We start from the raw sequence: 144,179 nt of genomic DNA, 5'->3' as shown, positions 1-144,179 counted from the left end.
GTACCGTGTCCGCCTGGCTTCCCTTTCGATCGGTTCGAGTGAGGTGTCTTAATCCTCTCCGTTCCGTTGGGTCCCCTCCAAGCTTTTCTCATCCTTTGTTCTGAACTGGTTCAACCTGCCAATAACAATTTGCTATACAGACTTGAATGCATCTCCACTAGAGACTTTTTGGGACATCGCGCCTTGCCTCTCTCCGAGTGGGCCTGGCCTCTGAACTTTACGATCTATTGTGATTCTTGCCTTCTTGCCTTGCATTTTATCCGCGTAGGATTGAACTGTGTTGATTTCATGACCTGCCTATCTTTTTCTCTCTCGTCCTAACTAATATTCGAGTGTCATCTGGGTTGAGGTAGACACCTCTGTCTGAAAATAAGTGATACCGGTAGAACCTAGAGTTGTCGCAATATTGCTAGGGGGATTGATCGTTTTCGACTTCGTAGAGTAATTGTGTTTGATTTGTTTGCCGTGATTTGCCTTAGTGTTTTTCGTAGATGTTCTGTTATAAATAAATGCCTTAATATCTTTACGCTGAGCCTCGTTGCGTGTTTGCTTGTCTTGCTGTGAAGAATTGTCCTATTTTGTGTACTCCACATACTGCTCAACTTTTCTTGAGAGAAGTCTGACTGCTGAGCCACAGCTACCACGTGAATCTGTGTGGTGCAGACTGCTACCAAGTGGGTTCACCGCCAACGCCTGTTGTCCTAAATCTTTTGCAGTGGTCCCAGAGGGAACTGCACAGGTTTCCGCCTAACACTGGTGTATAGCGGTGGGATTTGTATCGAGTATACAGTTTAGAGTGCTTTTCGACACTGTAGGATAACTAACCACAAAACTTTGCACAAAAAGCAACTTTCAAAAACATGTCTATGATGGAAACTTACAGTCAAGAGTCTTTGTCAGGTGAAAATACTGAGTGTTTGCGAGCTCTCTGTAGGCAAGAGAATCTTCCTCTAAGAGGCAAGAAGTTAGAACTAATCGAGAGATTGCTGGCGAACCAAAGTCTGGGTACTGGTTCAGAGGAACCAATCTCTCCAGCAACTGTAGATAACAGTGATGGTGTTGATCTGAATCGTAATTCTGATGATAGCGATGAAGAGGCTGACGAGGACGGAGAGGCTAACGAGACTGTCTCCCCTGCTCCTCTACCCGCCTTACCAGCTGTGCCTACGGGGCCCATACCAGGTCCCACAAGTAACCCTGCTTATTTTGAACTTGAAAAAATGAAGCTCGAACTAGAATACAAAGGGTTCTTGGCTCAATCTGTACGAAACCAAGAGCTGGAGTTCAGACGGATGAATGCCCAGGCTGAGCAGAAGCAAGCTGAGTTAAGACTCAGGGAAATAGAACTTAATCACGAGTTAGAGATGAAAAAGTTGTCTATGGAAAATGCTTCTCTCTCCTCTGGTTCCTCTAGGAGCTCCAGTCCCAAAAGACCCCGGATGCTGAAGGAATTAGTGGGTATGTATGAACCGAGATTGGATGTGTTGGATTGGTTGAAACTATTTGAATACAATCATGGGCTCCAGGACATCACCGGGAATGCGTTGCTTCCCTGGTTGTTCTCTAGGCTCCCTCCTGTTGCGACTGATGTGGTAATGGAGTTGGGGGGGGGCGGATAAGATGGATTACAAAAGTGTGAAACTAGCTTTAATAGCTAAATTCGGGAAGACCCCTTCCCATTATCTTAAGAGGTTTAGAACCCTCAAAAAGCATGATGGTACCCCTTGGGCTACCTGGGTGAGTGAAGGGTTGAAAAACTTAGAGGGATGGATTAAGGGTTACAAAGTGAACACTTATGAGGGTATGAGAAATCTTTTTATGTTGGAGTCTATTTATGATGCCTGTTCTCCTGAGCTCAGACAGCACTTGGCTGATTCGAAGGAATTGGATTCCAGGGAGCTAGCTAAGGCTGCTGACTTGTGGGTTGCCAACAGGGCTACTCATAAGGATTCTGGGGCAACTCAGAAAAAGGATGAGGCAAAACAGCCTAAAAAAGACTCAAAAGAGAATTCGAATAACTCACATTCCAAAGAGGGCCCCAAACAAAACCAGAAGGGTAAGCCACCGGGAAAATCACAGCAGAATAGTATGCCTTCTGGTGCCAAACCGGAAGGAGGGCAGAACAAGCCGCCATTCCAGAAAGCATTTGGTAAATGCTTTGTTTGTGGCTCGACTGACCACGTGAAAGGAGATCCCAGATGTAAGGGTAAACCTTCAGGGGTCCAGCTTGTCTCCTTAGCCTTCGCTCCAGAGGAGGAAGTCCAAATGGCAAGTGGAAACTTTCTACTGCTAGCTGACGAACCCAATGGAGTCTCAGCCAGCGTTTCTTTAGTATCTCTGGGGTTGTGGGAACAATAGAATTTAGATGTCTATAATTCTATCCCCGATAATACTAAAGAGTATTATAAGGACAGTGTCCAGGTGAATGGTCAGGAGACTCCTGCCATTAGGGACACTGGGGCCAGCATAACTGTGGTGGATAAATCATTTTTTCAGGCCGAGGATGTTGCTAAGGCACCCAAACGCCTCACCAAGTTAGCTGGAGGGCCTGTGCAGATGCTTCCCCAATTACCAGTTCTCATCCAGTGTAACGACATGACTGTGAAGATACCTGTCAGCATACAGAGTGAGGTACCAGGACGCGTACTGTTGGGTAACGATTTGAAAACTCTCGGAGTTGTATCGCATACTCCCAGACCTCCTAGTAAATAGTTACAGGAGCTAACCAGACCTGCAAGAGAGAGGACCATGCGCTGAACTCTCCAGGAGATGATGAAGAAAGATATCACTCCTGCTCCACTGGAATTGTCGGCCGCTGTCTCCAAGAAATCAGAAGCGAAAGGGAAACCTAAACCTTCTATCCCGAAACCAGCTGCCAGCATTCCAGTGCAGCCGACACGGACTTCCCCACGGTTGTCCAACGTCACACCCGTAACTCCACCTCCAGCTGAGGCTGAGAGGGAGGTACAACCCTGCGTGGTAGAATTAGACTCTGAGGAAGAGCTAATGGAAGGCCAGGAACTCATTGGAGATCTAGATCCTGTTGACCATCCTGAGCTGCAGTCGTTACTGGCAGAAGGTGGACCCAGCAGGGCAGACTTCAGTAAGGGACAGAGAGAATGTCCAACTCTGGAAGGTCTTCGCCACCAGGCAGAATGTCAGGCTGAAGGGCAAGAGCCTGGGAAACACAGGTTGCACTGGGAAGATGGCCTCTTCTACAGTGAACCGACCGAGTCTGCACCTGGAGACTACAAACGACTTGTAGTACCCCAAGAGAACAGACCACAGTTCTTGCAGTTAGCCCACGAGATTCCTTTGGCTGGTCACTTGAGTTTCAAGAAGACTAAGGAAAGGCTCTCTCTCTACTTCTATTGGCCAAAGATGGGGGCCGTAGTAGAAAAACACTGCAGGAGCTGCCACACCTGCCAGACCTCTGGTAAGGTTGGCTCCAAGAATGTGGCACCTTTAGTGCCTCTCCCAGTTGTGGGAGTCCCATTTGAGAGAGTAGGGATTGACATTGTTGGTCCCCTTGATCCTACAACCTCCTCAGGCAACAGGTTTATACTTGTTGTAGTAGACCATGCTACTAGGTATCCTGAGGCAATTCCTATGAGGACTGTTACAGCTCCGGCTGTGGCTAAGGCCCTCCTTGGTTTTTTTACTAGGGTCGGGTTTCCTAAGGAAGTATTCTCTGACAGGGGGTCAAACTTTATGTCCCACAACATGAAAGCCATGTGGAAAACCTGTGGAGTTACTTACAAGTTCTCAACAGCTTACCACCCACAAACCAAAGAGTTGGTGGAACGGTTCAACCGAACCATGAAGAGCATGATAGGTGCTTTAGAGGAACCCCTTAAACGTAAGTGGGACCTTCTACTGCCATGCCTCCTCTTTGCTTAGAGAAGTCCCTCAGGAGGGAGTAGGTTACTCTCCCTTCGAACTACTCTATGGTCATCCTGTCAGAGGTCCATTGGCCCTGATTAAGGAGGGGTTGGAGAGTGCTCCTTCCCCGAAGCCAGTCAGAGTGACTGACTACGTGATAGGTCTCCGCAGGAGATTGTCACACCTGATGACGGAAGCAAGCGATAACTTGAAAGCTGGACAAGCATTGGTCAAGCACTGGCACGATCAAAAGGCTAACATGGTTGAGTTCGCTCAAGACCAGCTCGTTCTCGTTATGATCCCAACAAGGCAGAGGGCCTTGCAAGATAAGTGGATGGGACCCTTCCGAGTAGTGGGTAAACTCGGAGAGGTTAACTATCTGGTGGACTTGGGCAATCCCAAGGAGGCTCCGACAGTCTTTCACACCAACCGACTTAAAGCGTATGTCTCACGACCTGATGTAGGAGCGTTGCTTCTAGCATCATCCGAGGAAGAAGAAGAGAGTGAAGCTCTTCCGGATCTCCTCAGAGGCTTACCTTTAGATGAAAAAATTGAAGGAGTAAATCTCTCCTCCAATCTGACACCCGAGCAACAAGAAGAGTGCAAATCTATGTTGAATCAGTTTGCCTCTCTGTTCTCGCTTTCACCAGGCTTGACCCCTTAGGGCCAGCACGACATACTCACTGGTGACTGTCTGCCTGTCAAGAGCAGAGGATACAGAATGTCAGAGAACGTACGAACCCACATCAAAGGTGAGGTCAGCAAGATGCTTGATCTCGGGGTAATAGAGCCCTCTACTAGTCCATGGTCTAGCCCAGTTGTGTTAGTACCAAAGGCCGGATCCAAAGAACTTAGATTCTGCGTGGATTATAGAGCTCTTAATGCAGTCACCAAGACTGATGCCCACCCTTTGCCAAGAACAGATGAGTTGGTGGATAAACTTGGCGCCGCCAAGTTCCTCAGCACATTTGACTTGACGTCAGGCTATTGGCAAATAGCCCTGACAGACCATGCCAAGGAGAAAACTGCATTTTCTACCCCCGTTGGCTTATACCAGTTTAAGGTAATGCCATTCGGATTGAAAAATGCACCTGCTACGTTTCAACGGATGGTAAACCAGGTTCTGAATGGGATGGAGGACTTCTGCATGGCATACTTGGATGACATCGCAGTGTTCAGCAATTCCTGGGAAGAACATGTAACCCACCTGAGAGATGTTTTGCAGGCTCTTGGACGAGCCAATCTGACCATAAAGGCGAGTAAATGCCAAATTGGACAGAGTAAGGTAGTCTATCTTGGGCATGACATAGGCGGTGGAGAAATAAGGCCTTTGCTCAGTAAGATTGAAGCTGTGCAAAATTGGACAACACCGACTACTCAAACCCAGGTGAGAGCCTTCCTAGGCCTCACCGGGTATTACAGGAATTTCATAGAGAACTATGGGACCATAGCTTCTCCACTGAATGTCATCTCCTCTCCCAAATTCCCTAAAAAGGTTAAATGGAACAAGGAGTGCAATCAGGCTTTTGAAAACCTGAAAAAGGCTCTTTGCCAAGCCCCAGTACTCAGAGCTCCTGATTACCGCCAACACTTCATTGTGCAGACAGATGCTTCCAATGTAGGGATGGGTGCCGTACTCAGTCAACTGGATGGGAAAGGTAGGGAGCACCCCGTTTGCTTCATCAGCCGCAAGCTGAAGGATCCTGAAACAAGGTGGGCAACAATCGAAAGAGAGTGCTTTGCTATCGTGTGGGCTCTGAAGAAGTTTAGGCCGTACATGTATGGTGCTACTTTCGTCATTCAGACTGACCACCAACCCTTGAGATGGTTAATGCAAATGAAAGGGGAAAACCCAAAACTATTGAGGTGGTCGATCTGCCTGCAAGGGTTTGATTTCACCATTGAGCACAGGTCAGGGTGTCACCACCAAAATGCTGATGGTCTCTCTAGGATGTAGGTCATCGACTAGAGGTATGAGATTCATCCAGGAGTGGATTAAATCCTCCTGTCCCTTAGTCTGGGGGGGGGTGAGTGTTAGGGAGAATTCTCTGTTTAGGCTGAATTTCCTAACCTAGTGAGTCCCCCAGCAGCTTTGCTGGATTTCTGGAGTTTGTTTTTTTCCATCCTGCCAAGAGTGAGACTCTTTTCTCCCACTCTTGGACATGTATGTGTGTGTAATTCCTTTGAAATGTCAATGTGTTTGATGGGCTATGGGGTCTTTTACTCCATAGGGTCTCATATGTTTTTCTATGTGTGTTACACCGCACCGTAAGTGCCGTAACACTGGGGTGTCCTAGCGGGCCCCCACCATAGACTCCATACCCGGGGACTGACTACTGTCTCCCTGGGCATGTAAAGTCACCATTGGCTTTACTAGACCTAAATTTACTAACAGGACTACTACAAACCATCTTATTGTGGACGTACTAGTAGGGGTAATTCGATTACTCCTAGATCTGTTACTCGAGGGGGCACTGTCCCGTCCCCCCTCGTCGAGTTTTGGCTGGTGGCAGTGGAAACTACTTATGTTCGACCCCGAGCATAACCCTATGGGATTCGTCCCATTGTTGGAGATTGATACTTTTTCTCGTTAATCTCTAACGTACCACCGATCTACTTATCGTAAATAAGTTTATCGGATGGTATTTTCTGCCAGAACTCGGTTTGTAAAATGGCGTCTGTGTTCGTCTCTGTGACTCCTAAACCAAAGGTTGAGCCCTTTGTTCCACTTTTGGCGGGCCTCTGTACAGAGACCCTCCAAAGTGGTGCCATTCTGTCTGGGTTACCTCAGGGGTGTGGGAGGGGGTTTAGGCACCCTGGACCTAGTTGCCTTGCCAACTCAGGTCGCACTCTGGAGTGATTGGCCCAAGTGGTGAGCGTTCCCGCTCACCACTTAGCATGTGTTGATTGACAGCTAGGCTGAATGAATGGGGTTTTTCTGCATAAAAGCAGGGCTTTTGGGACTGGATCTTCAGAAGTCGCCACAGGACCTAAGAATCCGACGAGGGTACCGTTGAACCGACCTGCACGACGACACCTCCGGTGGAGCCCTGCGGAACCGACTCACCACTTCCCGACGACAGAGGAGATCTCCCTGCCGGAGAGTCTCTTCCCCTGGCTGCTGGGAACAACCAGTCTCCTTTGCTTTTTATTCACCTCAGGACGCAGTGGTCGAATTGCCCGTGCAGAGCACCCCGGCAACCGAATAGCCAATACCCCTGAACCGCGACCAAAAGGTGGTGTCTTGTGACGGAGCACTCCGCGGCTGGTCTCTTCCCTGGTGGTGCACCGGACTTCATTTTCTTCGACGATGAGATCATCTCTACTCTTGGCAAAGACCCGCCGTGCATCCACCACCAGGAACAACTGCCCCCGCCGGAGCTGCCCTCCACAACAAGGTACCGTGTCCGCCTGGCTTCCCTTTCGATCGGTTCGAGTGAGGTGTCTTAATCCTCTCCGTTCCGTTGGGTCCCCTCCAAGCTTTTCTCATCCTTTGTTCTGAACTGGTTCAACCTGCCAATAACAATTTGCTATACAGACTTGAATGCATCTCCACTAGAGACTTTTTGGGACATCGCGCCTTGCCTCTCTCCGAGTGGGCCTGGCCTCTGAACTTTATGATCTATTGTGATTCTTGCCTTCTTGCCTTGCATTTTATCCGCGTAGGATTGAACTGTGTTGATTTCATGACCTGCCTATCTTTTTCTCTCCCGTCCTAACTAATATTCGAGTGTCATCTGGGTTGAGGTAGACACCTCTGTCTGAAAATAAGTGATACCAGAGAACCTAGAGTTGTCGAAATATTGCTAGGGGGAATGATCGTTTTCGACTTCGTAGAGTAATTGTGTTTGATTTGTTTGCCGTGATTTGCCTTAGTGTTTTTCATAGATGTTCTGTTATAAATAAATGCCTTAATATCTTCACACTAAGCCTCGTTGCGTGTTTGCTTGTCTTGCTGTGAAGAATTGTCCTATTTTGTATACTCCACATATGGCTCAACTTTTCTTGAGAGATGTCTGACTGCTGAGCCACAGCTACCACGTGAATCTGTGAGGTGCAGACTGCTACCAAGTGGGTTCACCGCCAACGCCTGTAGTCCTAAATCTTTTGCAGTGGTCCCAGAGGGAACTGCACAGGTTTCCGCCTAACAGGGCCTCATCACAAGTGAGCGGTATCCTGGTGGTAAATCCACCAGGATACCCTGCAACGCAATTAGCGTTACCGCAATCTGGTCCGGCGTTATTAGCGCCGGATCCCAAGTTGCAGTGGTGCGGTAAATCCCCATTTATTCTGGGTCAATTGCATCTAATGGGGAATTTTCAGCACAATTACTGCAGTGCTAATACTGCTGTGGTAATTGAGTCAAAAATGGACAGAAAGTCGGTGGATTTACCCCCAGCTCAGAGCTGGAGTGAATCCCTAACTTTCTGCCCAACTAATAGTTGGGCAGAGCGGTAATGCAACGGTAATAGCATTACCACTGTGTTTTTACCGCTCCACCCAACTTGTGATGAGGCCACAAATATGGACAATTCAGCTTCAGATTACTACCTAGACAGTGTGAATCCACTAAGGTAGCTCAGCGGGTTGACCGCTCACTGCCTCAATCTGTGTGTCATCTGCAGGTCGCAGGTTTGAATCCTGGAAAGGTAAACCTAGCCTTTTATGCTTCTGACGTCAATAAATGAGTACCAACTTGGGTTGGGTGATATTGCATGTAAATATGTTCTATGTAAAGCATTTTTGCAAAAACGCTATATAAATGGCACATCATATATTTTCTATCAAACACTTCCCAAAGCATTCAGTCCCTGATGTTTTCTAATGCTGATATGATACCTTTCTTCCAGGCCACTAATAGTGTGATTAATTGTAACCATGAGTAATTAGCTAGCGGGGCACTATGGTTAGATCTAACCAGAAGCAACTAAACACAATTCGATACTTAGATATTGTGGTTAGTCATACCCACAAGATGTTAAATGCACTGAACAATCCAGTATATTGTATGCATAAATCAACTGAAAGGACACATTAAGCACACATACTAAGTCATGTGTGAAGCTGTGTGCCGCTGGGCTATATTGTCAAACGTGAACTGGGAAATTGATGCTTTCTAGTAGGCAGAGGGGATACAGCTGTGATTATATGTAGTTCTTGGTGATATTGACCATTTGTAATCATCAGAACTGGATTCACTCCTGGGTTCAAAAGCCTTTTTCAGATGCTCATACACCATGTTGCTTTGCATCTTAAACTTATGAACACCCGGGTATATGTGAGATGAATATAGGTGCAGGACACAGCTGTTCTGTAATCGGGCTTATAATGGCACTGGAAGATTATCATTCTCAGCACCCCGCACCGTCTCTTGGATTTTTGAGCATTTAGTCAACAGGACTGGGGCTGCCTTTTCTCTTTACTTTAGGAGTTGTGTTGTTAACATTATCATCACCTTAGATTCTAACGTCAAGAAATGCTAACATCCATGCTAACCGTAGAAAGTTAGCATGGATGTTAGCATTTCTTGATGCTTTCTGCAGGAATTCGATTGTGTTAACGTTGTGATCAGCACATGTTGGATATGCCTTGCCATGTTATGGAGGAAAGATTGGGATGCTATTTGGAAGCCCTTCATAGTCTCCCTTTTCCAATTTGTAGTACTTTCTTGAATATTCATCAATCTTTTTAAAATTCATAACCTTTGATGAAATCAGCACAAAAAATGAGTGCTGTTTGCTGTAATTACAAAACACTATAAAGCAACACAGGCAAAATCCCATAGAGTTAGTTTGTGTATAATAATAGGGATGCAAAAGGCTATGGCAGTGATTTCAATGGAGGCAGCCAGTAAAATGGGTGCAGATGGGAACATCAAATTAGTGATTACATGCCAGTACTTTCAGTGAGGTTAGTATAAATGAATGCAAAAAGAGACCGCGAATTATGTAGTTCAGGTGAAGGCAGAACATTTAAAATAATACATTGAGTTCATGAGGCGCAGTCAACTGGGCTTTTAATGGTGGCAGAGAAATGGATGCAAAAGGCAGCAGATTCAAAATACAGATTCAAAATGCACTGAGCACATATAAATTGACTTATGTTATACATGAATTGTCATCTGTGTAATTTTATATTAAAGAAACTAACCCAGATTAATTAACTAACTATCCTGATTAAATGATATCCCATTAACAAATTAATCCTCCTGTTAAAATTGCAATGCAAGTGAGCACAGATGGAAAATTCTGTTTTTTTGTTTTGAGGAAATAAATGTGCTGCAGAAATGAATGGGCTGTTTTTTCTATTTAGAGAGGTCATTGTTCATGCAGGAAGCAAAAACATACATACAAGCTCTTGTTAGGTGTTTGGACAGAGCAGTCAGAATTCTAGAATTTGCCGAAAATATCAGAAAGAGGGCAGGTTTAGTTTTGAATGACAAGAAAGAGAGATAAATAGAGGTAGGAGAAAGGGTGTGGGGTTCTTTGGCTGCTGGCTGTTGGGAGAGAGAGATCAGAGCAAAGCGCTGAGCTGACCCAGCATTGGATGCTGCTGGGACTCCAAGGCTGACCTTCAGGGCGCAAAAAAGCTGTCATGGCCACTGGTCATGGGGCCAGTCCTTCCTCATCTCCAGGGTCCCATTGGACCCAGTCCGGCACCTCTGGCGCCAGGCTCATGTTAAAGTGTGCTCTGCACATTCTAGGCCTAGGGTGTGTGCAACTGTGATGGGCGTGGCCCAAGGAACAGAACTGGAAGGCAGGTCCAAAGAAGGACAAGGTGGAGTTTGCGAAGACATGGGAGGGGCCTGAACCAGCCTATATAAGGCCAGCTCATCCATGTACCCTCACTTTGCGTTATTCTGCCCCCAAGCAGTGTAACGCTCTCTGCTGTACCTACCTGTGCCTCACTGGATTACAGCCTCATCTTCTCGAGATTTCCCGGGAACGCTTCTTACCAGCTGTCTTCAGCCTCATCTCCACGAGCGTCTTCTCTCTAGCTACTCCATCGCTGCAAACGCATCTTACCTGCGGCCAGTCGCTTCATCTGTTACCAGCCTCTTCATCGCTGAGCGCGCCTCTTACTTGTCACCAGCCGCTACTTCGCTGAGCACGCATCTTACCTGTCATCAGCCGCGACATCGCTGAGCACACACCTTACCTGTTGCCAGCCTCCACATTGCAAGCGCTCCAGCTGTTGCATTGCTGAATGCGCCTCTTATCTGCAACTCATTGTGGCCTGTGCCGGACTCTTCTTTTTACCTCCATTTCATTATGGCCTAAGACGAGTCTTCTTCCGAGCCAACTTTCACCACGGTCGGAGCCAGAGACACCCTCTTGCCACCACAAATCTTCACCGAAGGCCCGGACACCATTCTTCATCATCGGCCTGCACCTACGAGGGAAAATAATAAACAGGTTAGAATTTATATACGCTTACCCGACCGCAGACATCCATGAGACATTGCAAGAATTACCGCTAGACGGAATACAGTCATTCTGATTGAACTATACTCATACTAAAGACTCATACTTGGATTGGTCGCAGCCGGTCTGGATCAACCTTCCCACAGGCCAGTGAAGTTAACTTGGTCTGTTCTACGCGCCCCTGCTAGGAAAGGCATGACAGATAGCTCAACATTACAAAACTACAGATGAGCGTCTATGGGAAAGTGCTTGCCCACCATATTCTGGCACAAAAGGGCTGGGGGTAGTCACAGGGTCCCCACTCCATTCTCATTGCCTCGCCTCTTCACACAGGGGCAACATCCAACTCCTGAGCTGCAGGTCCAACCACTCTCGGAGCGGGAAGGTGATTCTGAGGAACCAGACCAAGGGAGGGCTCCAACCGTGCCCCAACGCCCCAGCGGAAGCCAGGTGAGCGTTACAGAACGCAAAGCCAGCCCAAACATCTGCCTGGGTGTTATGGAAACTTCTGAAACCGACCAGTTTGCCCTGCTCTTGGGAGAGCTACGGGCTGAGGAGCGTGCCTCCTTACTAGAGACTAATTCCCTAAGGAGAGACTTCATTGTAGCCCGAGAACAAGACAAATGCTTCAGGCACATGCAGGACACAGTCTGTTGCCTGGAATTACACCAATAACAGCACCTTAGCCCTCACCACCAGTACAGGTGGAACTCCCAGGGGCTGTTCCACTTGCTTCACCTGAACACTATTTGGCGACCCAAACAAATATGCGGTGTTCATGAATCAGTGCTGCCTCCACTTTTTTTGTATTTGTATTTTATTTATTTGTAGTGCGCACCTTGCCCCGGGGCCTCTGGGCGCATGTTTAAGAGGCAGTTACAGGTTACAGCATATAGATACAATGTACATTTGACACATATTAAATTAGAGTTCAGAGCATCGAAGAGAGAGGCACATCGGGTGCATGTTTAAGAGGAAGTTACAGGTTACAGCAAATAGATACAATATACATTCAACACATATTTACATAAAGTTCAGAGCAATGAATAGAGAGAAAGGAACAAATCAGAATATGCAGTAGAAGCAGTCTAAGTACAGTGAGCAAACAGTAATGGGATTGGCAGATGTAGAGATTATGAAGAGGAGGCTAGGGCATCCCGTTCATGTAACCACTATTTAGTTTTAGCTTTGAAGGAATGGATGTGCGGAATGATTCTGAGAGCATTAGGTAGGGTGTTCCAGAGCTTAGCCCCGAGGACTGGGAAGCTCGAGCCTCCGGCTGTCTGAAGCTTGAAATTAGGAATAGTCAGCGTTTGAGCCTGAGAAGATCTTAGAGGTCTAGTTGCTGTGTGTGTATGAAGCACGTGGAAAGGTAAGCCGGAGCTGCATTGTTCTGGGCCGTGTGTGTTAGTACAAGTGCTTTGAGGGATATGCGGTGAGTGATGGGTAGCCAGTGCAAGTTGCGTCTCGTGTTAGATATGTGTGAGAGCCTGGGAACATTGAGAGCTTCCCTTATGGTGTTGTTCTGCGTGACCTGGAGTTTATCGATGTTTCCTTGACTAGTCCCAAGGTAGAGGGCGTTTCAGTAAACAATTTTGGACATGATGAGGGTTCTGGCGAGAATTAGACAGTTCTCCGTTCTCAGAAAGTGGCAACATGCTGTAATCAATTTGCAAGTATAGGATGACGCTGAGACAACTGCGTTGGTTTGACGATTGAGGGACAGAGTGGAGTCTAGATATATTCCAAGTGTTTTTGTGACGTTGGAGACTTTGATATTGTTCCCGTCAATGATGAAGGAATTGTATTTGGGGTCAAGTTTGGTGAGTTTGTATTGAGAGCCAAGAATGATTAATTCCATCTTTTCATCATTAGGGCAAAGCCCATGATGAGCCATCCATGCTTGGATGACAGTGTATACTGCATTGAGCGCTTTAGCATTTGTTACATAATCGCCAGTAATAGGGATGAGTATCTGGGTGTCATCCGCATAATTAGTGTAGGAGACACCCAGATAGTCAAGTATATCAAAGAGCGGTTTAGTAAACACGTTATAAAGTGTGGGAGAGACACAAGATCCTTTTGGAACTCCGCAGGGGAACTGGGCTGGGTCAGCTGCGGCTAGGAGAGAGAAGACCATTATGGTTCTGTTTGCCATAAACAAGCTGATTCAAGATGTGGCTGCGTCAGAGAAGTGGGCCGCAATTTTGAGGTGGTGGCAGAGGATTTGGTGATCGACCAAATCAAAGGCTGCTGAAAGATCAAGGAGGAGTAGGAGCACCAGTTTGCCCTTGTCTTTCAGCTCCTCGATTTGGGTTTTCAAATCAATTAGGGCTGTCTCTGTACCGTGTCTGGGATGGAAGCCAGATTGTCTAAGCCCTAAGAGATTGTTGGTTTCAAGATAGTCCTGGATTTGGAGATAGGCTGCACGATCCAGAATTTTGAGAAGGTAAGGCACTGTGGTGATGGGCCTGTAGTTAGAGGGATTACTGGGATCGAGATTGAGTTTTTTGTTTTTGATTAAAGGGATGACTCAGGCATCCTTAAGGTTGTCAGGTACAGTACACGATTTGAAGGAGGCATTAATGAATGAGGTAATGAATGGGGTAAGGTCATGTGCAGCTTCCTTTATGACCAGTCCAGGGCAAGCGTCACCTTGGCAGTTGGAAGGCTTAAGCTTCGTTATGATATTTTCTACTTCCTGAATAGTGAGGGGTGAGAATCTAAAAGGTTTGAAGGAATCTTTAGGAGAACAGGTTTTATAGGACGGGTTGTTACCCGTTGAGTCAGAGAGAGAGAGGTGGCTTTTTTTGGTATTCATTTTTTGCTTGGAGCATGGCAATTTTGTCAAGCAGTGCCTTTTGAATATTGGAGCACCAATCTGTGTCTGGGGTGCATGTAACAAGCGGGGCAACAGGTGACTCCAGTTCCTTGAGGATCTTAAAGAGTTCCTTGGTATTAGATTGGGCTTGGATGATCCGTTTGTTATAAACTTCCTTTTTTGCAGCTTGGATGGCTTCCTTGTAGGTGAGGGAGGCTGTGGTAAGGTTGTTTTTGTTGACTAGAGAAGGTGAGCTTTTCCAATGAGCCTCAGCTTTTCTTTTTTCTTTATGCAGATCACGAAGGTGCAGGGTAAACCAGGAGCCTTCCCTAATGATAGTGCTAGGGTGGTATTTGTGCTTTCATATTTGGGAGGCTGCGCAGCTGATTGGTCTGTACCGCTAGTGGCTCATGATGATCCCATACTTCGGAACTTTGCAGAATTCCAATGGGAGCTAGAAAAACTGTTCGCCAGACACACTCAAGGGCAAGCATTGGACAATGAACTATTGTCTCTGAGACAAGGAAACCATGACTTATTGACTTACATTGCCACCTTCAACCGCCTCGTAGCACAGACCAACCAGCCAGAGGAGAAGAGGACCATGCTGTTTTACCGGGGGCTTCGTGGTGATTTAAAGGACGTACTAGCTCAAGTAGTTAACCTACCCGAATGCTGTGCAGACTATATTAACCTAACTGTGCAGTTAGACCACCGGTTACAAGACCAGAAAATGGACCACACAAGAGCTGAAGGAAGATCAGTGTATGTGAGGCCTCAGGACACTCAGACCAAGGGCCATGAAACCCCTGCACCTATGCAAATAGTGGGACTACAAGCTCCCATTTCCAAGGCCGAAAGAGACAAGAAGAGAACAGCAGCTTTGTTTGTATTGTGGAAAAGCCGGACATTTCCTACGGGATTGCCCTAAAAAAAAAACAGGAAGGTGGTAGGTGCCAAAGACAATGATAGTCAAGACAAGGAACAGGAGTTGGAAAACTCTGACGCCCAGCAAGTGTAGAGGTCTAGTTGTAACGACTTCACATCTGGTTATTCCGGTAATAATCACCCACCCCCAACAACCATCGAAAGGGCATGCTCTAGATGCCTACATTGATAGTGGTGCGCTAGGTAATTATATCGATCAGGAATTGGCTGCACAAATAGGCCTTCCACTTCAGCAAAAACCACACTCGGAAAATGTCACAGCCGTGGATGGCTCTAAGTTGTCTTCGGGGCCTGTAAACCAACATACCGACAAGGTACTGCTGACGTGCCAAGATGGTCACCGGGAAAGCATTTTGTTTGACCTCATTTGGGCCCCCCAGTTCCAAATGATTCTAGGAATGCCATAGTTGGAAACCCATAACCCAAGGATCGACTGGCACACCAGAAGGCTGACCTTCCCTCGTGAATGCACCAAGAATTGCTATCTTAAGGATGTGCGGAGTTTACAACACCAGGGGAAACCCATCTTGGGAGTGTCGGGCTCATTGCCCTCTGAATATCAAGACTTTGCAGATGTGTTCCAAAAGGAACAAGCCAACACCCTACCACCACACAGAACATACGATTGCCAAATCGATCTGGTCCCGGGAGTGCAAGTCCCCTGCAGCAGAATCTACACTCTTACGGAGCAGTAAAATCAGTACTTACGAACATATCTCGATCAGTATCTAGCCAATGGATTCATCCGTCCATCCAAGTCCTCGGCCTCCTCAGCTCTCTTCTTTCTACTGAAGAAAGAAGGGGACGTCAGGACCTGCATAGATTATAGGGAGTTGAACAAGATTACTGTCAAAAATAGGTATCCGCTGCCAATCATTCCAGAACTAATTGACCAGGTGAAGAATGCCCAAATCTATATGAAGCTGGACCTGCGGGGGGGCTTACCACCTGGTCAGAGTGAAAAAAGGTGACGAATAGAAGACTGCATTCCGAACCAAATATGGGCTCTTCGAGAATCAGGTTGTGCCCTTTGGGCTATGCAGTGCACCAGCCGCATTCCAGTTTTTTATGAATGACGTACTCCACGAATTGCTAGACGTCTGTGTCCTGGTTTATATCGATGATATCCTCATTTATTCGGCATCCAAGGAAGAACATGTGGGCCATGTGAGAGCGGTATTGGAAAAGCTCTGGAAGAACCAATTATTCGCCAAATTGGAAAAATGTATTTTCCACGTTGCAGAAGTCGAGTTCTTGGGCTTCATGCTTACTTCTCGGGGAGTACACATGGATACTCGTAAATTGGAAGCAATCCTTCATTGACCATCTCCAACATCAATCAAAGGAGTGCAGACTGTACTCGGGTTTGCAAATTTCTATCAGCGCTTTATCCCAGGATTTTCGCAAATCGTCCATCCTATCACCTCTTTGCTAAAAAAAGAATAGAAAGTTCTCTTGGACCTCCGGTGCTGGAAAAGCATTTCAAGAACTGAAATCAGCCTTCACTTCAGCCCCTATCCTCCGACACCCTTGGCCCGATCTACCTTATGTGGTTGAGACTGATGCCTCCAATGTGGCCATGGGAGCAGTGTTATCACAGAGAGACCCTGACACCGGACAGTTGCATCCTATAGCATTCTGGTCCCGCAAGTTCACAGCACCTGAGAAGAATTATGCTATAACTGACAAAGAACTATTGGTGATCAAAGGAGCCTTTAAAAACTGGAGGCATTACTTCTTGGGGGCTAGGCATACTGTCACTGTTATCACGGACCATCGCAACTTGCAGTATTTAAAGACAGCCAAGGCCCAATCATCTCGTCACCTCAGTTGGGCTCTCTTCTTCACGGAGTATGAGTTCTCAATCACGTACCGGCCAGGAGTATGCAACGGAAAAGCTGACATCCTGTCGCATTTATCCCATCAGAACCAGTACCCATTATTCCGGAAGAAAGAATTCAGAGCCAGATTGCAGCAACCACCTGATGGGAAGAATTAAAGTCCGAGCTCCAATCACAAATGGATCAAACCACCTAAGAAGAATGGTTGAGTAAGGGAGATCAATATTCTGTCATGAACAACTTACCCTATTTTCAAGGAAGGCTATACATTAAGGACAGAGAGATCCAACACAAGATTACCGCTAACTACCATGACTCACTAGTGGAAGGACACCCCGGGATTACCAAGACATGGGTCAAGATCAGGAAGAACTATTGGTGGCCCACCTGGAGAAATGATGTGGCCCAATTCATTTCAACTTGAGGGATGTGCCAGCTCATCCAGGTGCCCTTGCTTCGTGTTATTCTGCCTCCAAGCAGAGTAACGCTCTCCGCTGTACTTACCTGTGCCTCGCTGGATTACAGCCTCATCTTCTCGAGATTTCCAGGGAATTCTTCTTATCAGCAGTCTTCGGCCTCGTCTCTGCGAGCGTCTTCTCTCCATCTACTCCGTTGCTGCGGACGCATCTTACCTGCTGCCAGTTGCTCCATCTGCTACCAGCCTCTACATCGCTGAGCGTGCATCTTACCTGCTACCAGCCTCCACATTGCTGAGCGCGCCTCTTACCTGTTGCCAGACGCTACTTTGCTGAGCACGCATCTTACCTGTCATCAGCCACGACATCGCTGGGCACGCACCTTACCTATTGCCAGCCTCCACATCGCTAGCACTCCAGCTGCTACATTGCTGAACGTGCCTCTTACCTGCCACTCTTTGGGGCCTGTGCCAGACTCTTCTTTTTACCTCCATTTCATTATGGCCTAAGTGGAGTCTTCTTCCGAGCCAACTTTCATCACGGTCAGAGCCGGAGATGCCCTCTTGCCACCACAAATCTTCACCAAAGGCCCAGACACCATTCTTCATCATCGGCCTGCACCTACGAGGGAAAAGAATAAACAGGTTAGAACTTATATGCGCTCACACGGCTGCATACATACATGAGACATTGCAAGAATTACTGCTAGACGGAATACAGTCATTCCGATTGAACTATACTCATACTAAAGACTTACCTCATACTTGGATTGGTCGCAGCCGGTCTGGATCAACCTTCCCACGGGCCAGTGAAGTTAACTCGGTCCATTCTACGCGCCCCTGCTAAGAAAGGCAGGACGGATAGCTCAAGATTACAAAACTACAGGTGAGCGTCTATGGGAAAGTGCTTGCTCACCATATTCTAGCATGAAAGGGCTGGGTGAAGTCATGGGGTCCCCACTCCATTCTCATTGCCTCTCCTCTTGACACAGGGGCAACATCCATCTCCTGAGCAGCAGGTCCAAACACTCTCGGAGGGGGAAGGGGATTCAGAGGAACCAGACAAAGGGAGGGCTCCAACCGTGCCCCAATGCCCCCGCGGAAACCAGGTGAGCGTTACAAAGCAGTGCGGAATTTGCAACACTTTATTGCAGATAACCATGACAGGGATGGAGTTTTCCAGCTAAAGCGCAGAAACCTCATAGTATAATGTAAGTAATTGTAAAAATTTGAGGATTGTGGACGATTGACTGTGCGGTTCTCATCAGTTAGGACAAATGGTTATTTTTAACAAAATGTTTGATGTTTTCTTTTTGTTACACATGCTCAAGAGCAGATGATAGAAGCTAATGTTACAAATATTTTCCATGTATTGTACTGTGTTTCATATTTCTTCTCTTAGATAACCACTGCAGTGTTGCATTGGTAAGAATCAACAAATGTATTTTTGTGAAATGAATTATGCTTTTATTGCAAGCAGCATTATTTCAACACATACATAGAAGTGGTAAAAAGCAGAGTTGATGTAATGATTTTCTTATGTCTCTGGTGAATGTTCTCGAGAGGTTGGAAGGTAATTAGGAAGTGCCTTAGTGCATATACCATAGTGGTAAATAATAATTACCTCCGGTGATTGAGTGAGGAATGAAATGAGATAATCATAAAAGCAAGTCAAAAAACCAGTGTGTTTGTGTGAGTGTGTTCAGCTGTGCATGCTGAGGGCTGAACAGAACCGTTAAACACAGTAGGCTGATGTATATAAGTCATCAGCATAACAAATGGTAATGTTTTGTTCCCATAAAATGTGTAAGGTTCAGTTATCTATGCTTACAATCAACCCTAAAACAGAGCATAGTTATATAAGGGGGAAGGTTTGTCTCATCTTATAGGACAGTGCTATGAATATGCTCACCACTAATTTAGCACAACACTAAGACATTGCCAATTTACCACCAATTTACCATGATACTAAAATACTGCCCAGTTAGGTAATAGCTCTATGACAAAAACCCCTACAGGGATGTTGGCTTAAATGATCACCCTGCGAAGGATCCAAAGTCCCCCCTTTTATACCCAAGTCATATTAAACCTAACGGGATGAACTTGAAGTTTTTAGTAAGCACATATCGGCCAGCTTGCCTTTGGTACATCAGATTAACACTCCTCAATACATAAAAACATAAGGAGAAAAGGAACAAAACTGGTGGGAAGATCCCAAATGTTAAGAAGGCCATTTTTGGAGACCTGGCTTGTTAACAGCATATATCATTACTGGGTGCACTGTGAAAGCTTTTTGGGAGATTTCTTCATAGAAGAGCTCTAAAATGGTCAAAAGAATATTTCCCAATGTTTCACATACAGCAGGAATTTATGGAAGAGGACACTACTACTAAGCACACCCTATATCTATTACTTTTAACTAGCAGGATCCCTGGGGCCACTAGATGCCAACATATTTAGCATTCATGGACCTATTATGTGTTTTCAATTGTGTGGCAGGTGTCTGCCATCCGAGTCATTGCAGAAGAAGGCAATACCTGTGGCCAATCTTTGACATTTTAAGGGCAGCATGTTTGGTTTTTAAAATATGGTCGATTTGGTGAGCTATCAACTCCTTTTGACCAGGATATGTACTTGCACCTCTTCTTTCTGACTGTACTAGAGCTAGAGCTTAATAATACCCTTGATGGCCCCATTGTAGTTTGGCATGCATTTGGTAAAGTCAACTGGAGTATGTTCGTATGTGCGGATTCTGCCATATATTGCCACAACAAACACAGACATGTTTTCTTATAGTATCATTACTGGCATTATGCACAAAGCAAACATGAGTATGTTCTTATATGGTAAAAATAGGGTATAATGTTGCAGTCAGCATGGAAATGTATGGGCGTAGCCCGTGTGAACATGTTTTATACTGGCACATATTGTGGGAAAAGGCATCATGAAAATGGGTTGGAGAAATGCTCCTATACACTGTTGGTGACTTGCATCTATTGGATTTTCTTCACGAGTTACCCTACAAAACCCATTTGCAAACTGCTTGGCTTTTTACCCAATTTTTCCAAAAATCTGCTCTAAAATGTATAATTTTTACACATTATTTAGATTTCTCAGCGGGAGAACCTCTCAGAACACCCCTTGAGTGGTGTGGGCTCCCTCGCTACGCCTGGGTGCTCTGGCATATCTGGGAGAAATATTACGCCGCTCCACTGAAAACAATCACTAGCCGCCACTGTCTCTGTCTCAATTTGTCCAACTCCTTCTTCTGTTGCGTAAATTATGCAATTTCAATACTCCTCTCGTCTTGTATTTCTTTACCCTCTCTTTCATCCTTTGCACCCCTGTCAGCTGACGAGGCTGTGTCAACTCTCTCCTCTTCACTCTGTTCTTCACGTGATACTCTCAAATCCTGCCTGTTTTCTATACCTCGCATTAACATCCTCAACCATAGCTTTCTCCTCACCTCTGTGCCAGGCAACGTGTTCTCTGTCATTTAGAAAGATGCTAGCTGAAGTTCAAAACTGCAGCAGACTATAGATCCTATTCTTCCTATCATGCTCTCTACGATAATTGGCTTCTTTCAGCTAAACGTTCTTATTTTTCTCATCTTTTCTACACTCAGTCATCTCACCCTAGATGGCTTTTTCAAAACTCTTTCCACCTTCTCTCTCCCCCTAAACCTGATTATTCGATAAATTCTACTTTACCAGCCTCTGACTTTGCTTCATATTTCACTTCTCATGTGTCCTCCTTTTGCTCTGCCATTGAGTCTTCCATTTTGCAAACAACTCCTTCTCTCCCTACTTTATCTCGTAGGGAGATAATTACATATTTGACTCCAATCTCCAATGAGGAGACCTATGTTGGCCCGGGCTCACCCAACCACTTCCCAAATGGATCCCATTCCATCAGCACTCATTCCTAAAGTCTCTCCCTCTCTTGTTTCATATCTTACATTTTTGTTTAATATCTGTCTATCCACATCAACCTTTCCGTCTTTATTCAAACATGCCTCTGTCATCCCGATCTTAAAGAAACCTTCTGCAGATACATCTCTTGCTTCCAATTTCTGCCCTATTTCTCTCCCGCCCTACCTTTCCAAAATGCTTGAACAAATTGTCTATTCTCAAGTCTCTACTTTTGTTTCTAACAATTCTATTCTTCCCTGTTTTCAATCATCAGGGTTTTGCCCTGGTCATTCTACTGAGACTGCTCTTCTTTCTGTCTTAGATATTTTACTGTCTGCACGTTACTCTAAACATTCATCTCTTCTTATCTTACTAGATCTATCTGCAGCTTTTGATACTGTTGATCATTCTCTTCTACTAGCTGTTCTCTGTTCTTTTGGTTGTGATGGGTCTGTTCTTTCTTGGTTCAGATCATTCTTGTCCCAGAGGACATTCTCATTCTCCTGGGAATGGGCCTCATCTGACAGATCTCCACTCACTTATGGTGTTCCTCAAGGCGCAGACATTGGTCCTTTCCTCTTTTCTCCCTATACTTCTCCACTTGCTGATGTTATCTCTTCTTTTAATCTGTCCATCACTTTTACGCTGATGATACTCATCTTTTTCTATCATTTCCTTTCTTTTCCTTAGACATCCACAATAAGCTCACTTCCTATCTTCTTGCCATTAAATCTTGGTGCCGGCGCACTTCTCAATGCCACTAAAACTGAGGTACTTTTCTATTCCGCTAACACTATTTCACCTCCTCTTCCTCCCTCTTTTATATCATGTTCTCTTTCTCGGTATCTCTTCTACAGCCCATAACTTGGGACTTTATTTAGATTCAGAACTATCTTTCAATCATCACATCTCTTTATCTTCACGTGCCTGTCACTTTGATTTATATAACATTCGGAAATCTTGTCCTTTCCTTACTTTTGAGGCCACTAGACTCTTGGTATATTCTTTAATTTTCTCTCATCTTTTCTATTGTTCATCTGCCCTCTTTGGGCGCCCTCTCACTCATCTAGCTCCTCTGAAATTTGTCTTTAATGCTTCCATTTACGTGCTCTTTCTCTTAGCTCCTCAAGATTCTATTTCTTCTTCTCTCTCTAATCTCGAATGGCTTTCTTTCCATTCTCGTCTAAAATGTAATTTCTTGTGTCTAGTCTTCAAATCTCTCTATGGTCTTGCACCTGAATACCTTTCTTCTTTGGTTACATTCTATAGTTCATATCGCTCCCTTTGTTCTTCTTTGCAATTTCTTCTTCCTGTCCCTCGTGCTCCCTGCACTGAGTCTAGCTTTTGTTCATTCTCCTTGCTTGCTCCTCTACACTGGAATGCTCTTCCCCTCTCTCTTCGCTCTATTTCTGTCTATTCTTTATTCTTTATTCCAGGACTCCTCGAAGTCTCTCCTACTTCATTCTGGTTAGCAATGTAGATGTTGACTGTGTTTCCTTATTTTAATTTTCATTTTATTGTACCGTTATATGACGTTATGTACAGCGCTTTGGTGTAAAGAGCTATATAAAACCCAAATAAAATACAAAATACAAATACCATGGTGGTGTGGAGCCCTAGTACCATCATGGCAGCCTTATGAATGAGACCAGTTTGATGCTCTTGTACACTGAAACCTGCACTGGGGCATTGGCTTCCGTGCCATCTTTCAGATGCAGTGTTGATTAGTGCCTATTTACGGGCATGTGGAATGGGCCAGGAAGATGGTTTGATTTTTACCGGGGTAATGGAGGAGAAATTTAGAAATTTCTGACCTTGTGATGCTGACTGAATCTGATGTAGATGTTATTGAGTATGCCCATTTCCTGCCATCTGTCCAGGCATATAAAGCATCAAGTGCCAAGATGGAGGCACAGCTCAACTTCAGTATTCCATAGCTGCTGGCAGACAGGTTACTAATTGGTTCCTGATCCTTTGGTCTGTGTAGCTTGATCAGGATTACGTCTGTTTAGGTTTTTTTAAGCTTGGTAATTTTCCTCCACAGGTCTTCCATTTCAGTGTGCAGCCTGATTCTGAATGCCCTTATTTCAGATCAGGCAGGCTATCCACAGAGAAGGGACACACATTTATTTAGACAACAAAGGCAAATTGTCAGACTGGTGCATCCAGATTTTGTAAGGACGGAAGACTCTTGGAATTTGGTTCATATGATGGACCAGCTGCAGATGTTGTCAGTGGTTTTTAAAAATCTGTCAGCAGAGGCACACAGTTTCAAAACTGAAAATTCAGATTTGAAAATGGCCTTAGCCACCCACCATAGTATAATTTCCGAGACTTCAGAGACGTGTCTCCCAAATGGAAAGTTTGACAGGCGTAGGGTTAGGGGGTGAATGTCTTGACACCTTCTTTGTACAGTTTACTTTACAGCCACATTTATTTGATTTATTCATACAAATATTATCAATGGGGAGCTCAATGCAAATTAACAGATAAATTCTCCATAAACCAGGTGCCTTAAGTGAGAAAGCTTGTTTGAGGTCTAGGCTTTCTGGACGCTTGGGACCTCAAGAAAATCATTGTCTTTGCTACAAGAGCTTCTGCTACCCCTGTCAAAGACAGACCGTTGATGCACAACATCCAAGATGTCCAAGATCAGCTGCTTCATAAATTATGCAGGGAACCTTTAACACAATCAGTGCATCAAAAGTAAGTCAATGCAGGCTCTTCAAAACTTTACAATTGGATTTATATTTCTTAGCCTTAGCAACTAACCTTTCTGCTGAATGAAATAATCTTTTTTTAATGGTTTTAGGGCATTTTTTGATGCACCTGCATCATCAATATGGGACAAAACTATAGACTGAACAACAGATCGTAAACAAATCAGCCTTAAAATGATGCTTAATCCTGCCGAGTGGCGTTTGCTGGTATTGTGCAACTTGAGCTTTTGTTGCAGCTTGCATCGGCAAGGATACTCTGGTGACTAAAGAAATCACAACAGTTGTGTCTATTCCAATAAAAGCAGTGCTAATCCCCCATAGCAAGTGGGGATAACCAAGATAGAAATGGACCCCTAAGCTAAAGAGCAGGGATATATTCTTTGGGTTATTAAACTTCAAGTAGACATATGCCATCCAGAGCTTGTTCACAAAGAAGCATTGACCCTGGGTTGTGGACAGGATCCTCAGACAACACTTAAAGATATAGCTGAGTGTCATCGTCATACTCATGAATGGCGATTCCAAAGTCACAAACTAGTTCTCCCTGTGGTGTCATAGGCAGACTAAAATACATTGGTGACAAGATAGACCCCTGTGTTCTCCTTTAATATTATTAAGTATCAATCAGCCAACCAGTTAAACTCCTTCACTGCCTTTATTCTTGGTAAAACTGAACTTCGCTAACTTGTACATTCTAGAGTTTGTCTTTTACATTCTAATATTCTAAATTCGCTTTATTAACAAAGCCTAACCATACAAGATAATACACAACATCCCCCCCTTACTTATCACATAACTACTCATAAACTTTACTAACTATGACATTTGTTCAATAAGTCTCTCTGGCGTCCGAATAATTCTCCCAGATCTGCCTATCATATGTCCATCATGAACACCTTCCCTGATATTCACGTCCATTGGATTCTCACCCGAATCAAAGTTCTCACCAGAATCAAAGTTGCTCCCTTCAGTATCTATCCCTTGATCTTCTCCAACACCAATGTCTTTATACCTCTCTGCACATGCTTCCTTCACAACCGGTACTCCTTCCCCTTCCCCCAAGTTCTCATCATTCACAGATAACCACGTTAAATCAATATCCATGTCATCATTCTGTGATGCACTTCTCCCACTTTCCTCCCCCTCATGCCCTTGAGGAGAATTTTTTTTGAAAAAGGATACATTTCTCGTGATTTCCCCATCAGCCCCAACCGCTGTGACCAACGATCCCTTTACATTCGTGACTTTCAATCTTGTCGGCCTGTACTTAGAGTCTGTCTTCTTTTGCTGCCTCTGCTTTACAACCACAATGTCTCCTTTGCGCAGATCTATCTCAGCAGCTTTCCTCTTTTTGTCCACCCATTCCTTAGTTTTCAGTCGCCTCATTAAATCTCTTTCTCTGATCCCCTCATCTTCCTCAGCTGTTTAATCCTCCAGCCGAGCAAGTCGAATTCGCGGTTTATACCGGATCATCAACTCTGCAGGAGAATGCCCCGTCATTTCATGGGGAGTGTTTCTATAACTTCTGAGCATCTGTGAGACCGCTTGAGGAAATGGTACATTATCTACTACTGCTCTTTGCCTAACTCTTCTCAGATTACCCATAAACCTTTCCACCATCCCATTTGTCTGTGGCCACAATGGTGTAATCTTTTGATGACGGAATCCCATATGAGCGGCAAATTTTCCAAAGTCATGTCCTTGAAAAGATGCTCCATTGTCAGTTTTGACGATTTAAGGAATACCCCATTCACTAAACAACTCATCCAGAGTTACCACATGATGAAACGCCGTGGATTTCACTTGTCATACTAACGGAAATCTTGAGTATTCATCAATTGCCACTAGAAGATATCCACCTTCTTCCAGTGGACCGAAAAAATCCAAAGCCACTCGTATCCAAGGCCCTTGAGGCAGTGGTACTATGTTCAGAGGTACTGACTGATTCACGGGAGATGTCACTTGACAAGCAAAACAGTTTTGTATTACATCCTCCACGATCAGATCTATGTAAGGAAACCACACTTGGTTTCTTACATTTTTTTTTTGTGTTCACTATGCCCCTATGTCACTCATGAGCAAGCATTACTAAAGTCTTCCTCAAGCTCTTGGGGGCTACTAGTCTATTGCCTCTGATAAGCATACCATCATTGGTTGCGGACAGTTCGCTTCTTATCTTCTCCAATTTCTTTAAGTCTTTCACATCACCTTCTTCCAGATCTCTTACTTGAGCAGCACATTGCCACTTCACAGTTTTTGTGATCTTAATCATGGGATCAGTCTGGCATCTGGTCACAAACATCTCTTTCGATATCGCCACCGGCAACGCATTCAATGATATGTATGAAATATACTCCTCCACTTCATTTTGCATCACTACATCCATCCTGTTCATGGGGTGCCTCGATAAATAATCGGCTGGATTTGCATCCTTTTCTGGTCGGTATACAATCTTATAGTTGTATTCTTGTAGTCTCATGCCCCAACGCTCGATTCTTGGGGGCATTTTTATCCAAGGATTTTCAAATATTGAAATCAATGCTTGATGATCCGTCACCAATACAAAGGGTTTTCCTATTAAAAAGTGATTAAACTTCTCACACGCGCATAGAGCTGCAAGGCTCTCTCTTTCCGCCTGCGAGTACGCCTGCTCAATGTCACTTAAAGCTCTACTTGCGTAGGCAATGATTCACATTCCATTGCCTTCCAACTTCTCATTTGGACTTGTTTGTGCAAGTATTGATCCCAATCCCACTGGACTGGCATCAGCAATCACTTCTGTGTCCCATTCCAGATTAAAATATGCCAGCTGTCTATCCTTGGCCAATTCATCTTTTATTCTTCTGAAACTTTCTTCACATTTTTCAGTCCAGGCATACTTCACATCCTTCTTTAATAGATTCCTCAAAGGTTCCGTCAGCGTAGCATACTCAGGCATGCATCTCGCACAATATCCTGCCATTCCCAGGAATGACCTAGCTCAGTCACATTTCTCGGTGCTTGCAATTTCATGATCATTTCTACTTTCTCTGTATCTGCCTTCATGCCCTCCTCTGAGAATGTATGTCCAAAAAATGTCAGGCTTTGCTTTCAGGTTTATTTGCTTTTTTATTTCACATTTTTGTGCATTTAGCGTCAAACCACTTTTTTCCAGCAATGTGCACACCTGTCTCAGAGCCTTGGTATGTTGAATACGATCATTTCCATACACAAGAATGTCTTCACTACAGTTGAATGCAGTAGGTACCGGAGCTATCACTTTCCTGATGGCTTCTTGAAAAATTTCAGCCACGAAAGAAATCCCAAAACTGAGTCTTTTGTACCTAAACAATCCTTCATGAGTGCTAAAAGTAGTTATCAGACGCGACTCCTGGTCGATTACCAACTGATGGTAACCCTGATTTAGATCCAACTTGCTAAATCTCTTCCATATTCAAGCGAATAATCATATCTTCTATGTTTGGACCAGGATGTCGCTCTCTCAAAATGGCTTTATTTGGTATCCTCATATCGACACAGAGCCAAAGCCGTCCATCAGCCTTGGGTACCACCACGAGAGGAGAAACCCAGGGTGTTGGTCCATTTTCCACCCTTTCTATGATGTCATTGCTTCTTAATTGTTCAAGTTCTTGCGACACTCGTTTCTGCAAATGAAATCCCACTCGCCTAGAGTGCTGCGGGACAGGATGAACTGAACTATCAATATGCAGATGTATGTCATTTGCTTTCAACTTGCCAAGCCCTTGAAATAATTTAGGAAACTCTATCTTTATCCGCTCAGAACTCACTTCTTCATTCAGCATGACTCTTATCATCTGAGGTTTAGGCGGAGTTCCTCGTATTTTTTTGGACTGATTGCATCGCACATCAATGAGACCTAGTTTAGTTACAGTCCTACAGCTGATGAGGCATCGTCCAACTATGGGGCTTTTGATGACATGTATTTTGGATGGAATACACTTTCCCATATGTATCAGGTTACAATGAAACAGTCCTATGTTTAACAGTGGCTGTTCCACGCCCCATTGAAATATAGCAGCCTTTGAGATCTTCAAGGGGTATTGTTCAGCCACCTTACCATATGCTTCCTCACTCATTACGTTAACGGTAGCTCCAGTATCTGCAAGGAATGGTATGTCCTCTCCACTCAAATTTACTATCACTCTTATTGCATTACTATCATTCTCATGGTTGCTTATCAGTCTCACATATTCTCGGCTGTATCGATCATATTCATAGTCTCGCAGATAATTCATTGGATCCACCTCCTCCTCATGAGGCATAGCTTGTATTGGTGGATTTTCGTATGGGTCGTAATATCTCATTGCTTCCTGAGCTTGTGAGCCATTATCAGTGCCTATTCTCTGTCCTGTGTCCTATGTCATACTTCGATTAACCCTCTCAATCTGCAACTCATCCATGGCACGTTCAAATCCAGTTTGGTCAGAATGTGAGTTCACCCTGGCTCCAGAATATGGTCTGATGTCTCTCTTCCCCAGATTTCACCCTTCAATGCTCCTCTGAGTGTTATATCTTCTGTTCGATGTAATTTGTGAACTATTATTCATCGTTGGCATGTTCATTCTCTCTCTGCACATCGTCTGGAAATGGTTCTCTTGCCCACACCTTAGGCATAGTTGACCTATCGCAGGACATTGCCCTTTATGCAGAAATTTGAATCCACACCGATAACATTGCCTTTCACTACTGTCTCTGCGCATCAGGTCCAGAGATCCTATACCCGGATGTATCCTTTGCCATTGGGTATTTTTGTTTATGGCAGCCACGGTTTCTATATTCTTAGGATTTTCCATGTTCGCTGCTTGCATATCTACTCTCTCATATACCCTGGCCAGTTCCAATACTTCTTTTATCGGGAGAGGCTTCTTTAGTAATTGCTTCCTAAACTGTGATGACAAGCAACCCTCTATTACCCTAAGCCGTATTGCTTCATCATCGTTGAAATTGGTGAACTCACAGAATGTGGCCTTCTTCTGTAATCGCAATACAAATTGGGATATAGTCTCGTGTGGACTCTGTTTGCACAGGTTGAAAATGTATCTCTCATAATCTCTGTTTAGTGGCACCAATATCTGTGTGTTAATTGCAGCCACCAATATTGGATAAGTCATCCTCTCTTATACTGGGATTGTCTTGATGATGCCTTTAATTTCCTTTCCAACTAGATTCATAAAGATGTCCATTTTATTTGGGGCAATTTGATCCTCTACAGCTCTTAGAAATTCTTCAAACTCCTCAACACACTCTTGCCACCTTTGACCTTGTGTTTCCTGTGGCTCCAGCATGAATGGATTGGGTCTCCTGAGATAATTTAATGGATTTGTTGAGATTAATGTACCTGGTACTACATGGGGCATATTTTCCTGGCCATTTGCATACCCTGTGTTGCCTAGTGTATACACTGTTACCACGCATGCGGGAGCAGGATCGAGGCTCGCGCATGCACAGTTGATAATAAAGACGGTCACCCGGCAGTTGGAGCCGGGAACCCGAGCAGTCCACATGAGTTCCGTGTGGTTCCTTGTATGCGTGGGCGCGGCTGCGTATGAATGCCGGTAGGGGCCCTGGCCTAGCCCCCACCACATAACACTGGCGACGAGGACGACTCTGGAGCAGTACATCTCTGCGCTGAAGGCGTTGGAGACGGAACATCTTGCTCTGTGTCGGCACGAATTCGTGTGCAGGGCCGGCGGCCATTTTCTTCATACGCAGATTGCAGCGGTTGTGGCCCAGGAGGGTGCTCGTGCGCCGACTGCGATCCCCGGTATATTCTCATCAATTTTTGGAACTTTCCACGGCCCTAGCATGCTGCAGGGCTGTGGCATCATTGCAATAGAAGAAGGGAAGCACTGTTGGGGTGCTAAGGACTTTCCCACCCCTGGACCCACCGGGTTGGGTTCCAGAATTTTCCTATGCGGACTGAATCATCTCTTCTCCTGAAAAGGCCAACAACCTGTGAGTACTTTACCCCGACACTGCCATGGGTGAGGAAGGAGGAGAGGAGGGTGCCCCTGGCCCAGTCCCACGCAGGAAGCACAGCTCCTTGGCTCCCATGCCCAAATTTGACACCACAGGCCCACCATCCAAATTGGGGCCGAAGTGGCTCCTGTGGCTCAAGAAACTGGAAATGTTTTTCAGGCCCTCTGGGGAGGTAGATGATGAAGAGAAAATTGCCATCATGGTGTACTCTGCAGGGATGGAAGTCCACTAAATATACAACTCTCTCAAAATCCCGGTGGTCACGTATGACGCGGTGAAACAGGCTTTTCGAGACCACTTTCTCCCCATGTCGAACGTGGATTTTGACAGATTTGTCATGTGTGCTGAGAAGCAGCTGGAAGAGGAGTCGCTGGACCAGTTCTGTGCGCAACTGAGGCACCTGGCCAGCTCCTGCAGGTGGGTGAATGAGGAGGAGATGGTCCGCAATCAGCTGCTACAAGGATGCAGTTCCGGGAAACTGAGGAGGCAAGTGTCGAGGGAGCCTGGTTTGACCCTGCAGCAGATTTTGGACACTTGGAGAGCTTACGAATTGGCGGAGGCTAGGGGGGCGAAGATGGATGCAGCCACGCACCCTGGCAAAGGTGAAGAGGCATTTGCCATTGGATGCTCTGCTCCTGGAAGGACGAGATGGTCACCAATGACCGGGGATGGCCCTCCGGCACCTGGCAATGCTCAGTCGTGTCCCTACTGCGGGTATGACCTGCCACATGTGGGGGAGTGCCCAGCAAAGTCGAGGGTCTGCAGCCGGTGTGGCACACCAGGACATTATGCGAGGGTGTGCGGGGCATCCACCCCGGTAGCAGCCTCGAGAGTACCAGCGAGGATTGGTGGGAGCAATACCCGGAGGGTGAGGGGTGTGTCAGCGGTCGAGCAAGGCCTGCAGGACCTGAACATTGCACAGGAGGAAGAGGAGGAACAAGAAATCTTTTTCATTTCAAGCATTGCCACACGGTCCAGAGGAAGTCGACAACCGACATGCCTGGTAGACATCGGAGAAGTTCCCACCCCGATCCTCATAGATACGGGGGCGTCAGTATGTGTGCTAGCGACTGAACATTATGAAGCACTCCCAGGCCCTCCGGAGTTGACAGAATCCAAGATGCGGATGTACGCCTTTGGGGGGGACACGCCGCTTCCCATCCAAGGAGTGTTCGTAGCTCCAGTATCCCATGGACAGAGCAAGATAATAGCAAGGTTCTTCGTAACCAGCGTGAGCCCGCACTCCCTCCTAAATTGTGCGGCCTCCGAAGCACTAAGCCTTGTGCACTTCACGCTTGTCATCTATCGCTCAGACCTACAAAGCCTCTTGCAGCATTTTGACATGATCTTCCAAGGGATAGGGAAACTAAAAGGCAACCCCATATGGCTCCACATTGATGAATCGGTAAGACCAACAGAACTCAAGCACCACCGCATACCGTTCGACCTGAGGGCACAGGTGGAGAAGGAACTACAGACACTGGTCGACCTAGACATTTTTGAGAGAGTGGAAGGCCCTACCCCTTGGGTTTCTCCAATCGTGGTTGCCCCAAAGCCCAAACAGCCAGGTGCAGTCCGCATCTGTGTGGACATGAGGTTGCCGAACACAGCGATCAAAAGGGAACGTCACCTCACGCCCACCCTAGATTACATTGTCGGCGAGCTACAAGGGGCAAGAGTCTTTTCTAAACTGGACTTGAGGTCTGGCTATCACCAACTGGAGCTCCACCCCGAGTCAAGATACATTACAACCTTTACGACTCATGTGGGGCTATACCGGTTTAAGAGGTTCAGCTTCGGGGTCTCGTCGGCAGCAGAAGTTTTCCAGAATGCCATCAGGGGTGCCCTGTCAGGGCTCAAAGGGGTAATCAACATGTAGGATGACATTTTGGTGTTTGCAAGGTCGAAAGTTGAGCACCTTAAGCGCCTGGAGAGTACCCTGGAAAGACTCTGCAGCCTAGGACTGACCCTGCACAGAAATAAATGTGAATTTTTGAAAGACCGGATAGAGTTCTTCGGGTTCGTGTTCCACGCCGGGGGCATCTCTCCAGACTCAGAGAAGGTGAAGGACATCCAGGAAGCCGCCCCGCAGGAGTCACCCGCGGAGATCAGGAGCTTCCTAGGGATGGTCAATTACAGTGGACGATTTATTCGCGACTTCCCTATCGAAACACTTGCGGGCACTGACTAGAAATGAATTGGCCTGGTCCTGGACCAGGAAGGAGCAGAGGGCATTCACGGCCATAATAAATGCCCTGTCGGGGCAAGAGACTATGGCCTACTTCAATCCGGACCGGGAATCGGAGATTGTGGTAGATGCCAGCCCGGTGGGGCTGGGTGCAGTCCTCATGCAGGCCGACCTACAGGGGACCATGCGGCACGTTGCTTACGCCAGCAAGGCTCTCACCGAGACGGAGAAGCGATATTCACAAATTGAGCGTAAAGCCTTGGCTATCTTGTGGAGCTGTAAGCACTTTTGTATTTACATCCTGGGAAAGCCTGTAGTGGTCGTGACGGACCACAATCACCTGATCCCGATCATGTCCGGGGCGTCGTCCAAGCCACCGCCTTGCATCGAGAGATGGATGCTCTCGCTCATGGAGTGCGGGGTCAAGTTGCTGTATCGACTTGGCACACACAACCCAGCGGACTATCTGTCCCGGCATCCGGTGTCTGGGAGGCCCAGATACTCGGCCGAGGTGACGGACTGTGTGGAGGTGGTGCACCGGGTGGTGGAATCGGCACTACCTGTCGCCCTGGCGCGCCAGGAAATCGCAGATGAATCAAACGCAGATGAGGTGTTCCTGAGGATCAAGGAGGCTTGGGCCAGCGGGGAGTGGCACGACATGCTCACGAACAGTGCCGGATGAGACGACGGTGCACGAAAGGTCCTGCAGGCCCTCTGGAGGGCTTGCCATGAGCTGTCGGTAGCAGAGGACGGCTTGCTGCTGAGAGGGCACCAAATTGTCATCCCACGAGCACTAGTAGAAAAGGTGCTGCAGCTCGCACACTAGGGTCACCAAGGAATGGCAAAAACAAAAGCACACCTCAGGTTGAAAGTTTGGTTCCCGGATCTGGAGAGCAGGGTAGACGAGTTTGTGAGGGCATGCATTCCATGCCAAGCGGCAAGTCCAGTGGAGCGAGGGCCGCCCATGCAGGCCATGGAAAGGAGTGAGCGCCCGTGGGAGACATTGCATGCAGATTTCGGGTCCACAGGCCGGGGACGTACTTCTTGGCAGTAATAGACCAGTGGTTGCGCTATCCTGAGGTGGAGCTGGTTGAATCCACGGCCAGTGATCACACCATCCTGGCCCTGGAGAAGATGTTTGCCACCCATGGCTTCCCCATGGAGATATGTTCGGACAATGGAGCACCATTCCAGGGCCAGCGGTTCGCAAGATATTGTGAAGAAAGAGGAATCAAGCATCGGAAGGTCACCCCACTCTGGCCCACGGCAAATGGAAAGGTGGAACGCTTCATGCGGACGCTAAATAAAGTGTTCCGTATATCGCTGAATGGAGGGGAAGACCTCAGGCGAAATCTGGTTGACTTCCTGCGCGAATACCGCACAACTTCGCATCAGTCCACTGGGGTTGCGCCGGCGGAAGCCCTTTTCAAGCGGGCCCCCCGGGGGCTGTTGCCCAAAGTAGAAGGCCGCAGACAGGAGGAGATTGATAACAACAGGGTACGAGAGGAAAGGGCTTCCCAGAACAAGCGGGAAAGTGTCCGAAGGAAGTTACCAGAGAGGGTGATTGCCGTGGGGGACACAGTGCTGGTTCGGAATCGAAGGCCCAAAGGGAAGTTATCTCTACCTTACGAGACACATCCGTTGGGAGTGACCCACGTCAAGAGATCCAGGGTCACTGCAGCCAATGCCCGAGGAACAGTCACAAGGAATGCATCATTCTTCAAGCGAATAGCGGCTGCGCCAAACCCGGAGGCGAGTGACCCGCATGGAGCCGAGTGGACGACGGATGTTCACCAAGGGACGATGGACCGCCAGAGGCTCCAGGGACACCAGAGGCACCATCAGAAGAGGAACGCAGGTACCCGAGCCGGGCGGGGTGCAAGCCACCGCAGAGGTTCCAAGACTTTATTATGGACCCTGCCTCGTAACAGGTGGAAGACTCAGTCTAAGTTTGAGCTGATACTGTTGAATGCATTTCGTTATATGTGTTCCTTGTTTGGGGAAAAAGGAGGGATGTTGCATAGTGTATACGCTGTTACCACGCATGCGTGAGTGGGATCGAGACTTGCGCATGCGCAGTTGATAATAAAGACGGTCACCCGGCAGATGGAGTCGGGGACCCGAGCAGTCCAAAGGTGTCCCGTGCGGTTCCATGTATGCGTGGGCGCGTCTGCATATGAATGCCGGTGGGGGCCCTGGCCTAGCCCCCACCACATAACACCCTGTAGATTACACATCTTCTAGTGACATTTTCACAACTTTCTTGTTTTCTACTTATTGCGCTTATGTGTCCTTGACGCAGTTTAGTATATCGTTGTCATCTGTTCAGTTATCATGCTAATATGCCTTTTCTTTTATTTATTTCATCTCTTTTTTCTATAAAATATTTAACTCTTTTTTTGTGCAGGATATCAATATGTCAATATCATCCGCTTTATCCCTCGTGTTTCCTCCTCTTTGTTATTTGTATCCCTTTGTCTCTGCATATCAAGTGTTCAAACATATGCTACATTGCCGGCGCTTCGTTCGTGCGAATTCCCATTGTATTGTGATTTTTTTTTTCTCAATTATGGCGGCACGTATTCCTAACGCCCGCGGGTCCTTTTTTCTAATGTTTCCAGTTACTTCCTTGTTTTCGCCGACATAAGCCGGTGCGTGTAAGCCTCCTATTATGCGGGTTGTGCTCACGCTTTGCTCGCGCGTCGGCTCGCGCACCAAGGTTCATTTCTTCTTATTCAAATGTTGCCCCACAGTCTTTTAACATTTCGCTTTACTGCACAATGCACTGTACAATTTATTTTTTGGATGCCAACAAAGCTCACATTCTAATATGTCCAGTGTTTCCTACCTTGCGCACAGTTCGTTTAATAGTCCATATTTGCTCTTTTCCTTTGTCGCGTACCTTCCACTTTTGTAGTCACATTCTTCCAGCTCCTTCCTTTCTGGTTATTCCAGTCTTGCTTCTCTTTTAGGATTGCTCCGATCATACCCACTTTATCCTCATCGCAATTTGTTGTGTTCTCCTTTAATATTATTAAGTATCAATCAGCCAACCAGTTAAACGTCTTCACTGCCTTTATTCTTGGTAAAACTGAACTTCCCTAACTTGTACATTCTAGAGTTTGTCTTTTACATTCTAATATTCTAAATTATCTTTATTAATAAAGCCTAACCATACAAGATAATACACAACAGTGTCATCGTCATACTCATGAATGGCGATTCCAAAGTCACAAACTAGATCCCCCTGTGGTGTCATAGGCAGACTAAAATACATTGGTGACAAGATAGACCCCTGAGGCACAGCAAGGGATACAGGCAAGAGGAACACCCTGGAAGACCCCACCTAAACACCATAATGCCTGTCGGTGAGGAAAGGTCAAAACCATTCCAAGATCAAATCCCTTATACCTGTGCTCTAAGCATGAAGTAAACAAGTGCCTCATGGTCCACTGTTTTGATCAACATCAATAGACAAGAATCCAAATAATCAAAAATGTAGAGAATGTCAACCAAAACATGTAGGGTGGAGCACTCGGTACAATACTTAGGTCATTAGTGTTATGATTGTAAGAATTTGGTGTTGTAAAGCATAATCTGTACCATTCAAGTAAGTCTTTACAGTTGCTTTCTTGAAGTCACACAGGTTACTTAGTAAGTCCTTAAGGTCTTACAAGGAGGACCCTTCGGTGCCCACCACCCAGTTCCCATTTCTATAACTGGCTTCTTCTCTGGAACCTTGGTTTAGATCATATCATACACATTCCACTCACAACATCATATTCACACTGACATCATTCACTTCAGCCTTCTGCAGCCCAGAAACAAACATAAGACAGATGCAACACTCTGCATTCTATAATACGTTTCTTAAGATTGGTTGGCTAGATAGTTACCAGAAATTATTCTATGCATCCAGATACAACTTAGTGTTTTTCAACAATGGGGTGTTAATATATGTTCATAGCTGTTTTGGCAAGGAACCTTTGGATAATTGAATACATTGTGATATCGCACATAGGTACCAAGGCTCCTGAAACAAAATATTTATAAGCATAGCAGGAACTGAGTTGTCAGGAAAAAATCGTGTTTTCAGTAAGGTAATCAGAGTGTTCTATGCTAAGCAAGGGATAGATGGACATGCTAATGGCTCCCGCTGTTGCATGGGATAACAGTATAGTGGTGTCGGAGCGTCGGTGTGCTGCTGAGTATCTGATAGGCTGCTATGAATAAACACATCTAACAGTCTTTTATTTAAGACTAAAAACATAATTCTAAAAACATTTGCATATGTTGCATAATGGTTCTTCCAAATTGGAGCTTCCAATGTTTGTGTTCAAACGCAGATAAAATCTAAAAGACAGATTGGTCCAGTCTGTCTTCCCCAAAATTGGGAGAACTATATCAAGCACCATGGGCTTTGCCACCTCTGGTGGGCCATGGCTCATGTGGAAGTTGGTCCATGTGTGCCCAAACTAAAACAGTACTTCCTATGATTTGGGGTTGAGGCGACCATGGGAACAGCAATTTCTGATCAACTGCAACACAAGCAAGATTGTTAATGTGTTAAAATGTCCATGAGGTCTCCTTTATATAGGGATGACAATGAGGAAAGCCAAAATAAGAATGGGAGAGCACTAGAGCTGCAGTAAAAACAACAATGTCAGGGCGCCATTGATTGAACATTTTATAAAGAGAAATCACAAAGAAACTGATTTTGAATGGACCATTTAGATTTCTAATCTACAAGGGTCCAATATGGAAACAAAGGTTGTTTGAAAAAAATGAACAGAGACTTCCCTTTAAAACACAATCGCATATTAGTGGATTTAACGAAGAGCAGATTTGGTTCCAACAGTACCTTTCTGTATACTAAAGAAAATCTTGTAATGTCTAGTATGACTACCTATATCAACCTGTTATGCTCACTTACAATGATGTGTTACTTTATGTCACATTTACAGGAGGGCTATGTTTCTATGCAATTGCTTCTTTGACTGACACATTTAAAGTACAGTCCATGTCACATCAATGAGATCATTTGTAAACAGGTACTGTTTATTGTATAGCCCTATGTCATGAGGTTCTCATTATAAGTGATTAAAGAAAAAAGAAAGATATATAGCCATGAAGACACAGGAGGCTCAGGGTTTTGTGGACTCAGTAATGACTGCACTATTTTTAAGACCCACTACACCTATCTATTGGTTAGGATGTAAGGTATGCCCCTTATGGGCTCACTGTATAGGTATGGTTTGCCTGTAAACGTGAGCCCCACTCATACTTCATATGCTCCACTGTACTCTCCGGCATCTCTAATTCCCATCCACGGTTGCTGACAGCAACATTATTTCTCTTCCTTAGCCTGCAGCTCCAGCTGCGACTTTCCAACCTCGGAGGCTCCCACACCTGTGGAAATCTTCCAGCCCATCTTGTTCTGGGCTCCACAGGTCTTTGGGATCATCTGCCTGCATCCTGGCTTCCCAGTAGGGCCCACCATGGCTGCCTCCTCTCAAACAGGATCCCCTGCTGGTCTCTCCCATAAAGGCCTCCCTGATGCTCTCTTTCCTGCTCTTCTCCTCTCCTCTTTCACACCTGCAACCACTTGAGAGGTTGCAGGTGTGAGTTCCCAATTGGACTTGACTGACTATAATTAGAGGGATATGCCTGACCTTCACAGTACTATGCAGGCATCTTACTCATTCCAGTACTATAGTGGTGAAATGAGTTACTAGTGTTCAATGCTCCTAGTCGCCTCTTCCTCCTTTCAGTACTGTCATAGTACTGTCTCTTTGGCGTTGTGATTTGAGGTGAGCCTGTGCCACTTTGTGCCTCCCTGGCTTTAATCTGCTGAATTTTGACCTGCTTTGCAGCAGTCCAGCACTGTACACCTCTCTCCGTCCCCCCTCCCCCACCTGGCATCCATTTCTTGGTTGTTGCTCTCTCCTTCCTCCCTGCCCGCCCTCCTTCCCGATTGGTGGGTCTGCTGATCATCTCTGACCCTTGCAGAGCAGCCCTGAGAAGGATTCATTGGACCTCTTTTGGGAGAGTTGTACTTCCTAAAGCCATCAACCACTGAGGTGAAGAAAGGAGCAGTCCATGGCAGAGGAAAGCTCTGCCCCACCAACCCACTGCCAGGGCACATTGGGGTTGATAGCAGGAAACTAACACCAAATTACCCCCAACGAAGAAATGCTTTAGGTAGTTGTTCCATACTGTTCCTGATTTGGCATCCTGCCATTTACGTTCTTCTGTGGCAACATAAAAGAAAGAAATTGGTTTATTCGACTTTAGACGTCATCCACACACCCTTTCCTTGAGAGGGGGTAAGTAATTAACAATCCTTTAATAGGACTTTTTTTTATAATTAGTCCTGATGCATAAAGAATAACAGTGCATATATGTAACTGGGTGATCTTTATCACTGTAGGAGTATTGAACGACCATGATGGTCACGTTGAACTCATCCAACTAAATATATTGCGAACATGATCCCAGATGTACCACAGCCATGAGTTAATTTGAAATGTTGAAATATTGCAACCTATGTTGCCAAACAGTATGACAACTCTAGAACATCTTACATAATGTATAGTATTGAAGTATTTAGTATACATATGTTTCCCGTAGAGACACCAGTTCCAGTATACTTGGAAGCCAATTTGGAAGAATATATTTCTTGTGAGGGGAAACCCACTTGAATAGTGATGAGAATACTTTACCTGACAGCAGGAATCTAACACCAAATTACCGCCAATGAAGAACCGCTCATTGGGCACCGATGAGAGGTAGCGATGTCTTGATAGTGAAGTGACACTCTACACTTTATGAACTAATGTTGAAGATAATCACTACATCACTAAAATGTTATCATTCTGTTAGTATTTCTTTAGTGTGAAGCAGACTACCTGGAAGAATTTGATTATAAAAATAAGAATATTGCAGTGTACAAACACATCAGAAATAGAATAATTTGCTCCTGAAGAAGGGAACTAGATTCCCGAAACACGTTGAGCTATTGAAACAATAGTGAGGCCTCTACTGTATATAACAATATAGAACAATATGTATATAATATTGTATCCAATAACATATATGCATGAATGTATATGATTATCACCAATTGGGAATATTGCTGAATATAGATTGGCACATATTAACACATTTTACACTTGGTTGGTGAAATTGGTAATCAAGAGAACATATTGTCATTATTAAGAAATATAGAACTGTATGACCACTTATATATCTATAAGTTTCGATAACAAATGTTGGGCAATTAAAATGATTGCCTCATTTACTCCTGCTCAATAGCAGGATAAACTCTATTGGTTAAAATAAAAGTGAAAAATGTGTGTTAGGAGTACTACACAACTATAATTATTGACTAATTGATTGCCTTGGGCAATAATCCGAATGTGCAGGGGACGTGAGAGATCCACAGCCCGTGGACACTTTTCTTTCCTTAAATTGATACTTTCTGTGGACAAGATCCTGCCATTCTGCATCGAAATCTCTCAGGGCTGTGAGAGAAGACCCTGAAAGGACTCACCCTATCTTCAAGTGGACCAGATATGATATGATATTTTATTTGTATGGCGCTCATACACAAGTGTTCCTCTAAGGCTCCCCAAACTGCTGATTCAAAACCAGTTGAACTGCCACCGAAGCTGAGCTCCACACCATCGATGTCAAGGTATCCCACTGGTGCTACTTTGTGGCACTCTTCTGATTTTTCAAACACGTGCCTGCTTTGTGAGCCCACTGAATGCTGCACAAGCCATCACTGAGCGCGTCACCTTCCAGGCTCGAAACAACTACTCTACATTGGGATCCGACTCCAACCTCTGAAGAGTCAGTTGCCGACTCAAACCAGGGCTTGTAAGATCAATCAAGGAATATCGAGGCTTAGTACCATCAAAAATTGGATCCGCCAGTGACAAAGTCAAAAAGAATATAGATTTATTCTGTACAGATTCAAATATCAAAGCAGATAGCTATCTGGCTCCCAACACCTTGCAGTGTGTACTAGAAAACACTGTGAGGGGAGTGAGTACTGGTCATCACAAAACATGCAGTATTTATACACAGTCCTGGTCATAGCCCAGCCCATATCTGAACTAATAGGTTACAAATTTGGGTTTGTGCCCATTCACATAACAAATATACAATATTGGCTTGTACTTTTGACATGTTGTCCGATCCTTGAAGATTCAATGGTGTTGTTGGTTCTCCAGCTTAGGTTGATCCTAGTTTCAAGAAACAAATTCAATAGCTTATGGCTAAGGTAGATAGCTCTAGTTTGTCTACCATTCAGTTCTTACGTTTGAATATGGCTGAGACTATTGATGCAGACAACACTTTAAATTGAAGTTCACTTTGGCTCCAAGATTCCTTAAACATACTGACAAACATTGTTGCAGTCAGCTGTGTGGATCTTTAGCTTTTCAGAGTAAATCCTGTTTCAAGAAATGTACAAAGGATTCCTTCAGAAACATACAGCATTAGTTTACATGCATTGTATATCACTGTTTGAGGGAGGATGAGTTTTGTAGACATAGATAACACTTTGAATGAAAGTTCATTCTGACTACAAGGTCTGTTGGCACAGGACAAATAGTCTGCTCTGCCAGCCCCAGTGTTGACATAGGCTCAAAGGTCGTTTCTGCTCTGACAGCTAAAAACATGGTTAATCATTACTGAACAGAGGGCAGAAGTTAGAATCAAGATGGAGGATATTTTCCAAAATGGCATTTGAAGTCATTTCTAATTAACTGCAGGTTTTAATGCAAATGCGAAATGGCTTAGGACAATATTCATAATCAGATGATATTTATGTGAATATGGTTTAACACACCTTCCTTTTGACCTAAGCCAAGAGCATAACTCAAACAGTCTGACCATACGATGACCATGTGTCATAATCAGAACACTCTGAGTTGTTGGATTCAAAAACATCAATTGCCATTATCTCTTTAATAGTTATTTCCTGCATTACTAAGGCATTGGTTGCTTTTTCAGGCATTTGTATCCTAGGTCCTAGTTTACCTACTGCTTGTGTACAACATCCTCCTATCATGGAAAATATGACACGGAGGCATTGTACACAACAACACGCAGAACAGGAGAATACCAAGAATCACAATTAAGACTGCAAAGATCTTCCAACCCCATGATCATAATAAGTCCCAGAACCCAGTACTAAGATTCCAGTTTCCCTCTGGGACATCTACTTCAGTACTCAAGGTATGTAGATTTTGAATTTCCTTGAATTTGGTAGGGGAGGAGTCAGGTACGAAAACACAACAAGCAGATCCCACCACCTTACATACTCCACCACGGTCAGCCAGGATGACATCTAACGCCATCCGGTTCTGTAGAGCCACTATTCTAATTGCTTTTTTTTCTAGAGTCATGTTATAGAGTATGTCAGTGGTCAGGTTGATGGTTCTCTCCAGTACCTTTGCCAGTCTCCTAATATCCTCGGAATTCCTAATCTGCCCCCAAAATGGCACAAAGGATTTTGCTACATCACCCAGAACTCGTGAAGGAGTATCACCGTTCTCGTCCTGCCTTGGAGGTGCCCTAGAGATCTCAGTGGTACTAGCTACATATACCACTGGTAGCAGGATACCCAAAACAAGTTCCCTGCTAATCCCTAGGTAACCACGGATAAGCCTCATTACCGCAAACGAAGTAGACAGGTTCGCCTACATACAAAGGTCTGTCCTCACTGGTCAAGTTTGCAACATTGCTACAACCCTAAAAATCGCCCATTGACCGAGTACCCTTCCTTTGTATGCAGAAGGAGACAAGGTTGGGGCTATGCTTAACAGTGTAGGAAGGTGGTGTGGCATCCCTTTTACCTATAGGAGCCATCTTAAAAGAGATAAGTGATTGGAAAGGTCAGGACAGTCTATCAGAAGGCCTAATAGAAGCTACATTAAGCTTGCTCCTATTTGCAAAGAGTGAGCATCCCAGAGGCATCAGGACCCGCCTTTCTAATTCATTCAAATTAGTCCTGTCAAAGTTCCCTGAGATGCTATCATTCCAACGGCCAAATAATAGTGACCTTAGAGAGGCATAACATGCAGTAGTTAAAGGCAAAGGATGAATATACCAGTGCAGTCCTTTTTTCCCATGCTGTGGTAAATGCAAACAGATCCAACAGTTTGTTCTATTCAGCAATTGCATGAGTTGCATTCATTATTAACAGTAGTGTATTGTTATGATAGCTCTGTCTATGTTAGGTGTCCCTAGGAGATAGGGTGTGCAGGTGCACGAAAGGTGTAGACATAGTAGGAACACTTTCAATAGGCAGAAATGTTTCAAGTGGATGCACCTCTTCAATATACCAACACCCAAAAGCAATCAATACTGTAAGACTGGTTAACGCAATTACAAGAAAACAATACGTCTTCAAGGACCATGTATTTGATCGTCCAATGTCATTGTTGGCCACACGATTATTAGATTGTTCCAGCACGAGTAGGGATAACAACAGGCATTGTTCCTCAAAACTCTTTTCCGAAAAGTTCCTACGAAAAACTCTGTAGTCCGTTTGCTGGTGATCTTCTGATCATGTGATTTCTTAATTGAAGATAGTCTTTCCCAGTCCCCAGCCACCTACTTCTTCTTCAGTGCAAAAAGGTGGCAAAGGACAAGCTTCATGGTCGTTCCCCTGTGGGCACAGTCGTATTTGTGCAGTGAGACTAGTGCCATGGACGCAGATTTTACCTTGTGACTGCTGGTACCATGTGATCTGCGAACAGTGTGTCGTTGCTTCCTGATAGAAGTGGTGAAATAACAGCAGGATCGTGCAAGGGTGCAAGAGGATCCGCAGAAGAGTTCAGAGACAAATCAGCAGTCTCCCCAGGCCCCGCAGGCTCAGGAAGTGTCTCTGAAACACCCTTGATGATGTTCAAGACTGATTGATCATTGGGAACAGAGCAAGTAGGTTTCTTCTTATCTTCTCCGTCGTGTGGTAAAGGAAAAGGTATCCTCTTGACATGCGTAGCGTGGATCCAGTGTCTCTTTCCAGCTACTCGTACGGCAGTCTGTGTGGCCAATAGGACCTGGAAAGGCCCTCTCCAGTGCAGTGCAAGACTGGATGCTCTCTCAAATGACTTTGTGAGCACCCAGTCGCCGGGTCGAAGTCGATAACCTGGCCCCTCGTATTTTACTGTGAGGGCTCCTCGCACCTGTTGATAAATCAAATACAAGTTTTGAGTTAACTGGTGACAGTATTCAGAAAGGAGCAAATTCTCTATATCTTTCAGTAACTTGGGCTCTGGTATCCAAAATAGTCATAGAAGGGAGGCCTAAACGACCCCTTGGTGTCGGTGTTCCTTTACCAATATTATGCTGTAGGCATACCATGCAATTTTGGACAAAACGCTCAACAGTCTTTGGAATATTTACATTAACCCAGACAGGTTCGAAAAATGTACAAACCTTTTTGGCACACATATATGAGTTGGACCATGAGCCATTGTCACCATAGCGGTAACATAAGCATTGTACAGGATCCATTTATATTGTTCAGTGTCTACACAACAACCCTCTTCATCTAAACTTGCTGGACCCTCAGCCCACTGTTTGATTTAATCTGGGATAGTGTCAGCCTGAATTTATTTTATGCAACCAATCCTTTCATCTACCACACAAGTGTTAGTGACCCCTTTTGTAGGGTCCAGTACATGCATCTTAGAATGTAAATCAGTAGCAGTTTGTTTGGCTATTCTGTCAGCAAAAGCGTTTCCTTTCCCCATATCATCTGTTACTTTCTGATGTGCGGTGCACTTCATGATGGCTAGTTGAGTAGGAAGCGCAAGTGCTCAGAGTAGCCAAACTATCAAGTTACCAGGTTGGATTTTAGTTCCATGTGAGGTCAAGAAACCTCTCTCTGCCCATAGTCTACCCAAGTTGTGAAATACCCCAAAGGCATACTGGCTGTCTGTAAATATATTTACTCTAAGCCCTTTGGAAATTTCACAAGCTCTAGTCAATGCGATAATCTCTGCGACCTGCGCAGAGTTATGCAAAATTCTCTTGGTTTCCACAATAGTGCTTAATGTAGTGATGGCATAAGCAGCAGTGGATGTACCATCCGGAAGTTTGAAGCAGGAGCCATCAAAAAACAGCTCCTCTTGTGGATCATTCAAAGGTGCATCATTTAAATCAATCCAGCCTTTAATTTCTTACCCTGTGGTATAAAGGCAGTCATGTGACATTTCGTCACTGCAAGCAATATCTTGGGGAAGAGGAATCAATTCAGCCAAATTCAATATGCAACACCTTTCAATTTGAATATGCGGTGCAAATAGGATCAGTTCATATTTAGTTGATCGTGCGGAAGTAAGGTGTTGCGTTTTGCGTTCTACTTAATAGAACATCTACAGAGTGAGGTGTCATGCCATTTAAAGTACGGCCTAGAACCATTCCCTCACTCTGCTTCGCAAACGCAGCAGTAGCAGTGACAGCTCTCAGACATCGCAGCAAAAGCGCATGCCACAGGATCAAGTGAGGAGGAAAAAATAACCGCCCGGTCTATTCTTCCCTCCCCTTCATGCTCCTGAGTTAACACAGCCAAAGCACATTGATCACATTCACGCACATACAACGCAAAGGCTTTATCATACTTTGGTGTGCCCAAAACCGGTGCTGAACACAGTGCAGTCTTGAACAGATCAAAAGCTTTCTGGTGTTCCAAGTTCCATGGTAGTGGAAAAGAAATGCCCTTCTTTGTCAATGCCAACATTGGTTTTATCACTAGTGAAAAGTTTGGGATCCACTGTCTACAGTAAGAAGCCATTCCTATCAAGGCTCTAACCTCTTTCTGTGGATTTGGGACAGACATGCTAGAGATGTTTTTTTTCTGTTCAAGTGTCAATCTTCTTCCCTCCTTTGACAGGAGATAGCCTAAATAGGCGACCTCCTGTCGACAATATTGAAACTTTTTCAGTGAAGCCTTATGCCCATGCACTGCTAGATGAATAAGCAGCAACACAGTGCCCTCCTTGCAAGCAACTTCTGAGTCTGCAGCTAAAAGAAGGTCATCAACATACTAAAATAATGTTCAAGAGGGAGGCAACTCAAGTGTATCGAGCTGCTCTTTCAAAGCCCTACTGTAAATGCTCAGACTCTCCATGTACCCTTGTGGCACACAAGTAAATGTAAACGAGCGTCCCCCTAAGGTGAACGCAAACAAATATCTACTATCCATGTGTATGGGAATGCTTAAAGAAGGCATGCATAAAATCCACAATACTAAACGGAGTAGCAGAAGCTGGAATCATTGTCAGTATCGCCGTTACATCAGGCACAATTGGAAATTGTGGAGCAACAATCTTATTTATAGCATGCAAATCAATGATAAAACAGAAGGGAATCGCATTATCCCCTTTCTTATACACCGGTAAAATTGGGCTATTGCACAAACTTCCAGCAATTTCCTCGATTACTCCATGATGGAAAACATCAGAAACTATGCTCTTCAGAGCTTGCTCACCATCAACTGAAATCTTATATTGTGGCATTCGTGGCAACTTCACTCCTGTTTTCAAAATGATTCTGACAGGCTCAATTTGTAAAACACCAACATCATTATCATAAATCGCCCATAAACACTCCCGAACTTCACTAACTTCCGGTGGCAAAGGTCTAGTCAGAAACTGTGAGGCAGAAAATTGCTGTGGTGAAATCGTCAAACGCACTCCATCCGAAGAACAATGAATTACCGCATTTAATTCCTGCAACATATTCAACCCCAACACATTCTCTCCACAGTTTGTTGTCAAAAGAAACAGACAGTGATCCATAAATGGACCCAGTGAAATCGGTACCGGCAAAGAAACTGGACTAACCACTGGCATACCAGAAAACCCTACAGAAACATTAGTCTGCCCTGACAGTGGAATGTCTGGAACCCTTGAATGGTCAATGGAGCACTTCTGTGCCCCTGTGTCTTTCAAAAATAGATGCTTCCTATTTCCTACCATCATCTCAACGTAAGGACCTTTCTGATTAATGGGAATAGGGTTGGTTCCAGACCCTGCTTCGGGCTGTCCTAACGAAACAACATATCATTGAAGACAAGATCTTTAGAAAGATAGGAAATTGAAGAATTATCAAAATTATTTCTGCTACCTATACTAGGTTGCTGATCATCTTGCGAGAATGACTATGAATTTCTGAGTGAACTGGATCCTACCAGGACCACCTACCCAGGGCGGCCTCTAGATCATCTACCCATGACACCATATGTGTTATCCCACCTCTGCTGAAGGATCAGGCATTATGCTCTGTATTGACCCTCTTGTCTGCAATATACACATTGGTTCACGTGTACAAGATCCAACTGCTCATTATTCTGTTGAATAGACTGACCTCAAAACTGTGTACTCCCCCCTCTAGTCCCTCTAACCATCTGAATCTCAACTTTAAGAACAAATGTCGGAGGACCCTCCCTCATATGCAACTGAGAAGTAGGCAACTCCGAACATTTGTTGAGCAATAAAGCCAGATTGAGCGCTAAAATGGTAGGAACAGTATCGGTGCAAAAGGGTCTCTTATAAACAATCATCAATTCTGTGGGACACCAAATCTCTTTTTTATACACTCATCCTTCAGGTATGCTTCCATTACCTGTAACACTTTCCTCTGCATTTCTGGAGTATACTGACTATACATAGCATATACTTCTATGGGAGATATCAACACATGCAAAATCCATCTAAGCGCATCCCTTGTGCAAATTCGCGTTCCTTCACTCATTGACTTACAAGGAGGAAGGAACCATTTCTGCGCATAAAAAGGGTCCAAACTATCACCATCTATTTCATCATTCTGTAACCGTTCTAGCTCCCATCTTAACTCAAAACCCCTCTTGACATGCTCTTTTACTTTCTCCGCAGAATCCCTTGAATAGGCTAGAACATTAAAATCCCTCAACCCTTGTGGGACATCTATGTCCTTCAATTTGTTCCACATTACAGCCAAATGTATTCCCATCCCCTCAATAAAGACATTCTGTTCGGGAACACTTTCTAAATTAAGGAGTGTAGCCAAGACAGTAGATTCTTTTTACCTTTCTCTATACATTACTTAGCCCATGCATACAATTCTCTCTTCTTATCTTTAGAAAACTGTACTTTGAGTCCCTACATTTGATTCGGCACTCGCCCCTTCATCAGCTACAAGCGGAGCAGAACTGCTTTGGAAAGAGAGAGTAGACAGATCCTGGACAACAGGTAGTGGAGACACTACCGATGTTACAAAGACAGAATTACTGGAATAGTAACAATCGGAAAAGGTGGAGGTACAGGCAGAGGAACAACAATCGGAAGAGGAGCAATAACTGGCAGCGGAGGAGCAACAGAAAGAACAGGAATTGCTACCGAAGGAGGTGCGACAGCGGGAAGACGTAAGACAACAGGAATAGATACATAAGGAAGTGGTGCAGTGGCACCAGGCCTATGTTCGTTTAAGAGTTTATCAATTAGTTCATCTGAGACATGAAAATCTATAGACAGATATATTTTCTGTACACCAAGTTAAAAAGCCCTATCCATGTTTCTAACAGACTCTGACTGTTTCTGTTGATCATACAATAATGCCTTTTCTGAATTTTGACATATGATGACGTGCATGCTTCTATTTACTCTTAAGTTGCTACATAGCTTCTCTTTTCCATTTCTGAATCACATCAAATGCTGTAAGTCTAGCTTTTCTTTCCTTTAACAATATCATTTCTAAATACTCTATTTGGGCAATCTCAAAACTACCATTTACTGGCCACTGAAATTCGGAAGCATGTCTAGTTTGTCTGTGCCAAATATCGTTGAATACTATACTACCAAATGCCGTTCTTAGAGTACATAGACATGCCGGCGACCCCTCCTGTGGCGCCGGTCGGCCAAATATAAAAGATAGTCTGCCTCTGCGGAATAACGCCCTGGAACAGGCAGACAATTTCCCAGGCATGTCAGATCACTGGTGTTACCTAGTGTTGTTTGAACTCGCGAGTGCAACACTGCAACCAAATATCAGGATATTTAGGAATCGGGGCACAACTCACCTGATTGCACAGGATAAAGGATGTCTGATGGGATTACAAAGGATCGACATGGCTGGCGATTCTGGCAAAATACCCGCCTCGATATGGGGACCCTCGTCAAGATGTCCTCTCAAACCGCTTGCTTACCGTTCAGGGATCAGATCGTGCAGTACTGCCGAGGTGTCACATCTCATATAAAAAGGGGCCCCCTTTCTCACGCTCTGATCCCACGATCCCAGTCCGGTAGCCGCGTCGTTAATCAGTGAGGTCACATCAATCTTTAGGGTGCCTATTCGGGCGCCATCTTGTAAGATCAATCAAGGAATATCGAGGCTTAGTACCACCAAAAATTGGATCCACCAGTCACAAAGTCAAAAAGAATATAGATTTATTCTATACAGATTCAAATATCAAAGCAGATAGCATCTGGCCAGAACACCTCGCAGTGTGTACCAGAAAACACTGTGAGGGGAGTGAGTAGTGGTCATCACAAAACATGCAGTATTTATACACAGTCCTGGTCATAGCTCCAAACTAATAGGTTACAAATTTGGGTTTGTGCCCAGTTCACATAACAAATATACAATAATGGTTTGTACTTTTGACATATTGTATATAGGGCAGCTGAGAGGAAATGGAGGACTTCCTGTTCATCCTCTGACAAACTGGCCTGTTGCCTGCTACAAAGGCAATATCGACTCTCTGTCCTCATCAAGAAGAGAGTCCACATTCAAGCTCGTGTCTCTGCGGCATGTAACAACTCAGCTGAACTCTTTAAAATCTGCAAGGAGCTGGCCAACCCTGCTGCAGTCTCTACCCCTCCTGTTGCCTCCCAGGCTCTTTGCAATGCCCTTGACTCTCACTTCATTTAAAAAACCCAGGACATCCTGTCCACCCTCTCCACCCACACTCCTCCTCTTCCCTCTCCATCTGTGCTTGCTGACCCTCCTTTAGCCACCCTCCCACCATCCTTCTTTCCCCCCTGACAAGGTTGCTAGACAAGTCCAATCTATGAAAGCCTCTTCAAAACAGGTTCATCCCTATTCCTTTAAAACCATTAAGGACCACATTGACACCCTCGTTCCGGCCCTTGCTGATTTTTGCAACCACTCCTTTGCCTCTGGATCCTTCCCCTCCACTCTGAAGCACTCCTTTGGGCATCCTCTTCTCAAGAAACCCACAGCTGATCCTTCTTGACCAGCTAACTATCGCCCAATTTCCATTACTCCCTTTCTTGGCAAACTCCTGGAAAAGTTGGCCATCTCTCAGCTTAACCTTCATTCCAATTCTGTTGGCTGTCTCCATGACCACCAGACTGGCTTCAGAGCTACCAGAAGCACGGAAACTCCTCTCCTGAACATCCGTGAAGATCTGCTCACCATCCTTGACTCTAACATTCCATCTGTCCTCATCCTCCTCGATCTCTCTTCTGCCTTCGACACGGTCAACCATACCATCCTGCTCACCGTCTCCGTGAAAACCTGGGTATCACTAATCAGGCTCTGTCCTGGCTGATCTCTTTCCTCTCAGATTGACCCTCCCAGGTCCAACTTGGGTCCTTCCTTTCATCTATCTTCCTCTCTACCTGTGGTGTTCCCCAGGGGTCTAACCTCTTGCCCTGGCTTTTCAACCAATACCTGGCAACCCTCACCCACTGCATTGCCATTTTCTGCTCAAATTTCCAGTGCTACACTGACGACACTCAACTCATTTTCAAGCTGCCCTCTGCCACCTCCTTTCCCTCTCTTATCTCTGATTGCCTAACTGCCATTCAAGATTGGTGTGCCGCCAATGATCCTTGTCTGAATGCTAGCAAGACCGAGATCCTCCTCATCGGCACACCTTCGCCATCCTTTCCCCTCACTCTCTGGCCGGACTCCCTTGGCCCTCCTCCTACCCCCACCTGCGAGGCTAAGAACCTCGGGGTCATCTTTGACTCCCCCCTTTCCTTCTCCGCCCACATCTCTGAGGTCTCTAAAAAGTCAAATTTCCGACTGCACCTCCTCAGAGGTACTCTGCCTTTCCTCTCCTTCCCCCAGAAGCTCATGGAATCTCAAGCTCTGGTTCTCTCTAGCTTGAACTATTGTAACAGCCTCTTTCTAAATCTACCTGCCTCTACTCTCCGCCCTCTGCAACTAATCCAGAACAGGACTGCGAGACTTGTCCTTGGCCTCAAGCCCTGGGATCGTATCTCTCCAGCTCTGAAATCTCTCCACTGGCTCCCAGTGGATGCAAGGATTAAATTCAAAACCCTCTGCATTGTCCACAAGGGTTTCTGGGGCCTGGGTCCAAAATACCTTCAGCGATCCCTCCGCAAATACCTCCCCTCTCGAGCTCTTCGCTCCTCTACCTCCAACTCACTCAGGGTCAGTCATTTTTCTAAGAAACAAACTGGGGGTAGATCTCTGTCTTTGGCTGGGGCCTCCATCTGGAACAGCCTCGCTGCCACTCTAAAACTTGAGGCGAACTATCTCTGGTTCCGGAAGCCCCTCAAGACCTTCCTCATTTCTTCTGCCTTCGCTCCCCCTCTCCCCTGCTGATCTGTTCTCTCTTGGCACCGTGCACCTGGCTACCCTCTGTCTTTTGGGCCCAGGTACCTGCTCATCCTGCCACCCTCCTGCACTGCCTCCGGGCCACCCCTTGCACTGGGGTCTGTATTTGTACCATACAGCCCCCCCTTTTTCTTCCTGCACTTATCAGACCTACCCTGCCTGCTGCCTTAAACCTAGCACTTGCAAATTGCTGGCTGCATTACCACTATTTGTTGCCTTTATTATTTATTTATTGTTATTTATCTGTTTCTCCTCTGCTTCGCACTTTCCACCTCTCCCCCCTTCCATGCACTTTTCCCCTCCCTCTTCTCCCATGCACTTGCACGTTCTCAATGTCACTGGGCCTAGCAAGATCGCTGTTTTTTTCTCCGCTGTTCCCCTCCCTTGCCTTGTCGGGCTCTGAAAAACTTGTGTACGAGCGCAATAGAAATAAAATATCAATCAATCAATCAATTGTCCCATCCTTGAAGATTTAATGGTATTGTTGGTTCTCCAACTTAGGTGATCCTAGTTTCAAGAAACAAATTCAATAGCTTATGGCTAAGGTACTTAGCTCTAGTTTGTCTACCATTCAGTTATTATGTTTGAATATGGCTGAGGCTATTGTTGCAGACAACACTTTAAATTGAAGTTCACTTTGGCTCCAAGGTTCCTTAAACATACTGACAAACTGTTGTAGTCAGCTGTGTGGATCTTTAGCTTTTCAGAGTAAATCCTGTTTCAAAAAATGTACAAAGGATTCCTTCAAAAACACACAGCATTAGTTTACATGCATTCTATATCACTGTTTGAGGGAGGATGAGTTTTGTAGACATAGATAACACTTTGAATGAGAGTTCATTCTGACTACAAGGTCTGTTTGCACATGACCAATAGTCTGCTCTGCCAGCCCCAGTGTTGACATAGGCCCAAAGGTCTGGCAGCTGAAAACATGGTTAATCAATACTGAACAGAGGGCAGAAGTTAGAATCAAGATGGAGGATATTTTCCAAAATGGCATTTGAAGTCAATTCTAATTAACTGCAGGTGTTAATACAAATGTGAAATGGCTTAGGACAATATTCATAATCAGATGATATTTATGCGAATATTGTTTAACAGGGTTATGGCACAACTCGACCCAAACTGCTCTTAAACTGCCACTCCTATGAACCACACACCAGAGCAACAAGATCACTGATTCAAATCACTGCCATCTTCAGACTCAAACCACTGGAGCATCACTCATCGACCCTTTCTGGTGGCAACAATCCGACTTGACCCATACCGACCTCAAACAGAACCTGGTAAGCACCCTGACCTACTTTGCTGAGTCGCCTTCGAACAGCACAGAGCTAATAAATCACATCTGCTTGATGCTTGCTTGCCACTTGGGCACACATGATCCAACATACCCAAACTGCGCTTGATCTGCTCACACCACTACCTGAAACCGAGTCCAATGCCATCGACCCACCAAAGACCAGAATCAAGGTACTATCGACAAATAACTGCCCGCTTGTCCATTTTGGGTCCTAGCGACTGATTAAGTCACTTTTGCACCTTTTTCAAAGACATTTCCTTTTTGTGATTAATAGTTTTCCTATCTCCCCTGTATTCATACTCAGAGTACTACATTCTTATATCTTTTGCATCCTCTATGTTCTTTCCACAGGGATAGATTCTGTACAGAGTTTTCAAGCAGATGGTGTATCTGATTCAGTATATTGATTTGTATATAACCTTGATTGGACATTCCCTTTATTTTGGACTGTGTAGTTTGGGGCCCTACTGGATCACATTTACGCCCCTCTTAAGAGCATAGCCTTCCCTCAGCCCAAGTTACACCCAAATGCGATGGAGGTATATCTCTTAACTGTGCCTGTTTTACCTTTATGATTGTGTTGGCTCTTGGTTTGTAGCAGTGTGAGGGCTGAGTGGGCATTTTAGCCTCTACTCATTATTGTACTTCTGCAGGGCAGAATCCAGTTTGCCACAGTTTTACATAGTTAACATGTGGCTGAAAGTAACTTGTGGCACTTTGGGGCATCATTGCCTTTTTAGTTCAAATTACTTTGCAATCTGGAAAATATGAGTTCAGATTCATCACCTAACATATGAAATCTACAAGTTCCAGATAGCAAAGCGCCATTTCTGAAAAGCCTGGAGTGGGTCAAATTGCCAACATTGGCATGGACCATCCAGGTGCTTAACATTATAGTGCTATGAAATACAAATGATGATCCAAAAGCATCTTGTTGGGGTGAACAGGAGTGTATGGGTTTTGTAGCCATAATATCCCACTGCTCATGTTCTGCTTGACAACAAATGTAGAGGCAAGGCCTTTTGAGCACCACATGGGTGTGACATACCGTAAGATCAGTTTTAAGTCGTAGGAATTATTTAGTTCACTGGTGCATTGGATATTTGTGATAATGGGGGGGTTGCTTTAATCCATGCAGCCTTTTGGACAACCAGCCCATTGGCCAGAGGGACTGGGACCAACTCTTGATTTATGTTGTGTGTTGAAACCCAGACACATCTGCCGAAGTGTCCCTATCAGTGTGCCTTTTTCCCAGTGTACAGGAATTGTGTATGCAGCTTACAGTTTGGTTAATCATTCTCCCTAGCATATGGTTCTACCTAAAAGGAACTTTTTTTAATGAATCCGGACCATACTAAATGCACTGCAAACATTGTAGCGTTTAGATGCCTGCAGGTCAGAGTACAATTATATACAAATGCAACATAACTGTAAGAATGTGAGGTACTGTTGTGCCAGTAGGTACCACGTGCATGCATTGCACGCATACGGACACTCACCCGGTGACGCGTGTACACATCACCATGTGAATAACGATGAGGATGCCAGAGCTCATTGGCACGGTCGGATCCCATGCCAGCACGTGGGTTCTTTCATTAGCGACGGAGTGGCTGGATCATTTTGTGTGTGTGCCTGTGTCCCCATAACGAGTGACGGGGAAGTCCTGTGTGCAGGGTTGCCACCTGCCCGGATTTCGACCGGACTGACTCTGTTTTTTGATGGCTGTCCGGTTGTCCGGTTAAGATGCAATGAATTCGGATTTGATGTGTCTCTTGGGACAACAGCAGTCTGAGTTTCAAGACTCAGAAGCCAGGGAAGTTACGACAGGAGGGCCCGTGTCCCTGGAAGCTGTGTGTCAACCATGGCTGAATGGGCTTCCTGACGTGTTCCTCAGAGGTGTAATTTACAGCTCTGTTGTCAGAAAAGGGCTGCCCAGCAGGCAGCAATTAATGGACACGTTGTCATGGGGGCAAGTACACTTGCTGTGACACTTTCAAAAGTAAAGTACCCATTGTGCATGCAAAGTGCTAATGTTAGGGCTGTTAAATTTGATGGCCCATTTGCATTTTCAAGGCAAGTCTTGGAAACGGGTCCCTCAATTAATTAAGAAAGCAACCTTTATTAATAATACAAGCAAGCCACAGCAGACCTTTGACACCTCCTTGTTGCAGTGTCACCCATGAATACAGCACCCAGGTATGCCTCCTTTTTTGCATTCTGTCACTTACAGCTCTGCAATGATAAATGAGAAGCAAAACTACAAATACCAGAATGCAGAGAAACAATCAGCACAGGATGCACTACTTACATCTGAGCTCTATTGTGCAATGGAATATGCATCTCTGCTTCACAACCACATTATTGCGTATGGAGGAAGTGGTGGGAAAAAAGTTGATTAGTGGTCAAGTGTTTGCTTTTTAGCCAGTGTCATTCTGCATTCGCTTTGCGGTAAACACATTTGGGAAAAGCTGAACTGTAAGTCTTAAGGGCTGGATGGAAGGTGTCATACATGTTATGGGACCACTTCTCAATGCTTAAAGCTGTATTGGAATGTAGTCCCTTCTTGGTAGAGCTTTCAAGCAAACCAATTTCTAGTGAGAGTTACGCCATTCATGGATTCCCGGCGCACATTGACCTTCAAGAATGCTTCTTGTAGCTCTGAATTTCAATGTGAACATTAAACTCCACTATTGTGTAAGTGAGCAGGATGTCTATAATACTACTGCATGATATGCTTACCGAGTAAAACAACAAAGATGAAATAGGGAGATTTGATAAAAGGCAAGTTTCTATAAAAGGCTAGGAGGAACAGGGAAAGTCAGTCGCAAGTTTGAGTATTCGGCTCAGCCGAAATCTCATCTCACAAAATTAATGTGATTCTGGTGTAAAATATTATCTGGTAGTGTTTTATGACTAGCATATGCCTCTATAGGTTGGTAGGGTTTGTTTTGTCAATAGTCAACTTAATGCCTTAATCAGCTTTTAAACTTTCCTGCTCTTACAAAATTATTTTTCCTGGACAATATTGACAATATTTCTTAAAAATGTCAATATACCATTCTGTTATTGGTGTGCACTTTATACAATGGTTGCAGAATCACTCTCACCTTTTCTCACTATGCATTTCTTTTGGAATGTTGGCTCGGTGGGTGAACATGCCAGCTTCAGTGATTTGTTTGAAACCTGCAGCTAGATCTCTGCTGCCTGTTCTTCACCTGCTAAGCTATTCTAAGGATTTACTGACATTCAAAGCTTAAAATAAAGCTTCTTAGAATTATTTTACAGCTGCTTTAAAAACGAATACACATGTTTAGAAATAAAGGATCGCGGCCATCTATTGATCTGGCAAGTTAGGCAAGTGAGTTAATGCACATCTAGTTAAAATCTGAACAGCTCGACACAGACCTGCCTAACCTCCAGGATTGGCATGGATACTTCAGGTTTCTCTAGCCTTTCTACGGGGCAAGAGAGAGAGACCTACATATTTATAATGTGCACAGCTGTCTCAGTGGGGGTGGGGGAATAAAGCTATGAAGCTTGGATCCCCTGCTGGTAATCAAGCTTTTGCAATGAACAGTGTTGTCAGCACAGTGAGAGGAATGTTCCTGACTCACACATACAATATGAGATCAAGTCCTTAAGTGGTGAATTGGTCTCAAATCCGTATAATATAGCTTGTTTATTGGGGTATCTTGTGTCCCTGGTGCGCTTGGGCAGTTAGTATTCTATCTTAAATTTGATCACTTGCCGTGCAAGTATGGTTGGCTGCGGTGTCAGTGACACAGAGCCGTGCCCAGACCCTAAACAGTTTCAAATGTTTGCAATACATCATGTGACACTGCGCCTTACCAGTGTATTCACAAAAAAATACATGCATACACTCATTGATGATGATATTTTGATCCAATTTTGATCAACATGGTCTGGTTCTAAAGGCCAACACAGTTGTGGCCTTGAACCCCCAAATAATGTGACAATAAATTCTAACATACGCATCAGTCATGACATGTAATTAGTTTCCATATTTCATAATAATTCACCAAACAAATGTATTATCAACCTAGCAGCCACAAACACATTTGTTAGCAATAAAAAAGCAGACAAGTGTTTCGACCATAGGACATCCTCAAGGCTAAAAGATAGTCACAATTGATAGGCTAAACAGACCTATAACTATGACACTCTTCCCTAATCTCAATTTAGTACCTAGTTTTAATCTGATAGCTGTAGGTATGAGACACACTGTATGTTTCTGGCCAGTTTCAAAAGATCCCTACATGTATTATCTCATTTGTCTTCAAAAATGATTATTTCAGTCAACCTTGACCACTTTCCAAAATGGGTACTGAATAATTGGATTCTTTCAAAATAAGGATACTTCCATACGTCGGCGACCTGTGTGGATCCTAACTTTATCTTTTAACAAAAGTGTGTGATTCTTGACGAATCAGTTTATCCTTCAGTGACTTATCTGTGGCACATCTACTGTGAACGGCATAAGCCCTGTTCTTCCATCAAATCGAGGAAGATTTTATATATATTTTGATTTGCCCAGATGACATTTATTAAAAGTGATCATTATAAGTTACAATTGTTACATTTCTTTCTATATAGTTAAAAACGACCCTTTTTAACACTGAGATATGACAATGGCAGAATGTCTAATAGCTAGGAAAGGTGTTAGTCGTGTACCACCAATACCAGAAAGTTCAGTATTTTTTATTTCAACTGTAGGCAGGTCTGACTTGGCATCAGTGGATCCATTTTTGTCAAAACCAGCTCAGAATTTCGTCATTCCAAGGTAAAAAAAAATGTATAGTATATATTTTTGTATTGTGAAATGTCATTTTAGCCTTAAATGATATATATTTATTTTAATAAATCAGTTTGATTTTTTAAAAACGAATATAGGTCAGTTAAAAACATAACTGCTAGTGCGATTTTTTCCCCCTTTGCAGTTTTTGTTTCTATGAAAGAATGGTGTCGGGGGTGGGGCTTCTGGAATGTGGGCGTGGCTAAAAGTCATGTTTTTGTTTCAAACAAACCCTACCTGAGGGACAAGGGGCCACAACAGGGATAACGAACCAACAATAACTAATGCACAACAACAATGGCTGCTATTTGGTCTTCGACATACAGTTCTGAAAAATCCCTCGGCTCACCAAACACAAAAAAGGGGCAATGTACATTGCACGGAGTAAGTTTTAGACATATTATACCGTTCTGGGGGTTTGAAGCATGCCACGTCACCAATGTCTGAAGCAAAACAGAGGGTCAAAAATGTGGAGAATGGCAAACGTTTTTGCTCACTCAAAGGGACAAGCTGGTATTAAGACGCCCACGCCAAGGAGAAAGGTCCTGCTTGATTCACATACAAATAGCAGTGGGGTTACTAGAAATCAGTATTAGGGAGGCATCCAGGTGGGCAAAAATACAACATGGTGGGGCGGGGTGGTGGCACACCAAATAAGTGTCAACAGGCCAAACTGGTTTAAGTATACCTATATTTTAGCAATCTGGTTAAATACATGTGTGATTAAGCATGCTCAGAGAATGTTTAATGCAATAAATGTTTTGCATCAAGTTAATATAAATCTTAAAAAATGAACTCATGTTCAACAGTTACAAAAATGTTGTTGCAGTCGTCAAGAGACTGCATTATTTTACTTCAAGCAGACATCACTCCCAGCACAGCTTCAAATAATGTGCAGTTCAAAGTGGTATTTAGCAGAAGAGATATCACTTCAGGCTCAGCTTTAAATAATAGCTAGTCAAAAATAGTTTAACAGAAGAGATATCCCTCATACCTCCATTTCAAATGATAGTCAAGGACAGTTTGTATAACAGATGAAATATCACATGATGGCGCGAAGTACAGGGGGAAAGGAGACAACTGCTCCCTTGGTTCTTTAGCAACGGTGGCAGGAATCTCATTTTGCCCCTGCAGAATTGTTCACAGTTTTCAGTTTCTGGCTGTACCCCCCAGTGGTGGCTGGTGATTTTTTTAATTGGAGTGGTATACATATTTCCCCCCCAAATATGCCAGTGTGAAAGGGCGTAGCGAGGCAGCCCGAACTAAGTAAGTGCTGTTGCTTAAAATGGTAAAATAAATTCGATAAAATGGCAGTTTGCAATTGATTTTGTAAGATGGTGCATGAAAAATCCAAAAAATGCAAGTCACTAGGTGCAGAGGAGCATTTCGCCAACACATTTTCAGTTTACATTTACCTACTCCATATGCCAGTATAAAAACATTTTCACGCTGGCTGCAACCATACATTTCCACGCTGGCTGCGCCAATATATGCTAGTATTCCCATTTAAGCGCATGTTCATGCTTTACGCATAATGCCAATAATGATACTATAAGAAATCATGTCCATGCTTGTTATGACAAAATATGGCAGTATCCCCATGTCAGAAAATACTCCAGTTGGCTTTACCATTAAAAATGCCCTGTCACAGTAAGAAAATATGTCCAGACTGGCAGCATTCAAATGCCATTCTAGGAATATAATAAAATGTATTATGCTTGTTTTATCAAAGATGCACAATACAAAATATCATGCCACAGTAGGAAATGACTAAACTGGCTGCACCAAAATACCAGCCTAGCCACATAATAACACTTATCATGCTTGCTTTATCAATGATGCCCCATACAAATGGCATACCACAATAAGAAATGGCTACACTGGCTGCACCAAAATGCCAGTCTAGCTACACAATAGCACTTATCATGCTTGCTTTATCAAAGATGCCCCATACAAATGGCATACCACAATAAGAATTCGCTAGACTGGCTGCATCAAAATGCCAGTCTAGCCACATCATAACACTTAACATGCTTGCTTTAGCATAGAAGCCTAGCAAAAATTGCCATGCCTGCCCTCTGGGTCCCCAGCACCTCGCACACACACAATGTGATTATGTGTGCAGGCAGACCCAAGAAGTGGGCATGGTATTTTTTACTAGACATCTATCATAGAAGAGGACAGTCAAATAAAAGACCATGCCTGCCTCTCTGGGCCTCCCAAGTGCCTCGCGGAGGGAGCTGATTTTGGCTGATACACAAATATCCCTCCTGCCAAAATAAGCTCCACATCCTTAACATACCTTCTGCCCCGGTCCTGATGTCCCCCTCCACCCCTTAGCTCTCCAGCTTCTGCATAGCATGAACAGGAAGCAGGAAGCAAAAAGCGCTTCCTGTCTTATGCACATGCATACAAGAGCTGGAGCTCAGATGATGAAGTGGCCCGCTCTGTTTGACTGTGCGAGGAATCACAATAGCGCTTACCATCGCACATAAAAAACATGCAGTGCCTCAGCTAGCATCCCAAATGGGCCATGCAATGTTGAGGAAGCAAAATGCCCCCGGCTTTGCATGGCTCATTGGTTATGCAAGGCTGGGGAATAGAACTGTCAAATGGAAACCGCGTTTTCCTTTAACAGTTCAAGCCAGCAGAGGAGCGCTCCATCAGCTTCAAAAAGCAACTCAGGGAGTGCTAAGTGCTTACACTGGGCTGGCTCCTTGGCTCCTCCATAATGGGCGAGGGTGCCCGTGGGTCGGCACCCTTCACCCATTATGGAGAAGCCGCCACTGGTACACTGTCAATGAATCTATGCACAGGGTTAGTGTAGCTGGCGATTAAATGCTGTTGACTTTGAAGTCATGTACATGAAGTGCACTTTTGTTAATGCAGCAATTTTGAACACATTAAGGGACCTAGAGACATGTCGTACAGTAGAAGGCTACCAGGGTAGCTAAGCAGGTTGAGTGACTGTTGCTAAGATGTTATGTATTTAAAACTGGCTGCAAATATTATGACTTTTAAAATAGACAAGTGCTATAAAATGTGTGCGGCCAGGGGATGGGTTGGGGTGGTAGTTTACTTATATTCAGGGTGAGGGTGGGGGGATTTCTGCCCCCATAGTGAAAATCTAATGGTGGCACCCATGCACCCACAGTTCAATTTCCTAATAACTGCTATCAGCACAATAGAAGCATTTATCTGGGATTGAGCAGGTTGACAAGCATATTTCCGCTTTGGAAATATATCCTGTGATAAAACACAAAGGTAGGGGCACAAAAATCACAGGGTATTTGTGTGGTGGTCCGACAAAAAAATAACACATTTCAAAGAAAGCTAGTGAATGTAAGTTTAAGAGCATGTTTCAGTTTGGAAACGTTTATTTTTATTTTTTTCAAGACAAGTGTAAGCTACCAATTTGGAAAACAATAGTGCATACAGCATGTAGGTAGCCTGCTTTAAATAGTGATGGCCCCCACCCCAGTGATAATCATGGCCCATTGATTCCCGTGGTGTCCCTTTAAGGCCAGAAGAAAGAACTAGAAACGCATGAATGACGGCTGAACGTAGGAGCACCTTTAAGGCTCCTGGAAAGAGTTATTTGCCAAAGGGGGGGGGGAAAGCAGCCTATGGGGGGGATTGCCCCTTCTTCCCCCCTCTAGGGACGCCTATGACAAATAGGATAGCTCAATGGGTTAATTACCCTGGTGTAGCAGTGTGCAACTGAGATTCAAATGCCAAAGTGCTAGATCTAATCTTACAGCATGGTCGAGGCTTAATAGGATGAACGCAATTGGCTTGAGCCACCAACACATGTTACACAAGACATATGGAAAGAGACCAGAAAATCAAGACCATACAATTCCTAAATGCAGCCTATGCAGGCAGCAAATTAACTCTCAATTAAGCCTGACAGCAGCAGTCAAAAACAAGCCTAGTCAAGGCAGCAGTTTGGGATTTTTTTGTAGCCATTGCATGGGCATTTTCTGCAGACTGCCATAGTAGTGCTACCCTCTGATGAGATGGCAACAGCTGGCAAATGTCATCAGAACATGGGCATACTATGGCAGTGCCTTGCAAATGTATATACAAGATGCAACACCATTTTATTTTCCAATGCTTGTTTTAACATCAATTCAGTGCAAAGAACAGATGCAAGGGTAGCAATAATGCTAATAGATCATGTGGTGGCTGGAGGAGCACTTAGGTGGGTCTTTTTATACATCAGGAGTTGATTTATAGCTGCAATGAAGCCATTACCTTTCAGAAGACTGTTCAGAAAGCCCAAACCTAGCACATGGAGATCCTAGGGGGAGTGATTTGGACGGTGAGGGCCAGGTAGTGGGTGAGAATGGCCATAGACACTAGCATGAACTTGGGCAGTTGATGGATGGGTAAAAAGCCAAACAATATCCACAGGCTGAGTGTTCCCTCCAACATTCAATAACTCGCATATCTTTACTACCCATGGCAATGGTTTCAGCTTTGAAACAGTGCTTACATCGCTATCTAGTAGCTAAATAAAAAAATTGAACTTCCCTGTCAGGGGGCCATGCTCTTACAATGATGACTGGGAATACACTGTGTAGTATGGCACTGCATGGGTAAATATGAATGATACGAAACAAGTGCCATTCCCTATAGCGATAAAGTCAGAATCAACCACTTTCCCAACGAACAAACCCATAGGTTGGAATAGCACGTTAAAAAAGGAGCGTTCATAACACAGTGTTGGCTGGCGGGGAACCTTGTGGAGCACAGACAGCAGAGTGCTTTGTCACTTTTTACACATGTGGACCCAGGCAAGCATTGCCAGGCATCCTGTAAGCAGCAATACACTGCACTCACAAAACAAACGGGATTGGAAAGAAAATAAAGGAGACCCAGCTGGGGGAGGGAGGGATGGAAAGTTGGCAGGAATTTGAAGGCGTATGAAATGTCCAGGTCCGTTACATATGTGCAAACAATTCTGGGAGCTCCTGTACCAAAAACGAACACGGCCAAATAACCTGTTATCTTGGAAGGTGTCCACTCGGGAGGGTTTACAACCACGTTTTAGCTCACTGCCCCTTTCACAGACTAGAAATATCCATTTGCATATCAGTCTGGTCACACCCACTTGGACAGTCCAGCAACGAAAAGCTAGGGAATTCTCCTCTGAACAAGAATACCAACAGCAACCCCAGACACGTCTTTCTGCCTTTTTGGGCCTCATCAGTGAGTTGGAACTGTGTCTCTCTAAGCACAGTGAGCAAGGGGTCCACGTCTGGATTACTCTGGGTAACTAAGGGTAAAACCCCAAGTTCCTAAAAATACACAAAGAGGTCTGGGAGCCCCTCTACCGAGAACGAACACGCCAAATAACCTGTTCTCTGGGAAGGTGCCAACTCGGGAGGGTCTACAAGAATGTTTTAACTCACTGTACCTTTCACAGAGGAGAAATATCCATTTGCATATCAGTCTGGTCCCACCCAATTGGGCAGTGCAGCGCCGAAATGCTAGGCAATTCTACTCTGAACAAGAGTACCGACAGCAGCCCCAGACACATGTTTCAGCCTTGTTGGGCCTCATCAGTGAGGTGGAGCTCTGCTTCTCTAAGCACAGTGAGCAATTGGTCCACATATGGATTACCATGGGTACCTTAGGTTGGAACCCCAAGTTCCTACAAATAAACAAAGAGGTCTGGGAGCCCCTGTACTGAGAACGAACACGGCCAAATAACCTGTTCTCTGGGAAGGTGCCCACTCGGGAGGGTCTACAACCACGTTTTAGCTCACTGTACCTTTCACAGAGGAGAAATATCCATTTGCATATCAGTCTGGTCCCACCCACTTGAGCAGTGCAGCACCGAAATGCTAGGCAATTCTACTCTGAACAAGAGTGCCCACAGCAGCCCCAGGCACATGTTTCTGCCTTGTTGGGCCTCATCAGTGAGGTATAGCTGTGCTTCTCTAAGCACAGTGAGCAATGGGTCCACGTCTGGATTGCCATGGGTACCTTAGGTTGGAACCCCAAGTTCCTAAAAATACACAGAGAGGCCTGGGAGCCCCTCTACTGAGAACAAACACGGCCAAATAACCTATTCTCTGGGACGGTGCCCATTCGGGAGGGTCTACAACCACGTTTTAGCTCACTGTACCTTTCACAGAGGAGAAATATCCATTTGCATATCATTCTTGTCCCACACACTTGAGCAGTCCAGAACCAAAATGCTGGGCAATTCTCCTCTGAACAAGAGTACCAACAGCAGCACGAGACACGTGTTTCAGCCTTATTGGGCTTTATCATTGAGTTGGAGCTTTGCCTCTCTAAGCACAGTGAGATAGGGGGCCACGTCTGGATTAGTAACTTAGGTTGGAACCCCACGTTCCTAAAAATACACAAAGAGATCTGGGAGCCACTCTACTGAGAATGAACACAGCCAAATAACCTGTTCTCTGGAAAAGTGCCCACTCGGGAGGTTCTGCAACCAGGTTTTATCTCACTGTACCATTCACAGAGGAGAAATATCCATTTGCATATCAGTCTGGTCCCACCCATTTGGGCAGTGCAGCATCGAAATGCTAGGCAATTCTACTCTGAACAAGAGTACCACAGCAACCCCAGACACATGTTTCAGCCTTGTTGGGCCTCATCAGTGAGTTGGAGCTGTGCCTCGCTAAGCACAGTGGGCAAGGGGTCCACATCTGGATTACCCTGGATAACTTAGGGTAAAACCCCAAGTTCCTAAAAATACACAAAGAGGTCTGAGAGCCCCTCTACTGAGAATGAGCACAGCCAAATAACCTGTTCTCTGGGACGATGCCCACTCGGTAGGGCCTACAACAACGTTTTAGCTTACTGTGCCTTTCACAGAGGAGAAATATCCATTTGCATATCAGTCTGGTCATACCTACTTGGGCAGTGCAGCACCAACATTCTAGGCAATTCTGCTGGGAACAAGAGTGCCAACAGCAACGTTGGGCCTCATCAGAGAGCTGGAGCTGTGCTACTCTAAGCACAGTGAGCAAGGGGTCCACGTCTGGATTACCATGGGTAACTTCGGTGGGTAACCCAAGTTCCTAAAAATACACAAAGAGGTCTGGGAGCCCCTCTACTGAGAACGAACATGGCCAAATAACCTGTTCTCTGGGAAGGTGCCCACTCTGGAGGGTCTAGAACCACGTTTTAGCTCACTGTACCTTTCACAGAGGAGAAATATCTATTTGCATATCAGTCTTGTCCCACACACTTGGAAGTCCAGAACCAAAATGCTAGGCAATTCTCCTCTGAACAAGAGTACCAACAGCAACCCCAAACACATGTTTCAGCCTCGTTTGGCCTCATCAGTGAGTCGGAGCTGTTCCTCTGTAAGCACAGTGAGCAAGAGGTCCCCATCTGATTACCCTAGGTAATATGTGGAGACAAGGCTAAAGAATACCTGAAGGCTGTGAGACCCTAGTTGGATGCAATCTGCCCTTTAAGCACACTCAATTAATTAATCTTTTAATACGCTCTTCATTCCGGAGACCAGTCTCTGAGCATGGGATTCAAACCTATGTTGCCTTGCTTCCAAGACAAACACGTTGCCTCTGAACTATCCCCCTGGCCCATTAGGTGTTGCATTATGGGCAAAAAAACAAACAACCCTCTTTAGTGGGTTGTAAAACCACACATCACTTAAGTGGTTAACCAAAGGACAGACTTCAGTGAGAGACAGATGTGTTGATAGAAAGGCATTCCTGGGCCATTTGAGACAAGGACATGTATATCAAGCAGTTACATGAATGACTTCAATTTTCTTATCCAATAATTATACAGTATTTGACCTAGTAGTATGTCCTACAGATGCAACCTTAAACCCCATACAGTGGCTATATTTCAATAAAATCTGAATTAAGTTTGTATGGTTGTATAACATCAGGAGCGCTCCTCTCATCAGATGTGTTGTGCAGGGACTCCTGGCATGCGCCTACAGCCAACTGAGAGGATCAGAGCCAGATCTCCCGCAGGCACTGTGAGCCTCTCCCTGGGACCCACCTGCTGCAATGCTGCCGGTCACCCGAACCATAGGGTTCCTGAGGAGCGGTGCCCACCAGCAGCTAGTGCAGAGAGCCAACTTCTTGGCCAATCCCACCAAGGAGACTGTGACCCTGGCTCATCAAGCTGTGGCCCTCAGTTCCATGATTCTCACTTTCCAAATTCCCTCTGGCTGGATCTTGGCGCACTTGGAGGACTACAAACACAAACCAGAGCAATAAACCATGATTCTAAAGCCCCTGTGTCTACAAGGAGCACTGGAAAAGGACTTCACTCTGTGACCACTTATGTGTATTTATAATTAAAATCTTAAACACCAAAATAAAAGATTAAAAAACAGTTTGTATGTGGTGTGGTCGATTGGCATTTGGCAAGGATTTGAAATCCCTGGCTTTTTATTTTTTATTAAATAATGAAATTATGCTGGTAGTTCCTCCTCTGAAAGGGTAGTTTGCTGATCAAATTCCCCCTTCATCAGCTCCATGCCAAAGACATTGTGTGTATCTGTACTCTGCTGCACCAGTATCCTGATTTACATTGTCTGCTCAACCCATGGCACCAAGCAGGTTCAGAGGTCACAGACAGGGCCGGACTGGATCCATCGGCCAATCGGCCCGTGGCTGGGCCGAAATGATGTGTAGTCCCTGGCTGGTGTGAAAACAAAAATGTGAAAAGAAAAAATGGAAAGCATTTTTTTATTTTCTGTCTTTGTGTCTGTTACATTCCATCTCAGTGTCCTAGGCCATTTGACAAATCCTTGTGCCTAATGCTTTGTATACCATGAACAATATAAACTGCGTTTAATAACTGGCACTTGGCTCACTAAAGACTGCAAAACACCTAGGTCCTCATTACACGGAATGCGGTAAGGGTTTACCGGTACTGGTAAGGGCACCGGTACGGGTAAACCCTTACCGCCTTACTACGAGGTCCCTTTGCGGGACCTGACCTCAACGGCTGGTTTTACCAAAGGGACCTTGGTGCCAATTACGGTACCGCAATTTGCAGTACCGTAATTAGCTCCTTACCCATTCCCATTGAGCCCTATGGGGGCAAAAATGGGAATGGGGAAGTGCCTTGGTGAATGGGGATTTACCGCCCCACTCACCTTGGAGTAGGGCGGTAATTCTGCCATCCACCAAGGCGGACACGGTAAAATACTGGCGGCAACCATGGCGCTAATAGTGCCATGGTTACCGCATACCGTGTAATGAGGCCCATAGTGTGGTTTCCCTATTTGCATCCAGTCTGGGAGCCAGAGTCTGCATGGGTTGCTTGATGTACAAGTGTGACGTTGCACATAGTGTGCTGCTGCTTTGCCTATACTGAACTGCGATTAAGCTCATCATAGCTAGCAGTCAGACTCTGGACCACCAGCCAGCTCCATGAGTGGCCCTCTGAGTCGAGAGCACACAAGCATCCAGTGCGGACTGCCATTCGTGCCCCGAGGCTCTGCTCCAATGAATATCGCATTCAGAGCCATGCCCACACCTGCATTGCCTGCTACCTTGGGGAGAACAGAAAAGTACTTATGTTTACTGTAAAATATTTTTTCTGATTCCAAGATACACACATCACCGATTTTACTTAAACAACGCTTCCCAATGGCAGCCTCCAAAGTGCCCGGGACTGCCTCCTAACGACGTGCTGTGTAGAGTGCTGAAGAAAAAAAATGCTCACGTTGAACAATACTTTCCCTGAAACAAAACACAGGCTTGCCTTGCAGTCCTCTCCAACCCCTGTGATCCCTCGTTTTCCAATTTGCAGCTTGCAAGGCCTCCGGGCTATCATGAATAGGGATCACACAGGTGCTGGAGAGGACCTTTGCAAGGCGAGCTATGTGTTTTATTTTCATGAATAGATGCTCAAATTTGAACATGACCTTTTTATTTTTTCGTTTGACTCCATTCACATTAGGTGATCGGTGGCCGCAAGACAGACAGCAAGGCTTGTTGCTTTGCAATATTCCCCTCCCCCAAGCAGACCCATGCAGCTATTTTACCCAGCTCCAGCACGTGTCTCTACCTTGCTCTTGCAGCGCAGCCCACTTTGCAAAAAGCTCCAGCAGCATGTGCTAGCGCCCGGGTTATAGCTTGGGCTGCTCTGCTACGGCTGGGAAAAGGCTGGTGCATGGTCTCATTGTCCCAGAGTACTGTGGACTGTCGGACACGACTGCCGAGCAGACAGTGCCCAGTAATTCTAGCATGCATCCTGACTGCAGCTTCAGTCCGCTAACAGCAGCAGACCCAGAGGAGTTCTTACCCTCGGCACACCAAACAAACAGGACTGGTGTGACTGGTACTGGACTTGCACACAGCAGGTATGGAAAGTGTGGGGTGGGAGGGGGCTGTGCTATATGATTCTTCTGGAGTTTGACACTAAACCTAACAGTGTGACTAGTCTATCCGTTGAGTACCCTTTCCATGGTATGGTACTTCCAAAGTGCACTCGTGCAGCCAGCTAAGGACTGACATTTACAACTGGCGAATTTCACCACTGCCCTTGTTAGGTGAGGTCACAGCATAGCTTGAAGTGGGTGTCATTTATATTTAATTGCAATGCAGAGGCCCACAGCGGGAGTAAATGTAAACATTAGAATGCCTGAATCGTTACTAGACATTCACCACAGAGGAACGTGCCACCCTGTGAAACAGTTTATTTCAGAAAATTATTTCAAAATGCAGCACTCCGCTACACATGCAATACATATTTCTGGCTACAGGGTAAGCTCTTAATGAAGGGGATTGATGGGGGCAAGTGGTTCTCCCTGCCAGGTCATTTTAGTTTACCAATTCCATGTCCCTCCCGTTTTTTTTTTTAAAGGGGGGGACTCTTACTGTGCTTAAGCATGCTCGCAAGATTTAAAATGTGCACAATGGGCACTAAGTACATGGGCAACCTCACATTGGTAATAACATATTAAACAATTTCCAATTTTGGCTGTACATACCTAGTAATCGGTGTGCAGTGTCAATGTTGTTCGAGAGGAACTACCACTGGCTTTAAAGTCATATACATGAATGAACTGCATGTAATGCAGTGATTTTAGGAGAGTTCAGATTGACGACAAATGTAAACTAGGAAGCTAAAAAGGTAGCACAGCAGGTTGAGTAACTGTTGCTGAGATGTTATATGTTCAGTTCTACCTGGAGATTCTTGGGCATTTGGTTGTGAGTGCGCTGCTTTCCCTATTTTGACAACCTCTGAAGCCTGAAAGTAGATGCACGCAGGCTTGACATGCTTGCCCCAGACCTGCAGATGAACTTCACTGGTCTGCTGTTAAATCTCTGTTACCATTTAAGTGGTACCCACTACAGAATAATTGCTCATTTTACTATAGCTGATATGATAGCTCAGTGGCTGAGCGCTCGCGATGTGTGTGTGATCTGCAGGTTCGAATCCCAGCAAGGCCATCCCAGCCTTTCATTCTTCTGAGGTCGATAAATGAGTACCAACACAGGTTGGGTGATATTGTATGCATATTTGTTCTATAAAAAAAGAGCTTGAGTGTAAGTGCTATACAATAACATATCATTTGGCCTTGGACGTCTACTTGCATTCACAGTAATTTGACAATATGATCTATACACACAGATATTAATGATACATATGGTGACCGATTCTTGTATGAAATGCATATCACATTAGTGAAATCATAACCATATTTTTCGTAGTGTACTTAGGAACAATGCAATTTGATGCCACTTCCTGTTTTGTCAAGGGGTGAAAGGTTGTGTTTCATCGCTTCCCAGGATGTCACTTTCGGGTGAGGTCAAATGACATCACTTCAGGTGATGTCATCAGAGGTCAAGGGTCGTGAGGCGAGGGCTGGGCCACTTTTTTGAGGTGAGGGGATGGCCACTTTTTCTTGGGTGTCCGGGCCTATTTCTTGTCCCAGTCCGACCCTGGTCAGAGATGCCCATTTGACAGCTGCAGTAACAGCTAAATCTCTGCCATGCCGTGTCTTCATTTAAGATACTCACCTCATTCCAAAACTACGATGATCATAAGTAACCCATGATAGTGGCAGGATCATCTATAAATTGAAGCAATAACGGCTTTTGGGCATATTGCATGTCACTACTTATGATCATAATCTCCCACATCCCAATTGATATTGCACATCTGTCACCTCCTGTGAGTCAGCTCTGCTGTGGAAGGTGGTGTGTATTCTGATCAGCCGGGTGTAGACTCCTCTTTGATCACTTTGTGAGGGTAGGTAAGACCCTCTTCCCAAGACAGATGCACAGCAGGCAGCTGTCCTGAGCCTGAGCATTAGAGGAGCAGACCAATTCCAAAGAAACTGCCTCAGACCAGGGTGATGCATCTATAAAGGTCTTAGTTTGTAGTGAGAAAAGAAGGGGGCGGGATACTGATAGGTAGGAGGGCTCTGGTCAATGGAAGGAGGCTTCCATCATTTTGATTCTCCCTTTCTCTCTCCCTCTTTCCTGTCCCCTCTACTCCCTCTTGAGCAAAGCACTTTGGGTGTGACATCAGAAGGGCAACGTCCACACCATTCCAGAGCAAGTATTTGACCACTAAGGAAGGGTAGCTTTAGTTCAAACACATGGGGACTTTTGCCTTTAAAAAAGGGGTCTCCCACCCCTTCTTCAGATTCTCTCAGATCCTCTCAGATCCTTCAAGGCACAGATTTACTCTGAAGAACTCAGTGGATTTCCTTTGGGAAAGTTGTACTTTTCAAAGCCCTCGCCCCAAGGTGAAGAAGAAGCTGTCCAAGACAGAAGGAGGATCTGTTCCCTACCCACTCCCAGGGCACATCAGGAGTAACCGTTGCTGTGGACCAGGACCTACCACTCCATACTGGAATCTCCTAGAGCTGGGAGAGCAGAGCCTGAATTGAACCATCTTGTCCTCAAGTCCAATCTCCCTGTTCTGTTGCACTGAACTGGTCTTTCCATGTTTACCGCCCCATGGAACAACAGGGAAGTTGCAGGTGCTGGTTGTTGCACTCCACTACCACTTTGAACTTGCTTGCTTTTTAAACCAGGTCAACACTGCATCGGGTCATAGCCAAAACTCATCACATGCTAGGCCCAAAGAGACTGCTCTTCGCTGGGACCTGAACTGAATCCCTGGTGAGCACACGCTGACTCTGACCGGGAGTTACAGCCAAGATTTGACCCAGCAAGCCCTTGAATTGTAGCCTCATCGACCTGCACATCGACACAACTAAGATCACCATTTCGATGTCCTTTGCCTGCGGACTCGAACTGCTAGCACGTCACTCAACGACCCCTTCCGGTGGCTAAAGCCCAAGACAACTCGGCCAACCGTGAAGTGATCCTGGAACTTCCCCGACCTGCATCCTTGAGAGCCGCCCTTCGACTGCAAAGAGCGACCACCATTGACCCTACTCAATGCCCGCTTGCAGTTTGGGTACACACAATCCAACATACCCGAGCGGGGCTTGATCCGCTCTCATCTACGTTCAACACCGGGTCTAACTCTGTCAGCCCATCAAGAACTGAATCCAGGTACTATTGACTCTGAAATGTCCCCTTGGTCCACTGGGACCCTAGAGATTGGTTACGTCATGATTGCTCCTGGTTTTTGTGCCTAGTGGTTTACCTACCACCATTGGAACTACACTCGAAGTGGTACTTACTGCAGTCTATTGCATCTTCTCTGTTCCTCCTTTGGGGTGGATGTTTGTACAGTATTTTCTATTTGTTCTTTTTGCAGATGGTGTGTTTAAAGTATATATGTTTTTATAGACCCTTGATCGGATATTCCCTTTATTTTGGACAGTGATACGGTGTTGTTTGGGACACTACTGTTTCACCTTCACACCCCTTTTAAGAGCATAGCCATTCCTCGGCCCACGTTGACACAAAAAAGACAAAGGAGTTATATCTCTTACACCTGCCTGTTTTACCTTCACGATTGCATTGTGTTTTTGGTTGTAGAAGTGTGAGGGCTGAGTGGGGCATTGTCCCCCTACTCATCCTTTCATGCCTGTGGAGCAGAATCCAATTCTTCACAGGTGAACACATATCATTTGAATACCTAAAGCCCAACTGAAACATTTTAAAAAATGTGTACATTAGACTTCCACCCCAAAGAATATGCAAATTGTACATGCTCAGACTCTGTTTGATACACAGTAAAAATATTGTAATATGCCCTTGTGCAAAACGCATTTCTAATCTGCACATGTGTATGTTTCTCTGCATGTGCTAAATTTGCTTATGTGCAAATGTGCAGCACCATGGAAACAAATGGCCAGGATTTGAGCGTGCATGGTTTGCCACTAGTTGCCCCTATTGCAACTTAGTATACGTCTGGATTTCAATAAGGAGACCCAGGCCGTGTTTCCCTTTTCTTTCTAACCGGGTTTTGATGCAGTGCAATACTGTCCACATTGTAATTGTTATTATTGTATAGCAGAGGGATGAGCACATCTGTTTTTCCACAATACTTGCTAGTAACTTGCAACGAGCACCAAATGTTCACTTGTGCATTTCTTTTGACCTACGTGTTTGAGCATTTTGCACCTTGACCACTTCACACATGGAGCAATTAGAACGTTTAGTAGATCATGAACAAATAACATTTTGGGAACTGGCACCGGTTGCACCTTTTGGAATGCGCCCATTTTCAAAAAGCACAGCCGTTATGCATGTTGCATAGATTATTGACACACTCCATGAAATGTGTAGACTGGCAATACGTCGCAGGCTGTGACAGCACTCAACAATATTTAACTCAAATCTCTGGTGCACGGATGTGTTTGCTTTACTATGTGAGCCTGTTTATTTCAGGATCTCTGTTGAGGTATGGGAGCCATTTTCTCATTCTGACGAGAGAGCCAATAGAAAAAGAGGCGAAACAACCCTCTGTCAGAAAGGGTTCTGAGCAAATCACCCCACCCCGTGCAGCGTCCATGCCAGGAGTCAGACCCCTTGCTGACCTGCGTTTCCTAGCAGTGTATGACCTTGCTGCTACCTTTTATGCCAGTCTAATCGCGCTTTCTTGCGAAGTAGTGGGCCGTGTCTGTGTGTGCATGTGTGTGGGTGTCGCACAGTGACATGGGGAACTGGGCGAATTGTCTAGACTATTACTTATGCTCAAGGCAGAAGGAAACCCCAAGAAAGACAGCATGCATTGAATACCATATTTCTATAGGTCAGAATCCCACATTGGATACCTCCAGTGAAAAAGGTGGAGCTGAAAAAATAAAAAAATAAATAGCATAAACAAACTTTAGGGACAATAATATGCACGGGGCATCGTTTTCACTCCCCCTTTGGTATGTGGTGCACAGTAGGATGAATAATGACCCCATTGTGTATAACTTAATATTGCACCAAAGTGGCATGGCCCAGCACTCTGCGTCATCTATTTCCATCCTACAAAAAGGGGTGGAAGTACATTTTAAAAATAGAAAGAAATACAACACGCGTGTTTCAGAAATCCTGCATTCAAAATGTCTGAAAATCTGCCCCAGTTACCATCCTAAGGGTGGCAATTCTATGATCAGGCAGTGACGGTCTCAGTACTGGATGTGCTAATGGTAATCACCGTATGCAGTTCTGGAGGCGGCCAGGGGGTCACAATCCACTGAACTAATAATGAGCCTGTAAGTGAAAAAACCACATTGATTTCAATATATTATACACCTGCCTGAAATGTCTATTGCCCCACCCACTTTTTTTAGTTGCGCTTGTTAAAGGCGTAAACAAAATGCTTTCCTTTCACAGTAAACAACAAAACTGCACTTGGAAAACTGTAATGATCTCCAGCGTTTTCTGTTGCCGATGGAGCCTCTTTTGTGCCTGTCAGTTCCCTAAGCACGCCGGCCTCCACAGCTCTTAACCAAAGTATAATTTGAAATGATGTTCTGAGGGTGGATTGCTGTCTTGCAATCAACCTCGAGGGGATAAGCGCCCTCCTCACCTTATTGAGAGCTATTCAGACATTCGGCAACGCTGACGAGACAGGCGAGTGAAGAGGTTTCATTTCTGAAGTTGACCCCCCCTTGATTAGGGGAGCATCTCTCTGGAGGGAGCTGAAGAAGCAGCTGACAGCTGAAACTATGAATAATTCAATTTCTTATCTATTGTTCGTGTTATATATGTCTACCCATTTTTTGACCAGGGTGATTGAGCTCGCTGCAACAGTTTTTGTTTATTTAATGTGCTTGAGTTTGTAGTCCTGTGAAAAGAAAAAATACATTTCTCAGACTGCAAAAGAAAAATCACTGACTGCATTAACTACCTATGCTTGATATTACGTTCTAATTCCGATGTAAAATCTAGTCCACTCTAAACACTGTTGCAAAAGGCCCCACAGAGGTCACCCCTGTAAATGTCTTTCATAGTAGTTGAAAGTTTGATCTGAAAATATGTTCCACGCTTCCTGTGCCCAGCATATAATGCGACCATCTATCACTCTGTCTGGCCATCTCTCCCTGTCTCACTCTATGTCGATGTCTCTTTCTGGGTGGATGAGTTGTGCTGTCCGTGCGTTTGCATTAACCAGCTGTGCGACCAGTGGGGGGGGGGGGGGGGGAGATATCTTGAGGGCTATGAGGACTGTGTTTTTTCAAAAAGCAGTTTTAAAAACCAAAAAAGCAAATCATGTATTTGTAGTGACATAGTAAATTGGCCTTTTTAAAAATCTTACAATGTGTATTTCTAATGCTCATTTGCAGTATATATATAAGTCATACTATGAATGTTACAGTGGTCTTAGAACATTACCAAAACCTTGAGTAGACATGTAAATTAATGTTCCGATAGAAAGATATTATTCCAAGGCAGACAGATTGCATACTCCTATTGTACTCTTTCAAAACACCCCTATGAGAAAGGGGAAGCGAACAAATAACACTAGTGAGGCCTCTTGGCTGCTCTGCATAACAAATGGAGCATTTTGGGAGCATACAAATGACCTCAGATCGATATATTTGACAAGTATGTACATTATAAAAGGGTTGTTCACTTGAATCACTAAGTACTTAAGACACAATGGATCTGGTGCTCATTTAAGCTTTCCCCGCTCTCACCCCAGCATTACAAAGTTAGACAAATTGATAGTCTGTACTGATTCAGAAAGCTCCCATTCCTGTTTTGGAGAATAGGGGCGTCTGTGACATCATTCACTTCTTTTTGTGGTCTGAGGGTCCTTTGCAGGTTATTTTTCCTTTCCCAGCACACCCTTTTATCATAGTAAGGGCAGCTATGCACATGCTCAATTCCCAATGCACAGACCCCTTAACTGCATAAATATATAGACTGCGGTTTCACCCCAGTTGACCCTGGTGTCCCTTAAGTGACTGGTGTACTGTGCCCGACTATCTTATTTTCTTCTTCCATGGGGTCATTTAACATTTTTTTAAAAAATAATAATTTCTCAAAAGCAATGTTGGTAAGGTAAAGTTGAATATCCTTAGCCAATAGGGTGGATGAATTGATGTGTTTTACTCCTAATTGCTATAGATTGTGAAGCAGAGTCACAAAGTCTTATGTACTTAGTTAGAAGTATTTTCCTCACCCCTTACACGTTGTCATTTATGTAAATTGAATTTAAATTATAAATGTAAAATTGAAAACGTAATAAACTCATTATTGCAGTCATTACCATTACCGTCCGAAAGAGTAACTATATATGCATTACAAAAGGGCCATTTCACTGCAATCATGTTTTCTCTCTGCCAGTCTTCGTGGAGCTTCCATTTATTTGAAGCACTGGCATGTATTGATGTTCATTTATTAGGTTGGACCTGGGGAGGCAGTTCCTACAACGAACCCCTTGGTGCCACTTCACCCCCTGCTGAAGAAACTGCATCAATTGCCCCTGCATTCAGCAAATGTAGTCAAAATGGATATACTCAAATCCAACATATTTCAAATCAACATATTATAACCCTGTAATGTTAGTGAACAAATTAACATGTTCAAATAGAAAGGTGGCAGAGGTCCAATCCTGTGTGCAATGCATTTTGGACGTGTATTAGTCCTTCATCAGGGACATATACAAAAGAATAGATATAATAGCAACAGTATTAGAGAAGCATCAAGTTCAATGCAATGTGATCCAACGGCGTCAACCCATCAGGCAGCTCCTGCAACTCACCTAGCTAGTTTAACATAAGAATGGCCGGCAGCTTAGGTGCCTCATCCAGACTGAGAAAGACAAAAAGACAGTGTTGATATGATCACACGTTTGAAAGACCCAGGTTACAGCTTTGCACTGATGTGTGATTAACTATAATATATGCCTTTCACCATACATTATATATCTCTCAATACACAATGACTGTATCGCAGCATGCAGTGTGTCTATTTCATTATATAATGCATATATCTCAATGTACAGTATATACTTCAGTATACAATGTATCACAGCGTACAGTATACAAATGTCATCATATTATGTGTGCATCTCAATATATGATATTTACATGCCTGTATATAATGTACACTCTTCAGTATAGAGTATATACCTTCAGGAATCTTGAATTATGTCCCAACCGACCCCATTATTTACACATACGTGCTTCAAAGCGATGCACTTTCCCCTGCACTTGCGCAATCTGAATGACACCTGGCCTAGTAGGATCGTTGTCTCTGTCTTCCCTCTGTTCCCCCTCCCTTGCCGCGTTGTGCCTTGAAACACTTGTGTATAGGTGCGTTATAAATGTCATATCATATCATAATCCTGTGATTAAAGATGTGCCAGAGCGAGTAAAAGGGGTTTTCTAGGTTCCTGAGTGTGATAGAAATGAGACTCAAGTCTGGTGCAGATGAAACATTTGCTGCACGGGTGAGATTACTATTACTCGAGGTGTGCATATTAATGTTTGTTTCGATAGGTGTGAAAAACGCAGTAAATGATACAGAGATCATATGTGCAACACATTTGACCATTGCCTATTTTACATATGGTTAATGTAGTGCTTGGCAGACTTAAGAGCAGGCACGCATTCCACCTTGAGGCTCCACAAGTTCCTGCTTAATTCTTGAGTCAGAGACCTCCCAACATTTATGTCAGCCTACCAGACGGCTCACATTTCTGACAGCGGCTTAAAGCAGCCAATCATAGACCTAAGAGATGTTTGAATGTTTATGAAAGGCGAAGCTCACTTCCTAGTCCTTTGGAGGTATGCCATGTTGTTGGGGGGAGGAACAGGGCACTTCCACATTCTGGTTGAGCAGTGTGCTAGATTAATGAAGGGTGCTATAGAGAGGTTTTAGAGAGTCTCGTGATCGTTTGCTATTTTTTTGATATAATGTTTTTTGCGCGTATTTCCTTTTGCGTGCTCTTGCATTTCTTCTGTACACTTAGGGGCCAATTCATAGAATTCGGCGCACAAGCGGCGCACGCGGCTGGCGCACAGTGTGCGCGTGCGGTAGGCTGCGCCAGCCGCGTGCGCCGAAACACATACAGGCGCACAGCGTATTCATGGATTCCAACATCCACAACCAGCCGTGGCGCAGAGTGGCGCAGCGACCCTGCAGCAGCGTCAGTTACGCCCCCAAGAACGCCCCTTGCGCAGGGAAAAGCCATCAAAATCCCCAATCCAGCGCAAAGGGCAGCAGCAAACGCAGTGCGGGGAGCGTGTATTTCAGGGGTGTGCGGGTGTCCCCACACGCGATAGGCCTGGGTACGTGTATTACAGGGGTGCGGGAGAAATTCTACACGCGATTAGCCTGGGTACGTGTATTACAGGGGTGCGCGAGAAATTCTACACGCGATTGGCCTGGGTACGTGGATTTCAGGGGTGCGCGAGAAATTCTACACGCGATTAGCCTGGGTACGTGTATTACAGGGGTGCGCGAGAAATTCTACACGCGATTGTGCTGGGTACGTGGATTTCAGGGGTGCGCGAGAAATTCTACACGCGATTGGCCTGGGTACGTGGATTTCAGGGGTGCGCGAGAAATTCTACATGCGATTAGCCTGGGTACGTGTATTACAGGGGTGCGCGAGAAATTCTACACGCGATTGTGCTGGGTACGTGGATTTCAGGGGTGCGCGAGAAATTCTACACGCGATTGGCCTGGGTACGTGGATTTCAGGGGTGCGCGAGAAATTCTACACGCGATTAGCCTGGGTACGTGGATTTCAGGGGTTGGCGAGAAATTCTACACGCGATTGGCCTGGGTACGTGGATTTCAGGGGTGCGCGAGAAATTCTACACGCGATTGGCCTGGCTACGTGGATTTCAGGGGTGCGCGAGAAATTCTACACGCGATTGGTTGGGATCCACGTGTGTACTGTCATCACGTGCAATGAGGGATACTCCCTCGCACGTCACGTCACAGACGCGCTCACGCGCTGAGGGCCTTTGGTCCAATGAAAATGCGTATGCGTGCAGACGCGCTTATGCGCTAAGGGCCTTTCCTCGAATTACACGCTGACGTGCAGAATTTTCACGTGCCTAATCACTCCGTATCAAGCTGGCCACGCGTAAGCACACGGAAGACCACGCTCCTGCCCAGAAGGCCGAACTACTGCCCCCCAGAGCCCCGAGCACGCTCCCACCTGCCATCTGCTGCTGCCTGACTGCCTGCTGCCCACGTGCCCTGCCATTTGCTGCCTGCACATCAGCCAGGGGTGCTGTTGGTGTGACCACCCCTGCTGGAACCAAAGACTCCCGACTGGGATTCCATCGCTCCACAGCCCAGCCCCAGGACCCAGTTGCCCACCCACTCCTGCCTCTGGGGTTGTCATGTCGGGGCCAACTCCATCTGTGACCACTGACAACCCCCGGCCAGAGAGGCAGAGGGGCACCAGCTTCAGTGCCACCGAAGTTGGTGTCCTGGTGGGGCAAGTCCTGGGCCAGTATGATGCCCTCTTCGGAAGTTGCCGCGCCGACAAGGAAGGACGGACTCGGATCTGGACTGACATCGTGACTGCCATCAACGCGGAGGGGGTGGCAGTCCGCGACTTCCAACATGTCAAGAAGCGCTGGGAGGACTTCAGGTCCAGGACCCTGACCAAGGCCCGGCGCCTCTTGAAGGCAGCGGATGCCAAGGGGCGCCGGGGCCACTTGTCGGAAGAACAGATGAGGGTCCTGGAACACATATCCCCAGCGCTCCACGTCCAGGTCCTTGAGAGGCAGACCCGTCTGGAGTCGAGCGGTGAGTGTACATGCATCCTGATTGTGAGCAGTGCGTGTGGTGATTGTTCAGTAGTGTGCAGGTTGCACATCTGTTTGTATGGGGTCGAGTATGGGTGCGGGTGTACAGGGCCGTGGGGCTGACACATGCGAAGGCTGTAATGTGTGAGACATGGATGGTGCCTGTGTGTGTGGGCTTGCATGCCAAATGCAGTTGTGTGGGCACACAAGTCTGTATGAATGTGTATGTGAGTAGACATGTCCGTGATGTCAAGCATGTATGTTGTTTTCAGCTGATTGTATCAGCGCTGTGTACATGTGCATGTGTGTGTATTTGACAAGGGTGCAACAGTGATGCAACATGGATGCATGTGACAGCGGTATGTGGAAGCCTGATTGGCAGATGTGACATGGATGCCCGTCTGAACACTGCGACACTTAGCAGAGGTGTACACATGCATGCAAGTGTGGTGGTGTGTGTACATGTGTGGTGCACTTCCTGTGTTGCATGTGATGTCTGGCTCACCTTTGCCTGCTGATGCTGTTGTATGTGTATGGATGGTGTTGGCAGTTGCAACATGGCTGTGGTATGGCTCGTGTGTGCAAGTTGTAATGACATGTGTGTTGGGGATTGTGATGACATGTCAGAGGTTTGCCAATGCCACTCATGTACAACTTTCATGTGTGTATGTGTCCATTGTACAGTGCCCTGATGCCTGTGTTTTGTTTCTCCCTGTCTGCAGCGTCAACTGATGAAGAGGGCGGAGAAGGTGCTGTGGAGCACAGCGGCGGGGATCCCACCGCCAGCCGGAGACGCAAGGCCCGGCTCCCCTCCCAGGTTGTCATCTCGTCGGGGAGTGAGGAGTCCGGTGCCGCGTCCCAGGCCGCAGCTGCCGGGGGGAGGTCCAAGAGGCGGAGGTTGCAGTTGGACTCCTCGGCAGCAGAAGGGGCAGCTGGGACCCCACAGGGCCCAACGGGGGAAGATGGCACAGAGTCATCCAGGTTGGTGGGGGGTTTGGTGGAGGAGGAGGCCGTGCAAGCACCGGAGACGGGGTCTGGGGGTGGGGATCCCACTGGTGCTAGTGGTGCAGTGCAGGACCAGGGACAGGAGGCAGCACAGGCCGCCGCGGAGGTGCCTGTGTGCAATCCTGTCCCTGATCCTGTCCCTGCATCATCTTGCACCAGCAGGGATGCCCATGTCCAGACCAGTTTTCAGGCAGGGGATGAGCTGACGTCAACTGGCCTTCCCCTGCCTGCGGACGTGGCTATCCAGGCCCGGGTTGAGCCTGTCCTGGCTGGAGTGGCGTTGCGTCAACGGGCCATGCGAGGCGACCTGCAGTCTTTTCATGAAGAGACTGCAGGTCATCTCGAATGGCTCGTTGACCACGTCAGCCTGCTGGGACAGGTCACCCAGGCCGGATTCCTCCGTCTGATGGGGCTTGCCACGACCCCCTCCTCAGCTGGACCCCCTACGCGCCAGTCGTCCTCTGTGCCATCTTCCCACCCATCAGTCACCTGGGTGCCCTGTGGAGCTGCCTCTGACGGTGCGGCCAGGCTGGTGGAGGAGGCATCCCTGCCACAGTCGGGAGTCGGACGTCCAGCAGGGGTGGCCACGTCAACGACTGCACCCCAGCCGGCGGAGGATGTGCAGGCAGCAGGAGGCAGTGCAGGGGCAGAGGCACAGCAGCAGCAGCTCCATGGTGGGAGCCATGAAGGCTCGGGGCCTTCGACATCGGAGGGGCAGGCATCGGCCGGAGGGCAGGAGGACCCAGGACAAAAAGTGTCTTCCGTGTGGCAGCGGTTGGGCCACGCCATAGATGCGGAGCGGCAGCGGGCGGAAGAGGCACGGCTCTCAATGGTCAGGGCGGAGAACTCCATGCAGAGGGCCCTGAGGCGGGTCGAGTGCCTCGAGGCAATCTGCAGGGCTTTGGAGGTGGACACGTCGACGGCCCTGCGGACCCTCGGGGCCATGGAGGAGGACCGCCTCCGGGACATAGAGGAGGAGTTCGATGATGCCCTGGCCCGGCACATCCAGAAGTGAGCCGTGGAACTAGCCCGCTGCCCTTGTACATAGTTATGTAGGTAGTGTTAAGTTTCATTTTTGTTTTTATTTCATTTGGACCTTTTGGACATTGGCCACATTTTTGTATATAGTTTTTTTTATTGGTTAGTGTAGTTAGTTAGGTTTCCTTTATTTTGTTGGGATGATGGACCCTGGCTTCTTGCTTTGTACATAGTTGTGGACTTGTACATACTTTATTTTTTAACATTATCCATGGATCAATGGCTTATGTTTTTTTTTCACATTGGATTTTGTTTGGTGGACATTGACTTTGTAGTACATTACTTTGGATTTCTATATTCTTTGATTTTTTCTTTTTTTTGGACGGACATGCTTCTTTTCATTTTTTCCATTCACATTTCAGTTTCTTCATTTTTGTTTCTATTCATCTTTCCTTTAATACATTATTTATTTGTTGCACTTCAATGTGTGGTGTCTCATTGTTTTCATGCATTTCATGTTATGTGTTTTGAGATTCACTGACACCCATTGGGTGTATGTGAGGGACATGTGTTTGTTTTGGAACTTGCAATTGGTGTTCTGTGATGTAATTGCAGAATATGAGTGGGTGGATGCAATACTCGGGTGGGTGTTTTGCATTTGGGGGCTGACCATAGAGACCAGGGATCTGGACTGTGATGACATGTTGGGTGGGGAACATGAGTTGGACATGGGTGGGGGCCTGCTGGCAGGTGCCCCACAGTGCTGGGGGGTGGGAGACATGAGTGGGGGCCTGGTGGAGGGTGCCCCTGGATGCTGGGGGGTGGGGGTGGTGGGAGACATGTGTGGGGGCCTGCTGGCAGGTGCCCCACAGTGCTGGGGGATGGGAGACATGGGTGGGGGCCTGGTGGAGGGTGCCCCTGGATGCTGGGGGGTGGGGGTGGTGGGAGACATGTGTGGGGGCCTGGTGGAGGGTGCCCCTGGATGCTGGGGGGGTGGGGGTGGTGGGAGACATGGGTGGGGGCCTGCTGGCAGGTGCCCCACAGTGCTGGGGGGTGGGAGACATGGGTGGGGGCCTGCTGGCAGGTGCCCCACAGTGCTGGGGGGTGGGAGACATGAGTGGGGGCCTGGTGGAGGGTGCCCCTGGATGCTAGGGGGTGGGGGTGCAGGGGGACATGAGTGGGGGCCTGGTGGAGGGTGCCCCTGGATGCTAGGGGGTGGGGGTGCAGGGGGACATGAGTGGGGGCCTGTTTGAGGCTGCCCCTGCACTGCTGGGGGGTGGGGGTGCAGGGGGACATGCGTTGGTGGGCAGTAGTGCTAGTTGATATGTGGGTTGGCTGGTGGGCATGGCCATGGTGGATGGGGTGCCTGCAGGACATGTGCTGGGTAGGCCCCTGTGGTGTGTGCCACCTGCAGGGGCCGTGGAGGGTGTAGAGGGTACACCTGGGAGGACCCACACGTGCAATTCATGTGTGCTGCTCCCCGCGCACCCCCGAAATACACGTACCCCGCTCAATCGCGTGTGGAACTTCCCGCGCACCCCTGAAATCCACGTACCCGGCCAAATCGCGTGTGGAACTTCCCGCGCACCCCCGGAATACACGTACCCCGCTCAATCGCGTGTGGAACTTCCCGCGCACCCCTGAAATCCACGTACCCGGCCAAATCGCGTGTGGAACTTCCCGCGCACCCCTGATATCCACGTACCAGGCCGAATCGCGTGTGGAACTTCCCGCGCACCCCCGAAATACACGTACCCCGCTCAATCGCGTGTGGAACTTCCCGCGCACCCCTGAAATCCACGTACCCGGCCAAATCGCGTGTGGAACTTCCCGCGCACCCCTGATATCCACGTACCAGGCCGAATCGCGTGTGGAACTTCCCGCGCACCCCCGAAATACACGTACCCCGCTCAATCGCGTGTGGAACTTCCCGCGCACCCCTGATATCCACGTACCCGGCCAAATCGCGTGTGGAACTTCCCGCGCACCCCCGGAATACACGTACCCCGCTCAATCGCGTGTGGAACTTCCCGCGCACCCCTGAAATCCACGTACCCGGCCAAATCGCGTGTGGAACTTCCCGCGCACCCCTGATATCCACGTACCAGGCTGAATCGCGTGTGGAACTTCCCGCGCACCCCCGGAATACACGTACCCCGCTCAATCGCGTGTGGAACTTCCCGCGCACCCCTGAAATCCACGTACCCGGCCAAATCGCGTGTGGAACTTCCCGCGCACCCCTGATATCCACGTACCAGGCCGAATCGCGTGTGGAACTTCCCGCGCACCCCCGGAATACACGTACCCCGCTCAATCGCGTGTGGAACTTCCCGCGCACCCCTGGAATCCACGTACCAGGCCGAATCGCGTGTGGAACTTCCCGCGCACCCCCGAAATACACGTACCCCGCTCAATCGCGTGTGGAACTTCCCGCGCACCCCTGATATCCACGTACCAGGCCGAATCGCGTGTGGTACTTCCCGCGCACCCCCGAAATACACGTACCCCGCTCAATCGCGTGTGGAACTTCCCGCGCACCCCTGATATCCACGTACCAGGCCGATTCGCGTGTGGTACTTCCCGCGCACCCCCGAAATACACGTACCCCGCTCAATCGCGTGTGGAACTTCCCGCGCACCCCTGAAATCCACGTACCCGGCCAAATCGCGTGTGGAACTTCCCGCGCACCCCTGATATCCACGTACCAGGCCGAATCGCGTGTGGAACTTCCCGCGCACCCCCGAAATACACGTACCCCGCTCAATCGCGTGTGGAACTTCCCGCGCACCCCCGAAATACACGTACCCCGCTCAATCGCGTGTGGAACTTCCCGCGCACCCCCGAAATACACGTACCCCGCTCAATCGCGTGTGGAACTTCCCGCTCACCCCTGATATCCACGTACCAGGCCGAATCGCGTGTGGTACTTCCCGCGCACCCCCGAAATACACGTACCCCGCTCAATCGCGTATTTTACTTCCCGCGGCGCCACTGTTTTGATGCGCTGGGACTCTACCGCCTGCCTTCGTGTGGCGGACGTGTTTCAGCTTGTGCGCGGCTTTGGCTGTGCGTGGGTTTGCCCTATTCCATTCCATGGATACGTGTGGTTCGTGTGCGTGTGGGCGTTACCTCTGCTTCCGTGCAGTGCATCCCCAGTTACGCCCTTATTTTCGCGTGTTGTTCCCCATTCCGCGCGTTACGCCCCATGTCCCGCCCACTTTCTGCTGTGTGCGCTGAGGTTGTGCGCTTTCACTGTGCGCGTCGCGCACCGTCGCGCACGCCTTTCGCGATGTTGCAGTGACTTGTGCGCCATGCACGGGTTTGGCGCACATCGCGCGGTGAACACGCGCAGGGACTTCCATGAATCGCACGCGTGCGCGTGCGCCTGTTTTTTACCGCTTGCGCCTGCTTGCGCCTACTTGCGCGTAGATTTTCGGCGCACGTTTGTTCCATGAATCGGCCCCTTAATGTCTGCCTTGCCCATAATGTATCCCTTAATTTACACCTCTTTCTTTTAATTCCTTGTAACAACTACATTATTTTTCATTAGTAGATTCTGGAGTCTATTTATTCTTTTTTGAGTTTGGAATTTTAGGAGTTGGGGGGGGGGGTTCATTATTACGACATGGGCCAGAGGAAAGGGGTGTTGTGGGAGTTGCTTTGTTCCTGTTCTTTCTAATCTGTGGAGAAGGTAAAGGTAGGGAGGGAGATCGCTGTGTTTGGGGCACGGCGTGCCCCTTGTCATTGAGCCTGACAGCAGTGCCCTTTTCTTTGCCCTTAGTTCAGTCTTCTTCACATCTTCTACTACAAAAATAACTTGGCCATACCCACTGATACAGCCTTTTGGAAAATGTAATAGTGACGGCCAGTTTCCCAATGGTGATCCACCATTACACTCAGCTGCGGAAAACTGTGTTTTCAACAAAGGAATATGGCTAGATGTCCACAGACAAATGTACTGCCCAGTTGGCAGTGAGCATACTAAGATGGAGTACTGGTGGTAGGCGTTGCCAGCTATTATACAGGGGCAAATATTTCCAGGATAATTTTATGGGCTGGTTGGCTGGTGTTGATATGCCCGGTGGTAGCTTGTGAGGTTTTGGACTTATTCCCAATCACATGCGTTGTCTTTTTCATATTTGATCACAAACTATGTAGTTTTCAAGTTGGTGCAAGCCTTTCCTTAGCTCACAGCTTAGAATACGGTCATCTTAGTACAGAGGTGGATGGTTTGGTTGCCACATGCTAACACTGTTTCTTTGTTTGCTTATTGTTGATATTTAAGGCATCAGCTGCAATACACAGAATTTTATGTGACGCCCCAAGAGGAAAGGGGAGGACAGACCCAAAGGGAGAGGTGGGATACATGTTATTCACAATTCTTGGGACTGTGTCAGCGCAGGGACAAAGGTGAGGGTGGAAGAGCAGACAAGAACTCACTAGACAAGTGGAGAAAACAGAGTAGGTGCAGGACATCTTTGATAAGGTCAGGCAGCTAAGAAGTCTTGGGTAACTTCAACCATATGCCATTAAAGGAGATGACTGAAGCAGAAGAGCAATGGGGGCTACAGGAACATTTAAACCATTTTTCATGGACCAAACCCCCACAGCAAGCAGTCACACTCTATAAGACCACTAGGTAGGCCTGTTTAAAAGGGTTATGTCTAAGCATTCTTGGGAATGTCACGCTGTCTTTCTTCAGACTTTATGTTCAAAGTTAAGTTGTTCCAGAGCTGGTCAAGAGCTGATTGATCACAATGGAAGTTGCTTTTCCTGATAGCAGTAGATGATAGTTATCTAGCTGGGGTGGATTGCACTTCACGGGGCAGGATTTATTTTTTAATTTATGGGCTGATGTAAGAAGGGGGACCGTCTCCAGTGACTGCCTTGGGAATGATGCACAGCACTTTGAAAATAATCTGTTCTTCTAAAGGAGCAAGAGCAGGGCCTCCAGGGCAGGGGTAATGTGTCACAGGGTTTGCACTACAGAACTACAGAATGAGTCATGCCGCCTTGTACTGGATACGTTGCATGCATGGTGTAAACAAGGTATTTAGGATGGCCCTTATTCTGCATACGAAGGTAAGGCAGGATGTGTAAGAGCGTGTGAATCTGGAAGCAGCAACCGTTTGATTCCTCACTGATCTCTCTCTGTTGATCGAGATCTCATTAGCAAAGAAGAAACCCAGCCTATTAAATCCAATGAAAATGATTTCATTTGTAAAGGGATTCATGCAGCGGTGGTAATCAGTCATGCAATCCTGTTAAGCCTCTAGACCTAATAAGATAAAATGAGCATTTTCAGTAGGATTTGTTTGAAGGGAATGTGTGTGTCTGCAACACAGATTACGAAGGTAGTAGAGAATGATTCTTTGATCAAGCCTCACCAATTATTAAAAATGTCTCTGGTCCTGGAGGTCTAGTTACTTACTTTCTCTTCTCCCCCCCCAAAAAAATACCCTCACTCCTTCCCAAATATAAAAAATACACCTTTTTTGTTAAATGGTGCACTTACCCAAACTGCCATGGGTTTTCCCCACCAGTGCCAAGGCCTTTTTTGGTGATTTTGGTATATATAGCCATACAATGCCTTCTAGCGTTTTCTCTTTCATTAACCCCTTAAGTGCCAAGGACGAGATACTTAAGGGGTTAATACATTTCATATTTGGCCCAATGCTGCTGCCCATGCATGGAGACATGTTTGTTTATTTGCTACTCACTGCAGGTGACTTTTGTTTCCTGTGAATAGAAAATCAAAGTTTCCCTGCACTGTCTATGAAGAACGCAGTCCATGGAAATGATTTCTCAAGCCCTGTGTCGCCGCGCATAGTTACGCATAGCAGTTGAACAGCCATAGGTATATGACTAAACCATAAGGAACACCATAGCCAAAGCTGAAGGATTGGAAAAGGCCAGACGTCACAGAAGTGCCTTTTGTGCAGAAGAAAGGAGGTGATCCATTTCAGACCTGCGCCTTCGATGCTAAAAGAGGGCTGGAGCCTGTACAATAGGATGTGGCGGTGGACAGTGCCAAATACCCCTTAGACGGCAGAAAACACAGAACTACTGGGGAATTTCATCAATTTCTGAACAAAATACTTCTTTCCTATAGAGCAGGGCCGTTTATGTACTGAGAGATGTCCGGAAACCAGATTGGTTTTGATGTAAAAGGATATTAGATTCTGTGTATTCCAAGAGTGGTAGAGCTGCTACTTTCTCAAGCACCTTACCCATAAATGGGATGTTGCAAATGCGGCAAAGGTTTCCTAGTATATTCGGATCAGCTGATGTACTTTTTAACAGCAGGGATGAGTGTGGAGGCATTGAGGAAATTAGCCATTTCCCCATGATCGACAGATGTTTTGGCGAGACCTGTGAGAGGAGGGTCGGCATGGAGATGTTTTCCCTGTACTAAGGAAGCATTCACTGAATTGCTGAGCTCTTCTGAACACTCTGGTCTGAAAGTGCTGAACGTGCTATTGCAGACCTTCATAATCCCAGTCAGCGGGCCTCATTACGAGTTTGGAGGTAGCCATGCCCTTAATACCTCCAAACTCGGGACCGGGTTCCCTGAATGGGGAATTACCAGGCCATTCCGACCTAGGAGAGGCTGGTATTTCCCCATTCAGGGAACCCGGACCATCCCCATTCCCATTCGAGCCTCCATAGGGCTCAATGGGAATGGGGATGATGCTACCAACGGGCCTGTTACTAACGGGCCCGTTAGCATGCTGGTCCTCTCGCGGGACCCGCAACGGACGTCTGGTCTGACCAGATGTCCAGAGTGGGTCCGGCGAGGGAACCTCGTAATGAGGCGGTATGGGTTTAACAGCGCCGGAACCTTTACCGGCGCCGTTAAACCCATACCGCCAGGGTCGTAATGAGGTCCAGTATATTGGATCTTGAATAAAATACAACAAGATTGGTTAAGCCTTCAACTTTATGTTGAGATAAATCAACTAGGTCATCAGTGAGATTTTTCAAGGTAACAGTGGTTGGGGAGCAATCTTTTGGGTTTAGAGGTTTTTCATGATCTTGAATATTTTAGAGCATTTGTTGCTGGCCTGCACAATGCAATCCTGGAGGAAGTCTTCTTTTCCTAATCAGGGCATATTGGTATTTTCTTTGGTGTCCAAAGTGAACCATTTAGTCCTTATCATCTTTGGTTTTAACCAGTTATATTCAGTGGTCGAAGTGGGCTGGAGAGGTCGGGAGCGTTGATCCTATACTTATTTTAATTAAGTTTTACCGTTCCTATACTTTTAATTTAAAAAGAAACCGTTGCGGAACGGTTTCCTTTTAAAATAAAAGTATAGGAAGAAGTTGAAACGTGCACTTTCAGTGCACTGCACAGGACGTTTCCTTAAAGAGCAGGCACATGTTTTTGGGGGTTTTATTGTGCATGGGAGAGGGCGCGGCGATGGGGTCTGTGGGGAGCACTGCAGGTCAGTAGGGATCATAGTTCCACTACTTCTTTTCGTACACTTCGACTACTGGTTATATTTAAGTTTCTTGATCATGGCTGCAAGTTTCTTATTTCTACTGTCGTCTACCAAAATGTTCTCCAATGATTTGTAGAGTCCATCGCAATGGACTTGAGAAACCACATACTCAGTAGGTTTTTCATTATCGCTGTTGTTTTTGGCAGTAGATATCTCCAGAACACTGTGGCGATACCAGTACGTTTTAGAGGGTCCACAGATGCACAGCACAGCCCACTGGAAAATAGTTCACAGACTGTTGTCAGACAAAGGCACCTTATGCCAATGTCTTCTTGCCTGCATCCTTTGGACCTTTTCAAGGACGGAGGCAAGGTAGCCTGATGTAATCCGGTCTGATAGTTCACTGAGTTAAGCATTTGCTTCAGTGATCTGCAATCACTGGTTTAAATCCTAATAGTCTCACAGCAATTGTACAGAAATCTGAGTAGAATTAAATTGTGCAAAATAACAAAAAAGCTCAAATTAACAATGATATTGCATGTGCCATCATCGTGCCTAGAACAATTAAGATGACTGCTGGGTGGGGCGTAATATATGACGTCATGCACAGTAAATATCAAAGGCAGTATTACCATCAACAATAAATACGTATTATTTTGTGCAATATTTTATAGTGCAAGCAGTAGATCCTGGAAATATGTTTGGGTCATTTTAAAAGCCAAGGAAAGCAATCCGGTCCCACCCAGTCCAGAGGAATGCTATCCCTGCAGAAATTCTGGTGCTGGAAGAGACACAGTTGATTACAAGCTGACGTTCAGCGACCATAGCTGTGTTTTACGTAGAGTCTTGCCACTTCATTGCAAAAACAGCTCCTAAATATTGGGCAGCGGTGCTGAATTGAATCCACAACTGGCGTAATGTGCTTTCTGCCCACCGGAGAAGTATTGATGCAAAATGCAGGAGTGATATCAAGAGCGGGTGAGAGTGTTGTGGCAGAACATCGCTGGCAGTCCATATCCACAGAAAAATACACCGCACCATGCACAACATCAGACCAGTTACCAGACACATTTGTGCTGGCAAAATCATGCACTGTATCACTACTATAACTGAGACCCGAATGTCTAATCACACTTTGTGATGGCATCAAGCATTTAACGTCAAAGTCTCATGTCACACAGCAACCAAAGTTTTAGACTGCCCATGCATGGCATGGATGCAGTGTGCACGTTAAGAGGTCTATAGTTTACAGCACTCGTGAATCGCTGCAAAGCGAGTGGATGTCTTCTCTCTGTATGCTACACAGGAGGAAGGTAAGGAAGCAGAGGACCGTTAAGCCAAACAAATCTGAGGTTGGTGGTCCAGGTACCAATATGTGAAGGACTGTCCTCTGGCAAGGGTCTAGAAGCCCTAGCTATTTTGATTTTTATTAAATTAAGAACATGATGTGGGTTATTCCGTTCCAGAAAAGGTGATCTACTAACCATATCTTCCTTTCATAAACTCCTTGTCAAAAGCATAGTGTACACCTGTGCCCAGCTGAATCAGTATCATGATCTGCAGCACCTGCTCTCCAGTGATGCAAAGCAGGTCCAGGAGTCACAGGTGCCCGTTTGACAGCTGCTGGGACACCCAAGTCACTTCTGCACAGAAGCTGCCTTTAGAGTCTGCCTTTCTATTCCAAAACCACATAGTCATGAGGAATTACTTTATGGTGATCTGATATGATATTTTATTTGTATCATACTCATACACAGGTGTTTCAGAGCGTGACGAGGCAAAGGAGGGGAACAAGGGAGGACAAAACAACGATCTTACTAGGCCCAGTGACATTAAGAATGCACAAGTTCAGTGGAGCGGGAAGGGGGGAAGGGAGGATGTGGGATGTTTTTACCCATACATCCGAGCCCTACCTCAAAAACTGTGCAGTACTGACATGGAAAACATCATGATGGCCAGAGCTTCCCAGAAAATGCACAGGGAAATGCATGAAGAATAGGCTGCCACTCATTTTGCCGATGTTATGGGCACAGAAGGGCACTGCCTAAAACCACCATTGGACTACCCACACAGTAGCCTGAAACCATTGGGAATGGCAATGCTGATTGCCAAAAGCAACCTAGAATTGTGGGGAACTCATTTTCTTAAATCCCAAAAATGGGTGCAGTACCAGTACTCACCACTATCAGAAAGCCGGCGTTTTAAAACAACACCAGATTTTTTTATATGTGTAAAACTGAATAGATGAACCCAAAGCATGCCAAAGAAAGACTTACTGAGAGGTGGATACAATGTAAAGTTATATTCTGAAGTGACTTGAATGTTCATAACAAGACTGGCTGAGCTCTGCAGGTCTGCAGCAGCCTAACTGAAACTGGATTTAAAACTACCAAAAATCGAAAATGTTTAAATTAACTGAGTGACCTACTTTTGAGTGGCACATAGTTGTCACTGTTGAAATGCCATAGTTTTGAACTTAGAATCAGCATTCTAGCTGCATATGTAAACATTGTCTTGACTTAAACTGGGTAACAAAAAGTGACATTTCATCTGAAACCTGGCTTAAGGAACTGAATTCTGCCCACCAGCTACCCCCGACAAGAGATGAGACTTGCACAACAGCTGTGTTCCCAGGCCTAGCTGCCCTTTTGCTGCTCCCACCAAAAGGGATATGACACTTCTCTGATTGGATTACCAAGGGACTGCTAGAGGGTAAACACAGGACCCAGGCAGAGGGTTTATGGAAGTGGCCATTAATGGCTTCCTCTTGAACAATGGGCCTTCCAGGGCCCAGGCAGATGGTTTATTGCAGGGGTAATAAAAATGGCTTCCTCTTGGCAGAAACTGGGAGGGGGAGAAACTGGAGACAGAGGCTGAGCTTGAAGAAAGTGGAAAAACTGGTTTCTGTACCATGTGACCTGAAAAGACACACCCCTGTAGCCAGAATATGGTTTTAGAAAAAGATGAATAACTCATAGTACGGACTTGTCATAATTATTTAAATGATACCATAATTCTTGTGATTTTTCTGCCCACATTTTAAGAGGTTTTTAGAACCGGTGGCATGATCTGGGGGAAAACTAGCAGTTAAGAGGGTACTACTTAAAATGTATGCATGTTAAAAATCTGACACTTCATCAAGTAATGTCCATACTCCTTGCGCACATGTGTATAAATTTGAGTAAGAATCTGATATTGGTAACCTGACCAAAAAGTGAAATATGTTGCCATTTCTGAATGCAAGCTCTCAGGAAGAGCAGATTTGGACAGGGTATACCTCCTGTGATATGTGATGGGTGCATGTAATTTTAAACAAATGTGTACCTGTGCAAATATGTCTTTTGGGTCAAAATATAGATTGTGTGTAATTTGACAGGGGTGGGTTCTCTGTACCATAAACAGACCTCATCATGATGACACTTCATTTCATTCCCCCAATCAAGGGGAAGAGGATGAAGTGGCCAATGACAAGTGGAGAGGGGTAGAGCCTAGTGATGCTACACACACACCCATTTTCAAAACACATAAAAGCAGACAGTCAGGACAGATAGGGACATTCAATTCCATTTGCTGCAACGCGCTCTGCCGGAACATACCACATCCAGAGATCCAGACTTCAAATCCATCAATCTCCAGAATCCAGAGAGGCTAGAGAGAGAGCAGAGCTGACCCAGACCACTGTTTGCAGAACCAGAGAGCTGACCCAGATCACTGTGAAGTGCAGAGACCAGACCAGAGTCCAGTCTAAAACCTGACCAGATCCGTGGCGAGGCCCATTTAATTCAAGAATATAGTGTGAGTACCTAGCAGAACTGTGCAGAACCAATCTCTTAGTTAAAATAATCTAATCCAGGCTATTTTAATCTAAGTAGAACTGCCTCCTAACTGTCACCTGTCATTTGTAAAGCTGTCACCTGTCATTTTCTAGTTGCAAGCTGCACTTGTCACTTTGAATTTTAACATTCCAAATCCGAAAAACTACCGTTATTTAATCGCTCATATCTCCGTGACCGTTTGTCCTAGAGACTTGCAGTAACTTTCCTCTGAAAGCTTAGAATCTCAGCTTTTCAACGAACCTAGAACGGCATTCCGATTCCCTATTTTACCACGATTTCTTCACGGGTGAAAACAGCAGCTTCTTGCTAGAACTGTTAGAAAGTCGTTTGCAACCTGCCAATCATTCCTAGAACATTGCTAAAGTAAGCCTGAACCAATTTAAACCAACTAATCCTCAACCTGAACCTCTAGAGGGAATTAAAAGCATTTTAGCATATTTTTCACTTCATTGCCAGCACATATAAAAGCATTTTGGGCCTGTGTTTCCAACTTCTGTAGTGTAAGCTTGCTGGGGTGAACTGAATTACATTTGATTGCATTTCTGAGAACTATGTGCTTTCCTTCCATTTCCTTGCATTGCATAAAGGGGGGAGGGGATTGCCAGAGAAAAGTGATTACATTATTTTGTTGAAATCATATTGAGTATTTTCTGTACTGCATTTTCATTCAACATTGCATCCATCTGAACTTATATAAAGCATTCTCTACCACCTTATTCTTCTGTTCCTATTCACAAGTGTGCCAGTGCCAGACTATCCATTATTGATTACTGCTCATATTAAGTGTCATATTCAATTATTAAATTATTATAAAGTGTGATATATAAATATATTGTTTAAATTATCAAATAAACCTTTTAAACTTGCAAAACAGAACTACTTCTTGGCTCAGCGGGGTCAGGGGGATTCCAAGAGAGGGGTGTTATATAGGGGTAGTCATCCAGAACGCATGAACTGGACATAAAGATATATCAATAAGGGTTTCCATTCAGTATCCCAGACTAGGCATTGACTTAGCTGTAGTGTTGAATTGAATCCTCTTACAAATTGGGGGCTCGTGCCGGACGTTTGGATTAGATCTATCACTTGTGCAGATTAATACAGTGTGCCAGCTGACCAGATACACATATCCGGTCGGATCACCATACTGTGTTACGCTGTAAAGCACTCCTCAAAGGAACGCTCTAAGAAAAAGGTCTGTTTTGCAAAAATAAAATACTAATTTCTGTAAGTCAGGACAGAGACCAATCTCTAGAATGACGACCTTAGTAGACATGAAAATAGCCAGAGAGCACTTCTTACATAAGTTATTTGTGAGAGGTGAGTGGACTCACCAGGACCGTATGGTCTGGTTGCAGGCCATCACGCAACAGGTCACTGAAACAGGGTCAGATATATGGGGAGATCAGGGTCCCCTACATGGGGCCCTGAGTGAACTATACATGGCTCCTAAAGCTAAGGATGAACAAGACAAGATGGTTAGGATAGCGGCATACCTGTACCTATATATGGGAGACATGCAGGATAAATGTACGGAAAGCCAAGATCTGGCGAACAAGCGACAGATGGCGTTAGAGAAGGTCCAATCTGACCTGGTCTCTTCTGAGCAGAGGCTGCAGGGGAGCTAGGAGTCAGAAATGATAGTAGGCAGTATATCATTAAAATAAAAGAGGACATGGATATACTGCAACAGGAAAAGACAGACCAGGATACAAGAATTCTGGCTTTGCAGAAGGAACGCCAAGACAGTTTGGACTCCCTACTGCAGAGCCAGAAAAAGCTGGAGCAACAGATCAATTTCAACAGGGCATGCACAGAGCAGGTAGCCACCCTGCAAATCCAACTAGACAGAGAGAAAGAGGAGAGCAATAAACTGATCCTGAAAGACCTGGATACCCAGGCAGAGTTTGATCAGGAGCGCCAGAAAGCTGGTGCCTTCCAAAGGCAAAGGGACGACCTGGCATCACAAATTCAAGCTCTTGGTCAGGAAAGGGACACCTTAGGCCAGGAAGTCTGCCACTTAAGGAGAAAAATGGAAGAAAATCACCTGGCCCACCAGGGACTGGGTGGCCTCCAAAAAGAACACCAGGACTTGCTAGAGCACACCAGGAGGGTGGAGGAGGCTCTGGCAAGACAGGAGCAGGCCAATAGGGACACAGCTCAGGAGGTAACCCTCCTGCAGCAAAGACTGGCCCAGTGCTCCAGGACCAATCAGGAAACGCAGAGAGAGAATGAGGCTCTCTGCCAGCACAATGATAGACTCCAACAACAGGTAGTGATGCAGGAGAGACTGATAGAGTCTAGTAAGGCCTTAACTGAGGAACTGAAGACGCAGGCTCTTGCATTGCAACAGGGAGCAGGGGCGGATAGAGATGAGGTTCGCTGGGAAAGAGAAACTCCTGAGCATAACCCCAGGAGCCCTAGTACCAGAGGCCTTTATTTCTCTCAGTCCCTGGACTCTGCCACCCCCATGTCCCCTGGCGCACATGAGCACAGGGCCACAGGGATGGCAGATTACTATCCAGCCAGAAGCATGGGGCTCATAGGCCAGTACCACCCAGGAATGGAGGGGCGGGCATCCGGGTATGGGCACCCAAGCACAGTGCAATTTAGTGGGGAACCCCAGGAGAGTAGGCCCATTAAGGGCATCCTGAAAACCTCTGCCCAGTTAGGTCAGTGGGGGGGTACCCATCAAATCCTGGCAGCAAAGAGGAATCTGAAGACTCCTCTGAACGGTACATCACACAGGAGACCAGGTCCCCACATTCTGCCAGCCATTCCCAGGCTCGCAGAATCCGGGAAAACCTGGAAGATCAGACAGGAACCTCTGGGAGCAGTGCCTCTGAGTCAGAGGACGAATGGACAAGGGTTACCCGAACCAAAAAGGCCAATAAGGCAAAAAGGGCCTTGATTAAGGACCCATTGAAACAGATTAAGGCAATCAGGAGTGTCATCACGCCTTATCATAAGAACGCCAAGTACTCTGTTTGGGAACACTTGGAGCTCTATGAGCAAATGATGGAGACTTTTCATTTGAAGGACAGCCAAAGCTGTATCCAATATGTAAAGTGGACATTCTCCCCAGAGTACTCCAGTTTCTTTGCAGGGCTGGAGGACCAAAATCATTCCAGGTGGTCCACCTATAGGGCGGCCATATTAAAACATTTTTCTGTTCACAGAAATCCCCAAGAGGCTCGCAAGGCAGCCTACAATTTGCAGTGTGGGGAGGATCAGGCCCCACAAGAGTTTGTGCAAGAACTGAAACGTGCCTTTGCGCAGACCACCAGAAGGGTGCGCACAGACAGCAGAGAATTTATTAATACGTTTTTCCATGCCTTGCCCAAATACATAATGACCCAGCTCGTGAGGGATTTTCACGAGAAAAGATCTTTAGACTGGGTCATTGAACAGGCGACCCGGATCTATGAGGTGCAGAAGCCCATAGAAAATAAAAGCAATACCCAGAAAAATCCCAAAACCAACAGCACCCCTGCTGCTGCCAAGGTGGCAGAGGTAAAGGTCACCCCCGTTTTGGATTTGGAGATGGGGGGGCCTAAAAACCTACCTGCACCTAATAATGCTAGGCCCAGAAGGCCCACGGGCCAGTCACAGACAGGGAGCCAGGGAGGCCGCCCCACAAATGGGGTCCCTCGCTCTCCTGATTATGTAAGTCCCCGTTACAAGGGAAGTCGACCCATCCTGGGTTATGTGTGGACTCCTCCAGCCCAAGGGGGGGGATCCAGCCAAGCACCTAACCCAGGGAACTTCCCTCCCAACTTCCCACAGGAGGGCAGAAATTCTCCAAATCCTGGGCAGAACTTCTTCCCCAGGTATCCACCCAATTTCCAGCCCCAAAATCATCCATCCTTCTTTCCCCAATTCCCTGAGCCCAGACAACCGAATCCGGGAGAGGGGAGGCCAAGGGTGGAGGGGTATCCAAATCTTCCCAACCAGGGGTACTACCAAAGAAGGGATAGCTACCCTTCCCGGGATCAGCCCAGGGGAGAAAACAGGGCCCGGTATCAGCCTGAGCGGGTTTCCCAGTTAGAGCGCCAGGTCCAAAACATGGCGCGGGATCTGGGTCACATACTGAGGGCTCAGCAGAACCCTCAGATCGGCATGCCGGCGCAGAACGCACCCAACTCTGGACCTGGTGCTCCAGAACAATGACGGGGTCAGCACCCCGATAACTCACCGGTTCCCAGGGAGGAGGCACAAAGGGAAGGGGGGTGTAAAGCCTTGGAGGAAGCTTCCTTCCTCACTTGTAAACAGCCCCTGGAAACCCAGGAACCGGAAACAAAATCTCTTGCCCCTGAAAGTCTGCCTCCTAAAGGGCCAGAGGGGGGGTAGGAGAAACAAAAGACCCAAACAGACTCAGTTTGAGGAGGAGGTACCGATCTTCCAATTTGAGGGAGAGGGATCCTCAGAGGATCCTGGGAAAAGGATCTTCTCCTTCAGAGAGGGGGGAACTCCTCCCCAAGAAAAATGGGTCCCTAGGGATGCAAATCCAGACTGGGGAGATGTGGAGACTGAGCTACCGCCGCCCACCATCTCATCCCAGAACCAACCGCAAGAAAATCCCCTGGTTCAAACCCATTCTGATGACTGCCTCCAAAAAGGGCGGGGCGTCCCAGAACCGGAACCAGGGGAACCCACAATGGCTCTGATCTCCAGTTGCCAACTTTTTCTTTCAGATTCCCAAGGCTCTCCACAGAATTCTGCCCAATCTCTTCTCTAGCAATGTCCAAAACCAGAAAGTTAGCCCACCAGTTGTCCAAAAATGTGCATTATCTGTGCCCCCTTGAGGAGAAGGAGGGAAGATACTATGCCCCGGTACAAGTACAGGGGCAGGGTACAATTTTGGCACTGGTGGACACTGGATCTCAAGCTACCCTTCTGTCCAGAAGGGCCTTTGATGAACTGAATGCAGGAAGGGGAGGGAATTACCAAATTCCTCTCACCTCACTTCCTGGACAACTCCAGAACTTTGACGGGAAGGAAATTCCCGTCGAGGGGACGGCAGACTTGGACATTAAAATTGGGCGACACAAGTTGAAACACCCGGTCATAGTTGTGACTCCAGAGGGCACCCCTTGTTTACTAGGGAATGACCTCCTGAGAAGGTTGTCACCCCTAATAGATTGCGTAAACAAGGTCCTCTGGACCCAGACTAGCCGACCAATAAAATTAAAACAGAGTGTCAACCATGTTAGTTTAAACGGCACCTGCCACATGGTTGAACAAAAATCTAACCAAGTAGAATTTCACTTCCAGAATAGCCAAATTCCAGACGTGACAGTAATAGCAGTAGGACAACAGACTGGTGATCGGGGGGTCCTCTCTATTTCTGAAAATCAACCTTCCTTCCAGTTTAAGGTGGTATTCCACACTGGAAGGAAACACCCTGAAATTCTTTACTAATCCACAATCAGAAACTCCCACTCCTATAGTCCAGAAAGATGTGAAATCAGCTCAGAGCCTGGCTGATATTCAGCAAATTGGAGAGCAGTTGTTCATCCCTGTTCAGTTAAATGATGGGAAGGACTCTGTTCTTGCTCGAGTGTGCGTGAACAATGGTAAGAGCTTCATCAGCGAAGCCATGTTTCGCCAACTCCCAAAAGATCCAGCCATTCCCACCTTCAAACTGATAGACAAATGGGAAATGGACCTGGAAGCACCTAATTCCAAACATCTCCTGCCAAGCAGGTGTATGCTCAAAATCTCCATTGGCAACAAGAGCATAGTCCACAATTGTTGGGTCGTGCGAGACGTCCCTGCCGCCTTTTACTTAGGCAGTGACATTCTCAATCGCTTTGCCATTAGTTTGGACCTAATAAACTTCAAAGCTTGGTCCCGGTTAGCGGATAATCCCATGGGCTTTGATGATCCAGAAAAAGCACTTAGGTCAGCTCAATTGCTACCTTATGCAGTTGAAATTCAGATCAAAGAGGAAGTCACTATCCCAGAAAGGACCCGACAATTCTCCCTGGAAGTGAAAGTTAAAAGAGGACAATATTTGCAAAACCCTGATGCTTACATACATCTAAATGCTTCTCTCCAACAGCAAGGGTTAGGGGTAAATCCAACACCATTAGTCAACATAGAACATGACACCATTCCAATAGAGGTGGATAACAGCGACTTAAAGAGTATTACTCTAGCCGCAGGCACCATTATTGGAATGGCGGTTGATGACCGACATTTTTCCATAGACTTAGGTAATGAACTGTTAGGGCCAATCCCCAAGGACTGCTTTGACAGTGACAGTGATGACAATACAACACCAGACAGGATTTTTACCCGGCATGGGGGGAACTTCCTGGTGTACACTTCCTGCCCTTATGGTAAGGAAGATGTGACTTGTGACTTCAGGAGGGATGAGGTGATTTTCCAAGTCCATGAGGGCTGCCTTTCCCACCTGAAGCCTCCGGTCCAAATCAGCACTCTGACCAGGGACTTCTCCACCCAGCTGGAGGAGGCCGCTGAGATAGCCAAACCAGAAGTCTTTTCAGGCTTCAGGCAGATGGTGGAAGAGAGAGTCAACCTAGCTGATGCCTGTGTGACTCTGGAACAAAAGCAAAAGTTGAAACAAGTTTTCTTGGATTTCCAAGATCTCTTTGCGGTAGACTCATATGACTGTGGTCGCACTGACATCCACACAACAACAATCCCCACGGACCCTGGCATGACTCCAGTGTTTGTGAAGCAATATCGCTTGCCTCTCGCATCAATGGAGTCCCTTACTGAAATAATTAAGAACCTTGAGTCCCGGGGAATAATCCGTCCAGTTCACAGCACCTTCAATAATCCGGTGCTGGGAATATTGAAGCCAAACGGCCAGTGGAGACTCTGCGCTGACCTTAGGGAGCTCAACAAATGGGTCCATACTTCCCGATGGCCTCTGCCCTACATTGACCAAGGGCTGGCCCAGATCCAGGGGTCACAGGTATTCACTGCAATAGACCTGACCAATGGATACTGGACTGTGCCTGTCAGTAGGGAGGACCAATACAAGCTGGCTTTTACCTTTGGGGGCCAGCAATACACATGGACCCGGACTCCCTTCGGATACCTCAACTCCGGTAATGAGTTCAATATTTTCCTACATAAGGCCATGCCCGACCTGGGTGCGAGGGGTAACCTGGCTTATGTAGATGATGTCCTCATCAAAAGTTCATCTGTGGAGGAACACATAGCGGAGATCCGTTATGTTCTGACCCAGTTGAGGGCCGCCGGAGCAAAACTTTCCTTTCAGAAAGCACAGTGGTGTCGAACCGGTGTTAATTTCTTGGGGCATGAGATTACTCCTCAGGGTCTCTGTCCCCAGGAAAAGAAAGTGGAAGCCCTCCAAAAATTGAAAGACCCCACAACTCTGCGGGAACTAAGGAGCCTCCTTGGACTGACTAATTACAGCAGAAAGTTCATTGAGGGCTACGCAGAGATCACCAGACCCCTGATTCATCTCCTGAAGGGGGGGGTCAAGTGGGAATGGGGTCTAGAACAAGCCGAGGCGGTAAAACAACTCAAGAGAAGCCTCTCACAAGCGCCCTGCCTAGCTTACCCTGTCAGAAACAAGGAGTTCTTCCTGGAGACGGGGTTCTCTAATACGTGCTTGACGGCAGTATTATACCAAAAGCATGACAAGGTCAATAAAGTAATCTCCTATGCGAGCAAAACTTTATCCTCTGTGGAGGAAAAATTCAACGATTGTGAGAAGGCACTCCTGGCAACGGTGTGGGCATTGAAGAATTACCGCCCGTTTATCCAGGGGGAACACATCATAGTGGAGACTCCACACCAGCCTCTGCAATATCTCCAAAGTGATAGAATCCGGGCCGGAAATGTGAGTAATTCCCGAATTACTTCCTGGATTCTGTCAATGCAAGGCTTTCCTGTGGAGGTCAGATATGGCCAAAACAAGAAGAGTCCCCTTGCGCAAGGTCTGGCTGACTTGCATGATTGTGCCAGAGAAAACTGTCTCGAGGACGAAAGTCTAAAAATAAAGGACAACATGGAGGCATACCTTAATTCCCCCCACAAAGTCTTTGAAGAAGACAAGTGTGAGGGAATGCCCACTGTCTATGTGGATGGATGCTCTTACCATGTTGACAACGACGGGGAGAAAGAACTGGTGGCCGGCGTAGGGAATGCATGGGTGAAGGAGTTCCCAGAACCCTCCGCTGGATACAAAATTGGTCCCCGAAGTAGTCAGGTGGCAGAATTGATGGCTGTGCATCAGGCCATCCTCACTGCTGTCCAGCATCAACTCCACGAACTGGTCATAATCACAGATTCGGATTATGTACGGAATGGGTTCGTGGAGCACCTGGTTAATTGGAAAACCAGAGGCATGTTATGTGCTAACAACAAACCCTTGAAACATGGGAAGTTGATCCAAAACATTGATGATCTGGTCACCTCGAATGAGATGACCATCTATTGGAAAAAGATCAAGGGTCATTCCAAAGTAGAGGGACCAGACAAAACTGGAAATGACTTAGCTGATCAGCTGGCCAAAACCGGGGCCATCCAAGGGGATCTAATTGAGATTGAGTCCCTGTTGGGGGAAATCCAGGTCACTGCTATCACTAGGTCCCAGACAAATGCTCACAACGACCTTTCAATTGCACAATGGAGCAAGGAGTCCCCTGATGCTGATTTGATTACCGCTCAGAAGGGGGATCCAATTTACCAACACCTTGAGGACCCTGAGAACTTTCCCCTGACGGATACCGATTACACTGGGAAAGAGGACCTAAGAGTGTTGATGAAATGTCCAAAAATGTTCCGAATCCAAGACGGTTTGCTGGTAAGGAAATCCAAAGCTGGCCACGATCAGTGGGTGGTTCCTACCTCATTCCGAAGCCTGATGTTAAGTCACGCCCATGATGCGGCCACCGCCGGTCATAGGGGGTTTCACACAACACTGGAAATCTTAAGAGAGGTTGCATACTGGCCACACATGGGGCAGGACCTTGACCAATACTTGAAGGGGTGTCTTGTGTGTGCACAATTTCAGCCATCATCCCTCACGCACCGTGCGCCTCTCCAAAAGAGGGGGATGACACTGCCATGGTCAGATTTACAAATCGACTTTGTAGGCCCCGTGATTCGCTCTGCTAGGGGGAATAAGTACATGTTGACTGTGACATGCTTGTTTACCAAGTGGGTGGAATGTCTCCCAGCCCCAAATTGCAAGGCAGAAACTGCTGCTGCCCTGATGATTAACCACATCTTTTCCCGTTTCGGTCTACCTCAAAGGATTGAGTCAGACAGGGGTAGCCACTTCACCAGTGAAGTAATGACAAAGATGTGGGAGATACTGGGGGTCAAAAGGAAGTTGCATATTGCTTACCGGCCAGCTTCTTCTGGGGCAGTAGAGAGATATAACCGAACCATTGTGAGCATATTAAAGAAGTTTGTGGCAGATTCTGGGCCAAGTTGGGACATCCGATTACCTCTGGTCCTAATGGCCATCAGATCTACCCCTTCATCTGCAACCAAAATGTCACCATTCGAGTTGATGACTGGGCGCAAGATGGTGCTTCCTCAGCATTTGCTCTACAGGACCCAAGAGCAGACACTGATAAATGCCTCCACAACTCATGAGTATGTGGAGAATTTAAGGAAACACCTTCAACATGCTTTTGCTTATGCTCAGCGGAATCTAGAAAGATCAGCTGATAGCATGAAGACCCACTATGACCTGAAGACTTCCAGGAAGGAATATCAGGTGGGGGACCGGGTCTATCTATACAATTTCCAAAGGAACCAGGCAAAACAGCGAAAATGTTTGCCTACATGGAAGGGACCCTTTGAGGTTATAGACAAAATCTCCCCTGTGGCCTACAAGATCCGCATCCCCAAAGGCGGTTTGGCAGAGGGGGAAGACAAGTGGGTCCACATTAACCAGTTGAAGTGTTGCCATCCCAGGCACACTCTGCAACAACTGGAGGAATCCTCTGGAATCCTAGAGGGTACTGTCTCAGATTAATTCAGTTCTAACTTAAAATATCCTACATATCGCCTATCAAATTCTGAGTTTCTCAATGTGGGTGTTTTCGTTTTTGAATGCAAAAAGAAATGTGCAGGTTCATATGTTTTGACTATAAATTTATATGCCACCCCACTATATCAATGGTGGGGGAAGAAATGTCCATGAATAGGTATTGCCGCTCTTCCTTTGTCGTCCTAGGAGAAAGAAAACCTGGAGACTGGCCAAGGAGGACGATCCGGAGACCGGGAGCAGAGACGCGGGGGGCCCGGGGTACCGCCCAATATTCCCATCAGGACCGGCGAGGAGAACCGATCGATCCGACCGGATGGAGGAAAAGATGCTGAACTGTGCCATCTATTGGAAGAAGATGAGGAAACATCCCAGGTCTTGCGAGTCCCATCAGTGAAACAGAATGGCCATCGCAAGAGGGGGGCTTGTGGGATGTTTTTACCCATACATCCGAGCCCTACCTCAAAAACTGTGCAGTACTGACATGGAAAACATCATGATGGCCAGAGCTTCCCAGAAAATGCACAGGGAAATGCATGAAGAATAGGCTGCCACTCATTTTGCCGATGTTATGGGCACAGAAGGGCACTGCCTAAAACCACCATTGGACTACCCACACAGTAGCCTGAAACCATTGGGAATGGCAATGCTGATTGCCAAAAGCAACCTAGAATTGTGGGGAACTCATTTTCTTAAATCCCAAAAATGGGTGCAGTACCAGTACTCACCACTATCAGAAAGCCGGCGTTTTAAAACAACACCAGATTTTTTTATATGTGTAAAACTGAATAGATGAACCCAAAGCATGCCAAAGAAAGACTTACTGAGAGGTGGATACAATGTAAAGTTATATTCTGAAGTGACTTGAATGTTCATAACAAGACTGGCTGAGCTCTGCAGGTCTGCAGCAGCCTAACTGAAACTGGATTTAAAACTACCAAAAATCGAAAATGTTTAAATTAACTGAGTGACCTACTTTTGAGTGGCACATAGTTGTCACTGTTGAAATGCCATAGTTTTGAACTTAGAATCAGCATTCTAGCTGCATATGTAAACATTGTCTTGACTTAAACTGGGTAACAAAAAGTGACATTGTATCTGAAACCTGGCTTAAGGAACTGAATTCTGCCCACCAGCTACCCCCGACAGGAGATGAGACTTGCACAACAGCTGTGTTCCCAGGTCTAGCTGCCCTTTTGCTGCTCCCACCAAAAGGGATATGACACTTCTCTGATTGGATTACCAAGGGACTGCTAGAGGCTAAACATAGGACCCAGGCAGAGGGTTTATGGAAGTGGCCATAAATGGCTTCCTCTTGAACAATGGGCCTTCCAGGGCCCAGGCAGATGGTTTATTGCAGGGGCAATAAAAATGGCTTCCTCTTGGCAGAAACTGGGAGGGGGAGAAACTGGAGACAGAGGCTGAGCTTGAAGAAAGTGGAAAAACTGGTTTCTGTACCATGTGACCTGAAAAGACACACCCCTGTAGCCAGAATATGGTTTTAGAAAAAGATGAATAACTCATAGTACGGACTTGTCATAATTATTTAAATGATACCATAATTCTTGTGATTTTTCTGCCCACATTTTAAGAGGTTTTTAGAACTGGTGGCATGATCTGGTGGCAAACTAGCAGTTAAGAGGGTATTACTTAAAATGTATGCATGTTAAAAATCTGACACTTCATCAAGTAATGTCCATACTCCTTGCGCACATGTGTATAAATTTGAGTAAGAATCTGATATTGGTAACCTGACCAAAAAGTGAAATATGTTGCCATTTCTGAATGCAAGCTCCCAGGAAGAGCAGATTTGGACAGGGTATACCTCCTGTAATATGTGATGGGTGCATGTAATTTTAAACAAATGTGTACCTGTGCAAATATGTCTTTTGGGTCAAAATATAGATTGTGTGTAATTTGACAGGGGTGGGTTCTCTGTACCATAAACAGACCTCATCATGATGACACTTCATTTCATTCCCCCAATCAAGGGGAAGAGGATGAAGTGGCCAATGACAAGTGGAGAGGGGTAGAGCCTAGTGATGCTACACACACACCCATTTTCAAAACACATAAAAGCAGACAGTCAGGACAGATAGGGACATTCAATTCCATTTGCTGCAACGCGCTCTGCCGGAACATACCACATCCAGAGATCCAGACTTCAAATCCATCAATCTCCAGAATCCAGAGAGGCTAGAGAGAGAGCAGAGCTGACCCAGACCACTGTTAGCAGAACCAGAGAGCTGACCCAGATCACTGTGAAGTGCAGAGACCAGACCAGAGTCCAGTCTAAAACCTGACCAGATCCGTGGCGAGGCCCATTTAATTCAAGAATATAGTGTGAGTACCTAGCAGAACTGTGCAGAACCAATCTCTTAGTTAAAATAATCTAATCCAAGCTATTTTAATCTAAGTAGAACTGCCTCCTAACTGTCACCTGTCATTTGTAAAGCTGTCACCTGTCATTTTCTAGTTGCAAGCTGCACTTGTCACTTGGAATTTTAACATTCCAAATCCGAAAAACTTCCTTTATTTAATCGCTCATATCTCCGTGACCGTTTGTCCTAGAGACTTGCAGTAACTTTCCTCTGAAAGCTTAGAATCTCAGCTTTTCAACGAACCTAGAACCGCATTAGGTTTGCCGCAATCGCGAAAAACGCACTCGCGAATTTACCGCGATTTGCAAATTTCTTCACGGGTGAAAACAGCAGCTTCTTGCTAGAACTGTTAGAAAGTCGTTTGCAACCTGCCAATCATTCCTAGAACATTGCTAAAGTAAGCCTCAACCAATTTAAACCAACTAATCCTCAACCTGAACCTCTAGAGGGAATTAAAAGCATTTTAGCATATTTTTCACTTCATTGCCAGCACATATAAAAGCATTTTGGGCCTGTGTTTCCAACTTCTGTAGTGTAAGCTTGCTGGGGTGAACTGAATTACATTTGATTGCATTTCTGAGAACTGTGTGCTTTCCTTCCATTTCCTTGCATTGCATAAAGGGGGGAGGGGATTGCCAGAGAAAAGTGAGTACATTATTTTGTTGAAATCATATTGAGTATTTTCTGTACTGCATTTTCATTCAACATTGCATCCATCTGAACTTATATAAAGCATTCTCTACCACCTTATTCTTCTGTTCCTATTCACAAGTGTGCCAGTGCCAGACTATCCATTATTGATTACTGCTCATATTAAGTGTCATATTCAATTATTAAATTATTATAAAGTGTGATATATAAATATATTGTTTAAATTATCAAATAAACCTTTTAAACTTGCAAAACAGAACTACTTCTTGGCTCAGCAGGGTCAGGGGGATTCCAAGAGAGGGGTGTTATATAGGGGTAGTCATCCAGAACGCATGAACTGGACATAAAGATATATCAATAAGGGTTTCCATTCAATATCCCAGACTAGGCATTGACTTAGCTGTAGTGTTGAATTGAATCCTCTTACAAGGAAGTGCAAGGGAGAGAATAGAGGTTGAAAGTGCTGAGAAAGGGATAAAAACAACAGCAACTGGTAGTCCAGCCAGCAAGGCATCAAGTGCAAGGTTTAAAGCGCAGAAAAGGGGTGTTAAATAAGTGCAGGTAAGGGAACTGTAGGGCTACACATACAGACCCAAGTGCAAGGGTTGCCAGGAGGCAGTGCGGGTGTGTGGCTGGGTGGGCAGGGACCTGGGCCCAAAATCAGAGAGTAACCAGTTGCATGGAGCCAAAGTAGACAGATCAGCAGGGGCGAGGAAGAGCAAAGGCAGAAGCAAAGAGGAACGCCTCCGGAAGAGGTGCTTCCAGAACCGGAGATGGTTCTCCTCAAGTTTCAGAGTGGCAGGGAGACTATTCCAGAGGGAGGCCCCGGCCGAGGAAAGTGGCAGTTTAATCTTCAAACATAAAGTCATACAAGAGTGTAAGGTATGTAGGATTCTAATTCATATAACTATAAGAAGCCACATCAGAGTGATAACATACTTGTGTCCAAGCCGTGAGCCTAGGCCAGCTGTGGAAGAATTGTGTTTATCCTGGTCAGCCAGCCTGGCCCTGCTAGTCTGCATGGCAGAAGACAGAATGACTGAGCCTATTGTTTGATCCTTTGTGAGGTCTGGTACCACTTCTCTCAAACAGGACAGCCTCCCAACATGAGATGTCCAGGAAAGAAGGAATCAAAGGGCACATCCATCTCAAAAGGACTAGCCTCAAACCATGGTGCTGCATATCATAAGGGCCTTTGATGCTATTGACAGGGGAGAGGCCTGTAGGGAAATCAGCATAGTTGGAGTAAGATCCCACCATCTTCTTTTGCTCTATATCTCCCTTCCAGTCCCCTCCATTTTCTTTAGTACATAGCACTTTGGGTCTGATATCAGAAGGCAAATATCACTTGTCTCATGGACAGGAATTTGATCCCTTAAAGGAGACTTGTCAAACCAGCAGTCCAATCACCTGTGGGATTTTTCCTATAACAGCAGGGGGTCTCCCACTCCTTCATTGATTCGCTTTTGGACAAACACTTAAGGGAAAATTCGTAAGACCTCTGTTGGGAGAGCAGAATTTTCAAATCCCTCCACGACAGTTAAAGAGTGTCCAAAGCAGAGGCAAGATCTGCTCCCTACCCATCCCCAAGGGCACATTGTGGGTGGCCTGCTGCTAGAGCAAGACCTGCCTCTCTTCAAGCCACAGTGGTACCCAAGACCTCACTGCGCTGAAGGGCCCCTGCAGGTGGGTGCCACCCTCCCATGAGTTGGGAGCCTGAGAACCAGGAATAATCTTATCCTTGACTCTCTAGATTGGGGCTCACATCATGCTGAAATCCAAGACAGTCAGGAGGCCTGCTTTACGCCACCTTCAACTAGTTGAACTGCCTTCAAACTGGGTTCACTGTATATAAAACAACAGGACCTGCCGTTGCTGTCTTTGACACTCAACCGACCCTTTGAAACAGCGTGCTTGCAAACTAGAACCAGCTTGACATTGTATTGTGACCTCACCGAGCCTGTCACCTGCTCAGCTTAAGTTAATGGCTCATCACCGAACCTCAACTCGAACCACTTGTGTGTCACTCACCAACCCAAACCAGCAGTTAGCGAATGACTCAAACCATCTCGACCGCGAAACAGTCCTAGTGAGCGCTCTGACCTGCATTGCTCAAACGCCACCTTGGAACTTCACTGAGCCACTGCAATCGAACTGACTGAACCCCAGCTCAGCACTTGAATGCACGACTCGCTGCACCCGAACTTGGTTCAATTTGCTTGCACAACAGATTGAATCCTGGTTCAAAGCTTTGGAACCACCTAAGAACCCTGAAAGGGTTCTATTGACTCATCACTTCCCCACTCGTCCATCTTTGGAACCTAGAGACTTGTTAGGTCACTTGTTCACCATTTTCACTGAAAGAACATATCCTTTCTAGAACATTGTGCTTGTTGATTGCCTTTCACTCCTGTTTCACTACCCAGAGTGCTGTATCTTTGCATGTTCTGTGTTTTTTCCATAGCATTTGCAAGAGGTGTGTTTAATTAAAGTATGTATATTTTTTATAGACCCTTGATTGCACCTTCCCATTACTTTGGATTGTTATACTTAGCTGTTTGGGTTGCTACTAGATCACATTTACACCTGTCCTGAAAGAACAGCCTTTCCTCGGCCTGCAAAAAGCAGAGGAGGTAAATCTCTTAGCTGTGTCTGTTTTAACCTTATGATTGGGACCACTGTTGGTTTGTAGAAATGTGAGGGTTTAGGAGGTGGTTTAGCCTTATACATTCACAGAGCAGAAATAATTTTGTCACACAGTGCCACACCTACTGCCTCCCCCTTCAAAGATATTAAGCCCCATGCCACCACTGCTACCAGCACCACTACTGCCGATGCCACCACAATCTGTGAAATCACCAGAACTAGCGCATTGACTATCAGTAGCCACAATCTGTGATTGCTGTATGATACTGCTGCTTTAATTACTGCCTGCAGTGTTTTCAGCGTGTGATGCATACCTTTCATGATGGTGGATGGAAAAACACGGAGTCAATACTGTACCTCTAATAACCAACTCCTAGGAGGAGCAAAGAGTATTTTATGGCAAAATAAGCCAACGATCAAAAGACATTTTATGGGGATAATTCAAACTACATGGTAGGAAATGTGAGATTATTTAGTGTCTACAGACCGGCCAATCATTGAATCTGCAAGCCAGAAAAAGCTGCTGCAAACATAAAGAGGACCTGAGAGGTGACAGCCTTCCAACAGAGGTGAAATTAACATTATTAGCCTAATTGATGGCAGAAGTATTCGGCAAAGCTATGAATAAAAACGAATCTCAACTCCCAAAATGTGTCATTTATAGTTACTTTTTGCAAACCAAACAGATCATATAAATTGATAAGATTAATAAATACTGATTTGAAGGTCTATGCAAGCACAATTAAAAATAAGATCAATTATTGAAAATTAGTCACAATCTCTCAGCACAAATGGCATGGAAATCTGCTCTTCCATTCCATAATATGTGGAACCTTAAGAATATACAACTTAGAGGTATGAGCTGTAAGCAGTTTAAGATTTATTTTGCAGTTTGGTGGATTCAGCTTTAGAGAGTGAGGTTTAAGATGTCCACAGTCTCCAGAAAGGATGGGATGGGGGTGATGGAAGAGTAGTCAAGCCAGATGTTCAGGTCACCCATATGCACATCTTATCTGTGATGAACTGTATGCAGGGGCATACACTCTGACCGCTCATTCATCCTGCATTTTCAGAACTGGAATGACAATACTGAGTTTTTATCAAGGTTCTCCATTAACAAATGCATAGTGTGAGAACTCTATTGATAGCTTTTAGATATGGATATTTTAGGTAGTGCTATCCATAGTAAATATGTAAAGAAAATTAAAACTTGTTTTACAAATAGTAAATAATATGTTAATGTTAATGTTAAAGGACATTTGTACCGCGCACTATCACCACCGAAGTGGTCCCCTGGCGCTCTGGCGGCTCTGAAAAAGGGTAGGAGAGGGGGTGGGTTAGTGGGAGTAAGCTGGAAAAGTGCAAGAGAGCAGTGATGTGCTGTTGGCAGCCTCAGCCCGGTGGGTCCGTCGGCTGGGCTTGGGGTGTTTTATGGTCCGTAGGCGTCGTGTGTTGTTGTGCAAGTCTATGTGTGGTTTGTTTTGTTGTTGCGTTGTTGTGAAGTTTGTGCGGAATGCTGCGTTTAAGGCTTGTGGTTGTGTTTGGTTATAGTTTGAGAGGTGTATGCAGAGGGATGGAATTGTTAGTTGGTTGGTTAGTTGGCATTGCTGTCCTTGCAATTGTGGGATTCCATCTAGGTCCGGTACATGCTAACAGTCACATTTCTATCTGGATGCCGCGCAAGCTAGGTTCACAATTCTAAGTGTGGTGCATGCTAAGAGTTACAAATGCTAACAATCACATTTATGAAATTCCATCTAAGTGAAATATATGCCAACCTTCACATTTCTGTCTAGATTTGGCGCAGGCTAAACTTGGGAATTCCATCTAAGTGTGGCATATGCTAACAATCGCATTTCTGAAGTTCCATCTGAGTATGGCATATGCTAAGAATCACATTTCTGAAATTCCACCTAAGTTATGTGTTGTGATTGGCCAATGTGGTTGCAATTATTGTACTTTGTTGCTTAGTTATTTATTTTCAAACTATTCCTTGGTTGCTCTCAGAAACATATATCTTTGAGTTATTGGAGCTCTATTTGTCAATGTGTGTCACATGTTGAGGTCCTAGATAAAGGGTCTGCAACCTTTGGCTCTCCAACAAATATTTTGGACTGCAACTCCTATCAGTCCCTGCCAACATAATCAATGGTGAGGTTGTGGGAGTTGTTATCCAAAACATCTGGAGAGCTGCAAGTTGCAGACTTCTGTTCTAGGGGAACAAGGAGGATGGTATCTCATCTGAAATTGAGGGGTGAAGGCAATACCACATATTTTGCAGTTCTAATGGATCGACATGTTCTCCTCAGTGTGGTTAATAACTAATCTGCTAAAGGATGCTAACGAATGGCACCAAAGACATGTCTATTTACTTGACTGTCTTACGCCCTTTAGAGATGAGAGTAATTTTGTTTATGATTTGTGTCATTCCATTTTCTGGCAATAGCTACTGATAAGTTAAAGATCGTTATTAAATAAAAGCACTCAATGATGTCAATCTTGTTATGATGGCACTTAGAATTGTTAATCTTCTCTTATGAATGAGCTATTTAATTATCTCATTTAAAAGATCAGAAACCAGAAAATGTCTGGGGTGATGCTGGATGAGTACATATTTGAAATACTAAAAAGTTAAATGAGGCCATTTTTTTGATGGGATTTTCTCATTGAAAAACGTGTTTCTACGTCATAGCCATAGGGTGATGTTTGGATCTGTGTTGCTCAAACTGACTGGTTTTTCATGTTGTCATTCAAGCTAGTCCATCAATACCTTTATTTCATTAACCATCATAAAAGTGCAAAATCCGATTTCCACAAATTACAAACATTTCTAATAATTAAAATCAAACAAAATCCAAGTTCTGATTCCTTTTGTTGGATTAACTGAAAATATTATGCTGAGATGTTAGTGACGTCCCAGAGCCCTCTTCATCGGATGGTGGTCACACGACATATCTGCAAACAAAGACAGTCGAACACATAGCTGGGCATCGCTTTTACATAGAAACAAAAAGAGACTTGGGGCTCTCCCACTTTCAATTCTATTGGCTGAAGAAAAAAAGTTGCAAGGAATTCAGATTTTCAACACATACGTTACAGAAAGTCATAATTCTACTAAAGACAAGGAGGCGAAGGATTATGCTTTACTTCTCCAGCAGCATCATTAACAGTAAACAACAACCACAACAAAGTGAAAAAAACGACAATCTCCCTGTATTTTGAGTCCTTGTAGATATTGGTCCTTCGAAACATGTGAGCTTTCTCAACCAATCGTCCATATCCATCCCTATGAAGCCTGTCCTCCATCTTAAATCCTACTCTTTCTTTCGCTGTCCTCTCAGCTTTAGCACCCCAACGGGTAAACGCTGATTAAACTGTTCTTTTCAGTGATACTCATGAACCAGTCGGCTTGTTATCTATCATGGAACCTGCAACCTAAACCATATCTCAGACATTTGGTCTAATCGAGTGTGTAATTGTAACACAAAGTAACACATTTGCATAATCAGTTTGCACCGCAACATTACATTACATCATCACATTATTCATCATTGTATACGATTACTCGGGTGGGATAATCCTTTGCCTCTGTGTCTTTAATAGAATTATGACTTTCTGTAACGTATGTGTTGAAAATCTGAATTCTATGTCAAGACGGTGGGCTCAGATTATGCTTGTTCAAAGCTCACTTACCAACAACGTTGCTACTTTTGTACTGGCTTGAAATAAAAAGTTTTGAATGTCGACTCACTCGACCAATCTGCTGCCTTCAAAATGTCTTCCAGCCTGGCCCCCACATAAAAGGATTTAGAGGCCATCGGACCCATCATTAAATGGGCAGCATAACAGTCAATATCAATGCCTCCTTGGGTCATCACCCATTTTACCCATGTTGCCAGGGTTGCAGGAGCTACTGGCCGAAAGGGTTTCCTTAAAGCAATGAGTAATTGTGTTACCCCACTTGGGTTGTAGGTCTTTTGCCATACTTTTGTATGCTGATATACATCTCACTGTGCATAGCTTCAGATGGTCTGGGAAGGATTCATATGAAACAGTTGTCAAATTCGTTTTTGTTCTTTTTGTGATATGAAAGGTTATCTCCTGCGGGGATAATGATTTCCTATTGACTTCCAATACTCTCACATCATCAGTCTCTTACATGACTATACGCACAAGAGCATAGTCACTTTGGCGGATAAAGCTTTCTTCTTTAAATCACTGTTGTCCGGCGATGTTGTGAACATTCTTAGGACTTTATGTATGTTCCACATTTGGTCATACTTCTCCCTCAGAGGTCTGATCAATCTAACACCCTTCGGTAATATGCATGTCAATGGATGTTCCCCAACTGACAGCCCTCGTATTTTTGGGTGTTGCGCTGATATTGCTGAATGAGCCATGTTAATAGTCCTATATGCTTTGCCCTGTGCCAATAGTTGTGCTAGGAAATTGGCTATGTGCACTACATCTGTCCCAGAGGCATGTACATTCCTTTCCATGCACCAGCTATGCCAGGTTGACCAAGCTGACCTGTATGCTTTCCTGGTCCCTGGAACCCAGGATTCCTTGATGATATGTTCATCCTCATCCAATAATCCTGGCCTAGACCAGGATCTCCTAAAATTGCCAGCGCAATGAAGCTGAAGCTGCCCGTCTTCACCAGCGGGTGACCGCCCCGTGCGGGGTCCCTCACCATTAACTCATACCTTGGTAGAGCTATCTGACTGTTGTGGGACATCCCTAACAGTTCTGGGAACCATCCTTGGCCCCTCCAGGCTGGGGTTATTAGAATTATGGACACCTGTTGTCTCCTCACTTGTGCCGGCATTCTCTCTTCCATGGTGAATGTTGGGAAGGCATATGCTGTGCTCAGAACCCAGGTCTGAAGGAATGCATCTTTCTCTGCTGCACCTGAGTCTGTTCTTCAACTGAAGAATCAACAAATTTGTCTGTTCAACCTTGACACAAATAGGTCTGTCATGCATGGACCCCATGTTGCCATCAGGTTTGGGAAGACTCTTTTGTTCAACTTCCAATTGCTGGCATACCTGAGGAACCTGGAGTTCCAACGGGCCATGTTCTGATGGCCTGGATGATATTCCACCGTCACTGACACCTCTCTCTGGAGGCAAAGATGCCAGAATTCCTTCTCTAACATTGCTAACATCTTGGACTTCATGCCTCCCAGTCTGTTTATGTAATGAACTGTGGGCATTTTCAGCAGAACACAAGATCATGCTATCTCCTGCGTCCAGCATCTCACTGTGAATCAACTGGCTAGGAGCTCCAGGCAGTTTATGTGAAGATTCAATTCCTCTTCTGACCATCTTCCCACTGCTGACAGATCGCCACATGGGGATGCCCAGCCTCACACGCTGGCATCAGACTCTATCACAAGGACCGGGAATGAGCCAAATATTGCCCTTCCATTACATGCATCCATGTAGTGTAACCACCACTGTAGCTCCTCTCTCGCATCTTGCATAAGGGGTATTCTTCGTTTATATGATATGCTCATCCTCAGGTGCCGTATCTTTCATCTTTGGAGGGCTCTGTAGTGCAGTGGACCTGGGAAAATTACCTGAATTGAAGATGCTAGGCGCCCCACCAGTCTCGCAATCTCTCCTAACTCCATAATTTCCTTGGCTAGCGTACTTCTTATCTCTTTTTTCATGTTGTTTACCTTGTTCAAGGGGAGACTCGGCGTCCCTTTCACAGTATCTACCCTGAATCCCAGAAATTCCATATTCTGCTCTGGTTGAAGGATAGATTTCTCCCAATTCACCATGAAACCCAGGCGTAATAGGATATCTATAGTGGTGTTCACCTGTTCCTTGATAAGAACTCTGTCCTGATACATTATGCATATGTAGTCCAGGTAAATGATCAGTCTGATCCCCTGTTCTCTCAGAAAGGTTACCACCGGCTTCATCACATTTGTGAAACACCACGGGACTTACTCCAATCAAAAGGGTAGACATGTGAACTTCCAAATCTGATCCTTCCATCAGAATCTTAGAAATGTCCATTGTTCTGCAGCAATGGGTATTGTCAGATATGCATCCTTGAGGTCTATTCTGACATGCCAGTCCCCTTGTTGTAAGATGTCTCTCAGGGCGTGTATGCCCTCCATCTTGAAGTGTCAGTATGCTACAAAGCTGTTTAACGCTCTTAGGTTTATAATTGGTCTCAGTTTGTGATGCCCTTTTATCAAAGACATGAAACTTCTTGTATCTGTCACCTGCACTATGGCTGTTTTCAGAACCAGTCCTCTTAATTCTGTATCTAATAGCGCCTTATCTGCTTCACTAACTTGTTTGGCCATCTCTCTTGTATTGGTAGGGTATGCCAGTCAATATGAAAACCTTGAACTGTGTCTACAACCCATGCATCTGATGATATATTATGCAATTTCTCTATGCATTGTGCTACTCTCCCACCTACTGCGGGAGCATTAATGTTTAACACTTGCGCCTGAGCATTTGTTCTCACCTGTGTTAGCTTGGTGTTGGTTTTCTGCACGTCTCCAACCCTTTCCTCTTCCTCTTCCTCTCAAAGGAAAGAACAGGTTGAGCTTTCTCTCATCTCGATTCCATTGTTACCTATCATTGTAGGACCCATTGAACATGTAGCAGTTGGCAGAGCGGCACCTGCATCTCCCAGCCTGGCCCAAAACCTGTTTGCCAAAAACTATCTTTAGGGATGCTTGCGCTTTGTCGATGGCTGCATACGAATTAGCACATTTTGTCAACTCCTTCATGAAGGAGTTGCCAAACAGTTTCCCGTTGGCTGTTGCAGCGGCTTCCTATATGGCTAGTTCACTGAGCTTTGGGTCGATCTTTACTAGAATCAGCCTCCTCCTATCTAACATAATTGTGCTATTAGCGTTGCCCAATAAACAGATTGCTCTTTCGGCCCACCCAGTCAAGATCGCTGTGTCTATGGCCTCCTTCTTCTCTTTTGCCTCATCTGCCATTTCCATAAACTGTGCCGATAGTCTGATCATGTCAAGCATCTTGTCCTGGCATGAGTACCACAACCTGCCTAAACCTCTCTTGATGTCTTTCATGTACCTTCCCATAAACGTGACCATCCATTCATCAATATCCGGGGTTTCCACTATCCCCTGAGGCAGATGTGGCTGCTGGCTCACCCCCGTCATTTATTCCTGGCCTCCTTTGCCAAGGGCGTCCTGAGATGCTTCTTTATGTATGCCACTACTTTCGTAGACGGTTCCCACTCTGTAGAGCGAGGGTGAATCAAGGTGTCCGGCTCAAAATCATCCCGGCTTCTTCCTCCTTGTCATCTACTTTCTTTTTCTTGGAAGTTCTTTTTCGCCCTTCTTCATCAGAGGATATTAGTTCAACCTCCTCCTCTGAAGTTTGTGTCTGCCAATCGTCTTCCTCATACTCTTCTCAGCTCTCTGAGTTTGCATCTTCCCATCTGCTTTCCTTCGCTGTAGAGCTCACTGCCTTTCTCTTGCCCTTTCTTTTTTGTGGCGTGCATGGGGGGGGGCTTTTGGGCCTCTCTATCCTTACAGGCTTTCTTTCTTACCCCTTTCTCTCTCCCCTGTCCACTCACCACCTGGAGTTCCTCCATACCTTTGGAGAACTTCAGCCAGTCCCCCATGATGGAAAACTGGTGGGAATACATGTCCCAAACTGGCTCCTAAAGCCTGCCGAAAGACTTGTCCCATACTGGGTAAATTCTTTTTTGACTAACCTGACCCCTTCCCTCTTTACTGGAGCTGTACATCTTGACACACTCAACACGAGAGATTAGCCACCAACAATGGGTTTCTTGGGCCTGCACCCATACAAATATATAATTCTATTGATGAATAGAAGCTATCCCAGTGCTCCTGTAAGTGTAAGGCTTAATTATGTGCCTTTTAAAAGGCAGCGAATATTACAGGGATATGGCAAGCTGTACAATGTTTAATATGGTTTAAGGTTTTTATTAATATACGAATAGCCACAAAGCTTTGTATATACAACGAGATACAGACATAAATACATATTACAAATAATGGATGGGTTCTATTCATCAATAGGATTCACATACTGTGGCTATGTTTTGCCCATCACAATTACAGTTTTCTCTCTCATGCAATCATTTTCTTGGCCACCAGGTTGCGCTGAATAGCTCCATAGAGCATTTGCTTACTGTTGCCGGCTTCCACATTACGCTTTGAGTCCTGAGTTTACTCCGGCCAGCTTTATTCCAACTCTTACAGAAGCCTAAACCTACTCCAGGGCTGCACACTAGGCTAACGGTCACGGCACAGTGATCATCGAGCGCTGGAACTCTAATTAGTCCTGTTGTGCTCTGATCACTTCTGTAACAACAGTGCCCCCTCACAATAGAATTGGAATATTCCGGTCGTGGGGAACATTCGCCCCCTCGTGAACCGCACCTTTCCAACAATATAAACTATCTCCTGAACTGCAGATAAGCTCCACCCCCACTGTCTAGCGATGTGGTTGTATTGCCCTGTCGACGCTAGTGCTGACTGTAAACAATATAAAAAGGTATACACCTTCTTTCACACTGCAATTTATAATAATAAAATGAATGCACTTAAGTGGCTTCCCCACTAGCAAAGAAAGCAGAGGATTTACGATGGTGCACAAGCTTTATAGGGATGGATATAGACGATTGGTTGAGAAAGGTCTAATATTTGGAAGGACCAATAACTTCAAGGACTACAAAGGACTCAAAATACATCGGGATTCTCGCTTTGTTGTGGTTATTGTTTACTGTTAATGATGCTGCTTGAGAAGTAAAGTTGAGAGTAAAGCATAATCCGAGCCTCAGACTCAAACTCAAACCCTGAGAAGCAGTTCTCATCCCTGAGAAATTCCATTTCAAACAAATCTGCGTTATTCACCCAATGTGTTGCCTCTAATGCCAAATGTGCGAAGACACCTAAGCACAACGAGTGTAGCAAGTGGAACCTAATAAGAAATAAACAGTGATGTTGTTGCAAAGAAATTCAAAAATGTTACAGTCAAGGGCCTACCGTTTGAAAAGGAAAGCTTATGCTTTTTCACAGATTCTCGGAACATTCTAAAGTTTTTTTTTCTAGTGTAGAGATTTTACGTTTCCAATGTTTCGTCCAGCCTCACGTTGCTCAAACTAAAGTGTGCATTAGCATCTGTCTCACAGCGACAGCCAAATAATTGGTTGCAGTGATTGTAATGTCCAACCCAACTAAGAAAAACAACACTCTGTACCAGTGTGTTGGGACTAAAACATTGTTGGAAGCTAGCACATGTTTTTGCAGCATGCATGCTGTACTAGAATCACAGCGTAGGTTAACTCGAGTGTATGCAATCTATTTGTGTGTATATGGTGGAACCAATACAGAAATGTCCCCTAAGCTTCATCAAAGGTTCCATGTCCACATTTTTCCTAGTTGTGCCTCATGTTTGACAGTGCCTTTTTGACTCACATAAAAAGTGGCAAAGGCAAAGATGGGTAACCACTTTTAGAATGGTAAAATCTCTACTGACGGCTGGGCCTGCCTTCTGTTCGATAATGGGTACCAGTCATTTGTGCTCAGACATCCAAAATTGCCATACATGATGACTGTGTCCTTACTCATTTGAGGTTCTGAAATATTGTCTCCAGCAGTCGTATGTGAGAGGTGGCAAAGGCAGGTCAGTATCTGGTGCTGTCTATGTGGTTGCCTTCAGATTCCAGGTTCAAGGTAAGACATAGTGGGCCATAAATCCTAAGTCTTTGTTCTGACCAATATTTTTCAGGTTGAGCATCGTCAATTAGTTGAGCTCATATGTTCTTCTTTGTGTGGTATTCGGGAGGCCAATTAAAAACAAATTTAAAACAATACAGTAGAACAATGTCACTTCAAGAATAAAATCGTTACAACAACCACCATAATCAATAGGGAATAATACAGACATAATAGAAAATCTATAAATTAATCTTAACCAATTTAGTACTCCTGAGACAAGCATTTAAAAGGTACATAGAAACAACATATGTGCTGCCACTTAAAACCAGGGACCTACAATGATACAAAACAGGTATCAAATTACATATTCCATTATTCCTCATCTAGGTTGTGAAATATCTTTTGGGAATGTTATTGAAAAACGGGCACAAGGAAAAAAACCTTTTGAACCCTTTCGCTGGTTGTCTTACATGCAGGAAATACATCAGAAGAAGTTGGATTTCATTTCTACATTAGACTCTCAACGGGTAAAAACCCCAAATGCAGTTTCACAACACTGGGCCTCATCACGACCTCGGCGGTGATGCCGGCGGTATTAGCGCGGGGGCTATTAGCGCGACCGCCATAGCCCCCAGCGCTAATAGCGCGGGATCACAAGTTGGGCAGACTTGGAAGTCCCCATTCCCCATTGAGCCCATTCGGGAATGCCCCATTCCCCATTGGGCTCAATGGGGAAATTTCACGCTCATACCTGCGGCGGATTTCCCGCCGGCGGTATGAGAGCAAATTCTCGGCGGATTTCACGCAGCTCAGAGCTGGGTTGAAATCCGCTGAGGCCCTGATTCGGCGGACCCTTACATCCAGCGGTAATAGCGCTACCGCCGGATTTAAGGGTTCCCGCCGAGGTCGTGATGAGGCCCAGAGTCTTCTATTAGGATTTTGCACCAGGTCTAGATACTATTCAGAGACAACAGTGCTTTTGATTGATGTGACAAGGCCAGTGCACTGGTTTTATCAGGTGGGGACAGGAATTAATTCAGCCGGTGGTGAGAGGATGACCAGGGAGAAATTCAGAGACAGTCCTAACCCAGCAGTGGACGGTGGCAGTTGAAAGGACCCCAATTCCTACCCCCTTGTGCCAGTATGATCCTTTGCAGTATACAATTATCTCACATCATGCCTCCTACACCAAATGTTCACCAGTTTTTTTTCTCTTTGTTTCAGAAGTCCCAAGGATGTCCTGACGGAAGACCCACAGAGAGTGAGATTTGTGCTCTAAGAACGTAAGAAAGCCATAGTGAGACTAACTACCGGGTGATGTCCAGCATACTGAACTACTGCACCAGAGGGGAGAGAGCGCACAGATACAACTCACAGTAGGTGGTAGAACTGGAAAGCACCCTACACAGTCAGTCGAGACACACTGCTGAGGTACTTGATGCCTCAGACCACCAGGACACTCATACACACTCCACAAAAGTGCTTACCTTGGGGCCACAAGAGCAAAGCCCCATAAAATGAACTTGAACGTTAGCCTCCCCAGTCGCCATTGAAGTCTCACAGTAGGGCCACATGGAGGAAGTTATCCCATTACTTGTAACATTTCCTTCTTCTCCCAGCCTTGGGGAGAGACATGGCCGGATTGGTTAGGGACAGGGGCCTAATCCAAGAAGGGGGAGGAGGATAAAACGACAGTACAGGGAGTGGGATGTATGTCCTGTTGAGGTGAGGTCAGAGGAGGTGGTGGACCAAGAGTCCAACAGGAAGAAGGAAGGAGCAGAAGATTGGGGAGGCAATATCTGGACAAGGTGATATATTGGGTAGTGAGTACAAGTGGTACTGCAGTGTGAGCGTACGTACCAGTGTGGTAAGTGTGCTTAGGATAGATAGTGTAAGGAGCGACTGTGAAATATATGGCACTGAGTGAAAAGAGAGTGTCTGACTAGTCGTAGATTGAAGTTGGGAGTAGCAGAGTGAAGGAGGGGCTAATAGAGTGGAGTGAAGGTGAGAGTAGTAGTGTGGAGGGGGGAGTAGTAGCATGGAGGAGGTAGTAGTACAGCTGAGGAGGGAGTAGTGCTGTGGCAGAAGTGACTAGTAGTGTAGTGAAGGGATGAGTAACATCAAAGGGTTGAGGAAAGGCCTAAAAGGTGTGGAAGACATCAGAGGGACAGAAGATTTGAGGGAGGAGAAGAGGGTAGAAAGAAGGAAGAGCAGGTGAAGGAGAGGTGAAAGTGAGCATGATAGAAGGTGGACTGGATCCAGCAGTGTGTCTGCAAGGCACAATTGCCAAGCCCCAATATAACACTAACAGCAGGATAGAGTAGGGAAAGTTACAACGTCCCTGTGGCAGTTTATGTAGAGAAAGCAATTTGCCTTTAGGTCCTCAACCTTAATATAAGACAGAAATTAGACAGTAGGGGTCAACTTTCTATTTATACTAACCTGGGATCAGGGATGTCTGTGTTAGTGAGGAGGTGCTAAATAGGAGATTGAAGGACAGACCCAGGGCCCATGAAAATATCAATACAAACCCTTGAACCACCTCTGATAGTTTGATTGTTCTTGTGCCACCTGTGTCATTGGCAATAAAACGGAATTCAATATAGTGCAACTTTATTCTTCAAAAAAGCAAACAGGCAGTACACGATTTTGAAAACAATAATAGCTTCAAATGACATCCTCTCTGTATCCGTACTGTAGACCCTTCAGACTGAAGCACTCGTCCCTTACCTGACAATCATCAACAGCTCTCTAACACAAGGCACCTTCCCCTTGACCCTCAAGAAGCCAACACTGGACCCTGAAAATCTCAGCAACTACCGCCCCATCACCCATCTTCCCTTCTAAGGTACGATCCTTTAGAAAGCAGTAGCCACGCAACTCCTCAAACACATGGAAGCCAATAAACTCCTTCAGTCCTACCAATCTGGCTTCATACCCAGATGCAGCACAGAAACGGCTACCATCAAGGTAATCAACGATGCCCTTACAATCCTCAATGATGGGCATCCTTGCCTCTTAGTTCTCCTTGACCTCTCAGCAGCATTTAACACAGTAGACCACCAGACACTCACCAACAATCTACATCACTGCATGGGAATCAGCGAGTTCATCCTCAGCAGGTTCAAATGCTACCATGTGAATCACCAACAGTTTGTTTAATGGATTCTTCCAGATCACCAACTCTACCCATCACCCGTGGAGTCCCACAAAGATCCAGACCTGTCACCTGTGATCTTCGATCTTTACATGGGACTGCTTGAGAACCTTCTTCTCTTCACACAACAGCCACATTCACCAGTACGCGGATGGCACGCAGATCTACCTCAAGATGTCCTCCATCAAAGGCATCCACAGGCTCAAGCCCTGCCTCACAGAAATGCACTGGCTGCCACAGCAAGCCCACATCTTCTTCAAATCTTGTTGCATCATCTACAAGGCTGTGCTGTCCCCAGGCTACCTCACTGAGAAACTCAGCATCTGCGGAGGCCTACAACCCACCAGACGCAAGGAAATGCATAGGCTCGAATTGCGATGGTGCAGGAAGGAAAGAACCAGAAGACAGGCCTGCTCTGGCTACACTCAAAGACAATTTCCTTATTTTCAAGATTTGATATACAAGATAGTTTGCAAACTAAAAACAAGTGTCTTGCTGCCTTGGTGTCCCTACTGCATAATGTACAGATACCTTCTGCTGATACGATAGCATCCCACGCATTGTAGACTTCTTTGGTTTTCAACTGACTGTAAAATATTGTAGAATCGATTGAATACCTTTGTATCAAAGAGCTCTGCTAGACAAATCTCTAAGGGGCCATGGAACCAGCACAGTGGTTTACAAATGTACCTGTGCATTACTTTCCAGCCAGATATATCACACTATCATACCTAGCCTTACTTTGCAGTACAACTTGTGATATTACACATTTTATATTATGGCATTGAAGTTTGGAGCCACCGCTTTATATTTCAAAATTCCATTGTCTGGGAGCAATCATCTTACGCATCTTGCTCTGCATGCCCTGTACACTACCTATTGAGTACTTATACCTTGAGTTTGATCTTAAAGGAATAGATCAGGAATTCATCCAGCAAGTGGTTATGTGCTGCGAACATTTGTGGGTCCTCCAGAACAGTTCCGCAATGGTTTATTTTTTGCTGCATTCCTTTTGTTTAGACAATTGTAATGCGCTAGGGACCCTACGTACAATGATATTGCTTCACTCCAAATGGAAAATAGGTTGTATGAACACCTCATTTCTAGGAAATCCCTACCTGGTTAAATCCAGGTTAAAAACTTTTTTGAAGCGGTTCAGTTATGATCAGAACCTGATGAACCTTTACACTAAAAGCCACATTGGCTCATATTGTGAATACAGAACTGCCCACCTGCTGAAACCCGTCAAATAATGGATGCCTTTCCCAACATCACCATAATACGCCGGTATCTTCTACTAAAATGTAATATAAGTGAAGCACAAGCAACCAAAGGTGCATCATACGGCATTGATAGATCTGAACGCCATTGCCGGCTCTGTGGCAAACTAGTTCTAGAAACTCTAGCTATTTTGTTAATCGAATGTGAGAGCCTAGCCTCTATTAGGTAAAGCTACATCCGATCTTATAACAACTGTTTCGAATGCACTGACAAAACGTGGCTCTGGTCTAATTTGATTGATGGCAAGGATCATAACCTGATCTTTTACACAGTAAAGTTTTATTGGAAATGTGTTGACATTTTTAAACTCCTAAATTATTTTTAGCTGAGTGATTTAAGATCTTTTAAGACTTCTTTGACAAACTATAAGCTGTATTGATGAGCTCTTTGTATTTTATGGATTTTAGCCATTATTTTCAATATGTATTTATGTCTGTATCTCGTTGTATATACAAAGCTATGTGGCTATTTGTATATTAATAAAAACTTAAACCATATTAAACATCGTACAGCCTGCCATATCCCTGTAATATTCGCTGCCTTTTAAAAGAGACATAATTAAGCCTTACACTTACAGGAGCACTGGTATAGCTCAGGGATTATCTGCTGTTGTGGTAACCCCCTCCTACAAGCCTTGTGCTTTTTTCGAGAAATACCCCTCTAGTTTTGTCAGGTTGCTCCTTCTTGACTCGAGCCATATCTCAGCCCCAATCCAATGGGGAGGGACTTTCACGTCATATGTAGGGGGGGGATCACTGCCAAACAACTACTACAGCAAGCAAAACTTAAGAATCATTGTTATCTAGGCCACTTTATTCCTTTCTATGGTTGACAATGGCTTCAAGGGAATGAATGGCTCCTTCTGTCCTGTCCAGGTGTGTTTCTTCAGACTTCATTTGCAATTCCTCTTTTCCTATATTCTAAGCAAACTCTTAAACTTCCCAGAACGAATGATCCTGGTTTTGCACTGACATCACAATGCTTTACTGAGGCTCAGTGGGCCCTTTGCAAACCCACCAGTGTCTTGTCTTGAAGTACGGTATTGTCTGTGTAGGGCAGGATGGATTCGGGGACGTCATTTAGGGCTCGCACTTTCTGCAGGTGCTAATGCCGCCCGTGCTAATTCCGCCGACAGAATTAGCTACGAATGTGGCGGCAGTAACAGTAATTCCATCGATTCTGGGCAGAATTGCCATTGGATACTCATTCTCGGCAGTAACTTCACCGGACGGAATTACTGTTACCACCAGTGGTGTGTGCGTGCTCCCACCCAGTCATAATTTGCTGGTTATTCCACCAGACACCATGGCGGTAATGGTAATTCCACTATAATTAGCCCTTAGTATCATCGCCCACCAATTAAAAAATGTCAGTCAATCATTCTAGTTTTTGGGCCCATCCCCGCACCCCGAACACAGATCTAGAAGCTAAAACATGCCACCATTTAAAAGCTGTACTTAGCTTGGGCTCCGGTCATTGGATAGTGTTGAAATATGGGGCATTTAATATAATTCAGAAATGCCTGTGGATCCAATCAATGCAGGCCCCACTCTATGCTCTGTCCCAGAAACCAAAATGTTTTGCATTCAATTCCAGTACACCCAATCACTTGCATTCTTCTTATATCTTAAGAAATGTCCATAAAGCTGATTTTGTTTTCTTTTATTCAGCCACCATAACTTAGGTGAGAGATGGGAATCTTTCTACACCAACCACATTTGTAATCCTTTCCGACTGCAATGACTACAAACAGGTTGAAAACAAACACAACGCTGCCTCGGGGGTCATTCTGTCTCATGTCCCTTTTCCAAAGAGATCTTTGATTGTCTCATGTAAATTGGATTATAACTATAAATAAAGTAATCATTAAACAAAATTTTAACTGAATACCTATGCAAGCTACCAATGTAACCATCCTCCTTTTAGCAAAAGCGCCTAGATGCCTCTGGGTTAGGTGCACTATATAAATGTCAAAACAAACAAATACATAAATAAATAAACATGATTCCTTCATATGCTCCTCCATAAACCATGGTTGGGCAGATTATCATCTGCTAGGCGACCCACTGCTTTAAAATACGTATGTGCTTTATCAAAATTGGTTCTACGTGAAAGTATGTTCGCCAAAGTGTCACACTTTTATGAACGACTCTATGCCAAAAACCTGGTGCCACTGTTGTATACCCGGGTGAACCGTGTGGCCAATGGGGTGCAAATCTGGCCAAATGGCTCAATATAATAGATGGTTCCATGTCATTTTATCGCAGGATGTTTTTTCACTGGGTTTTTACCGCAGATTTCTTTTACGAAAAAATTCATCTACTTTTATTTTTTTTATTTTGTGGGGTTCCCCAGCCAACCCCCATCCCCTTACTTCTGTTTGCTATTCTCAAACATCCACACCCCAAACATATATTTGTCTAACGACCCCCTAAAAATTAAAAAAATCGTGATAAAACCCCGCACAAAAAAACATCCCGCGATGAAAGGACGTCGTACCCAATAGACACGCAGTGAAAATCTGTGCATGGAACAATGGATTATCTTACAGATAATTTTTCTTTAATACTACATTGGCATTCCCAAGATGAGTTCATATTATGCAGCTCTCATTTGGCACCACTGACTTTATTTGCGCGAAAGGTGTTTGTCAGACATTATACTGTTAATCCAAAACTGTGGATAGGCAGGTTGGGGTTTAGTTTAAAGACTAAGGGCCTCATTACGACCCAGGCGGTAAGTTACCGCCTGGGCCGTGACTTTACCACCATGGCGTAAACTACGTTTACGCCATGGTGGTTGGCGGACTTACCGCCCCATTCCGACCTTGGCGGGGCGGTAAGTCCCCAATCCCCATTTACCCTTCCCCATTCCCATTTTTGCCCCATAGGGTATAATGGGAGTGGGGAAGGCGTTAATTACGCCACCGTAAATTACGGTGGCGTAATTAACTCCATGGTCCCTTAGCGCCATGGATTTTAACACCTGCTAAAAGCAGGTGTTAAAAGCGCCATGGCGCTAAGGGACCTCGTACTCAGGCGGTAAGGGTCGGCGCTGTTAACGCTGCCGTTAACCCCTTACCGCCTGGGTCGTAATGAGGCCCAAAGTCCCAGCTTGAAATGCCTTTGTTTTTTTCTTTTTTAATTTGAATAATTCTGTCATACTGGGTGGCTTCTACATACAACTTCCCAATGTGGATGGCTAGAATTCACAAATATAAAGTTATTGCCAAATGAGATTCTAGCAATTATAGTTTCTAAAACATGTTTTTCTTTGATTGGAACCAAGGTAGTGTGTTGTTTGGGAGACCCAACCTATCGCCTAGAATAATTCATTAAGCAGCTCCCACCAAGAAAGTCTTCTGTGTGGGATTAGTTGATGAGGGTGGAGAGACCATGGCCCTCATTAGGACCCAGGCGTTAAGGGGTTTACGGCGGCGTAAACGGCGCCGACCCTTAACGCCTGATTCCAAGGTCCCTTTGCGGGATGGTGATTTTAACGCCTGCTTTTTGCAGGCGTTAAAACCCATGCCGCAAAGGGACCTTGGTGCTAATTACGCCACCGTAATTAACGGTGGCGTAATTAGCGCCTTCCCCACTCCCATTATGCCCTATGGGGCAAAAATGGGAATGGGGAAGGGTAAAATGGGAAATGGGGATTTACCGCCCCACTCACCTTGGAATGGGGCGGTAAATCCGCCATCCACCATGGTGTAAACATAGTTTACACCATGGTGGTAAGGGTACGACCCAGGCGGTAACTTACCGCCTGGGTCGTAATGAGGCCCCATGTGTTGCTAGGTGCTAGGTGATGTAGGGCTCCTAGGATGTAACGTGAAGGTACCTAGCCCATTTCTAACCAAAAGTGTTCACCCTGCCACCATGACCATTCCCTACTGGCCCATAATACCACTGATAAAGGTAAAAAAAACAATATCGTAAATCCCTGGTTTACCAAAACTCTATTCCATGTTAAGGTCTGGTGGATTTACAGTGCTGATTGAAAGAAATTATGCCTGAAATACAGCAAACTTACATTAGAAACCCCTTATCAAGAAATGTTTGTCATATGTGCCATTTTCAAGAAAACCAAGACAGCGGAATCCATAAATAAATTGGTAAACAAGCGGTGCTGCATCCAGACAACTAACATTCAACAGTGGTTTAACATGTGGAGTACTGGGGCAGCCGCCCGCCGTCATGGAGATGGCGACCAGTAGCATCAAATTGAAGAATAATGTGAGATATAAGATGGTGGACAACCCACTCGAGTGTTCTGCCCATGATGCACCACCAGGCCATGCATCAACTACAAACAGATGTAAAGGGCACTTCTAAATCAGATGGTCAACACTGCCCTCGATGTCTGCAGCAACACAGCAAACCTCGGTTTGGCATTTGTAGCCTCTGTAGGTGGGTCTGCATTACTAATTTGCAGTTTTCATTGTGTGCTGCGTGTTAGAAAGGGACCAGTGGTGGCGGTGAATAAATGAAGGTCAAGGAGAGCAAAAGAGAGTGAGCAGAAGGGAGGCAAAGTTGGAGCTGCAGGAGGGGAGAGAGAAGGGAGAAAGTGGAAGGAAGGCGTGGAGAGCCACAGGACCTCAAGAAAGGAGCAGACAGAGCAGGAGGTGGAAGGATGGGGGGCAGTGGAAGGGGATGGAGAGGGGGATAGAAAGGAGTTTAAGAGTTGTGAGGTGATTAAAAAGGCCTCAAAAGAGGAGAAGGGAGAGAACTGGAGACTGGGAGAATAAGTGGAGGAGGCAAACGGTGGATAGGTTCTAACAGGAAAGAGGAGGAGAACAAGAATAGAGTAAGAACATTATAGGAGTAGGGACAGGAGGAAAGAAAAAAAAGAAGGATGAAAGTTCAGAATCAACCAAATAGCAACAGACTGGGAGAGAAGAAGTGAAATGGGAGGAGGATGGAACTCCAGCCACATTGAAAGAAGCCAGTGAGGCTTAGGTCCCAGTGGTTTCAGGAGGAGTAGAGATGGGAAGAGAAACATAGAAGAAGAGGAGCTAGGAAGGGGGTGAAAAGGGTCTGATCATGGTGGTTAATTCGGAGGAGAAGAGAGGAGACAAAAGACAGACTAAACAGGAGGTTGTAGAGGGGTCTTGAAGTATCCTGACCACCCACGTAAGGCTGGCATTGACTATGATGGTGTTGACTGCTAGTATCCCTTGGTTCACAACAGAAACTCCCAGAGTCCGGTGAGATCTGACAAAGCCTTATTCGGACATGGCACTGTCTGAAGCAAGCCTCAGCCCTTCTAATCAGCCAGGTGCAAGATATCACAGAGAAACTCAGCATCCTGACCAAAATGATGACAGAAAAAGCATCAACCAAGCCAAGAAAGAAGTGCAAGGGGCAATGGAAACATGACCTACTGCGATTAGCTGTCATTTGACTATCAGGATGGAGAGCTTACTGGAAGAGAGGGAGGGAAAATCTTTGAGCAAGGTGGAGTTGATCCCTTTTGGTTTCTTTTAAACAACTCATTTATTTACTCAGTCCAACCAAAGTCCTCCTCTTATTTGTGCAGTAAAGCAAACCTTTTAGTACAGTATTAGTACCCCATTTTGTGAGTCTTAAGTTGGATGCTGCTCCCACAGCCATGACACTCCTCTCACAAGTAACTCAAACAAACCTTTTATAGCGCAGCCAGTGGAGGCCCTTGCTAATCATAATTAATTGTACACCTCATCAAGGTGTTTGAAGGATAATTCGAAAGACATGTAACAGCCTCTCATTGTTTGCACAGCCGGGAGGAGGGGGAGTGGGAGGGGGGCTTTATGGCAAGGAAGGAAATTAGAAGATGCAGCCAGAAAACATGCTCTAGGTGAGGCAGGACATGTGTGGAGTAAGGGCACACTGGAATCTTGGAATGAGCAAAGATGCTTTTTACCTTTCTACATAACTCAAGATGCCCTGGTTCTGGCCCCAGGTAATTCTGCCAAGAGCAATGCACATGGAGCTGTAGTCAAAGGAGGAACATATCCCAGTTGAGAGGTGTCCCCCTTGAACCCTAAAGATGCACTTGGAGCTTACCAATCCCCATTTATCATGTTCTGTATATATAGAGAGGAGAAAGGCTCACTTTGGTTGTTGACTTGTTTTAGAACAAAAGACTCATACGAGTAAAGATAGGGAAAACCAAAAAGTTTAAAAGTCCGAAAGACCATTTCCTTACATGTCTGAAGAATGCTAGGGATTCATGCTAAGAGAATTGCAGATTGACTGCTGCTACTAGAAGACCAGGATATCAGGGGCTTGACAAATAAAGTATGCCTGCGGTTGCACCAACAGGAAGAGCAGAATAGAGCTTCAGCTTCAGAGAGTCTTTAAAGAAGAATCTCAGCATTTTACTGTAACTACAGGGCAGGTCTCTGGTTGCTGCTAAAGTCCAGCAGACCCTAAAAATGTCAGTCAGCATTTGGACACTGGGTCAATGTGTTTGAACAAGCTGTAGAGCAAGCACGAACTAGCGTTGCATTAAGGAAGCTCCAACAGGGGTGAAACACGTTGCATGTCCTTTCTCAAACCCTCTGTAGCCATCATGTTTTGCACATTTATTAACATATTTTTTGCTAATAAAACAGAAATATTTGTATATTTGTGGCAGTTCTTTTGTTAAACATAAATACAATCTACTTCTGTTAGGTACAGTGGTGTGTAAGGAAATACAGCCACACTTGCCAAAATACAATCTTTTGTAACTTAAATGACCCACTTATTTGCCTCTGTGACCTGCAGATGCAGAGCCATTTGTGCATTGCCTCTGGCCTGGGAGTTTCAGCAATAACTAATGATAGACCTGCCCAGGATGACCTTTCCTCTCTGCTAGGAAGCCCTGTCACATTCCTAGGAGAACGAGACATAACTCCTCTAGGGGTGAGGTGGGGGCGTGGAAGAGGTAGGAAGCTTCAATAGGGTAGCAGTAACAAAATGAGGAAATCACATCAGCAGGTAATTCCTGAAGTAATTTTGAGATGAGGCAGAGCGGGGCTATGTGGAAGGGCATCGTAGTTGGGAGAGGACCTCAGCACTGGGGAAGAGGCTAGCCATTTTGGTTTTGCCAGACATCCACTTCCTTCCTGAGAATCCCATCATCTTCCTGCAAACAAGACACTTTGGGATCAGGCATGACAAGGAACACACTTTGCTACAACAGCAAGGAGTGGCTCTTTACTGAAGGCTTGGAATGCACCAACTCCCCTGGCAAAGTAACTATAAAAGGTGGTGAAATCCTACCCTTCTTCAAATAATCTTCTTGCATTATCTTGAACTTACCTGAAGAAGATTTCACTGGAAGCTTGTTGGGTAAAAGGGTTCCCAAAGTATTACCAATTGGTTGAAGACAATGACCGCCAAGGAGGGTTCAGACCTCCTTCCTAACAGTATCTGTAGAACCCAGCGCTCTGCCTGCTGAGTGGTAGCCATGCAGGTTTCCCTGGCAACCTTCCTAATTGGATCAGCATACCTGGACTCACCTTTCCTCGGGGCCCTTGTGAAGGGCCTGCAGCCCTGTAAGGACCAGAAGAACCTGCCTTTGGCTCTCTCTGCTATTTCGAGACACTTTGAGCTGCTGTGAGTGCTTCAAATGATTCGAGCCACTGCAAAGATCCAACAAAGCTGCCTTTGACACTCTCTCAACTTTGAGCTGCCTCGAGTGTCTTTGAGCTACGCTAACTGACCAATCTCCACCTATTCCATGGTTCTTCATTGCATGAGTCATTTCTGCTTGACATACCCCACTGCTTTTTTGGATCCTGCTGAGCCACATCACTTCGGAAGCTGAATCTCCACTTAGTTTGCATTGAGACCCTCTGGAGCCCTCAAGATATGCCCTCACACCATCACTTTCCTGTCCCAAGCTTCTTCACACTATGAGCCATTGTCCCTTGTCGAATTGCGCCGCTTTGTGGAATATCATCGAGCCGGCTGACCAACTCAAACCCTACCTGATGCACCCAGCTTGGCTGTGTCAAGACCCTGAAAGACAAGACGTAATAGATCTGTGGTTCTGTCGCCGGGCTTTGTTCTTTATTCCAGGGCTGTCACGAGGGGGGTGCAGGGGGGGCAAACTGCCCCGGGCCTCGCGCTTGCTGGGGGCCTCGCGCCCCCTTCTCCTAAGTGAAAGGCAGCACAGTCTCACGTGTCCTTTATTCACACGGGGGACTGTGCTGTCCCTGCAATGATTTTGCTGTTTCTTGTGAAGCCGTTTGGCTCCGCAACAAACAGCAAAATAATGGGAGACAGCAGGGCTCAGAAGTGGGCTCTGCTGCTTCCCATCATTCAGCTGAAAACGTGGACATGCTGAATGACAAGAGAGGACTCCTCTCCTGTCAGTCAGTGTGTTCATGTTGCTCAGCGTGACCACACTGACTGACAGGAGAGGAGTTCTCTCTTGTCAATCAGTGTGTTCATGTTGTCAGTGTGATCACACTGACTGATGGGAGAGGAGTTCTCTCTTGTCAATCAGTGTGTTCACGTTGCTCAGCGTGACCACGCTGACTGATGGGAGAGGAGTTCTTTCTTGTCAGTCAGTGTGTTCACCTTGCTCAGCATTACCACCCTGACTGATGGGAAAGGACTCCTCTCTTGTCAGTCAGAGTGTTCATGTTGTCAGTGTGATCACGCTGACTGATGGGAGAGGAGTTCTCTCTTGTCAGTCAGTGACTGATTGGAGAGGAGTTCTCTCTTGTCAATCAGTGTGTTCACGTTGCTCAGCGTGACCACGCTTACTGATGGGAGAGGAGTTCTCTCTTGTCAGTCAGTGTGTTCACCTTGCTCAGCATGACCACCCTGACTGACAGGAGAGGGCTCCTCTCCTGTCAGTCAGTGGGTTCATGTTGTCAGCGTCATCACACTCACTGATGGGAGAGGAGTTCTCTCTTGTCAGTCAGTGACTGATGGGAGAGAAGTTATCTCTTGTCAGTCAGTGTGTTCATGTTGCTCAGCGTGACCACGCTGACTGATGGGAGAGGTCTCCTCTCATGTCAGTCAGTGTGTTCACGTGCTCAGCATGACCACACGGACTGACAAGAGAGGAGTTCTCTCTTGTCAATCAGTGTGTTCATGTTGTCAGCGTGATCATGCTGACTGATGGGAGAGGAGTTCTCTCTTGTCAGTCAGTGACTGATGGGAGAGGAGTACGCTCTTGTCAATCAGTGTGTTCACGTTGCTCAGCGTGACCACGCTGACTGATAGGAAAGGACTCCTCTCCTGTCAGTCAGTGTGTTCATGTTGTCAGTGTGATCACGCTGACTGATGGGAGAGGAGTTCTCTCTTGTCAGTCAGTGACTGATGGGAGAGGAGTTCTCTCTTGTCAATCAGTGTGTTCACGTTGCTCAGCATGACCACGCTGACTGGCAGGAGAGGACTGCTCTCATCAGTCAGTGTGTTCACGTCGTTCAGCATGACCACGCTGACTGACAGGAGAGGAGTTCTCTCTTGTCAGTCAGTGTGTTCACGTTGCTCAGCGTGACCACGCTGACTGATGGGAGAGGAGTTCTCTCTTGTCAGTGTGTTCACGTTGCTCAGCGTGACCACGCTGACTGACTGATGGGAGAGGAGTTCTCTCTTGTCAGTCAGTGTGTTCACCTTGCTCAGCATGACCACCTTGACTGACAGGAGAGGGCTCCTCTCCTGTCAGTCAGTGTGTTCATGTTGTCAGCGTGATCACGCTGACTGATGGGAGAGGAGTTCTCTCTTGTCAGTGTGTTCACGTTGCTCAGCATGACCACGCTGACTGACAGGAGAGGAGTTCTCTCTTCTCAGTCAGTGTGTTCACGTTGTCAGCGTGATCACGCTGACTGATGGCAGAGGAGTTCCCTCTTGTCAGTCAGTGTGTTCACGTTGCTTAGCGTGGCCACACTGACTGATGGGAGAGTAGTTCTCTCTTGTCAGTCAGTGACTGATGGGAGAGGAGTTCTCTCTTGTCAGTCAGTGTGTTCACGTTGCTCAGCATGACCACGCTGACTGGCAGGAGAGGACTGCTCTTCTGTCAGTCAGTGTGTTCATGTTGTCAGCGTGATCACGCTGACTGATTAGAGAGGAGTTCTCTCTTGTCAGTCAGTGTGTTCACGTTGCTCAGCGTGACCATGCTGATTGATGGGAGAGGAGTTCTCTTTTGTCAGTCAGTGTGTTCACGTTGCTCAGCATGACCACGCTGACTGATAGGAGAGGACTCCTCTCCTGCCACCCAGTGTGTTCATGTTGTCAGCGTGATCATGCTGACTGATGGGAGAGGAGTTCTCTCTTGTCAGGCAGCATGTCTACTGTCGGCTGCGTGAATGCTTTTTAAGGGTGCATGGAGGTAAGGTAAGTGTTTTTTATTTTAAATTAAAAGTGTATATGTGTATTTAAATTAAATTAGTATGTATATGTGTATGTATGAATGCATGCATGCATGTTGGTGTTTGTGTCAATGCTGTGTTTTGTTTTATCTATGCATGAATGTATGGAGTTGTGTAACTGGTGGATGAATGCATGGGTGAAAGTGTTTTTTTGTGAGTGTGTGTTCAGCACCACCCCTAAATGTAGCCGCCCTGGGGGCCACTCCATTAAGGGGTGGGTTCATGGCATCAGAGGTGCATCTAGGCTAAAATGTGAGGGGGGAAAGGGGACTAACACTTCAAATGTTGGGAGAGGCGCTAACGTCAGAGGCTGTGAGGAAGGGGCAAACTTCCTTGTGTGGGGGCACCTAACATCTTTCCACATTTCGAATGAGACTATTCTGGTGAAGCTTCAATGTTACAAGCAGCTACCTCTTGCCTTCATTTCTGAAACATCACACTTAAGGACTGCTGTGAGAATGAGATATCTCATGTCACCACTTCCCTTCTAATCACTCCCCCATGCAAGTGCTAACCCCACATCACGATTTCAATTACCTAAAAATGTATGGATATGAATGCAGGTGCTAACAGTGAAATGACTTCTCATGGCCATGCTAATCCCTATGGCAATTCTCACCCAGTTCCTGCCTTCCCCACCCAAAACACCTTCTCACTGGAACTCTTGAGCTACTGTTAAACAGTGTTTCCTCAAAGGAGTCTTCTGAGAATTCATGACTTCATTGGAGTTGTAAGCACGTAACTGGTGTAATAAAAATTTCTTAATCAGCTCTGCCTTTGGCCACTCAATTTAAAAACACCCTGCGTGTCTTTTACTGAAGTTCTTTTAAAAATAAGCATTGGCAAAGCCAACAGTTTTGGCTTGTGTACAAGTATTAGGCATTTACCAGGCACTGCTATCAGATGCTCAGGTACTCAAACCATTTTGCACTGGCACTATCAATGGCCAGCTAATACCAATACAGAAGTGCCTTTCCCATGCCTACACGAATGCCCAAACTGTTAGCATTGCCAGTGCTCTTCTTGCTTTACCCTTGATGCACAGGAGTATGCATCAAGGTTAAAGCAAACATACTACTTGGCTAAATTGGCCCACATTGAATGTAGGCCAATCTAACCAGTAATAACACTTATGGTACACAGTCAGCCTGGATATACTTTCTGTGGCATGGCATTTTTACTGGCTGGGAGTCCGTACATGGTAATAATGGCATATATTGATGCAGCCTGCATCGACATAATTAGAACAACCAGCATGACTATATTTTTATACTAGCATATCTCGCGTGGAAAGGCGGCATGAAATGTATTGGAAAATGTTCCTATGCACAATTTGTGATTTGCAACTATTGGGAATTTCCATGTGCTTTTATACAAAACCAATTGCAAACTGTATGGATTGCTACCCAATTTTGCAAAGAAAGTGCTGTAAAATGCATAGTTTTAACCCAATGTTTCAAACATTTTCTTGGGAGTGAGAACCCCCCTCAAGCAACCCTTGTTTGGTTTGGGCTCCCTCACTGTGCTTTGTTGATCCTGCATAATTGGCACACACATTTAAGCCTCTTTAAGTTCAGAAATTTACCAGCCTCCACTGTACATCATTTGTCACTGTGTATGATGTGTGTTTTAATGCGCACACAGGGGCAGGGTACTCCTTAATGATATGATATGGCATTTATAACGTGCCTGTACACAAGTGTTTCTATGCGCGACAAGGCAGGAGGGAGAAACAAAAGAGTAGGACAAAACAGAGATCTTACTAGGCCTTGTGTCATTCAGATCGCGCAAGAGCAGGGAAGGTGGGAGGGGAGAAGTGCCGAGGGTGGGGTAGGAGGCAGAAGTGCAGGAACAAAGAAGAAACAAGAGTGCAGCCAACGGGTGGCAAGTGGGGGTACTTATAAGTGCAGCCAACGGGTGAAGAATAGGTGCAAGAGAGGGCACTGTAGGGTTACAGATACAGACCACAAGTGCAGGGGAGCCAAGCGGCAGTGCGGGATTGCAACAGGACAGGCAGGGACCTGGGCCCGAATTCAGAGCTTGACCAGGTGACCAGTGCATGGATCAGGCAGGTGATCAGCAAGGGCGAGGAAGAGAGAAAGCGTAATCAAAGAGATAGGTCTTGAGTTGCTTCCGGAACCAGAGATGGTTCTTCTCAAGTTTCAGCGAGGCAGGGAGACTGTTTACAGAGGGAGGCCCCAGCCAAAGAAAGAGATCTGCCCTCAACTCTTTGCTTGGAAAAGTGACAAACCCTCAGAGAATTGGAGGCGGCGCAGTGGAGAGCTCATGCCATCCTATATATATTTATTCATATGATAAAAAAGTTAGTCTGACATGAACCTTTCTTCAGTAGAGAATTCTAACTTTGCTGTAGTTGATTTGGAGTTGTATTAATAAACCATATTTGGGATCCTGCGCACAAACTCAAGGGGAGATTTCTCGAGTCTCCTGTTTGCAGATGTGCCGCCGCTGGCTGAGTGCAAAAAATTTAAGGGGGCCTCACCAAATGTTTTGCCCTGGGCCTCACCACATCTTCTGACAGCCCTGCTTTATTCCCAAGAGACACTTGACACCCCTTTTTATTGCCTAAAGACGTATTATTTAAATTGTTTGACTATTTCTGAAGACTGTTTACCTGCAGACACTTGTGCCTCAATACGCAGACTGCCCTTTTTTCTCAAAGTCTGCATTCTCTGCCTATGACACTACATGGGGTGGGTTGTTAGTATTTGTATTATTTTCTCCCTGCTTTAAGTTTAATTAAATTATATTTTATTTATAGAACCTTCATTGGACATTTCTTTTAAATTGGTACTTACCATACTAATGTCGATTTGAATGCTTCTGTGCCGACTTAGACCCACTTGAAGAGTATAGACCTGCCCCGGCGTGTGCTACCTTTAGAGGTGCAGGAAGTATACCGTGAATGTTGTTCCTGTTTCACATTTGCAGTTCAGACCACAGCTATTCTAGTAGTGGCATGGGGCTGAGTAGTAGTTCAGAAACCACTACACATCCCTGTACTCCCGCAGCACAGTAGTCATTTATTCACGGTCCCCCTGAGAGAAAAGACTTCAACTACCTCCTTCCAATTGTGACCATGATTATTACAGGTGGCAGGGCATATCCTGGCCTATCCTGATCCTTAGCAAGTAATCTAGTTGAGGGGCCTCTCAAATTCTAAACGCTGGCCACAATAAGTATTGAACATCTGAACAATAACAAGCAGAAGGTCATTTTGGGCCTTCTGTGATCTGGTTGGTTTACAATAGGCTGGGGAAATATATCTTAATCACCAATATTGCAAAGAGTGTGCCCCTCCGCTCCCACAGCACAGACACCCTCGTTGAATCTTAGCACATGATGTATGATAATCAACCTTCAATGTTACTCTTTGTGCAGCCCCCATCATTTCCAGCATGCTTGTAAAAGCAAAATCCTCTCTATTTACAATGTTCACAAGTGAGGTTTCCTGCCGCACGATAATACCAATTGTCTTAAGGTGTCTTTTAATTTGCTGTGTTCCAAGAAAGCACTTGCTGCTCAGGAAGGACTTGGCTCATTCCTTTTGGTAGGATTGTCCTGAGTAGTCAGGATCATTTCTCACCAACCCCACAAAACATCTCTGCCAATTTTCAATTCAATCAACTCTGGCCTGATGCAAATTACTCTACTCAAATTTAGCAGTAGTATTCAAATGTTGAATCCCAGCATTCAAATAAATCTCCTGTATTTTAGCAATAATTTATTCACACATTTTACCAATGGAGGTTGCCTTTGGAATTATCGGACAGTGGGTGGAACATCATTGAAAATGATACATGTTTCTAGCAGGAGTTGATTTGTGTGTATCTTGCCTGGGATTTTATTATTATTATTATTATTATTATTATTATTATTATTGTATTTATTGAGCGCAGACCTAGCTTCGGAAAGCAACAGAGTGCTTTATAATGATGGGGGAAGAATAAGGTTAGGGAGCATGGAAACAAGGGAGTGGGGACCTAATATCAGGGGAGGGAGGGCAATAGTCAGCAATGGATCTACATGTTACCCGGGGAGGAATCAGTCAGATCACAGAGTCCCATGTAAAGTGGGGAGGGGGCGGTGTATGGACCTCAGTGTTAGGGTGGAGCCATTCCTTGAAGAGGAGAGTCTTGAGCTCCTCCCTGAACTTTAGAAGTGAGGGGGAAAGTCAGATGTTAATGGGGAGGAGGTACCAGAGCCTTGTGGCATAGCCAGAGATGGCCTCTCTTCTGCTTTTTTTACTTCCTGCACTGACAGAGTTCACATCTGCACATGTAATTAATTCTGGTGTATCATAGGTCTCTGTACATGATGGGTTTCTCAGTGAGGTGGCTTGGGGACTTCAGGGTGACAGCCTTGTATATGATGCTGCAGTATTTGAAAATGATACAGGCTTGCAGTGGGAGCCAGTGTAGTTCGATGAGGATTGGGGTGATGTGGCCCAATTTGCAGAGTCCTTTGATGAGTCATGCTGCAGCAGCAGGACACATGTCAGGGGAGCCAGGGTAGTTGCCAGAAGGCCTTCCAAAGGGGCATCGTCACCATTCAAGTGGCAGAGGACCAAGGCTTGGACAGCAGATCTGAAGTTGTTATCTGAGATGAAGGGCTTGTCTTTTCGTAGGCGAGAAAGTTGGTACCAAGCCGTTTGTGCCTTCCTTATTATGTGCTGTTTGAAGGAGAGGGGTCTGTCAATGTCAAACCCACGGGACTTGGTACAGGTGGCCAGCTGGGGTGGGTAGTCCTTGAGGTGGATATCAAAGAGCCAGGTCTGGATGTCCGGGAGTTTGGTGTTGTTGGTCAGCAGTAGAAATCCAGTCTTGGAGGGGTTGAGCTTCAGGTAAGCACTGGACATCCACGACTGGATCAATGAGAGGCTGGCCTTGAGTCTGTTAATGTTTTCAATGGAGGATGTCTTGAGGTAGAGCTGCATGTAGGTGGATGTGGATGTTGTATGGAGCAAGGAGGATTCCAAATGGTTCCATGTGAAGATTAAAGATCACAGGGGAGAAGATGGATCCTTGTGGGACTCCACAGGAGACGGGTAGAGTTGGTGATCTGGATGAATCCATTTGCACAAACTTGTTGCGATTAGCAAGGTACGTTTGAACCAGACGAGGATAATCTCACTGATCACCATGCAGCGATGTAGATTGACAGTGAGCGTCTGGTGGTGTACTGTGTCAAATACTGCTGAGAGGTCAAGGAGAACCAGGAGGCGAGGATGGCCAACATCAAGGATTTTAAGGGTATTATCGATCACCTTGATGGTAGCTGTTTCTGTGCTGCATCTAGGTCTAAAACCAGATTAAGGATGTTGCTAAAACTACCCAAGACCTGCTCAGGTTTGACTGTCTGCCGGGTCACAGCTCTGCAAAAATATGGCCTGTTATGAGATAATCTCCACGAGCCCTGGGTAAAAATCAGACAAAGACCTAGCAACACATTCTACCCCGTGAAAGAAACAACAATCCATCTTGCCAGACATTATTTTTGTACATTAGGCTTAATTTTGTCTTGCAATTTTTAGGGAGCTTGTGATCCCTTCTTCTGGCAGCTCTCTTCATTATAAATAAGGCAAGGAAAACCTATACCTTCCATAAGGCTCACATTACATGAATTGTAACGCTGACCGAGTGACCCATTTTAGACACATTTAAGACCAGATGTATAATTTCGTTTTTCATAAGGAGCATTTACGTCCATGCTGTTTTAAAACACGTACTGGTGGAAGTACACTGATTTTAAACAACTTTCCTCCAATACAAGTGACAGGAAAATAGACGCCACAATTTGTGTTTTTTGTTTTGCACTCTTACCGATCTGTTATTTTTGTCCAATAGTTATGGCATGTGGCATGTACATATATTCTTTCAAGACACGTTTTTCTACCATCCATACCAAAAAGATAAGAACTTAAAGAACATTGCCAACTCAAAAGGGACCAATTTCTAACAGTTATAAGTAAAAATATTTCAAGAACACATAAGTACCATAATGCAGCCTTGTCTCACAGTTCGTACTTGAACACAATGTTAACACATAATGAGCAAGTCAACACATGTTTGAATAGCTGCCACCTGCTCCCTGGTGATGGCATATGCAAGAAGGTATGCAGTTACAGGAATGCATTTTGTTCAACTACATCCATATGTGCACTTATTGAAAACATTGTTTATGTCATCATATACACATATTACCATTCTTTGACATGTATTCCCACAAATGTGCACCCTAAACTAGAGAAACAGTCAGAAAGAAAATATAAAACATTGAGATTAAACATCAGAACTGAGAATGAAGAACTATAATAAAGTTATGTTGAAGAAGTAGAGGACAGGATATGAAAGAAAAATCACATTAAATTTTACAAAATAAAATTGAGATTATGAGGCAGATGCAAGAACCGAGAAAAAAAATCTGATAGCATTTGGAACTTTGGCCATATCACAAAAAACATGAATATGTGTTAAACAATAAGGAGCTCATTTTGAATTGTGGCGTAATGCCTCCATTCCTATCTGCCATACACATGCTCCAGCATTTGCGCAAACATGGATATTCATGCCGGCACAAATGCTGGAGACACCTATGCGGTCCACCAGCTTTATGCTTCAGCATAAAGCAGGCCGTGCCCCCAGGGTTCCCATTGTAAACGCTGCCCGAAATGCTCGAATGTCAGGCAGTTTCTTTGTAATTGTGAACACTGATTACCATCCCCGCATGTTAAGCAGTGTTCACAATGAAAATTAAGTGCTTCTCGACATGTGAGCATGTCAGAGGTTTAATTGTAATTGTGAGCACTGCTTGCCATGTGAGAATGGCAAGCGGCACTCACAATTAATAGTAAATGCTGCCTGGCATGCAAGCATGCCAGCCAGAGTGTACTCACTTTGCAGGTTTGAGTGCAAAAGTGCAGGGCAAAAGGCCACATACACATGTGAACGCTGTCTTTTGCTCTGGAAATTTGCATTCCCCCATGCAAATGACAAAAAGTTTGCGGCAGGGAGACGTTTACGTTGCAGTGCTAACGTAATGGCTCCCAACGTCAAATTACGATTGGGAGCAAAATGAGCTCCTAAGTGTATAACTGAAAGGGAATGATTTTATTTTATTTCATTTTTCCAAGGAACATGTACTCTAATGAACGTGTAATGTTCATGAACAAGGCATCAAGATGCTTTCGAACATACTACAATAAAAGCAAGAAATAAACCAAATACATAATATGAAACACAAATGCATAATACACTATGAAAATGCATCAAGTTCAAAACAGTACACTGGAAAATACACAGCGGAGAAACTAGAGATTTGATGAAACCCAGGTTTTCTTAAAAGCAAAAAATCAGGATTCCAGCGGAGAAAAACAGCACTCAATGGAAAAGAGCAGGACAGAGGTGAGGATCTGCAGGCATTGTGAAATTCCAAGAAAGTGGAGTGATTGATGTTGCAGCTATCTCAACCTCAAATTACAACTCCATCGCAGTTTGAATCAAATCATATGTCTCAATGTGAGAAACATTTTTTATGTTAGAGTGAGTGTTGTAAAAAACGAAATGCGATGCAAGCACAGTGCGCATTACATACTTCGTAATTCAAGCATGCAACAATTGTATCACAAACGTACAATAAAATACAAGGATCTGTGGTCATTCTTATGTTCCCAAAATGGTATTTAATTATATGCAAAACAGCCTGCACCCCTCACTGGTGTTATTTATCCATGGTTTTGTGTTAGAAAGATACGTTGAACATTTTCACCACTTGCTGAAAAATGAGCAAACGTTTGACCAGTCTTTTTTCACATTTTCTTAATTGGGATTACACCAACATAACCTGTTTACCCGAAGGGACGTCATTTAGGGATTGCCAGGGGTTGAACTTGCGACCCCTGGGGTCTCCCTTGCTACCCCTAAAGACTTGCGACCTCTGGGGTCTTACTTGCTACCCCTAAAACAAAATTAAAAACATTTTTATTCTTTTTACAAATTGAAGCTCCTGGGCTGTGGCCAATGCCATGTGGCTTCTTTGTTTCTGGAGTGGCTGGCTTTCTTGTTCAAGCTTCTTAAAAAAAAAAACAGGGGTTTCACAAGTGTAACACTTTGAGCAGTGACCCTAAATAAGAAAGAATTGGAATAACAAATAATTTGTCCTTCTGGAATTCTATACAATAATTGCTAGACTCATTAAAGGTTTATTTTAGGGACACTTCAGGGGTGAGTCACTAATTTAGTATATTCCTAAACATCTCAAATTCACAATGCAGGCAAAATACTCCAAAAAGCATTTATAGTAGAATAAGCATCCATTTTGCACTATGTATTTTGCTTTTCGCAAGTTGCAGTTATAGCATTTCTTTTTTTCTGACGATACATATGGTGATCCATTCTTGTATGAAATGTTTATCACGTTACAGTGATATTGTAAACATATTTTTCATGGTGTACTTAGCAGCAATGCTATGTGATGCCACTTCCTGTTTTGTCAATTGGTAAAAGGTTGTGTTCCATCGCTTCCCGTGATGTCACCTCGGTGTGGGGTCAAATGACATCACTTCCTGTGATGTCATCAGAGGTCAAGGGTCGTGGGATTTCACTTCTGCTATCCCTTGCATTTTGAAGAAATGACATCGCTGTTAACCCCTCTACACAACCTTGGTTTCCTTTTCCCTTTTTTACACCACGTGTTTCTTTTTTCGCTTTTTTCATACTTTTACTTGACTCTCAAAACATATATATGGATGAATGGTAGGAAACGTCACTAGAATGAAGTCAGGAAATTGGGATTAGCACTTTTGTTTGATATTCTGACTGCAAGCCTGCTAATATTTTATGAGAACATAATTGATATGATTATTCTAGGTTATTCTAGGTTTTGGCAGCTGCCCCCCGCAACCCTCCAAGAAACATGTTATTTCTCTACCCGTGCTACTGTCAGCAAAGGCTGGGGTGACTCTAGCCTAGACAAGCAATCTGACAAAGAGGGACAGAGAGTGAGAGAGCGAGAGACATAAAAGGGAGAAAAGAGAGAGAGCAAGAGAGAGGGGTGCATAGAGAGCACTAGCTCATTGTATGATACGCCAGTCAAGCTGGTAATTGTAGTAGTAATTGCCCATGAAGACAATTCTCAATGCTTGCACTTCATAATGTCTCCCAGATTTCCAAGCTTCATTTTTGCTCTGAAAACCTGTTTTATTGTATTTCTCGTCAGCACCTATCATGCATGCTCCAGAAATCAGCCATGTATCATTTCCACATGCCTGAATCCCTGTTGTTTGGATGAAATGTTGCTTTTTCATTCGTGTAAATCACAGTATATTTTCACATGGGATGGATTGCAAGGGGTTGAGTGGATAAATGTGAGCGTACAGAGAGTGTTATGAGAATAAACACCAGTCTCCCAAACTGGGATTTTTCTGAAAGAAGTGTAAGAGATCCAAATTGGTTCTAGTTTGAAGTTGCCTCTTCATCGTGATGTTCTCACCAGCGGCATAACAAAAAATGTGCCCCTGACCCCACAAACCACATGCTAAGCTCCCCAACAAAGCACGGGATGTGCCATACTGTGGGTGAGCTTGGACAACAATGTCCATGATGATAATGCTGTTGCAGTGGCACATGCGCACTGTGCTAGGAGAAAGACTTATTTTTTTAATCACAGCTTAAATCTTTCGCCTAGCCGGTCAAGTGGCACAGCGAGTAGAGCGCTCGCTTTGACATCAGTGCAGAGCCTGCGAACGCAGGTTCGAATCCCGGCAGCGCCAAACTCAGCGTTTCATCCTTCCGAGGTCGATAAATGAGCACCACACACCGTGGGTAATAATAAGCAGCGCTCAGATACCTAAGGGTTCGTAGCGCTATATAAATGCCAAATTATTATTATTATTATTATAACGTAGAAACAAGAGGGCTCTGCCTGGTCTGTGGCAGGCAAATGTACCAGCCAACTGTGACGGCTGAGGAATTTTCTTATTGGAGGGGCATGAATATTTACCACAAGTACGCAAGAGCGACAACGTGTAATGAGGCATCCCAAACCAATTAATGGAGTCTCAGCGATGGGGAGGGGTTTACGTCTCAAGAAATATTTTGGAACAATGGGTTAAAATGGTGCATTATACAGCGCACTTTATATGAAAAAATGGGTTAAAGGCCAGACACTTTGTAAGTAGTCACCAACAGTACACAGGAACATTTACCAATTAATGTTCATGCCTTTCCCCACAATATATGCCAATATAAAAAACATATTCATGCTCACTTTGCCTATACATTACCATGCTGATTGCATCAAAATATGTGAGTATTCCCATATAAGAACATACTCATGTCTGCTTTGCACGTAATGCCAGGAATAATACTATAAGAAAATATGTTCAAGCTGGCTCCTGTTGTCTTTGGCATTGAAAATACCATAGCACAAAAAAACATGTCAAAACTGTCTAAAATGTAGGCCAGTCTAGCCATGTAATAACACTTATCATGCTTGCTTTATCATAGATGCTCGGAAAAAAAAAATATCATGTCACAGTAAAAAATGGCTAGACTGGGTGTAACAAAATGCCAGTCTAGTCATGTAATTACAATTATCATGCTTGCTTACTTTATCATAGATAGTCGCTACAGCATGTCAAGACAGGGCACTTAAATGCCAGTCTATCCAAGTAATAACACATATCATGATATTTTATAATGGATGCCCAGAAAACATTATCATGCTAAAGCAAGCAATGGCTATACTGGCTGCACCAAAATGCCAATCTAGCCATGTAATAACACACACCAAGTTAAATTTGCCCAAAAATGCCTTTAAATATGCCATGTCAAATGAGGAAATGTATAATGCTCCAGCGCTCCCAGGGCCACCAGCAACTTGCACGCACACATAATCACATTCATACCCATTCACCGACCAGTCACTCACCCATTCGCTTTTGCTTACAATCACTCACAAATGCAGCCATACAATTCACACTGCATTTTCCACAAAGGCACCCACCCACAACATTCACACACAATCACATTCATATCCATTCACCCATCAGTCATTTACCCGTAGACCTTCTCTCACATTCACTAACACTGAATTGCACAGTGTGTTTTGGCTTACCTGATACTTAGAGGTCTTGCTGTTGCTGGAGCTTCAGTCTTTTTTCTGTGCCTACTGCTAAGGAGGAGCTCCAAAAAGTCCAACTTATTACAAAACTCCACTAAGCATGAAGCGCTTCACGGTGGGTTGTGCAGTGTATTTTTACTTAAACGTTACCTAGAGGTCTCACTTTTGCTGGAGCCTAAGTCTTTTTTCTCTGCCTACTGCTAAGGAGGAGCTCCAAAATCTCCACTAAGCACAGAGAGCTGCGCGTTGTGTTGCGCAGTGTGTTTTGGCTTACCTGTTACCTGGAGGTCTCACAGTTGCTGCAGCCTGTGTCTTCTTTCTGTGCCTACTGCTAAGGAGGAACTCCAAAAAGTCCAACTTGTTACAACAACTACACTAAGCGTGGAATGCGGGGTGGTATGTTGTGCAGTGTGTTTTGTGTGTTCTGTGTGTTCTGGACACTCCGCACCTGGCTCTGAACAATAGGCCTCTGTATCCACATCTCTGCGTCAACCCTTTGATAGCAGACAGCATGCAGCTATTTGAAGTCTTGCCGTGAGTCTCCTGAATCTTTCTTATAAGATTTGGGAGTGTGGGTGCATGAACTAGACCCATAGCCCTTAACCTTTTGGAATCCGCACTACCCAACACTATTTGTTTCTCTTTTGCTATTGACTGTTGTGCACTATTCATTCCTTGGGAGTTGGGAGTGTTAATCTGGACCTAGATATTGATTCATAGCCCTCTCCCATTAACCTTGAGACTGTTAAAAACTCTGTGGAACATTGTCAGCATAATTCTATTTGGCTTCCTTTGGACCTCTTGCCCGGCCAAGACCAACATGTTCTATAGGATTCTGGGATTGAGGCATTTGTTTCTGCCTACAAACTGCATCTGTTTTCTTTCTAGACACATCTTTTGGTAAGGGGAGGAAATTTAAAGTATGGTGACAGCCCTTCGCAGCAAAACATGGTCCATTTTCACCATAAGTGAATCCTCAGGTTTCATTACTGAAGTTCTGACATTTCCTGTGCCTAATGCTGACCCCACAAAATGTACTAACCATATGCTTTTTTCCTCTGCTAGCTTAGGAACTAGCTCTGGAAAAATGTGATTGGTGCGCGGACTCCTTATTATGGGCTCTAATACAGAGGGGGCCATTTGTGCACAGGTCTCTGTCACAAAGGACCTAATTACCAACGGAAGCATGATGACCCAGGATTTTATTCTTGAAAAGGACACAGCTACAGTGAAACCACATTCCAATATTGCAGACTGTTCGCCAAGTCTCGATCAGTCTGTTATTTCGGATGCCTCCTTTTTACAACTTTGTAGGGACATGGAGGTTATCAACCTTGTTTCTGTGGATGAGACATCTGTGTCTAGGTGTTCAAGTATTTGGGGATGTTACCTGTGATCTTAGTTAACACCAATATAATCCTACCAGAACAGAACAGCATAAAGAACTAATGATATGCTCTAATTCAAATCAGCGGCTACCCTTTTTGTGAAGTTCACCAGTGATCAAAGGTGCAAACCACAGGAAACTTTTTTTCAGAGTCATGTTCATCCAGAATAGTTGACGGCCAAAAATATGGACAGGAGAAGACAGTCCAATATTC

Source organism: Ambystoma mexicanum, chromosome 12 (assembly GCF_040938575.1).
Source record: "Ambystoma mexicanum isolate Mex_15411 chromosome 12, UKY_AmexF1_1, whole genome shotgun sequence".
NCBI lineage: Eukaryota > Metazoa > Chordata > Amphibia > Caudata > Ambystomatidae > Ambystoma > Ambystoma mexicanum.
Note: the sequence above shows the minus strand (reverse complement) of the source record.